We start from the raw sequence: 128,213 nt of genomic DNA, 5'->3' as shown, positions 1-128,213 counted from the left end.
AATCAATAGGCATCAATCAATGCCTGAAAGGTTGATGAGACATTTATCTTGCAGAGATCAATGTTGGAGTTACTAAGAAAGGAGCATCCAGATGTCCTGTGCCTCCAAGTGGGATGGGCTAGGAAGCCCCCAGCCCCGCCTCTGAGCTTCTGCCCCAAAACTGAGCCTGAATCCAGAGAACATCTTTAGAATTAACTTCTAGATGTGAGGATGAAGAGAAGATAGAAGATCCAGTTAAAGGACACCACAAGGCAGCCTGGACAAATTGGAGAGGTGGGACACTCTACAGGATGATGGATCAGGCTTATGCAGCAAATCAATGGCAAGAAAGGAAAGGTGTATGTGTGGACCCACTAGATTAAAAGAGAATTAAGAAACATAATATCCACATAACATGTATGGCTGTTGTATGGATCCTCTGTGAACAAGATAAGTGAGAAGAGGCCTTATTTTTGAGGCAATGGGGGGAAATGTGACTATGGAGTATACTTTTGATAACACCAAAGACTCCTTGGTCATCTAGTGTCACGATGACATTATGATTATGTAGGGAAATGTGCTTATGAGATATGGAGGGACAAAATAGAATTCACTTTTTAAGTAAAGCTATAATGATGGCACATCAAAACTTTAGTTATTTTGTGAAATATATCTGATTACCAGTGACCTCTCTGTCTAAAGTATAAGAATCTTACGACAAGCAATTTGTATTTCTAAAAATGAAAGAATAAAGTATTCGCAAAAATTTTGAAAAGTTAAGGATAAGAATCAGTGCCAATAACACTGTAATGAAACCAGTATATTCTCTTACTGATAGTGTATATAAGCACTGGAAGATAATTTGGCAATGAGCAGCAAAAACCCTAAAAATGTTCATATTATCTAGCCCAATCATCTCACTGCTGGGAATTTACTCTGATGAAATAATCTGCAGGGGTGGGGGTGGGGGGGACCTCTCACAACAAGGGCCTGGCTCTGTGACTTACATACTTTGGCTTGAGAGCTTGGAAAGCAGAGTGCTGAGAGCTGTCGCAACTTGGAGGCCCAAGCAGTGCTTTGGGGATGACAGTGGGATTACAGGCAAGTGGAGGCATGTGTGCCTGGCCCCTGGCCTGCAGGGAGCCTTGGAGAGGTGAGCTCTGCCCTTGGCCACATTTGGGGAAGGCACAGCTGCACTGGACAGGAAGTGGGGGGCCAGGGGTATATCCAAGCTGGTACCATGCTGTTTTGGCCACAGACATAATGTCTTGGGGAAAGGATTGTGAGCCTGGAGTGGACTGTGTTCACTGGTGAAAACTCAGTACTGTGGCTTTCTATGGGGCAAAAGGGCGGCTTTCAGGGCTCCTAAAAAGACCCCGTCCTTGCCCCATTTCTCCCAGGAGCCCCTCTCTGCAGTACTGGGACTCTGTGCTCTTACACCCAAAATCTCGGGTGGAAAAGGGGTGAGGATATGAAGGCAGGGTATCTGAGGAGGAAGGAGGGCCTGTGGAGAGGAGAGGGCATAGGGTTAATGAAGCTCATTGGCGCTCTTTGGTACACATTATCATACTGCCTCAAAACCTTCTTAGAACAAGACACTGTATAAAATGTTTCATCACTGTCTCTTCACCATAGTCCCAGTAGAAATTCTGTCTGCATTTCACAGATGAAGACACTGAGGCTCTGAGGGGCTGGCTTGAGGTGTAAAGTTGAGATATCAACCTTCATGCTAAGCGGGTTGTCTCTCTCTCTCTCTATGGTGTCCCCTCTGACTTCTCAGGAAACCAAGGCTGACACTTACAGGCTTTCACAGGTGAGCTCACTGCCAGCCTCCTTGATTCTTACCTCAGGATCTGATTTCATCCTCTACTCCCAAGTCCCATTTAAGTATGGCCTTAAGGCTGACCAAGTTTTCTGCCAGTTGCATTGGATCCAGACAGGAGACTCACAGGTGGGACATGCCCAGAGTCTCTCTCCAGGAAAAGGAACCATGACTTGAGCCCAGGCCATTAGAACAGGTATATCACACATGGTAGATATGCATTTTACCATTTTTCTTATTGTGGTGAAATACACATGATGAAATTTGCTATTTAAATCACTTTTAATGCATACAGTTCAGTGGCAGTATGTACATTTATTTATATTGTTGCTCAAGCATCCCCACTATCATCTCAAATGAAAACCTATACCTGTTAATAGTCACTCCCCGTTCCTCCCTACCCCCAACCCCTGGCAACCAATCTATTTCTATAGATCTGCCTTATTCTGGATGTTTCATGTCAGTGGGATCTTGTGATATGTGTGCTTTGTGTCTGGCATGTTTCCCCCAGTCAACCAAGCTGTAGCATGGATCAGCAAGTCATTCCTTTTTTTAGCCAAATAATATTTAATTGTACAGTTGACCTTTGAACAACTCAGAGGTTAGGGCCTCAACTCCTTATGTAGTCAAAAACTTGTGTATAGCTTTTGACTCCCCCAAACTTAACTACTAATAGCCTCGTGTTAACCGAACACCTCATCGATAATATAAAGTTGATTAACACATATTTTGTATGGTATACGTATTATATACTGTATTCTTACAATAAAGTAATCCAGAGAAAAGAAAATCATAAAGAAGAGAAAATGCATTTACAGGACTGTACTGTATATAAATAGATCTGTGTGGTTCAAACCTGTGCTGTTCAAGGGCCAACTGTGTTCATACACCACCTTTTGTTTTCACATTTGGGCTATTATGAATAATGCTGCTATAAACATGTACAAGTGTTTATTTGAGTTTTCAATTCTTTCAGGTATTTACCTAGCAGTGGAATAACTGGGTCATCTTGTAATTCTGTGTTTAACTTACTGAGGAACCACCAAACTTTTCCATAGTGACTGCACTCTTTCACATTCCCACCAGCAACTTGCAAGGGTTCCAAATTCACAGCCTTGTTGTTATTGCCATTCTGGGGGCTTTCAAGTGGTATCTCACTGTGATTTTCATTTGCATTTCCCTGATGAAGAGTGACAGTGAGTATATTTTCATGTGTTCGTTGGCCGATTGTGTATCTTCTTTGGAGAGATGTCTATCTAAGTCATTCATCCATTTTGTAACTGGACTGTCTTTTCTGCTGATGAGTTGTGAGAATTCTATATATATTCTGATAGTAGAACCTTATCAAATATATGATTTGTAAATATTTTCTCCCATTATGTCAGGTGTCTTTTTACTCTCTTAAAAACTTAGCTAATTAATTTTTAAATTGAAGTATATTTGACAATTAAGAATTTTCTATATTTAAGATAATAAATTTAAATACAATTTGATTCTTTGAAATATGTTGCAAAATAATCACCACATTCAAGCTAATTAACATATCCATGTCTTCAGATAGCTACTACTTTGTGTGTGTGTGCATGGGCGCATGCATGGTAGGAACACGTATGATCTACCCTCTTAGCCAATTTCAAGTATTCAATTGAGTATTGTTAACTATACTCACATTGTTGTGTCTTAGATCTTCAACACTTATGCATCTTGCATAACCAAAACCTTATACTTTACAGATCTTGGAAACTAACCCTTTATCTGATACGTCCTTTGCAAATATCTTCTCCCATTCTGTAGGTTGTCTTTGAGTTTTGTTGACTGTATCCTTTGCTGTGCAAAAGCTTCTTATCTTGATGAAGTCCCAATAGTTCATTTTTGCTTTTGTTTCTTTTGCCTTCGTGGATGAATCTTGCAAGAAGTTACTGTGGCCGAGTTCAAAATGGGTGTTGCCTGTGTTCTCCTCTAGGATTTTTTTTTTTTAATTTATGATAGTCACAGAGAGAGAGAGAGAGAGCCAGGCAAAGACATAGGCAGAGGAAGAAGCAGGCTCCATGCACCGGGAACCTGATGTGGGATTCGATCCCGGGTCTCCAGGATCACGCCCTGGGCCAAAGGCAGGCGCCAAACCGCTGCGCCACCCAGGGATCCCTCCTCTAGGATTTTGATGGAATCTTGTCTCACATTTAGATCTTTCATCCATTTTGAGTTTATCTTTGTGTCTGGTGAAAGAGAGTGGTCTAGTTTCATTCTTCTGCATGTGGATGTCCAATTTTCCCAGCACCATTTATTGACGAGACTGTCTTTTTTTCCAGTGGATAGTCTTTCCTCCTTTGTCGAATATTAGTTTACCATTAAGTTGAGGGTCCACTTCTGGGTTCTCTATTCTGTTCCATGGATCTATGTGTCTGTTTTTGTGCCAGTATCACACTGTCTTGATGACCACAGCTTTGTAGTACAACCTGAAATCTGGCATTGTGATGCCCCCAGCTATGGTTTTCTTTTTTAAAATTCCCCTGGCTATTCGGGGTCTTTTCTGATTCCACACAAATCTTAAAATAATTTGTTCCAACTCTCTGAAGAAAGTCCATGGTATTTTGATAGGGATTGCATTAAAAGTGTAAATTGCCCTGGATAACATAGTAAACTCAACAGCAAAGAAACAAACAATCCAATCATGAAATGGGCAAAAGACATGAATAGAAATCTCACAGATGAAGACATAGACATGGCCAACATGCACATGAGAAAATGCTCTGCATCACTTGCCATCAGAGAAATACAAATCAAAACCACAATGAGATACCACCTCACACCAGTGAGAATGGGGAAAATTAACAAGGCAGGAAACCACAAATGTTGGAGAGGATGCGGAGAAAGGGGAACCCTCTTGTACTGTTGGTGGGAATGTGAACTGGTGCAGCCACTCTGGAAAACTGTGTGGAGGTTCCTCAAAGAGTTAAAAATAGACCTGCCCTATGACCCAGCAATTGCACTGTTGGGGATTTACCCCAAAGATACAGATGCAATGAAACGCCGGGACACCTGCACCCCGATGTTTCTAGCAGCAATGTCCACAATAGCCAAACTGTGGAAGGAGCCTCGGTGTCCATCGAAAGATGAATGGATAAAGAAGCTGTGGTCTATGTATACAATGGAATATTCCTCAGCCATTAGAAACGACAAATACCCACCATTTGCTTCGATGTGGATGAACTGGAGGGTATTATGCTGAGTGAAATAAGTCAATCAGAGAAGGACAAACATATGATATCATTTATTTGGGGAATATAAATAATAGTGAAAGGGAATATAAGGGAAGGGAGAAGAAATGTGTGGGAAATATCAGAAAGGGAGATAGAACATGAAAGACTCCTAACTCTGGGAAACGAAGTAGGGGTGGTGGAAGGGGAGGTGGGTGGGGGGTGGGGGTGACTGGGTGACGGGCACTGAGGTGGGCACTTGATGGGATGAGCACTGGGTGTTATTCTATATGTTGACAAATTGAACACCAATAAAAATAAATTTATAAAAAACAAAACAAAACAAAACATACTCCTTGACATCTCTCCATCTCTACCATTTTACTCACTGTTTCTATGAATTCTACTGTTTTATTTTATTTTTATTTATTTATTTATTTATTTTTTAATTCTACTGTTTTAGATTCCACATATAAGTGAGATCATACAGTATTTGTCTTTCTGTGTCTGACTTGTTTCCTCAGCATAATGTCCTCCAGGTTCACCTATGTTGTCACGATGTTTTCAAGATTCTGTTTTTATCTTCAATAGTTTAATTTTAATGTGTGTGTGTCAGTGTAGATCCTGAGTTTATCCCACTTGGAACTTACTGAGCTTCTTGGATGTGTGCATTAATGTATTTTATCAAATTTGGGAAGTTTCTGACCATTATTTCTTCAAATATTTTTTTGCCCCCTTTTCTCTCTTTTTCTGGGACTTCTGTGATGCATATGTTGGCATGTTCAATGGTGTCCCATGGGAAAAAAGAAAACATTCTTTTTTCTTTCTACTTGTGAGACTGGATCATTTAATTTGACCTATTTTTAAGTTCCCTGATTATTCTTCTGACAGTTCAAATTCACATTGATCCCTGCTAGTGAATTTTTTGTTTTAGGTATTGGATTTTTCATGTCTTAGTCCATTAGGGCTGCTGTAACAGAATAGCACAGGTTGAAGGCACCTGGGTGGCTCAGTCAGTTAAGCATCTGCCTTAGGCTCAGGTCATGATCCCCACATGGGGTTCCCTGCTCCACAGGGAGTCTGCTTCTCCCTCTTTTCTCCATTCATGCTCTTTCTTGCTATTTCTCTCTCTCTCTCTCTCTCTCTCTCTCTCTCTCTTAAATAAGTAAAATCTGGGGCACCTGGGTGGCTCAGTGGTTGAGCATCAGGGCATGATCTTGGGATCCTGGGATTGAGTCCTGCATCAGGCTCCCTGCAGGGGGTCTTTTTCTCCCTCTGCCTTTGTCTCTGCCTCTCTCTCCCCGTGTCTCATGAATAAATAAATAAAATAATAAAAAATACATAAAATCTAAAAAGGAAAATAGAATACAACAGGCTGGGTGGCTTATAAACAACAGTAATATATTTCATACAATTTTGTAGGCTGGAAGTCTGAGATCAGGATATTGGCAGATTTGGTGTCTGTGGAGAGCCCACTTTCTGGCTCATAGACTGCAGTTTTTCACTATAGCCTCTCATGGTGGAAGGGGCAAGCAAACTCCCTGGGTCTCTTTACAGACACTAATCCTTATTCATGAGAGGCCTCCTCCTTCAAATATTCTCCTCAAAGGCCCACCCTCCAAATATCACCACATTGGTGATTTGATTTCAACATGAATTTGGGGAGGAAAGGGACACAAAGACATTCTCTAGCCATCTTCAAATTTTCTGTTTGGCTCCTCTTTACAGTTTCTATTTCCTGACTGATGTTCTCTATCTGTTGAGACATCCTTCTGGTTTCCTTTCATCTTCTGTCCATGGTTCACTTTTTTCCCTTGAGTGTGGTTAAGACAATTAAGTTATGTCTGGTAATTCTAATGTCAGGGACACTTTCTGTTAATTGTTTTTTCTTGTGAAGAGGCCATAACTTTTTGTTTTGTTGCCCACCTAATATTTCGTTGTTGCTCAACACTGGGCATTTTGACTATTACACTATTGTAACCTGGATTCTGTCATCTCCTCAAGATGTGTTCTGCTTGCTGTGAGTTGCAGTTGCTTGTTTGGTGACTTTTAAAAACAATTTTGTAAAGACTATACTTTGATATAGGTGGCCCCTAATGACTCTGTTTTTTAGCATAGTCGGCAGTAAAAGCTAAATAGGGATTTCTTGAGATACCATGAACCGAGAGAGAGAGAGACAGAGAGAGACAGAGAGAGAGAGAGAGACAGAGAGAGAGACAGAGACAGAAAACACAAGCAAAAAGGAAAAGAATACTCTTGCGGATTTTTGCAGGTTGTCTCTGTGTTGGGACACACCTTTGGTGCTCAGCCAGGCCATTTTCAACTCTGCCTGAGACTTCACTTTCTGCTGTTTGAAACCTACAGGACAGCAAAAGGTAAAAGCTCTTCTGAGCACATGCCCTTGGCTGGCATGCACAAGACTTTCTAGATCCTTCATTACATGTGGGAGCTTTTCAAAGCATTTAGTCCCCAGCGTATCTCAACCTCTAACTTTTCCTTCTTTCTTTTTTTTTTTTTTTTTTTTTTTTTGGTTACCTCTAACTTTTCTTCCCAAGCTTCTGGCATGTTTACTTTTTCCTCCAATTGTTATTCCCTCCCCCTTCCCCAAACCCAGGTGGCAGCTGCTTGTTCATTTGCCTTTCAATGTCTTTGAGCAATATCCTCTGCATAGCCACTTCTCCATCCTGAAAGAGTTCCAAGTTGGCAAAACCCTCACCTGGATCCTTCAGGGAACCTCAGACAGGACAAAACAAACACAGGTTCTTGAGAACAAAGTCCACTCTGCTCCCAAGTACCCACTCTGCTCCCAAGCTCCCAGTACGTGGACTGGGAAAGGGTAAGTTAGCTGCCAAAAAGCCCTCCTATCATATTTCAGTGGCCTTTCTTCTGGTTAAGCTCTTGCTTGCTAGAAATCTTTGATTATTTTCTAGAGTTCTGATAAGATTGCCTCTGACAATTTTTGCCAAGGTTTTTCAGTGTTTTTAGAGAGAGATAAGCCCCTGGAATTCCCCACTCCACTATTTTCAGTAACATTACCCATATTTTACTTCTTCTTCTTCTTCTTTTTTTTTTTTTTTTTTAATTCATGAGAGACAGCGAGAGAGAGGCAGAGGGAGTAGCAGGCTCTACGCTGGGAGCCCAATGTGGGACTTGATCCCGGGACTCCAGGATCACGCCCTTGGCTGAAGGCAGACACTAAACCACTGAGCCACCCAGGCGTCCCCATATTTTACTTCTTAAGAAACTGTCAAATTGTTTTCCGAAATCACTGTGCCTTTTTAAATTTCTACCAACGGTTTTGAGAGTGCCACATATTTATTAAAACTTGGTATGGTCAGTCTTTCACTCTAGCCATTTGGTCTGATGGCCTCTTACCCTTTGTTGAGGGAGGAATAGTATGAGATGGCTGAACATACAACAGCTGACACTGGACAGACGAGATAGCCATTTGTTAGTTACATATACTCACAGCCCAGGGGAAGAGGACACTATACGCCATGCAAGGCCACAGGAAGACTGCACTCGGGAGCAGAAGGAAGCAGCAGGGGCTGTAAGAATGTGGACTGACCCTTCGTTCCTCTAGGAGGATATGTTGGTTTGAGCATTTCCATGGGCTAGCAGAGAAATGAACCTGTTAGATCAAGAACTGGGTGAGGTGTCTCAGGTCCAGTTAATAGGGGAGCTCCTGGGTAATGTGCCTTTCCCTCTGGATGGGGTAATATCTGGCAAGAGCAGGGAAATTTGTTGTTAGGCCTTGGGGCCCTGATTGAATCGATCATCTTGAGGAAAATCGACATCTTCATGACACTGACTCTTCCAATGAACAAACCAGGTATGTCTTTCCATTTGTTTGGGTCTTCAAAAATTTCTCTCAGCAATGTATTGTTATTTTCATTGTATAGATATTGTGCATTTTTTGTTTTACTTATTTATATTTCGTATTTTTGTTATCACTAAAAATGCTAGTTTTTAAATATTGTTTTCTTTTTATGGAGCTTCTAGCAAGTTCAATAAAGCAAGAAAAGGAAATGAAATCAATCCAGATTGGAAAAGAAGAAAAGCCCTTCATTCATAGACCGCATGATGGTCTATGTAAAAATCTGGTGGAATCTACAAAAAGCTACTGGAACTAATAAATGAATTTAACCAGAATTCAAGATACAAGATCAAAGTACAAAAGTCAATTTTATTTCTGTATATTAGCAATGAATTATTTCAAATTAATATAGTAATTTTCCTCAAATTAAACTATAGATTCAGTGTAATCCCAATTAAAATCCAATAGGCTTTTTTGTAGGAATGAAAACCAATTTTTGACAAATATGTAAAGGCAATTCAGTAAAAAGTGGATAAATTCTTTTAACAAATGTTGCTGGTGGGCAGCCCTGGTGGCGCAGCAGTTTAGCGCCGCCTGCGGCCTGGGGTGTGATCCTGGAGACCTGGGATCGAGTCTCATGTCGGGCTCCCTGCATGGAGCCTGCTTCGCCCTCTGCCTGTGTCTCTACCTCTCTCTCTCTCCCTCTGAATAAATAAATAAGTAAAAATTTATTTTGTCCAATGAATATTTGGACACATGTATGGAAAAGCAAAAACCCCAACATATACCTCATATCTTATACATCAATTAATGAAAAATGGATCAGAGACCTAAATGTAAAATGCAAAACTGTAAAACTTCTAGATGAAAACATAGGAGAAAATATCTGTGACCTTGAGTTAGGCCTAAGACTGAGTCATCAGGTATTTCCCAGTATTATATATAAGTATATATTATTTCTTCTGGGTTTTTAGTTAACGATGGTAGATTGAATACACACAATGGACCTCTGCTCCATATAGGCATCTCACTGAAATTAAAATAAGTATGACTTTAAAAATGCAAAACACAGCAAATTAAACTCAAATAAAATAGAAGGAAGGAAATTATACAGATAAGTACAAAAATGTGTGTAAAAGAAACATACACATAGTGAGAATTTGAAAACTTGAAATAGAGCTATTTGAAGATTAAGACATTGATAAACCTCTAATGAGATTAAGGGAGGAAAAGGGAGGAGACACAAATAACCAGTAATGAAAAAAAAAATGTCACTGCATGTTCTTTTACTGAAATAAAAATTGTGTATGCTTACAGAGAACAATATGACATTTTGATATGCATATACATAGTAAAAGGATTACTAGTCAAGCTCATTAACATATGCATCTTCTCTCATGGCTACCATTTTGTAAGTGTGGTGAGAGCAGATGATATCTACTCTCAGCAATTTTCCAGTATCCAACACAATGTTATTAACCATGATCACTGTGCTGTACATTAGCTCTCTAGACTCATCATACATAACTGTAACTTTGTACCTCTTAACTAATGTCTCCTCATTTTGTCCCACTTCCTTGTCCCTGGTAACTATCATTCTACTCTGTGTCTATGTATTCAACTTCTTTAGATTCCACATATCCATGAGATCATGCAGTATTTTTCTCTGTCTGACTTACTTCACTTAGCATGATGTCCTCTAATGCATCCACATTGTCACAAATGGCAGGATCTGGGATCCCTGGGTGGCGCAGCGGTTTGGCGCCTGCCTTTGGCCCAGGGCGCGATCCTGGAGACCCAGGATCGAATCCCACGTCGGGCTTCCGGTGCATGGAGCCTGCTTCTCCCTCTGCCTATGTCTCTGCCTCTCTCTCTTTCTCTCTCTGTGACTATCATAAATAAATAAAAATTTAAAAAAAAATGGCAGGATCTCATATTCTTTGGACATTAAAAATGTAAAATGTTATATAAAAGGTCATGATGATAAATTTGAAAATGGAAACATAATAGATTCCTGGGGAAAAACTTAGCAAAATAGGATGAGGAAGGCAGAAAATCTGATATTAAAGCAATTTAACCCATAATTTAAGACCTTCCTACAAAATACTGAAAGTCTAGATGGCTTTGCTGATGAATTGTCCTAAACATTTAAGGAAGACATTGAAACCATCTCACTAACTCTTCCAGAGAATATGAAAAGCGGGAACACATTCATGAGAAAAGGTAACAGCCTGGACCATTTCTTCACAGAAGTAAGCCTGACTGGAAAAATGACCTGGAGTTGTCTTCCTTGGAACAGTGTTTCCTTGGAAGATATGAAATCAAGATACAAGTGGAATGCAGTGCATGGGGAATTGGTGATGGACCCTTTTTATTATGAATCCCCCAGTCTGTGTGACTGTGCCAGGACCCAGAGAGCTGTGAATTGCCATGAAGGCCAAGACCCCAAGTGCCTGGAGGGAAACCAAGTTGAAGTGTGGTAGATTTTCACTGTGTCAAGTTAGCTGAGCTAGAACTATTTCCCAGAATTCCTGTCCCTGCATAGTTCCAGATCCACATGGACCAGAGACATCTCACATGAGATTATGGAGGTGGAAGTGAAGCTGCTGCATATTCCTTAATGCAGAGCCCCATTGGGGCTTACACAGCACACTTACCTGCTGGTTCAGTTGGTTGGTGTAGACAGCTGCTGCCAGATCCTCTTTTGGCTTCTCAGGCTCCTGGGCCAAGTACATGTTTAGCATCATGATGAAGGGTGCCAGCTTCTTCAGCAGGTCACTTTCATCATCAAAACTGAAGACTTGAAGACAGTGATTGTTCAGCATAGGTTCCAGTCCATTCTTATAGGCTCCAGTTCATGCCTACACGTCCCAGCTTGTCCTTGTTTCCCTCTCTTCACATCTAAATCTCTTCTGATTTCCTGGTCTGCTGACTTTAGGCTCCAGTACCAGGCACAGAAGCAAGAATTCACAGAGATTATTTAACCAGCTCCCACATCACCTAAGGTCCAACTCCTCTAATAAGTCCCTATAATCATCTGCAAGTTCTGCTTCTCTGATCAGATCTGGACTGATACACAGAGTCACCTTGACGTCCTCTCTCACAACCACAAATACTTCCATGCAAGTGGGAGTGGGTGGTCAAGAAGCTGCATGCACAAGCAGGTGCCATGTCCTTCCCAGTGCAGCATACCAGGCAGTACACGCTGTTGACCTGTCTCATCAATGCTAATGTCAGCCTTGGTCAGTTTGTTAAGGTGGTGTCTGCCAATTTTCCCCACTATAAAGTTACTATTTTCCTCTTTGTATTTAATGGGCAGCCTGTTGGGGGAGACTTCCAGATTACTAATTTTTAGCAGCAATTAATGTTTCCTTGCCTGTGACAATTATTACAGTGGTGCTTGCCAAGTAATGATTTTCTATTTCCATCATCCCTTCTACACTTATGAATTAGAACACTGCTATAAGAAAGAGCGTTTGTCCCTCATTTAATTATATATTTAAATATTTATATCAGATTCATGGATATTTATTTTACCATGTGAGTTATAACCTATTATTTATTTTGTGTCCCAAATAGTCACATTTGGTCATTGAGATCTCTTCAAGCTGACTCCTCTGTCAAAGAACCATCTTCTGATCTGTTGATTTCCTCTATTGTTTACATATTTGCTGTTTTATTGGATTCTGGGCCAGTGATGAGATCCTTTACCTTTTAACTTATTGCTTTCCCTCATGACTTTTGCAGGCAGAAACTTACAAAATTGATTTTAAGCTTTCACTCTTGTATAATATAATAATTTAAAGTGTTGGGGAGCAGGCCTCCTGGGTGGCTCAGTTGGTTGTACGTCTGACTCTTGATTTCAGCTCAGGTCTTGATCTCAGAGTCTTGAGTCAAGCCCCACATTGGGCTCCATTGTAGCCTACTTTAAGTGTTGGGAAGCAAGAATTCCTGTTCCCCTAAAGGTCCTTCCAACTGGACTAAGAAACAAATTACAGTGTGAGTTAGACTAACAGGAGAAAACCAAATGTAATAGGCGTACATACATGGAATCTACAAAGACATAGAAATTTCAAAGACAGGCAAAATGAGGTATATACATGATTCAAAACTAAGGAGAAAGGGATAGGAATCTGGGATTTAGATGGGAAAATAATGTACTTTATAGGATGATAAGAAGAGCAGATTTTTGGTAATTAAATTTTGCCTTACCATAGAGATGGGTCACTCAGATAATATTTATCTCTGTTAATAACTCTTACTTTGGGAAAGACTCTAAATTTAGATTCTTCTGTGCAATTAAAGAAAGATAAAACTTTCTCTTGAGCTTGCAGGATCTCAAGTGCCTTCAGCTCAAAATAATCCACATACCAAAGTGGCACATTTGGGAGGGAGGGGATCTGTCCTGAACCCCTACAAAAGCTATAAATTTCCCTGTAAGTTCTGCTATAGCTGCATTCCACAAATATTGATATTTTGGCTTTTTTACCCTAGAATTCAGTTTAAATGCCTTTTAATTTTCCACAGTATTCTTTCTTTGACCCATTCATTTTTTGATGGAAATGTTCTGGGAAATTTAAAATATTTAGTAATTTTTTAGATTTTTTTTGTTTTTGTTTTTGATTTCTAATTTAGTTCTGTTGTGGTCAGAGAATATCCATTGTATGATTTTAATACTATTGCATTTAGTAAGATTTGTTTTATTGACCAACAAGTGGTCTACTTTAATGAAAGTTACAACGTTACATGTAAACTTGAAAAGAGTTTATATTCCAAGGTTGTTTAGTATAGTGTTCTAAAAGTATCAGATTAAGTTGGTTGACAGTAATGTTAAAAGCATTCATTTCCTACTGACTTTTTTGTCTACTTTGGTTTATATCAATCACTGAGGGAAAGTGTGAAAATTCCTAACTATAATTGTGGATTTGTCTAATTCTCCATTAGATCTATCAGTTTTTGCTTCTTAAATATTAAAAGTTCTCCTATTAAGTGTATACACATTTATAAGTATTATATCTTCCTGATGATTTGAAGCTTTATCATTATGAAATGTTTCTATCTCTGGTAATAGTCCTTGTCCTAAAATTTACTTTGTTTAGTCACTCTAGTTTCTTATTTTTTTTAAGACAATTGACTATTTGAAGCAAGTAACAAAAACAATGTAATGTGGAGTTTACAACATATATGAGTTTTAAAAATGTAATAACAACAGTATGAAGTATAGAAGAGAGTGAAAGGAAGTATACTATTTTAAGTTTCTTAAATTATGTGTGAAAAAGCATAATACTAATTCAAGGTAGCCTGTAATAAGTTGAAGATGATCATTGTAATCCTTACAACAATAACCAAAAGTTTAAAATAAAAAGGCACTGCTAAAAAAAAAAAAAAAAAAAAAAAAAAAAAGAACTGCTAAAAACCCAATAGAAGAGACAAAAAGGAACTTCTAAAAATATATAATTAGTCCAAAAGAAGGCAAGAAAGGAAGAGAAAAGAAACAAAAAATCCATGGGACAAATGGAAAGCAAATAGAAAGATGCTCTGCAATAAACCCACTATATTGATAATTAACAGAATGTAAATGAACTAAGTGAAAGGCAGGGCTTATCAAACTGAATAAAGCAAGATCCAACTGTGTGCTTTAAATATATGGTGTTTGGATATACAGAAGGAAAAAACATGAATTTTTTAAAATGAGTTTTTTAAAAAGCGTGAAAGATTAACTGTATGATATCACTTATATTTAGAATATTAAAAAGCTCAAACTTAGAGATACCAAGAACATATTGGTGGTTGCCAGAAGTGGAGGGTGGGCAAAATGGGTGAAGATGGTCAAAAAACACAAATGTCCAGTTATAAGGTAAATAAGTCCTGGGGATGTAATGTACACAATGGTGACTGAAGCTAACAACACTGTATCTTACATTTGAAAGTTACTAAGAGAGTAAATCTTAAAGGTTCTCATGATGATAAGAAAGTTGTAACTACATAGGGTGATGGATATTAACTAGACTTTTGTGGTAGCCATTCTGCAATGTAGACACATATCAGAACACACAGTACACCTAAAGCTAATGTTATATGTACCATAGTTTAATAAAATTTGGAAAAAATTAGAAAAAAATTGGCCATTACTCCTTCAAATATATTTTTGGTCTCAATACTGCTCTCCTTCTAAAACTCTAATTACATACATCTTAAGAGTGCTAGCTTCAGGTCATTGAAGCTCTACTCTTTTGTTTTTCTCTGTGTACAGTCGTTTAGATTGTTTTTACTGACTTGCCTTCAAGTTTGCTAATCCTTTCTTCTGTACAGTTCATTTTCCTATTAAACCCATTCTGTGAATTTTTAACCTCAAGTACTGCATTTTTTAGTTCTAGAATTTTAATATTTTTCCCTTTTCACGTTTTGACTTCTGTGCTGGCCGCCATCTTTTCCTTGAATTTCTTGTGATAACTTTTGTCTGCCAATCCCAGGATCTTTGTCATATTTGATTGGTTTCTATAGACTTTTCCCCCTCTTTTTATGGGCTTCTTATGCTTAGTAAATTTTGATAGTATGCTGGACATTTTTATCCTACATGTTTGTGGAACAAGGCTACGTTATTTTCCATTAAAAAGTATTATGTTTTGTTTATCTTTGTGGTGTCCCATCTGAGTGCTTGACGTTCATCCAGTTCTTTTTCTTTTGGCTCTTTGGAATTACAATTCCTTCCAATCTGTGTGACCTTGGGAATCTCAGTTCAGCTCAGTTTCCTAATTATTGTTCTCCAAGTGGCCTCAAAAAGTCTCACTCTCAAGATGCTAGCTCAATATTTGGCCGAAGACTCAAAGAGACTACTGTGCACATTTCTATGTATCCTTGGCTGCCCAGGTTCCTCCCATCTTTTATTCTGCCCCAAAGATTCTAGCTGCTGTAGCAGCTCTAAACACAAATCCCCATTTCATCCACCCAATAAAACCAGTGCCCCCTGTTTCAGCAACTGTTTGTGGTATGGAAAGTGCTCCCAGATGGAAAGCTGGAATGGATGTAGAGCTTATCACATTTCCCTTTTTTCAAAGGTCACTTCATATCGTGTATAGTGTGATAGCTGTCTAGGGGAAGAAGGTAGATCCAATACTTGTTTGTTTGTCATGGCTGGAACTAAAAATCCCCCATTCTACTTTTCCCCATTTTAAATGTGATCGGAAAGTCAGAGACCATGACACATGTGACCAAATTTTTCCTCTATCAAGTCAGGATACCAAAAACTAACAAGCAAACAAACAAACAACTTGAAGGAGGCAGAAACCATGCATGGAAAGAAAAACTTTTAAAAAAGCAACCATTATTAATATCCTCATCCATGATCCAAGAACAGAATTTTATATTTTAAAAAGATGGGAAACCAGAGGGGAAAAAAAACCTTTGCTTTTATAAAATAAAAATTTGATCCCAGAAATATAAAGTTCAACAAAGAGATGGAAAATATAAAGAAAAAATTTAAATACATAATCCAGCCCAAGAAGTCTAATGTTTGAATAACAGGAATTTCAGAAAGAGAAAACAAAGGAGAAAGAGAGACTGAAGAAATAATTCAAGAAATTTCCCAGAATCATGAGCCTCCAGAAAAAGAACACACCTTGTTCAAAAGGTACTCTGCACAATTTATGAAAATACACCGACACCAAAATATATCATAATGAAATTTTAGCATACTGAATAAAGAGCACATATTTTAGAAGATCCCAAACAAGAAGGAAAAAAATTTAAAAAATGATCAATTAGAATGGCTTCAGATGTCTCGATAATGACTCCGCGAAGGAAGCAGACACCAAGTGGAATAAAAGTTTAGGGATGAGTACATAGAGAAAGAGACGGCAATCATTACCTTTAGTGCAAACAAAAGGCTGTTCTAGAGAGGAAAAGCAATTATGGCACCACCTGTTCAGCTGTGAATAGCATTTACATAGACATAATGATACAACTCCTGAAGAGCCATCTGGCCAAAATGACAATAAAACTGCATATATGGGGAAAACGAGGGATTAAAAGTGGGTATAGCGGCTGGGGAGAGAAAAAGAAGGGACGTGACCTAAGTTTTCATCTTGCACTGTGGAAATGCAAAAAATGAACTTAAAATGAAACAATCCAGAAGTAGCAATATAAGTATGCTATTTAGGGGAATCCCTGGGTGGCGCAGCGGTTTAGCGCCTACCTTTGGCCCAGGGCGTGATCCTAGAGACCCAGGATCGAATCCCATGTCGGGCTCCCGGTGCATGGAGCCTGCTTCTCCCTCTGCCTGTGACTCTGCCTCTCTCTCTGTGTGTGACTATCATAAATAAATAAAAATTAAAAAAAATAAGTATGCTATTTAGAGATATTAAACATTAATGCATACAGAATCAGCTAGAAAACTTGACCATAACATGGAGGGACTGCTGTTCTTGATATAATTCTTGCACCATTTCTTATGTGTCTCTTTTGTATGCATGCAAAACTTCAATGACCAAAAATAAATTTAAAACAAATAAAGTGTGATGAGTACTTCTAGGCAGAAATTTATTTTTATTTTTAAAGATTATTTCCAAAGGGCAGATTCATAGAAGTGGAGGTGTTAGGGCAATGGTGTTAAAGTTCTTGCCATATTTTGCCAGATTTTTCCATAAAGGACTGTCCAGGAGCCATCTCCTCTGACTTAGATTTGTTTAGTGCCTCTGCGTGCTGCTCTGGGCTCTGGGGGACAACAAGCGTTGAGCATCTCTGCTCCAAAAGCCTGATGTTTGACTACTGAGCTGTGTGTTGCAGGACCCCAGTGGAAAGAGGGAGCCTTCTCAGAGGCTACTGACAAAGTGACATTGAAACAGATCTAAAGGAGTAAGGAAGAGTTTTACGTGTGGGGAAGTCAGGGAAGGATTTCTGGTGAGAAGTGAGAGAAAGATGTTTCATGGATTTTTTTTATGTGATGGTCAGTCAGGGGTAGCCACAGAGGAGTCCCAGGAGAGGCTCAGAAAAATAAAGTATTATACTCACTGGTTCTGAAGACAGGGGCATAGCACACCATGCAGGGCCACATGGGAAAGACACCAGTGCGGTCAGGAGGCAGAATACAAGAAAGAGGGGAAGGTCTGGGCCAGAGCCTTTCTTGAGGTCTCAGGGTGAACAGTTTAGGATCTGCTGGTTTGGTTCTAAGCTATAGGGTGGTCCCTTGTTGCCAGTCACCTGGCCTGGGATGCTTAAGGCAGAGGAGCACTGGGCTTCATGGACCAGGTAGAGCAGTTACTGGCACTGGAACAGTTAATTTTCAGTTTGCATAACAAAGGCATGCTCTGGGCTGGGCCCCCCGCCCCCATCTCCAAGGGCCAAGGGCCCTTGGAGGGGAAGTCTTCCCAGAAAGGTTTTTTTTCAAGATGTCAAAACCTAATAATAAACAGATAATAAAAAATACAAACAATACAGAAGCCAACTCAGATCAGGAGGGCAGAGAGGAGGAGACTTACAGAAAACTGGAACCAATGACACCGGCTCTTTTTTCCCTCCTCCTCATCACATTCTGAACGTGTATAGGCTTCATTCACGCAGACCAGCTTCTCTCCAGGTGGAGACGTGGCAGCCTCGGTTCCAGGATCAGAGGGAAAGCCACATCTCTCTGTTCCAGGTGGAAGGAGCTCCCATGGACCTTGGCTCTGCCAACACACACACCTCAGATCCCTCTGACCAGGGGTGACTACTGTGATCGAATCAGCAGGTGTCAAGGGCCTAAATCTGTGGCTGATGGGGGAGGAGGAGGAGGGGTCACTCAAGGGCATAGCTAAGAACAGACCCCCTTCTGGGTCTTGCTCTTGGCCTTCCTTCTGCCTGGAAGCCTCTTCCCCAGATAGAATGCTTCCCTCTCTTGCTCTCCCTAGTCTCTGCTCAAATGTCCTCGTCTCAACAGGACCTTTTCTTGTCCCTCTCCTGCAACTGGTGCTCATTGTCCACTGACCTGGCCTTTGGTTTCTCCATGGCATGTTCCGCCACCTGGCTCCCATTTCTGTCCCTGTCTCCCCCTCCCCACACTGGAATATAAGCTCCTTGGGGCAGAGCTTTTGTCCAGGTTGTTCACTGCTGTATCCCTAGTGCCTAAAACAGTGCCTGGTGTGTAGCAGGTAATCAGCAGACACGCAGATTGTGTGGCAGAAGGCAGCAGTGTGTATAGGAGAAGTCTCTCAAAAGAAGGAGGAATAGCACAAACATGGCGCTGGGGTATTGTTGAAGAAAGGTGAGTGGTGTCTCCTGTAGCTGAGGTCTAGGAACACCACACCCTGAGCTAGCAGAGTCTTCTTGGGCTTCAAGGCCTGCACCCTATTGGAAAGGCTCCTTCCACTTATTCTCCCCTCCCATGGACAGAACTTCATATGGGTGCTCGGAAGAGAGATGAGCAGGAAGGGAAGGGGTGGGAGCTGTGCCCATAGAAGCAATGGATAGCCATCTAGCTGGCCCCTTGCAGGAGTCAGTGGTAAAGCCACATGGACTTCTGGACACCCGTCCTATCTGACACATTCCTCTCTTGTGGACAGGAAGCTGTCTTGGGACCAGCTGGGGATGGGGTCATGGTGGGGAGGATGACATTATGTTAGGACTCAGAGTGCCCAAGACAAGACCCTGAGCTCTTGGGAACAGACTCTACTCTGGGGAAGGGAGGGCAGGTAGAAACAAAGAGTGGTATCCCTCCCGGTCCTCTGCCCTGCTTGGTCCTGCTGGTGAGGTGGCCTTTCATCCTTGATGCTCCAATGAAGACACAGTGTAGCTCAATCCTAAACACCCACGCCCTAGAAGACTAGCTCCAGGGGTCCATAGATCTCTCTCCTTTGTTCACAGAGGTGTCCCAAGAGTGTGGCATGGGGTGGGCCCTTCATTGATATTTGTGGGGCCATGGGAAACACCTGGGTTTGCTAAGCAATCGATCTGAAGGGACAGTTGAGTATCCTTTGGGGTAGCCCCAAGACCAGAACATGGTCAATGTGTCGTCTTTTCAGAAGACCACTTTCCAGCAGCAGGGCCGCCCAGGATGGGGGAAGCCAGCTGGACAGTGGTCAGATCCTGACTCTGGGGTGCTGAAGAGGGCTTTCCACTTTGGTAGGCTTATCTCTGGTGAGTTCCAAGGGCTTTGCACTTGGGAACACTTCTGTTTCTAGGCTTACCTGTCAAAGTGTGAGTGCTGCTGCTCACCTGATGCTGGGGAAGTTCTGTTAGACTCACCCTCCTGCCCCACGCCCAAGCTCACAGGACCCCCAACGTCCTGACCTGCAGAGGTAAGAAAGAAATCTCTCTGAACACAAGTAGCCTCCATGACAACAATCTTCAGGAGAACCCTATAGTTCATCTCGTCAGATGATTATACCCCAATTGTCCTCTCACTTCATTAGCACCTGAGTCCCCTGGGAGCTTGTGAAAGACTCAGATTCCTGGACCTGGGAGTCTGCTTCCTTAACAACCACCCCATGGAACTGGGAGTGTGAAGGCCATGTGCTTCAAGGCTCTGCATCAAGTGGAACCAATGTGTTCCAGCCATTCACCAGGAAGCTACTCAGCCTGGAACTACTCACTACGCCTTGGGGAGCCTCTCAGGGAGAGTGTGGGGTTGACACCTCAGTCACCCCCAACTGGAGGGTGGGGTGTCCCAAGGAGCTGCCTCCTCCTAGGAGCCCAATCTTTAATACCCACTGTGCCAAGGGACCTTCCAGCTCCAGGACCAGGGGTCTCCACATGGGGGTGGGAGTGGGGGAGTGTGGGTGGTAGGCTGAGTAATAGCCCCCAAAGATACCCAGATCCTAATCCCTAGAACCTATTAATGCTGCCTTATATCGAAAGAGTCTTGGCAGATGTGATTAAATTAAGGATCTTAAAATGGGGAGAACATCTTGGATCCTTGGGGCCAGCCTAAATGCAACACAAGTGACCTTATAAGAGTGGGCAGAGGAAGATTAGACACAGAAGAGGAAGAGGTAATGTGAGCACTGAGGCAGAGACCAGAGCGACACGACCACCAGCAAAGGAATGGCTGCAGCCACCAGAAGCTGGGAAAAGCCAGGAACAGATTCTCCTTGGAGCACCCAGAGGGACCCAGCCCTGCCGACACCTTGAATTCAGCCCAGGGAAACTGATTTCAGGCTTCTGGCCTCCAGAACTATAAGAGAATAAATGCGTCTGGTTTTAAGTCTCCAGTTTGTGATAATTTGTTACAGTGGCCACGGGGCCTCTCTTCCAGGAAGCTGTGACCTGGTGCCTGGCTGCTCTGTCAGCTGGCAGGTGGAGGGATCAGCAGGGCCTAGAGAGGAGTTATCCTGGGGGTTCAACTCAAAGCCAGCAGCTCCAAAGACCACCACTCCCCTTCAGGGTATTGTTTTCAGTCATCTGACAAGCTGGGGGCCCAAGAGCAGATGTCAGCCTATTGGCACAGTGGGTCCCCAAGTCCCTGGGCCAGGTGGGTAAGGGCCCCCCAGGGCAGCCTAGCCTGGCCTGAACAACTGCTGAAAGTCAGGGTCAGGTCTAATTGGGCTCCTACATCCACTACCTCTCAGGGATGGGGTGAGCCTGAGTCTTTGTTCAATGAGGGGTCCTGTAGACCCCGAGAAAGCTGATTTATTCAGGAAAGCTTCAGGACCATATTCCCAGTCTCACTCCCTAGCCTCAGGCCCCCTCCTGTAGGCCTCTCTCTTGCCCACTCCTAGAAGCAGATCTGAGTGTCAGCAGGAGGGGAAGCCCTGGTACTTCACTCTGGGAAGCCTCCCTGGACTTGTCCAGAACCCTGCTTAGGGCTTCTGGTACCATCAGCAGATTCCTTCATTTCTTGGCTCAAGACCCTGCCTCCCCCTCCTCTCCCTGCCCTCCTGCACACACACACTTCTGTCCACCCAGCCTCCACCTAGAACTTCTCCTGTGAATTTGCATGGCCACGCTCCTCTCCTGTCGGGAATCCAAGCTCTGGTCTCAGCCTGCTGGGCTCTGAGCCTTGCTGTGCTCTTCCAGGCAGGGGCATAGACTGGACCCAAGACCAAGGGCATTCATTGTCTGGGTTGGCTGAAACCCGGTGGGCAGACAGCAGGCATCCCTGGTCGGTGGCTGGTACCTTGATCCCCAGGCCTGTGCATCTCCTCACCACCCTGCCCTCTCCCCACTCTGCCCTGGCTTCATGCTCAAGCAGGTCCCAGGCATTGAGATGTCCTGTGCCCAGCATAGCAAGCCCACAGGAAACAGTCCCTACAAAAGTCCCTGAATGGTGGGACTTTTGCTCCTGGGTTGAACCTCTGCCCACCTCAGAAGCAATAACTTTGGCAGGGAGTGGAATTCTCTGAGTCAGCCTTTGGGTCTGGGCCTGGTGCCTGTGGGTGCTGGGAATGGCGATCTCCCTGGAGCTTCATTTACCAAGAGTGGGACCAGGGAGATGCCTGAGGGAAATCTCCTGTAAGAGGTAGTGGATGCTGGGTGGGCAGAAAGAGCAAATGCTTCGCCAGAAGATGCCCACATCTGCTGCAACCTCTTATGGCACCCTTTGGCACTTTCCGCCTTCCCACCGCCAGCAGCTGCCCAGAACTGGCTCTGGGGTTGCGCCTGGCCACCGGGTATGCTGTTTGGACTATAGGGCTTCACCAGCGCCTGTCTTGGTCCCAGTGCAAACACTATCTTCCTTTGTAGGGACCAGACAGAGCCAATCAAGTCCTGCCATGGGACTGTCCTCACCTTCCCCAGCTGGAAGAGGCCCTAGGGGGCAGCAGGACAGACAGAGAGACATGCCTGCCCCTTGAGATGGGAGAATTCAGTGTCAACCTCCCTAATCTCAAAGTGATGGGCAGTAATCCTGCTTACCTGCTTGCACCAGGGTGAGGACAGCCATGGAAGGAGGCTTTGCAGGCTAGACGCATTGCTGACATGTGAGCTGGCCCACGGCCTCCCATGGCAGTTCCCCTAAAGCGACACAGAGCTTGGAGTTTGTGCCTGGGCCAGGGTGTGGTCCCCAGATCCCACCCCATGTGAGGTCACTGGTGGAGGGCATTCTGGAGACTTCTCTGCCCTGCCTCTAGCCCCTTGGCAGGGCTGGGAGAAGCAGCATTTGTCTTGGTTTCCCTGGCTGATTGGCATCCCGCTCAAGCTTAAAAATTCTATGTTTTCAGGCCTAATCCATTCTGAAGGGAGCAAGACTGGGGGATTGAGAGTTCCCAAATGCTTCCCACAGCTCCGCTTAGGCCACAGTAGTTGCTCATAAGTGTCTCTGATCTGTTCCTAAGAGCAGGAAGCTCTAAAGGGTTCCTCAGAGCCCACCAAGCCTATTGGCCTGTGTGTAGGGGAATGGAGAAGAGGCTCATGGCAGCCACCAAACACTGAGCACTTGGCCAGGCATAAAGGGGAGACTCCACACTCCAGAAAGCACCAAATCAGTGAATGGAGTTTTGCATAAAGCCCAACATTATCCAGTGCAAGTGCTATCTTAAGTGGCACAGTCCTCAGAGGAGGAGAGAGTCCTGGGGTTTGGGGTCATCAGGGAGGCTCTCCAGAGGACAGAGCTGGGTCTGGGGCTGAAAGAATGGGTAGCAGCTGAGGGTGCCTGCAGATGAGGCCAGGGTGTGGCAACTTTGACTGGAGTCAACATGACCGTGGAATTCCCCTAGGGCTTTCCAGATGCTGGAGAGCAAGGGCGGAGTGGGTTGTCCCTCCTGTCTTGTTCCTTCTGTACCAGCCACAGCTGGGAAACTCTGGGTGGTACCTGCTGCCAACTGGCACATTCTATCTTTCCCGGAGACTGGAGGTGGGCTGAGAAGAGTGATGGAAAAGTATCCTGGATCTGTGCACTCAAGATAAGAATGGAGGTAGTCAAGGGGAGAAGGTGATGAAAGGGGCTCCCCCCTCCACTCCTGCCACCCAGATGTTATGCAAGGAGAAAGGCATGCCTCCTGTCAAATTTTCTGGTCACAGGTCAGCTCCAGTGGGTCTCCTCCCCACCAGTCCAGAAGATCTAAAGTGGGGAAGGTGGGGGAAGTGTTTCATGTTCATTGTCAGAGAGGAAGCTCCCTCACCTCAGTTCACAGACAAGAAAACCGGGCTCAGAGAATAGATAAAGCTCCTGAAAGGCTGGGCAGGTGGGAGCTGACTAAGAGCAGCCTAGGGTGGCTGACTGCTGACCCCCTACGGGGTGGAGGAGAGGCTGGAGGGGCCCTGGAGGGACAGGGCAAACCTCAGGAGCAGGTGTAGTTACTGATCTGGAAGATCACATCTGAGAGTCACACCATCTGACAGCGGTCAGGGCAGAGAAGCTGACGTGGGCTTAGATGGGGCTGTAGCAGATCAGGGTGGGGAGAGCCTGGCTGAGGACTGGGCTAGAGGGCAGGGGAGGCATCAGGACCAGAGCAGGTGGCCCAGCAGTACCACCGGGATCCAGCTGAGAGGTCTCTGGGGCTTTCTGGGCCCGGCCTCATTATCTTTGGCTTTTACATCCCAGAGCCCCTCCAGGCACATTCCATGATTCCCATCTGGGCACCTCAATCTCTCTGCTTTCCATAAGCACGTTCCAGCATCATCTCACAGTTAACCCTATCTATGAGTCTCTACTCACAAACTACAGCTTACCCAAACTCAGAGCTTTACCCCTCTTCCCGCTTTATCTCTGGAAGTATTTCCTGAATTTCTCAGGGTCCTGGAACGTGTTGGCCAGTCACTAGACACGAGCAGAAACACAAATACGCGGTGGGCACCTGCTACCTTCACAGTGTAGAACCCACAGTACTGGGGGAAGACAGCTGACCACCAGGGGAAGGAGCAGATACACGGTAGTAACGCTGCTATCTGTGACGAAGGAAAGGCTCAGTGTGTCAACAGGGGGTGAACAGGGAGGGGAGGCCTCTCCAGCTGGGGATGCAGGGGAGGAGCTGCTATGATCTGCAGGCCACCCCAGCAGGCCTGGGAAGCAGGAGGATGGAGCGAGGCTGTCACGAGACACAGCGGGGAGTGACCCAGTCAGAGTAGGACAGGTTGCTGGGCCGGACTCACACACACTGGGTACCTAGTGGCAGGTTTGACTTTGTGCTTAGCGCCACAGGAAGCCAGCAGTAGAATCCCAGCAGAAGTAGGGGGTAACCGACTTGCCTCTAGGAAACTTGCTCTGGCTGCTCTGGGCAGAGGGAATTGGAGAGATCGACCGTACTCTAGGAGACCCCTTCGAGGTCATGGCAGTCATGTGGTCCAAGATATGCTCTTGAGAGGGAACGCTGGGAAGAAGAAGTGGATGGATTTGGGGAGCAGGATCAAGTTGGCTTGGGGGATGAGGAAGGGGAATTGCCCAGGAATAGCCTGCATCCAGTAAGGGGAGGCTGATACAGCAGGGAGCAGTGGGAAAGAAGTCCATATGTTCTGGGGGGTTAGAAGCAGCAAAACAGATATGAGATGCCAATCTAGGTGTGGGTGGACAGGCAGGTGGACAAGTTGTCACAAGGGTTTGGCTACTCAGAGGAGGGGCCCTTGGCAGGTGACACAAGCCTGAGAATCCCCATGGCAGCAAGGACACTTGTTTGAACCACAGGCAAGTTCTGGTTCTCATCACAGAGTCAGAAGAGCTGAGTTGAAGTCCACTCTATCACATAATTGGCTTGGTTACCCAGACACCCTCACTGCTACTCACCCTCCTGGAGGGATTTTTATCTGCACTTGAATGATTACAGGGGAACTCCTGGCTCCCACTGCGGCACCTCCCACCCCCAGCCTCAGGTACATGCCCAGGTCCTCCCAGACAGTGTGCCTGGGTGTCCTCAGGTACCCCCGAATCCCATAAGCCCGAATGAAACTTACAGAATTTCCCCACCTGCACTGACTCCAGTGGTTCCTTTCATCCACACCTGCTAGGTGGTTCCTCTTGCATCCTCTCTCGGGGTGATGGTCAGCACTCTGGACCAGAGCTTTTGGACGTCAAGGTACACATCAATCACCTGGAGGTCTTATTACAATGCAGTTCTGGCTTAGCAGGTCGGGGAGGCAGGAGAGTCTGCATTTCTGACAAGCCCCCCAGGTGCTGCAGCTACTGTTGATCTTGGGAGCACAGTTGGAAGCTTGTGTTTTTTCTAGGCCCTTCTCCCTTGGCTCCTGTCCCCCTCTGCATCCTGCATCCTTTCTGAATCTGTCCCCAGTATTCTCCTACCATACCCCACTGTCTTTAATCTAGATGGTTACAGCCACCTTCTCCACCAGAATTCCTTCGGTTCCTGTTGCTGATGGGTGTTCCCAGGAGAAACCAAAGGTTCTAGGATCAGTATGACTTATCCAGTTGCCTTGGCCGAAGCCGACATCAGAGGGATGAGGGTCCATGCCTTCACCCTATGGCCAAGGCAGGCTGCAGAGTCCAAGGAGCTCCTCACCCCTGGCACTGTGCATGGGGCTGGGAGATGCCCACAGAGCAGATTCTGGAGGGACTGCCAAAATCCAGGCCCTGAAATGTTCTCTAACAGGCTCATACCATTGATCCCAGGGGCGCATGTCCGATAGTGGGCCTAAAGGTCTGAGGCTAAGGCAAGGAAGAACCAAGGATGAGGCCCTACTCTAGGGGGAGGGAGGTCTGGGCCCCTAGTGCTCTCTATCAGTCGTCTCAGATTTTCATCGTGTGGACTAAAATCATAGCTGTAGACCCAGAGGTTTTGATTCTGTCTTCCTGGGGGAGCCATTATTCTCAAAGAAAAAACAACCAACAAAACTGACTCAAGAGGGCAGCCCCGGTGGCTCAGTGGTTTAGCGCCGCCTTCAGCCCAGGGTGTGATCCTGGAGACCCAAGATAGAGTCCCACGTCGGGCTCCCTGCATGGAGCCTGCTTCTCCCTCTGCCCGTGTCTCTGCCTCTCTCTCTCTCTCCTCTCTGTGTTTCTCATGAATAAATAAATAAAATCTTAAAAAAAAAAAAAAAAAAAGACTCAGAGACGCAGATGCCCACCTGGTAGAGCGCAGCCACTCGGGGTCACTGATGTCAATGGCCCCACCTGGCGGCCTTTGGGTGAATTACATGGTGTCCCCAAAGGAGGGCTCCCAGGGCATCCCGTTTGTCCCAGGATGATCTTGCTATGCACAGGATCTCTTCTGATAGCTCCAACAACCCTTTCCCCATGTCACTGATGGTGAAAAAGAAACTCAGAGAGTGGAGGTGATGGCTCCAAGTTCATGCACCTGGAGGGCAGAGGAAATCAGGGTGAGATTCCAGGTCTGTCTGAACCCCAGCTCTGTCATCCATGCCAGTAGCTTGCAAATCTGGCGGGGAGGCAAAATCACTCAGGGACTTTTTTCAAAGTAGAGGTGAGGACTTTAGGATCAGCCACATTCATGCAATTACTTCTCCCAGGCAAGGGTGCCACACAGAACAATCATAGGCAAGGAGACCATGGCCACCCAGGACAGAGGCTGGCCTCAGTGCTGTGATGGGCTCTGGAGAGCCCTCCCTGCTAAACCAAGCCTTACCCCATCAGTTTCTGGATCATTTGGAGTGCCTGGGGGATCTCAGGGAAGGGGTGAGGGCTGTAGGGGACACTTGGAGGCTCAGGGCAGCATCTATTTACCAACCAGTGGTAGGGGATGTATTTTAGTGTTTTAGCAACAGACATATGTGTGTATACATACACACACACACACACACTCACATAAATCTGCATGCATGGGGAGAATAGATGGGAATAGACAAGGGAGCAACAGCAGTAATACCATTTAAGAAGTCAAAAAGCAGACACTTGAGTGGCTACTGACCTACCAGTATGCATTGGGTGGGTGTCTGCTGGTTTCCCAAAACCCTATTAACATGAGCCTAAAGGAATAAAGGCCCTATGGGTCCCTAATACAAAGAAAAGGGGGTGTCCACAGCTAAAGGTTTCCACGGAGGAATCAGGAGTGGGTACATTGAGATTCAGGGGCTCCCAAGGGCCACCCAGCCCAGAGGGAGTTCTGGTGCCTAGGCCACAACTGCCTTCTGCAACCCCAGTCTCCAGGCAGAGCTGGCCCCATGATGGTGACTGCCAGCCAGCAAGCCCTGCCCCCCCCCCCCCCCCAATATCCTGGTTGTTTCTTTCCCTATATGTGAACGGAAAAACAAGAGCCTCCGGACACGAGGAAAGCCAATTTCCTGACAGAGAGAGATGGAGAGATAGGAACCTGCACGGACTCCTGGAGACACAGGGATAATCCTGGGAATGGGCAAGGGATCAGAAAGGAAAACTCTAATTAGAATCCTCAGAGAGAGGGGCATCTGGGTGGCTCATTTGGTTAAGCATCTCCCTTCAGCTTGGGTCATGATCCCAGGGTCCTGGGATGGAGCCCTGAGTCCCCAGGGTCCTGGGATCAAGCTATGCATTGGGCTCCCTGCTCAGCAGAGTTGGCTTCTGCCTCTGCCCCTCCCCCTGCTTGTGTTCATGCCCTCCCTCTCTCTGTCAAATAAATAAATCTTTTTTTAAAAAAAGAATCCACAGAGAGGTCACAGACAATAATACATATTGTATTGTCACCTAAAAGATTGCTACAACTTGCTTTTTCTTCTCAGCTGTGTTTTTGAGATTTACTCATCGTAAATAAATCAAGTAGTTAAATTTTTCGAAGTTCCTTTGTGTGTATATCCCACAATGTATTGAATGACACTTAGGTTGATTCTGTTTTGCTTTGTATTGGTTTTTCAGTTACAAATAATGCTTAATTGCCCTGCACCTTTTGGAAAGTTGCTTTGAACCTCTCTGGGCTTCGGTTTACAGACACTTTCTCAGTTTACAGATACTCGTCTACAAAAATGGGAACAGTAGAAACTACCAAATAGGCTTCTGATGAGGATTCAATGCACCCATAAATGTAAGCCAGCAGTGGATCTCAGTCAAGGGCAATTTTGTACCCGGGACGTTTCACAATGTTTGGAGACGTTTTCGGTCATCATAACTTGGGTAAGGAGGCCACAGCTATTACTGGCATCTTGTGGGTAGAGCTCAAGGGTGCTACTAAACTTATCCTACACTGTGCAGGATAGCCTCCCACACAAAGAATTACCCAGGCCAAAATAGGAGTAGTGCCCAAGTTGAAAACCCTGGAATAGTGCACAGCACCAAATAAGCATGAAGTAAATATTAGTTATTTCCTGAGTTGCAATGCAAATTCTTTTTCTTATCTTCTATATACAAACATAAGAATCTCTCACAGAATGATTACTGCCTTCAAGTACTCATGGAACATTTGCCAAACTTGTTTTATTCAGCCATAAAGAACACCTCAGTAAATTCTAAAATGTAGACATTATACAGAGTATTTTCTTTTTTTTTTTTTTTATATACAGAGTATTTTCTTACCATGAAGCAATACTTGAGAAATTAACTACAAAAGGAAGGCTTATTCCTGCCTCACTCCTATTCCCCTACACCTTCCAGAATTCCAGAGCCATCCAGAATTTTAAAAAATTTCATAGGTAACTATTTTTAGAGAAAAAACATGAAGTAAAATATTAAATATCAATGATAATATCATATATTAAAAGCTATTTCACATAACCCAACTTATAGGAAAAAAAACACAGTCTTGTGTAAGTTTATAAAAGAAAAAAAAAGAAAAAAAGAAAAAAATTTGAGAAAAAAAAAGAAAAACAAATGAGCTAAGCATTTACTTCTAGAAAGAAAATAAATAATAAAACAAGTACCAACAGAGTAGGAGGAGGAAACTAGTAAACTTCAAAAAGAAATTAATAGGGAGCCTGAGTGGCTCAGTCACATGCATCTATCTTTGGCTTAGGTCATGATCCCAAGGTCCTGGGATCAAGCCCTACATTGGGCTTCCCTGCTCCGTGGGGAGTCTGCTTCTCCCTTCCCCCTGTTCATGCTCTCTCTCTCTCTCACTCACTCTTTCTCTCAAATAAATAAATAAAATCTTAAAATAATTAGTGAAATAAGAAGCAAGAGTAGCCCCAATAGATATTCCCTGAAAACCAATAAAATGGACAAAACTCTGACAAGTATGTCTTCAAGAGGGGGGCGGGAGCTAGAAACAGAAATGGGCAATATTAGGAATGAGGAAAAGGATGTGACCATAGATATGTAGGAAATTAAATGCCGTAAGAGAGAATTCTGTTTAAGATAGAGTGCTGAGTACACCCATCTGAGTTCATTCTTATGGAACCACACGAATACTACAGTGACAGGATGAGGAGAGAGGTAAATAGGCCCACAGCACAAAAACAAGGAGGACAGTGAGGGGAAGCAGCAATACAAATTTGACCAGTGGAAAGCAGTTATTGGAGTTATAACTTATCTAGACTTCAGACAGCAAAAAAGTAACCCAACTGTGGGGAAAGCAGAAAGGCTGGATTAAAACCTCAAAATCTAGATTCTGCACCACAATGCAGGGCATTGGATCCACTGGCAACAGCAGAGCAGCAAAGTCTCCAGCCATTCCAGCTTTCATTCCATAAACAGAGCACTGGTGATGGGGCAGGGGCAGCAGCAAGGCCTTGGGCAGAGTGGGGTCCTGGGCCCCTCTGGGCAACCAGGGACTGGTTGGTCCCCTGCAACTGCACAGCAAAGCAGCTACATCTCCCCACTGTGTGCCCAGAGCCATTAGGAGATTCAGGTCCAGTAGCTTCTGTTCACCCCTATCCCCTATAAGCAAGTCACCGAGAAACAGCAGTCAAACCCAAGAAGTGCCTCCTGCCCTTTGAAAGGGTAGCTGGGCAATGAGCAGGAGCCCAGAAGCACCAGAATAAAGCCAATCAGAATAGCACAGTAAGGACTCAGAAAACAAAACTGTCCTTAGAACTAAAGCCTGCAGGGACGCCTGGGTGGCTCAGCGGTTGAGCGTCTGCCTTTGGCTCAGGACGTGATCCTGGATTTCTGGGATCGAGTCCCGTATCGGGCTCCTTGCTTGGAGCCTGCTTCTCCTCGCTCTGCCTGTGTCTCTGCCTCTCTTTCTGTGTCTCTCATGAGTAAATAAATAAAATCTTAAAAAAAAAAAAAAAAAAGAACTGAAGCCTGCAAAAGGAGATACATTCGGCATTCTAAATTGGGCGACCCCTGCTGACACAGAAGATACAAGTGGATGAAGAGTTCTCAAAAAAAAAAAAAAACAAACAAACAAACAAACAAAAAAAAAAAAAAAAAAAAAGAGTTCTCTCACACAATAACCAAAATATGAAGGGTATTATAGAAAATCAGCTGTCATTCCCAGAACATGGAAAACCACAACCCAAATGAGAGAAGGCAATGAACGGAGGCCAGTACTGAGATAAATCACATGTTGGAAATATCTGACAAAGATTTTAAAGCAGCCAGCATAAAACATAAACAAACAAACAAACCATGATTTGACGGTCACTTACAAATTCTCTGGAAACAAATGAAAAGAAAGTCCAGGCAAAGAAAAAGAAGCTGGGATCCCTGGGTGGTGCAGCGGTTTGGCGCCTGCCTTTGGCCCAAGGCGCGATCCTGGAGACCCGGGATCGAATCCCCCATCGGGCTCCCGGTGCATGGAGCCTGCTTCTCCCTCTGCCTGTGTCTCTGCCTCTCTCTCTCTCTGTGTGACTATCATAAATTAAAAAAAAAAAAAGAAAGAAAAAGAAGCTATAAAAAGAAAGAATTGAATGAAAATGATGGAACGAAAAAAAAATACAATATCCAAAATAAAACCTCACTGTATACACTTAGTGGAAGAGTGGAAATGAAAGCGGATAGGCTCAGTAAGCTTGACACTAGTAGAGCTAACTCATCTGAGCAATGGAAAAAAAAATAGGCTGAAAAAATAATCAACAGAGCCTCAGGGACTATGGGTGCAATAAAGGACATCATAAAACTCCCAGAGGATAAGGAGAAAGTGTGTGCAATGGAAAAGGTATTCATAGAAATAATGGCTGAGATTTTTCCAAACTTGGAAAAAGACACAAATCTAGAGATTCAAGAACTGATGAGATCTCCAACTATGAAAACCCAAAGAACTCCACACCAAAACACGTCATAATTAAACTCTGGAAAAAAATCTTAAAAGCAGTTGAGGAGAAACAACGTACTGCCCCATGAAGGAATAGCAATTCAACTGACAGCAGATTTCTCATCTGAAAGAAAAACTGTCTACTTGGAAGGCTACATCTGGCAAAATTGTCCCTCCTAAATTAAGGGGAAATAAAGACATTTGCAGATAAAGAACAACTAAGAGAATTTGTTGCTACCCTTAGAGAATGGCTGGAGTGCCTGGCTGGCTGGCTCCGTAGAGTGGGTGACTCTTGATCTCCGGGTTGTGAGTTCGAGCCCCACATTGGGTGCAGAGATTACTTTAAAAAAAAAAAAAAAAAAAGACTGGTTAAAGGAAACTTCCCAGAAATGAAAAAAATAAAATGATGACAGAAGAAACCAGAGCACCCAGAAAGGGGAGGAAAACAATGGAATGCGCAAACAGAATAGGATAGCCTTCCCTGGTGAGTTTTCTTCATCTTGTTTTATGTTTGGAACAAAAGTTATACCACAATCTGATATGGTGCTCAATGTATGTAGAGAAAACACTTAAGAAAATTATATTTTGTAAATTGAAAAGATCAAGGAACCTAAGTGGAGGTAAGTTTTCTATAGTTTGCTCAAAATAATAGAATGTTGACACTAGCAGGCTATGATTAACTTCCTCCTGTGAGCACATATGATAACATCTAGAGAAAATGACTAAGAAAAGTATACAGTGAAATACTCAAAAAATCTATCAGTAAATCAAAATGAAATTAAAAAATGTTCAGGGCACTGAAAGGAAGCAAGAAAAAAGAAACATAGGAAGAAAAAGAGACTGTGAACATGCAGAAAACACAAAACAAAGTGGCAGACTTAGCCCTAATGTATCAATAATTGCTTTAAATTTAAATAGTTTAAATACACCAATGAAAAGATCTGGAAGAAAAAAAAAAGATTTGGAAGAGTAGCTTAAAAATAATAACCCAACTCTATTGCGTATAAGAAATTCACCTCAGGCATAGGCAGGTGCAAAGTTAAAGAATGGGAAAAAATAGTATCTCTATCTCCAAGATTGTTTGACTGGAGTATTTTACCAAACATTTAAACAATTAACACCAATCTTACACAATCTATTTCAGAAAACAGGAACTGAGGGACACTTTGGAACTCATTTTCTGGACCAGTATTACTCTGATAGAAAAACCAGACAAACCTAACACACGCAAGAAAACTACAGACCTACGTCCCACATGAAGTTAGGTGCAAAAATCCTCAAGAACATTTTAGCAAATTTAATCCAAGAATACATAACAAGAGTAATACACCATGATCAAGTGGGATTTATTTCAGATATGTAAGGTTGGTTCAACAATTGAAAATCACAAAGGAGTCTATCAGTTTATACAGAAAAAGCACTTTCTTGAATTCAACCACTAAATCATGATAAAAATTCTCAGTACACTGAATAAAGAAGGATTTCCTTGGCCCTGTAAAGAACATCTGCAAAGCCTATTGCTAACATCATTCCCAATGGTGAAGACTGCATTCTCCCTCTCCAGGATCAAGAACAAAGTAAGGATTTCTGCTCTCACCAGGCTTATTCAGCATAGTACTGTTAAGAACTCTGACACTGTTCTTAAGAACAGAGCACTGTTAGAACTGTGACAAGGCAAGAAAAAACAAAACAAAACAAAACAAAAGGCATACAGATTGGAGTGGAAGAAATGAAAACATCTCTACTTGCAGCAGCATGATTGTCTACATAGAACATTCCAAAGAATACGCAAAAAATCACCGAGAACTAATATATGAGTCTGGTAAGATGACAGAATACAAAATTGCCGCACAAAAATCACTTATATTTTTGTATACTGACACTAAAAAAGTAGGAATCAAAACCAAAAATACCATTTAAAATTGCTTCAAAGCAATGAAGTGCTTAGGAATAAATCTAGCAAAACATACACAAGATCTGTTGGATAAATTTCTAAAATGCTGATTAAAGAAATCGAAAGAGATTCGAGGGACATACCATGTTCAAGATTTGAAAGAGTCAATAGAGTCAAGATGTCAATTTTCCCAAATTGATCTATAGATTTACCTCAATTCCTATCAAAATTTCAGCAAGGTTAATTTTATAGATATAGAAATGCTTATTAAAAATGTTTATTTTTTATATGGAAAGGGAAAGGCTCTACAATGGCCCAAACTATTTTTAAAAAGAAACATAAAGCAGGAGTAATCATTCTTCAGATGTTAAGGCTTTACTAAGCTACAATAATCAAAACACTGTGATATCAGCAGAGGGATGGTCACATAGATCAATGGAACAGAAAGAGAGTTAAAAAGCAGATCCACAATTAATTTTTGTCAATTAATTTTTGACAAGGGAACAAAAGCAATTCAGAGATGGCCCACCTTTTCAGTAAATAGTACTGGAACAATTGTGCATTCATAGCCAAAACATAAAAGCAAATAAAACCCTTGAACTGAGCCTCCCATTTTATATGCATTTTAACTCAAAATGGATCATGGACTTAAATGTAAGATGTAAAGCTATAAAACTTCTAAAAAAATAAGAGAAAATATTCTGTATTCGTATTCTGTAGTCTGACAAAATATTCTGGCAAAGCGTTCTTATATTTGATATGATTCATAAAAAGACTAACTGGATCTCATCAAATTTTAAAACTTTTGCTCAGTCATAGACCCTGTTAAGAGTATGAAAACACAAACTGTGGACTGGGAGAAAATATTTGCCAGTCACATATCTGACAAGGGACTTGCACCTAGAATACACAGAGAACTCTAAAAACCTGACATTAAAAAAGACAAACAATCCAATTAGGAAATGGGCAAAAGACACACAGAGGCATTTCATCACAGAAGGCATAGAGAGGCAAATAAGCAGATAGCTAATGGAAAGATGTTCAACATCATTAACTGTTAGAAAAATGCCAACTAAAACCACATGCCTATCAGAATGACCAAAATGAAAACTAGTAATAACACAAATGCTAATAAAGACGGGGAGAAACTGGATCACTCCCCAGTGAGGTATGAGTGAAATAATGTGAAATAATACAGGATAATATAATTTTTTAAAATGCTGTCTGGCTAAAAAAACGCTGGCTGGAGGCTAATCAGTTCTCTTGGAGCATCCAATTATGCCTGCACCCCAGCCACCCTCTTTATTGAGCTATCAATCTTCTGCCCACTATACACCTGCCTTAATTACCCCGGGGCCAGGTACCAGACGACCAAGGACAGCTCCTATGCCCCAGAACCCACCAAAATGATTCAAATAAGCTAATCCAAAACTCATTTAACCTTGCCTTGCCCATTTTTTTCCTGCAGAAATCACAACAAACACAATTGCCCATAATTGCCCTCTTTCTGCCTCCTGCCCAATCCTGGTGCTTCCCCATGTAGCCCTACACCTAGATGGTGTATTATATTCCTCCCAATGAGCCTGGGTCAACAATACCATAAAATTCTTTGTTTTTTCTCTTTTGATCTGTGTCTGGCCTCCCTGTACCTCACCCAAGGTAATACACTTGAAACATATGGCCACTCTGGAAAATGGTTTGGCAGTTCCTTTTAGAACTAAAAATGTATGGGCAGCCCCAGTGGCCCAGCAGTTTAGCACCACCTTCAGCCCAGGGCGTGATCCTGGAGACGAGACCCAGGCTCGAGTCCCACATTGGGCTCCCTGTGTGGAGCCTGCTTCTCCCTCTGCCTGTGTCTCTGCCTCTCTCTCTCTCTCTGTGTCTGTCATGAATAAATAAATAAAATCTTAAAAAAAAGAAAGAACTAAAAATGTAGTTATCACATGAGCCAGCGATGACACTCTCCAGCCTTTATCACAGAAGAGTGAGAGCTCATTTTTAGCGGAAAGTTGTATGTGAATGTTGTGCGTGAATGTTCTAGCAGGCTTATGCATAATAGCCCCAAACTAGGGATGACCTTAATGCCTTTCAACTGATGAATGGTTAAACTGTGGTATATCCATATCCATAAATACTGTGGAACAGTATTTAGTAATAAAAACAACTATTGTTACAACTCAAATGAACCGCAAGGAAGTTATGCCAAGCCATCACCAAAGGATACATGCTGCATAATTCCATCTATATGGCCCTTGTGAAAGAACATAATTAGAGAGATGAGGTTAGTGGTTGACCCGGGCTAGGGACGGGTGGGGAAGGGGAGGACGTGTCTGTAAAAGCACAGTGCAGGAAGTCTTGAGGTGATGGTATAATTAAGTATCCTGACCGTGGTGGTGGTTCCATGAAGCTACACACATGACAAGATTGCATAGAGCCACACATACATGTACGCTTGCATAGCCAAGTATATGTCAAGTGGTACAATCTGAGTAAACTCAATGATTTGTGCCTCATGTCAAGTTTCTGGTTTTGATATTGAACTAGAGCTCTACAAGATGTGAGCATCAGGGGAGGTTGGGTGAAGAGTGCATGGGACCTCTTTGTACATTTCCTTGCAATCTCATGTGATTCTATAATTAATTCAAAATGAAAGTGTTTTTTTTTTTAAGCTGGAAAGAAACTTCCATAAAGGAAAATAAGCACAGCAAAACTTCAAAATCTTCAAAAGTCTCAGAAATTGGCATCAGCTACATATTCAACTGAAAATTATGTTGTTGTTGTTGTTGTTGTTTAAATGTAAGAGAGGCTAAAACCAAAAGTGAAAGAAAGCACTCAGAAGAAATCAGACCCCAGTTTCCCTCCCCTACTCTGCTCAGCCAGGTGTCTGCCCCTCCCCCACTCTGGGGTTTTTATTCTCTGATGAGAGTAAAGCAGAGGGTGTCTCAATATTTATTCCTACACAGCTGTAAGAATGCTGGCAACTGAAGGGATGTTGGAAAATTTCATCTTTATTCTGGAAGAAGAGTTATCCTGTAGTCGCAGTACAAATTAGCCATTTGGCCTCTTTAAAATAACTTTAAAAAGAGGAAAATGGGAGGATGGTTAGCTCTACAGTAGTCACTGGTTCTTGCCCATCTGGTTTTCTAGGAACACTTCTCTGGAGGTAGAGTAAGTTATTGGTCAGCCCACCTGGCAGACCTTTGTCTACTGGCCTCTACAGCTTTACCCCTGCCTTCTACAAGGTACGTTATCTTTCGTGTTCACATTAGACTTGGGAATTAGAGTGCCTGCCTCCGGCTGGTGCAGATTTGAGAAATTGGGTGTTGCTTACAGGGTTAAATAATTGCGGAGTCATGGGCCATATTGGTGGTTCCCTTGGCAATATATTTCCCTCCAAAACCTACTAGGCTTCCATTCTATTCATACTTTATTAATTCCATATGAAAGTACTCATAGCCAAAGATATTGCTTGGACACAGTTTTAAAATCTTAGGAATTGAGTCATTTCTTTATTTGCTTTTGTGGTCTGCTCATTACCAAATTTCACAACCTAATGAAACTGAGGCTATTTTTTAAATAATCAACTCAGTTTGAAAGGCAACACTCTCAGTCTACCTTTCTCCCAGCAAGCTTTTGGTTTCTGCATGATGGGGCATCAATCTTATCTCCAGCCAAAGACGCACCTTGATTCTGGAAGAATTTAGCCTTGAGCTGGTATTGTGTATCTCCGTCATAAAATGCTCAGCAACTAGGTTTCTTCCAGCTTCCATTCTTATTCTGACGTTGTGGGCTCATTCTCATGGTCAAAGATGGTAGTAGCTTCAAGTTCCAGGCAGCAGGACAGCAGGAGGGCTAAGGGAAGGAGGCAGCAATAGATGGGGGCCTCCTTGGGGTTGGTAAGAGGAGGCTCCCTTTGTTAGAAGAAGTATGCATGTGGATATCTGGTACACAGAGGGATGACCGTGGCTGAGATGGTCATCTGTTCAACAAAATTCATGCTGTTCCTTCCATTTGTATAGGTTCATTGCTGAGAAGCAGCTGCTCAGACAGAATCAAGTTCTAAGCTTGTGAAATCTTTCCCAAGGCTTTTTTGCATTTCGTGGGATACATGACTAGTTCTCGCCAGCAGAGCATGGGAAGGAGTGCTATGAGTAACTTCAAGCTAAGCTAGTTAAGAAGCACTTAGGCTTCTCTCCATCTCTGCCCTGTTTACCAGGTGGATACAGAGGGCTCCAAAGCCTAGGGCAGGGATTCTTAACGTTTTTTATGCCACAAGCCACCTTGGTAGTCTGGTAAAGTCTGTAAACCCCTGTTTTACAGAATAATGACAGAATAATGTCTTCTAAAGACATCATAAAGACAGAATAATGTCTTCTAAAAATCATTAAATATGATACATAGGATTACAAAGGAAATCAGTTATACTGAAATATGGTTACCAAGATATTCTATTATGACATAATTTCTATGCATTTGAATAGCATATCAAATCACAAGATCTACTGAAGGCTCTAATAGCTACTGCATTTTTGAAGTAGTAAATGAATGAAAATGATATTTCAGGATATCCCCAACATTTTCTGTTAGGATGAAGACAATGTTTTCAAACTAGAGAGAGAGGGTTACTCAACATTGTGAAAGCACAAAATATCATTGAATTGCAAACTTTAAAATGGTTAATTTGGGGTGCCCAGGTGGCTCAGTCGGTTAAGCATCTGCCTTCTGTTCAGGTCATGATCTCAGGGTCCTGGGATCAAGCCCCACATTGGGCTCCTACTCAGTGGGAAGTCTGTTTCTCCCTCTGCCGTTCCCTCACTCTCTCAAATAAATAAAATCTTTAAAAAATGGTTAATTTTGAGTTATGTGAATTTCACCCCAATCAAAAAAGAAACAATTAACTGGGGGAGGGGAGATCTCCCCAACTAATAGGATAGAATATTAAACTGTCAGGCTGGGGTTTCCACTGGTGATACAGGTACTACTCATTCTACTGGGATTGTTACCTAGATTCAAAATGGCAGGAAATGTGAAAATTTTTTCATCTGGTTCACAGCATCCTACCGTGAGGTCTAGGCACAGATCCCTAAGGAGTACCTGGACCGCCCCCCACCCCCACAAAAACTCTTGAACTAGGGATGACAAATCCACAAGAGGAAGGAGCTTGGGTCCCCAGGTCCCTGAATCACTACAGGCAAGAAACTCATCTGCTGATAGAGTTGTTACATGAGCAAGATATTTTGTATTTATTATAGCAGCTAGCATTACCCTGAGGCAGTAAGTTCCCATTTCTGCTTAATTATGAGTCAGGCTTCTATTCCAGACACTGAATAAATCCTAACAAATTCAGATAGTGACCATAAATCAAATTACACATAAAGACTCTGGAGACACTGTCACCTCAGCCCCTCCCAGTGAAGCCCCATGGCCCCTACCATCTCTGGAGAGACCCACAATTGGTCTCCTGCCATCACCCCGACACCCCATATGTCCCATAATAAGTAGCAAAGGAACAAAATATTTTTCACCCAGGGTAGTATCAGTGATGAATCTGCCCATAGAATTTGAATCAAATAACCCTAATGTTTGGACTTGCAGTCTCAGAGTCAGTAAGCACCTCATCCAGTAAGCATATTTGAAGGTGTTTTGCTGTGTTTGTTTTGTTTTGTTATTTAAGGCCAAAGCTTTGTAATTAATTCAAATCTCTAGAGAGTGTGGCTGGAGTAGGGCCAGAGATGAGACATTAATTTTCTTCTTCATGCCGTTCTGCTGTTTGGTTTTATTTTTATTTTTTTTTTTTAATTTATTTTTTTATTGGTGTTCAATTTACTAACATACAGAATAACACCCAGTGCCCGTCACCCATTCACTCCCACCCCCCGCCCTCCTCCCCTTCTACCACCCCTAGTTCGTTTCCCAGAGTTAGCAGTCTTTATGTTCTGTCTCCCTTTCTGATATTTCCCACACATTTCTTCTCCCTTCCCTTATTTTCCCTTTCACTATTATTTATATTCCCCAAATGAATGAGAACATATAATGTTTGTCCTTCTCTGACTGACTTACTTCACTCAGCATAATACCCTCCAGTTCCATCCACGTTGAAGCAAATGGTGGGTATTTGTCATTTCTAATAGCTGAGTAATATTCCATTGTATACATAAACCACATCTTCTTTATCCATTCATCTTTCGTTGGACACCGAGGCTCCTTCCACAGTTTGGCTATCGTGGCCATTGCTGCTAGAAACCTCGGGGTGCAGGTGTCCCGGCGTTTCATTGCATTTGTATCTTTGGGGTAAATCCCCAACAGTGCAATTGCTGGGTCGTAGGGCAGGTATATTTTTAACTGTTTGAGGAACCTCCACACAGTTTTCCAGAGTGGCTGCACCAGTTCACATTCCCACCAACAGTGTAAGAGGGTTCCCTTTTCTCCGCATCCTCTCCAACATTTGTTGTTTCCTGCCTTGTTAATTTTCCCCATTCTCACTGGTGTGAGGTGGTATCTCATTGTAGTTTTCATTTGTATTTCCCTGATGGCAAGTGATGCAGAGCATTTTCTCATATGCATGTTGGCCATGTCTATGTCTTCCTCTGTGAGATTTCTGTTCATGAATTTGCCCATTTCATGATTGGATTGTTTGTTTCTTTGGTGTTGAGTTTAATAAGTTCTTTATAGATCTTGGAAACTAGCCCTTTATCTGATATGTCATTTGCAAATATCTTCTCCCATTCTGTAGGTTGTCTTTGAGTTTTGTTGACTGTATCCTTTGCTGTGCAAAAGCTTCTTATCTTGATGAAGTCCCAATAGTTCATTTTTGCTTTTGTTTCTTTTGCCTTCGTGGATGTATCTTGCAAGAAGTTACTATGGCCGAGTTCAAAAAGGGTGTTGCCTGTGTTCTTCTCTAGGATTTTGATGGAATCTTGTCTCACATTTAGATCTTTCATCCATTTTGAGTTTATCTTTGTGTATGGTGAAAGAGAGTGGTCTAGTTTCATTCTTCTGCATGTGGATGTCCAATTTTCCCAGCACCATTTATTGAAGAGACTGTCTTTCTTCCAATGGATAGTCTTTCCTCCTTTATCGAATATTAGTTGCCCATAAAGTTCAGGGTCCACTTCTGGATTCTCTATTCTGTTCCACTGATCTATGTGTCTGTTTTTGTGCCAGTACCACACTGTCTTGATGACCACAGCTTTGTAGTACAACCTGAAATCTGGCATTGTGATGCCCCCAGATATGGTTTTCTTTTTTAAAATTCCCCTGGCTATTCGGGGTCTTTTCTGATTCCACACAAATCTTAAAATAACTTGTTCTAACTCTCTGAAGAAAGTCCATGGTATTTTGATAGGGATTGCATTAAACGTGTATATTGCCCTGGGTAACATTGACATTTTCACAATATTAATTCTGCCAATCCATGAGCATGGAATATTTTTCCATCTCTTTGTGTCTTCCTCAATTTCTTTCAGAAGTGTTCTATAGTTTTGAGGGTATAGATCCTTTACATCTTTGGTGAGGTTTATTCCTAGGTATCTTATGCTTTTGGGTGCAATTGTAAATGGGATTGACTCCTTAATTTCTCTTTCTTCAGTCTCATTGTTAGTGTATAGAAATGCCACTGACTTCTGGGCATTGATTTTGTATCCTGCCACGCTACCGAATTGCTGTATGAGTTCTAGCAATCTTGGGGTGGAGACTTTTGGGTTTTCTATGTACAGTATCATGTCATCGGCGAAGAGGGAGAGTTTGACTTCTTCTTTGCCAATTTGAATGCCTTTAATGTCTTTTTGTTGTCTGATTGCTGAGGCTAGGACTTCCAGTACTATGTTGAATAGCAGTGGTGAGAGTGGACATCCCTGTCTTGTTCCTGATCTTAGGGGAAAGGCTCCCAGTGCTTCCCCATTGAGAATGATATTTGCTGTGGGCTTTTCGTAGATGGCTTTTAAGATGTCGAGGAATGTTCCCTCTATCCCTACACTCTGAAGAGTTTTGATCAGGAATGGATGCTGTATTTTGTCAAATGCTTTCTCTGCATCCAATGAGAGGATCATATGGTTCTTGGTTTTTCTCTTGCTGATATGATGAATCACATTGATTGTTTTACGGGTGTTGAACCAGCCTTGTGTCCCAGGGATAAATCCTACTTGGTCATGGTGAATAATTTTCTTAATGTACTGTTGGATCCTATTGGCCAGTATCTTGTTGAGAATTTTTGCATCCATGTTCATCAGGGATATTGGTCTGTAATTCTCCTTTTTGGCGGGGTCTTTGTCTGGCTTTGGAATTAAGGTGATGCTGGCTTCATAGAACGAATTTGGAAGTACTCCATCTCTTTCTATCTTTCCAAACAGCTTTAGGAGAATAGGTATGATTTCTTCTTTAAACGTTTGATAAAATTCTCCTGGGAAGCCATCTGGCCCTGGACTCTTGTGTCTTGGGAGGTTTTTGATGACTGCTTCAATTTCCTCCCTGGTTATTGGCCTGTTCAGGTTTTCTATTTCTTCCTGTTCCAGTTTTGGTAGTTTGTGGCTTTCCAGGAATGCGTCCATTTCTTCTAGATTGCTTAATTTATTGGCGTATAGCTGTTCATAATATGTTTTTAAAATCGTTTGTATTTCCTTGGTGTTGGTAGTGATCTCTCCTTTCTCATTCATGATTTTATTAATTTGAGTCTTCTCTCTCTTCTTTTTAATAAGGCTGGCTAATGGTTTATCTATCTTATTAATTCTTTCAAAGAACCAACTCCTGGTTCTGTTGATCTGTTCCACAGTTCTTCTGGTCTCGATTTCGTTGAGTTCTGCTCGAATCTTTATTAACTCCCTTCTTCTCTTGGGTGTAGGATCTATTTGCTGTTTTTTCTCTAGCTCCTTTATGTGTAAGGTTAGCTTTTGTATTTGAGTTCTTTCCAGTTTTTGAATGGATGCTTGTATTGCGATGTATTTCCCCCTTAGGACTGCTTTTGCTGCATCCCAAAGATTTTGAACGGTTGTATCTTCATTCTCATTAGTTTCCATGAATCTTTTTAATTCTTCCTTAATTTCCTGGTTGACCCTTTTATCTTTTAGCAGGATGGTCCTTAACCTCCATGTGTTTGAGGTCCTTCCAAACTTCTTGTTGTGATTTAGTTCTAATTTCAAGGCATTATGGTCCGAGAATATGCAGGGGACAATCCCAATCTTTTGGTATCGGTTCAGACCCGATTTGTGACCCAATATGTGGTCTATTCTGGAGAAAGTTCCATGTGCGCTTGAGAAGAATGTGTATTCGGTTGAGTTTGGATGTAAAGTTCTGTAGATATCTGTGAAATCCATCTGGTCCAGTGTATCATTTAAAGCTCTCGTTTCTTTGGAGATGTTTTGCTTAGAAGACCTATCGAGTATAGAAAGAGCTAGATTGAAGTCACCAAGTATAAGTGTATTATTATCTAAGTATTTCTTCACTTTGGTTAATAATTGATTTATATATTTGGCAGCTCCCACATTCGGAGCATATATATTGAGGATTGTTAAGTCCTCTTGTTGAATAGATCCTTTAAGTATGATATAGTGTCCCTCTTCATCTCTCACTACAGTCTTTGGGGTAAATTTTAGTTTATCTGATATAAGGATGGCTACCCCTGCTTTCTTTTGAGGACCATTCGAATGGTAAATGGTTCTCCAACCTTTTATTTTCAGGCTGTAGGTGTCCTTCTGTCTAAAATGAGTCTCTTGTAGACAGCAAATAGATGGGTCCTGCTTTTTTATCCAGTCTGAAACCCTGCGCCTTTTGATGGGGTCATTAAGCCCGTTCACATTCAGAGTTACTATTGAGAGATATGAGTTTAGTGTCATCATGATATCTATTCAGTCTTTGTTTTTGTGGACTGTTCCACTGAACTTCTTCTTAAAGGGGAATTTTAAGAGTCCCCCTTAAAATTTCTTGCAGAGCTGGTTTGGAGGTCACATATTCTTTTAGTTGCTGCCTGTCTTGGAAGCTCTTTATCTCTCCTTCCATTTTGAATGAGAGCCTTGCTGGATAAAGTATTCTTGGTTGCATGTTCTTCTCCTTTAGGACCCTGAATATATCCTGCCAGCCCTTTCTGGCCTGCCAGGTCTCTGTGGAGAGGTCTGCTGTTACCCTAATACTCCTCCCCATAAAAGTCAGGGATTTCTTGTCTCTTGCTGCTTTAAGGATCTTCTCCTTATCTTTGGAATTTGCAAGCTTCACAATTAAATGTCGAGGTGTTGAACGGTTTTTATTGATTTTAGGGGGGGATCTCTCTATTTCCTGGATCTGAATGCCTGTTTCCCTTCCCAGATTAGGAAAGTTTTCAGCTAGAATTTGTTCAAATACATATTCTGGCCCTCTGTCCCTTTCGGCGCCCTCGGGAACCCCAATTAAACGTAGGTTTTTCTTCCTCAGGCTGTCGTTTATTTCCCTTAATCTATCTTCATGGTCCTTTAATTGTTTGTCTCTTTTTTCCTCAGTTTCCCTCTTTGCTATCAACTTGTCTTCTATGTCACTCACTCGTTCTTCCACCTCGTTAACCCTCGTCGTTAGGACTTCTAGTTTGGATTGCATCTCATTCAATTGATTTTTAATTTCTGCCTGATTAGCTCTAAATTCTGCAGTCATGAAGTCTCTTGAGTCCTTTATACTTTTTTCTAGAGCCACCAGTAGCTGTATAATAGTGCTTCTGAATTGGCTTTCTGACATTGAATTGTAATCCAGATTTTGTAACTCTGTGGGAGAGAGGACTGTTTCTGATTCTTTCTTTTGAGGTGAGGTTTTCCTTCTAGTCATTTTGCTCAGTGCAGAGTGGCCAAAAGCAAATTGTATTGGGAAAAAGGGAAAAAGAGAGGAGAGAAAGAAGGAAAGAAAAGAGAAAGAGAAAAAAAAAGGGAAGAAAAGAAAAAAAAACGAGAAAAAAAAAAAGAAGAAAAAGAGAAAGAAAAAGAAAGGAGAAAAAAAGGGGGTGGGGGAAGGAAACAAATCAAAAAGCAAAACAAAACAAAAACAAAAACAAAAACAAAACAAAAAAAAAAAAAAAAAAAAAAAAGAACCACAGGGGAGTATCTTCTGATTCTGTGTACTTTAAGTCCCTTGGCTTCTCCTGGAAGTTGTCAGTCTAGCTGATCTTCTGGGGGAGGGGCCTGTTGTGCTGGTTTTCAGGTGTTAGCAGTTGGGGGAGCCGCTGTGCCCCTGCCTGGTGCAGGGCTCGGTGGGGGTTGTTTACCCCGTGAGGCCGCAGGAGGAACAGCCCCAGTGGCGGGGCAGCTCTGGAAACCTGGATTCAGCTCCGGCAGGAACTCCGTCTGCAGGGCCTGGAGGCTCCGGGCGGGGCCGCTGATCTGCTCAGCTGGGGCAGGAGCGTCCTTGCTGTCCTGGGCCCTCCCGGCTTCTGCCTGTCCCGGGGGAGGCGGGATCCTGGGCTGTGTCCCGGCGCCCTGTGCTCCGGAGCCTGCGCTGGTGGATTCGCGCTCCCGGGCCGCCGCCGCGCAACCCCCTCCGCGGAGCCGCCGCCCGAGCCCCCCGAGCTGCTCCTGGAACCGCGCAGCCCCCTCCGCACGGAGCCTCTTCCTCTGCCCGAGCCCCTCCGAGCTGATCCCGGGGCCGCGCAGCCCCCTCCGCGGAGCCGCCGCCCGAGCCCCTTCAGCTGCTCCTGGTCCCGCCGGGTCCCGCCGTGCGCGCTGCAGCCCTTAGGGAGCTCGGCGCACTCTCCTGGGCGCGCAGTTGCTCTGTTACTGTCCCCGGGAGCCCGAGGGCATCCCCGCCCTCCTGGGTCCTGCTCCAACCCCCTGCGAGCCCCTTTCCCCCGGGAAGGTCGGTGCAGCTCCTGCTCCTCCGGGACGGGGCTCTCCTGTCCTGGGGACACTCGCCCCGGCCTCAGCCCGGCTCCTCGCGGGGCCCCTCCCCCTTGGAGGCCTTTGTGTCTTTATTTCTTTTTCCCCCGTCTTCCTACCTTGATAGAAGCGCGAACTCTTCTCACTGTTGCATTCCAGCTGGTCTCTCTTTAAATCTCAGGCCGAATTCATAGATTTTCAGGATAATTTGAAGGTTTTCTAGGTAGTTTGGTGGAGACTGGTGATTTGGAGACCCTACTCTTCCGCCATCTTGCTCCTCCCCCAGTTGCTGCTGTTTGGTTTTAATCATTTTTGAAGTTTTTTGTTTTTCTTAAGATTTTATTTGTTTATCCATGTGAGACACACAGAGAGAGAGGCAGAGACATAGGCAGAGGGAGAAGCAAGCTCCCGGTGGGGAGCCTGACGAGGAACTTGATCCTGGACCCCTGGGAATCACACCCTGAGCCAAAGGCAGATGTTCAACCGCTGAGCCACCCAGGTGTCCTGGTTTTAAGCATTTTTGAAACCATGACCGCAAATTACTTATACAACAAGGAAAAAGGGGGTTTAACCTTAGAAAAAAATACACTTGAAAACAGAAATGGATTTGCAGCCTTTGCCTGTTCCCACTACTTCTTTACAGTGAGTCTTCAGGGAGAGCATCCAAGCTCTGAAATGGGAGAGCCCCACCCTGTCTCCCACATTCTGAGGCACCAAGGCACTTTCTCCTCACTGTGTACTGGTAGTTGAACCAGGACTGGATGGGTTCCCAGAGAAGCAACTAGCAGGAGGTCTGAGCAGGTACAGCTGATACAGAGGCCTTGGACCTCTGCTTCTTTCTGCCTTTCTACATCTATTCCTTTCTTCGAGAAACAGCAGCCTCAGTTTTTTGGGGGGAATTCTCTCCCCCCACCAGTTCTTTTCATATATGCTTTGAGTGATGTTGAAGATAATCCAGGTCCAAGAGTGGGCATGTGACATCTTCCTGGCCAGGATGGAACATTGCCCTGAATGTGGCATTTGGTTCAGGGATGAAAATGAGGCAGGCCCAGGATGTCTATGGAGTCTGGCAGGAGCTGGCATCCATTCTGCTTCAGTGTGGTCCCTGATGATAAAAACCAACATGGAGGTGAGCAGAACTGAGTGGCATTAGCCCCCAGATCAAGCCACACCTAAAGCTGATGTCTATTTCCTGGCCCTTTAAAGCTGTTTAGGCCAGCTAATTCCTTTCTTGTCTTACAGCTGTTTGAGTACAGTTTTCAACCAACCGCAGGTTAAAACAATGGACAAGGGACCTTTGTGAAGAAAACTGTGACCTGAAGGCCTTGAGAAAAAGAGAAAAAGAGACAGATGACTAGGGTGGATCCATGTCTTTGGGGAGTCAGAGATCTTGGTCATCAGTTCTGGTCCCTAGCCAGCAAGTCTCCACCCTGAGAGAAAGCATCAGATTATCAAAGCTGAGTGGCCAAGGTTCTCGTAACAGAGAGGAAGAAACTGGGAAAGCCTGCAGGTTGGAAAGCCTCAAAAGCAATCCCAGTTAGTGGCATGGAGGCGACAACGTGAGTCAGACTTATATGTGAGCTCACAGCATGGCAGGAGACAGGAGCATCTTCTGCTAAGTCCCCTAATGGAGGGACAGAGGGTGGAGAGCTGAGGAGACAGTGACCAACTCTAACCAGGGAAGCCTTCTCAGAGGTGTGAGATGGAATCTGCTCCTGTTCTTTAGCTGTCCTCAACTCTCCCCGAGGAATCCCTTGCCCCCTCTTGATACATTTGGTTCATGTAGGGCTGACCTCATGCCTTGTTACACAGAGATGGGGCTTAGGCCAGGCCAGTGAGAGACTGTCCTGGGCTTTTTGCTGGAACAATGAGGAAAGAAGTACTCTATCCACATGGAGAAACTGGTAGAATCTGGTAGAAGCAGATGCTGGTGGCCATCTTCCTTGCCTGGTCAAAAGTCTGTGAGGACACTAGTGTAGAGGAGCAGACCAGAGGAGCAGAGTGAGGGAGTCAGATCGATTTTTGGGGACATCTTATGATGCCTGAACTTTTCAGTTACATGACATCTGTGTACATAAATGACCTCGTTTTGTTTGTTTGTTTGTTTTTCATAAATGACCTCTTGCTGCATAAAGCCTATTTGAGTTGGGGTTTTATAACTTGCAATGGGGAAGTCTTGCCTAACACATGAGGCTCTTTGATCTGGATCTGTAAAGGTGAGGCATTTGGTGGTTTCTCTTCACAGAGAACAGGATGTGCTTAGGGAAGGCCACCATTGGTACCTTCTCTGTGGTACCTAGCCTAAGGAGATGGCCCTGAATAAGTCCATCCTCCCTGTATGTGCATGCAGCTCCTGACTTACTTATATCTTCTCTTCCTGAATCTGGCTTGGGCTTGTGACTGCTTTGACCAATAGAATACAGAGAACATGATATTCCGCAGAAGGCCTGCCAGCTTCTTCTTCCTTCCTCATGGAGCGCTAGGTTGCCAACTAGGACATCTAGAATGACCTGCTGGAGGAAGAGGCCACAGAAAAGCAGAATGAAACATTACACAGAGATACAGGTCTCACCGGGGGGCCCTGAGATGGCAGACATCCAATCCCTAGCCACCACCTCAGGTATAGGCATGAGAGACCTCCAGTGAGACCAGTAGAACCGTCTAGCTGGACAGGAGAATCATAAGATATAAAAAAGTTGTCTTATGCACTAAGTTTTTCGTTATGATTTCTCATTCTCCATATACCCTGTGCCAATTATAAAAAGTAGCTCCCTCTAGGAGGATGAATTACCAAAAGGCACCTGTCTGTCCAGGCTACAGCATCAGTTGCTAGGGCACAGTGCTCAAGTGGGGGGAAGAGACCTAGATGGCTATCAGTCCCTCAGGTAGGTGATACTGAATAGCAGGAGCTGGACGCCAGTACTTGGTGGTCTGGGGTTGGAGCATATGGACAGGAATGCTTAGGGGTCAGTCTGCACTTGTCTTATCAATCCCTCGCCCTTGCTGGGCTTTTGGTGCTGCCCAGCCCCTTCCAGTGTCCTCTGGCACTTGAGGACTAGGCTGTCACTTGACTTTTTGGAAGAATACAGGTAAGGACCATCCCAAGGCCATGCTGGAGAAACAAGCACGGAACTCCAGCAGCTTCAGTCCTTCCTCTTTTCCTCGCTCTTCCTACTCTCCTCTGCACCTCAGCGGCAAGCAGCCATCCATTTCCCATAACCTCCTAGCCCAAGTCCATCTTCCCTGAGGGGGTGTCTCACTTCTTTGCTACTGTTAATTTCCGGGACCAATTTCACAGCCGTTTATTTCTTCAGGGTTGACTTTTCCAGGAGCCAGTGACCCATCCCTGCTTGCCTATCCTTGGTAGGTGGACGGACGGCCATCCTTTCCCCATGCATGCCCCTCTAAAGAACGTTTGTTGGACGTCTCTCTCGGCCTAGACGGGGAACTTACTAGGGCCAGGGTGGGGCCGGATTCCTCTGTACAGTCTGGCTCCAGCACGGGGTCTCAGCCACCTGTCAGGAACGTGCCCCGAAGCAAGCACCATGCCCAGTGATCTCTGCTCGCCTTCCTCGCCACCTAAGGACAACAGCTTGATTTCTTTTTAAAAATATTTTATTTATTTATTCATGAGACAGAGACAGAGACAGAGAGAGAGAGGGGCAAGGGACAGGGGCAGCGGGAGAAGCAGGCTCCACGCAGGGAGCCCGACGTGGACTCGATCCCGGGGCTCCAGCATCACGGCCCGGGCTGCAGGCGGCGCTAACCCGCTGCGCCCCCCGGGCTGCCCGACAGCTCGGTTTCCGAAGGCAGACCTCGGGCTGGGGCTCTGGCTGGGACCCCTCCACCACAGCCTACTTACTGTACTGCGCGGCCCTGAATGGGCCGAAACGGGGCACGAGTTCATTTTTTCCTGCCCGTTCGAGGCAAGCAGCAGGCGGCTGCTCAGGACCGGAGGCCTCCTCGGGCAGGCCACGGCGGCGGCTGAAGTCAGGTCGCGGGCCGCCCCGCATTCCCACCAACGGACAGCGGAACGAGGGGAAGGAGGCGAGGAAACGGTGGGAAGACAGCACACAAAAGTGGACAGCCCGAGACCAGACCAGAAAGAGAGGACGGACGGCAAAACGGAGGGCAGTGGCGGGAGAGAGCAGGGACCCAGCGGGACAGAACACCGCGCGGGGCGGGAGCGGGCGGGAGCGGGCGGGAGCGGGCGGGAGCGGGGCCCCGGAGAGTGCCGGGCCGGCCCATCGCCGCGCAGCGCGGAGGGGCGCCGGGGGGCGGGGCTTGGGGAGCGACCCCCCCGCCGCACGGCGAATGGTCGCGCCCGGCAGCGGCGGCCAATGGGCGGCCGGGATGTTGGAGCGGCGGCGGCGGTCGGGGTGCTCGCTGGCTGGGGGACGGGGCCGCCGCCATGATGCTTGTTTGCTTTCAATGAAAACGAGGGGGGCGCGAAGGAGGCGGCGGCGGCGGCGGTGGAGGCGGCGTCGGCGGCGCGGAGGCGAGGGCGGCAGCGGGCGCAGCGCGGAGGGCGAGGCGGGAGGCCGAGAGGGCGGGAGGGCGTAGCGGTGGCCCGTCGGGGCGGCTGACGCGGTGGCGCTCGAAGGGGGAACAAAGAGCGGCGGCTGAGGCGGCGGCGGAGCGGCGGCGGCGCTGCAGCAGCGGGCGGGACTGGTATGGTGGTTCCACAGGTCAGACCCCGCTGCACTCACAGGGAGGAGGCGGCGGCAGCGGCGGAGGAAGGCGGCGCACCCCGAGAGGTGAGCACGGCGGGCCCGAGGCCCGGCCGGGCGCGCTCCCCGCACTGGCTGCGCGCGGGGCCCGCTCGGTCGCGGCGCGCGGGGCCACGGCGCGGGCGGTTTGAGTTGTGAGGCTGGCGAGCCCGCGGCTCGGCCGAAGCGGCGGCTGTCGGGGGCCTCCGAAGTGCGGCCGTGCTGATCCGGCCGGCTCCCAGGCCGCGCCCCCGCGCCCAGCCCGGGGGGCGGGGGGTGCTGATTGACGGCGGGGCGGGGCGGGGCGCGGGCGGGGCGCGGGCGGGGGCGGGGCGCGCCGGGGGCGGGGGCGGGGGCGGGGCGCGGGCGGCGAGCCGGGTGTCCGCGCCTCTCGGCCGGGATGGGTGGCAACTCTGGCGGAGTGGCCGTGTGGGATTGTGCGTCGTGGAGTGTGGAGCTTCGCGGTTACCGCAACGCGGTAAACCAGCGGTTGACCCCCTACCCCGAAAGTCTTTCGAATTCATCTGAACGCAGACTGGGGGGAAGTGGGCGGGAGTGACGGGGACCTGATTCAGAGGCCCTTACTTAGCCCCCGACGGAGAGATTCCTGGTATCGCTCAGAACTTACTGGAAGCAGTTTCCTCCCGTAACCCCAACCGCATGTCTCCCTTTTTATTTCTAAACACCAGTCGTTATTTTCTTTGGAAACTTTTTCTCTTTGACACTTTTCTCCCTCCCTTTCCCCCCAGAGAGCCTGCTAAGGAACACCTGTGATCTTTTCTTTAACTGTTCCCGCAGATGACAGCATTGTGCAGGTACCCTTGCTTGACCCATCTTGCGTGTACTGTGTTGAGCTGAGGTAATTTAAATAATCTGCTTGACTTTGAGTTCCCATACTTACTGTTTTCTAGGTGCGTTGTCTCATTAGTGCTAGTATGGAATTTCTTACATTCTTGTGTCTGGAAATTTCATTTTAGGGAGGAAGAGAGGGAGTATGAACTAGTGAAAAATAAAACGGCGGGTAATGGCACTGATTGTTTTTCACCGGACGCTAGGGTTTGCCATTCCAGAACAGTTCTGCAGGCTTTCCGGGCTGATGTGGTCATAGATCAAAAGGTTTTGAAGATTTTCTTTGTAATTGCTGTCAGAACAGTTGTCACAGTCTTCAGAATGTGATGTCTGTTAGAGTTAAAATTGCTTCATATTTTTTTGACCAGTGATCTAGTCTAGTCAACATGCTTTAAACAAAATATTTGAAAAGCTATGACTGTGGAAACAGACCTAGAAAGGTTCAAGTGACGTGGCCAACGTGCTTGCAGTGAAGAGGGAAAGCACATGAGTCTATGTGGTATTTGCTGGAGATTAGTTCTTTTGGGAGGGCAGAAGGTGTTTTAATGGGTAGAAATTATTTGTGGTAGTTGTGTCTCTTCAGTTTGCAGTTAAACAAGATACTAAAGTAGTCAAAACAAGAATGGAATAGAAGACAAGTTTTCTTGTGAGACTGAGAAGATTTGCTCTGAGAGTTGATACGTGCATAGTTTCAGAAGTGTCTCAGTGGTAATGTTGATGAAGAAGCCCTTTGTTTTTTTTTTTTTAATTTTTTTTTTTTATTTATTTATGATAGTCACATCAGAGAGAGAGAGAGAGGCAGAGACACAGGCAGAGGGAGAAGCAGGCAGGCTCCATGCACCGGGAGCCCGACGTGGGATTCGATCCCGGGTCTCCAGGATCGCGCCCTGGGCCAAAGGCAGGCGCTAAACCGCTGCACCCCCCAGGGATCCCTGAAGAAGCCCTTTGAATACATACTTGGTTTGTAGGTGTTTTCAGGTTTCTTAAATCTTGGTGGCAAATTGAACCTACAATTTTTGTGAAATTTCAGACTGTTTTTTTTTTTTTTTTTTTTTTAAATTTCAGACTGTTAAGTTGATTATAGAACTTGGTCCTTGCTGCAGATAAAGGCATTAAAGGAATTTGCCCACTGTACTTGTAGTGATAAATTCACATTTCGGTCAGTGCTTAGGCATTCCACTAGGTACATGTTAACCTTCTTACGTTGTTTGAAGCATAAGCGTTTTTCATATCCTAGTGCAATGAAAGGCATAATGTATGTAAGGCATACTGGAATAAATGGTCAGTGGTGCTCACAGCTGTAGACCTTGGGTCATAAGGGCAAGAGACCAATATTTGCACACTGGCAACTTCCCCATATGCAGAGTAGACTGGTTGGGAAGCCCTTCCTTTTTTTCTTTTTTTAAGATTTTATTTATTTATTCTTGAGAAACACATAGAGTCAGAGACATAGACAGAGGGAGAAGCAGACTCCCTGTGGACTCCATCCCAGGATCAACCACTGAGCTACTCATGAGCCCCTGAGAAGCTCTGCTTTTAAAGTGTTTATCGCTTTGGAAAGGTCCAAATAGGTTCAGCTAAGGACATGTATTTTAATGCAGAAAAGGCTTGGATTTGTAGGTATGCAGTGCTTGTATACGCTTTATTGTTGTGAATGGAACTTAACGTTATTGTCTAGAAAAATGTTCCAATTTCAGTGTTAATCCTTAGCTTCCATCTTGATGTACTTGTTTCCTTAAACTTGGCTGCTACTCACTTTACCAAGGTAGCCATTTTACAACAAAGTGTGATTAAGAAAATGCTATATGAAATTAAGAAATACTGAATAAACTGTAAACTTATGTATACAGAGCCTGGTGCATTAGAGTACAGTGGAATGCACCATATTTTAGTATTTGAACAAATATTAAAGAGGAGAAAGTTACTTGTGTCCAAAATGGGGACTTATACATACGTTGCCTTAACCTTACCGCTTCTCTGGCCTTTACCTCTCCTTCATCCATCTGTATTTTCTTGATAACTTCATTTATGTGTCAAGGAATAGCATATTCTGGGTACAGCGTTGGACTCAGAGAATTCAAAAATGAATTCTACGCAGTTTTTGCCATGTAGTCTATAGGCATAGAAGGTGTACATAGTGCAATGAGAGAATAGAAGAAAGGATCATTAAATTTGTGGAAGACGTGTGAGCAGCTTTACAGAAAATGACCTGGAATAGATGTTTGTCAAACTAGGGAGAGGGGATCATTTTAAATAGAAGAGAGTGGTGAGTGTACTGAGATGACAAGAGTTGGGGTAAGGCCAGTAGTGAGGTGTACTAGAACAAGAGAGTGACTGGATAGGTGTGTGTCCTAGGTTTTGAAGGACGGTGTTTGCTCAACTAAACATGAAGTTTATCTTTATCCCAAAAGGGAGGAGCCGAAATATTTTTATTAGGGGAGCAAGGTGATTTAATAGACCACTTTGACATCTAGTGTGGAGGATTTAGTGGAGGCCCTACATATAAAATATAAAGTCACTTTTGAGACAGTATGGAGTTAGTGACTCTCAATCTTTTTAACCTGGGTATAGTGTCTGTTGTGTTCCTTATATAACGAACTTGAGGGTTTGGCCAATTGCCTTATAACAGAGGGTTATTTGAAATCAAAATGTCAGGATGTTTTAGAAGTTAAAAGCAGTCAAAATGATGAAACCCATAAAATGGTACACTTGAAATTTCGGGCATTTGTTTTTTGAGCTAGGCTTAGGCAGACTGTAGAGCTTAAGCTGGAGAAAACCACCCTCTGCTCACTAGAAGTGAGGGACACCAAGTTTAAAGGTTGTGACTGTCCTAATAGTCTGCTGGGACATGGGCTGTATGTATGTGAATCTTGTGGGAGGCCAGAATTTTCTCTCCAGTAACTTACTGCAGTTGGAATATTGAAATTTTCTTAAAGTCTAAGAGTTCATCATAGAGCTGATAGTTTATGTAGCCCACTCTGCTGTGAAGCAGCATAGAGGTTCATGAAAGTTACCATGCTATGCAAAATTGTGCAGTAAAAACTATAGGCCCAAAGGAAAAAATGAAATCAAAACACAACACTAAAAAACTTAGTGGCTTATTGTTAAAAATAAACCTGATGAAAATGGTAACACGGTTTTAGACATGTGAAATGGTTAAGGAATGAATATATAAATGCTGTAATAAATGGGACACTTTACATTGAGAAAGTTTTGCTTGTGGAGACGGGCATGGAAAGGTTTGCTGCTTGTGAGTTTCTGTGAAATGGTAGAAGGCAGGTTACCTGAATGGTAACATGGTTACATGGTTACCTGAAGGTTAACATGGAATGTTAGAGTAACACCAGATATGGGTGGGTGGGTGTGGCTTATCACACACATAGCGAACTCATGGGGCAGATAGTGTTTGAGGTATGTGTGTTTTGTTTGTTTCTGCACAGCTCATTTCAGCTAGGTGCAGTTTTCTACCTTCATCTAGTGCATTAGATGCAGATAAATGGTATGCAAATGAGGATTTCACTTTGTGCTCACATTCCCTGATATATCAATCACATTGGAACGAATTCACATTTCAGAACAAGCAATATAGCAGAACTAATTATACGTGAATACAGCATTTTAAAATAGTACTAAAACTTGGTTCCAAAAATACTCAAACACCCATATGTCAGGCGCCATGTATAGATTTGCTATCCTTATGGGGCTTATGGTCTTTTGTCCCAAGTGGATTTATGGTGGGGTATAAAGACGAATGAACCAATAAAGCACTCATCAGATTATACAGTAATGAGGAATATACAAAGCATTTGGGCCATACTGAGGAAGGAACAGCTGATTTTTTTTTTTTTAAGATTTATTTATTCATGAGAGACATACAGAGAGAGAGAGGCAGAGACACAGGCAGAGGGAGAAGCAGGCTTCATGCAGGGAGCCTGATGTGGGACTCGATCCGGGGTTTCCAGGATCATGCCCTGGGCCGAAGGCAGGCGCCAAACCTCTGAGCCACCCAGGGATCCCGGAATAGCTAATTTTGTTTGGGAAACTTGATGGAGTCATCTTAGAGGTCTTTGAGCCGAGTTTTGAAGGGTGAATAGGCACTTGTCAGGCTGAGTAGGACTTTTCCTGGAGAAGGGGAAGCATGTGCAAAGTGAGGTTACATACAACTTGGACTGTGAAACAAGATGCAATGATGAGGACAGGAGGGTTGGCCAGAAACAGTCAGTGAATAGTCTTAGGCTTTTTCTTTAAATGTTAGGACTTCTGTCTGTCTATAATGGGGATCCATTGAGAGGTTAACTGGATAGGAGTGGGGGAATTGTGACACGCTTTTTTAGGAGACACATAGTAAAAATGTGGAGGTTAGATGAAAGGGGTCAAGAAACTGAGGTCAGAGAGTTCATTTAAGTCCTTGTGAGAGGTCAAGGACATAATAGGAGCTGGAAAAGAATAAGATAAATTTGGGGCACCTGGGTGGCTCAGTGGCTGAGTGTCTGCCTTCGGCTCAGGTCATGATCCTGGGGTCCCTGGATCCAGTCCCACATCGGGCTCCCCATAGGGAGCCTGCTTCTCCCTCTCCCTATGTCTTTGCCTCTTTCTCTGTGTCTCTCATGAATGAATAAATAAAATCTTTTTTTTTTAAAGGATCAGATAAATTTGAAAGATAACAGAATTAGGGATAGATTAGCGATGAGTTATAAAAATAGTGTACCATTCAGAAGTTTTTTAGCTTGGATAACTTGGTATGGTTTAACTTGGGAAGTAGAGGAAGAAGAGCAGGTTTAGACAAGGAAAGTGGAATGGCTTGCTTTTGATTCTTCAGTTTCACATGGCCTGCTGGATATTTAGGTAGGTATGTCTAATAAGTATTATCTGGACCAGAGAGTGCTTAGGGATTTTATAGATTTGACAACTATATAGTTAGTGTTGGAACTTAGAGCATCACTTGGGAAGAGTGTATGAACAAATGCTTTTCACCTTTTTGGGGGTGGTAGGGTTCCCATTTGAGAATCAGTTGAGCATTTTGGCATGTGCTGAGAATGAAAGTACATGTAAGTGTGAAACTTACTCATGGAGCTCACGTTAATATAGAAAAGGAAAAGGAGAGGACCAAGGGAACCCTTAGAAACAGCCAATATAAAAAAAAAAGAAAAGAAACAGCCAATATTACATTTTGGACAGGACTGCAATAAAATGATTAAAGAGATAGGAGAATAGGAGAGAGCAAAATTACAGATGCTAAGAGAAGTAGAAGCGCTGAGCAAGAGGGTGTTTTCTTTCTTTTTTTTTTTTTTAATTTATTTTTTATTGGTGTTCAATTTACTAACATACAGAATAACACCCAGTGCCCGTCACCCATTCACTCCCACCCCCCGCCCTCCTCCCCTTCTACCACCCCTAGTGCGTTTCCCAGAGTTAGCAGTCTTTACGTTCTGTCTCCAAGAGGGTGTTTTCAGTGGTGACTAGTGATGGCCAGGTTTAGGATAGGATGAGCTCTGAGAATGGTTTAGGATTTGGCGGTTAGGTGAATATAAGCAGAGAAAATTTTTCTGAGACTTGGGAGCGTGGGAGTCAGACTCTAGGTTAGGTTTTGAGCAAGTGGGAGGTTAAGAAAAAGTTTATAGACTGCTGTTTGAAAAACTTAAAGTGGAAAAGAGGGAAAGAAGGTAATAGTTTAAAGAAGAGACGGGATTGAGAGAAGGTCGACACCTATATTATTTTTCAGTCTTATGTTTTCTTTAAGTCCAAAACCGAGGAAATGAATTTCTAATGTGTATATATATATATATATATATATATTTTTTTTTTTTTTTTTTTTTTTAAGGCTTTTCCCTGATATGATTGGCTGAAATGATTGACTTTGTTTGGTCACATGAAGGTATTTTCTTTGTGATTTCAAAAACAAGAAAATTTTCCTCATTGGAGGTAGATCTGATGTAAAATCATAATGTTAGAACTTTCAGTCTTAAATTACTGGAAGACTAACATTTGCTTTTCATACCCCTTGCTAGGTTTGTGTTTGTCCTGTGCTCAATAGTCCAGAGTTGAACGAAGTGTCTGATGCACTTTTATTTTTATTTTATTATTATTATTTTGGTTTAGAGAGAGGGAGTGCAAGTAAGAGTGTGAGGAAGGGGCAGAGAGAGAGAGGGAGAGAGAACTTTGAAGCCAACTCCCCTTTGAGCACAGAGCCCACACAGGGCTAGATCCCTTCACTCTGAGATCATGACCTGAGCTAAAAATCAGGAGTTGGTCACTTAACCAACTGAGCCACCCAGGTGCCCCTAAATGTAGAATAGTATCAAAGAAGGAATCATTAGGGATCCCTGGATGGCGCAGCGGTTTAGCTCGGCCTAGGGCGTGATCCTGGATACCTGGGATGGGTTCCCCACATCGGGCTCCTTGCATGGAGCCCGCTTCTCCCTCTGCCTGTGTCTCTGCCTCTCTATCTATCTCTCATGAATAAATAAATAAAAATCTTAAAAAAAAAAAAGAGAGAGAAGGAATCATTAGGCTTAGTCATTTTCTTTCAAAGTCATTTGCTACAAAAATATACCTTAAAAAGTAAGCATGTGGAGATCTAGCCAAGCAGAAATTAATCCGTGATCTTTTATCCAAAAAAGAGCATTACAGGTGATTCTCTCCATTCATCTAGCTGTTGTATATAGATTTTTTTAACTAGGCAGATTTTGAGTGGGGGACGTGTGAGTGGGATAGATGAAAAAGGGTATTAGAGGAGTCCCTGATAATTAAAGACCAAGAAGAAATGAAGATGAATTCACGTTAAGTCAAAAATATTATTTGCACTGAGCTTTTTGGGGGGCAGTTTTTTTCTTTCACAAGATGGTATAGTTAGTTCTATGTAAATACCACAGCATCATAAAGCAGTATCTGATGAAGCCAACTGCCATGTTTTGTGGACCAACAGCTTTTCATATATTTTCATTTAAAATTGTTGAAAGTGAAAACCGTACTTTATTTGGGACATTTAAAGAATTACCATTTGGTTTCTAATTTTAGGGAAACTAGAGAAACTCAGACTTAGGGATTTGTAGTCACAGGGAAAAAATAGCTTTGTTGAATGCTACTAATGTACAAGACATTGTGCTTTACATGTGTTATCTTATTTAATCGTCATACCAAAATTGTGAGATAGATAGCTTCTTTGTAAATGAGGAAGCTTTAATCTTTTTTTTTTTTTAATTTTTTTTTATTTATTTATGATAGTCACAGAGAGAGAGAGAGGCAGAGACACAGGCAGAGGGAGAAGCAGGCTCCATCCACCGGGAGCCCGATGTGGGATTCGATCCAGGGTCTCCAGGATCGCGCCCTGGACCAAAGGCAGGCGCCAAACCGCTGTGCCACCCAGGGATCCCAAGGAAGCTTTAATCTTAAAGGTGAATGTAAACACATCTTTCTTGAGATAGGTCTGTTTGACTCTAGTTTGTGTTCTTAATTTCACTGTACTTCCCCCACTTCTGTCCTGACACACACTCATGGTGCTGTGGCTTGGAATGGACCTTTGATACAGATTTGAAAAATACAGGGAGACACAGTTGCTGCCCCAAACTTATAACCATTTACACTGGTGGCTAATCATGTTGATAAAATAGAGCTGCTTGGCAGATTCTTATTATTTTTGATTCTGTTTTAGGTTATAAATAAAAAACCTCATGAAAGTCCACATAAGAATACTATTCATGCTGGTCCAAAATCCAGTTTTTTAAAGCATTTCAACTGTTTTAGGAAAAGGCAATCACATATGCTGTCAAAAAAGCCGTGTATAGTGGAACTCCATTTGGACAGAGTTGCGCTAGATTTCTTTCCAAAGCTTCTGAAACATCGTTCAGTAGTTTTAGAGCAATATTCTAGTGTTATTAAAGGCTTCTTGATGATTTGTAAGGTCAATATCATGAATAATTTTCTTTTATTTTTTTATTTTTTAAGATTTTATTTATTCATGAAAGACAGGCAGAAACACAGGCAGAGGGAGAAGCAAGCTCCATGCCAGGAGCCTGACGTGGGACTCGGTCCCAGGACTCGAGGATCACGCCCTGAGCCAAAGGGAGGCAGGCGCCAAATTGCTGAGCCACCCAGGGATCCCCAATAATTTTCTTTAAGAGGAAAAAAAGAATGAGTGGGTTAAAACCTCCCAAGTGATTGTATTTATGAATTAGCAGCTAGAATAAATATTGAGTGCCTCAAGAGCCCCAAATCTTCACTAAATAGTGGTAGCTATACTATTACAAGTCATTGTAAAGAGAGGGAGAAGCAAATGGATTATGGAAAATCTGAAAAAAAAAAAATAGAGAAATGAAAAGATTTCTGTTCGCTTCCATCAGCTGTTATTTGGTGCCGAAGCTGTAAACCGGATGGTTGTTGGTAATCTCATGCTAAGGAGCACACTTAGGATTGATGGCGTCACTTGTCTTATCTTTTTGATCTTGGTGAGGTTTTACCACACAAATCATGGTTTTGACTTAACACCGTATTAAGTGAACACTCAGTTTTTGCTGATTAGATGGCAGATCACATTTGTCTTAGTATGTTGTTCTGTACTTTATGTTTGACTTCAAATGTAGAAGATAAAAATCTAACCTAGCAAATATTTGTATTTATTTTGGGTTGAAATTTGTGAGTGGCCTATACTTGGTGTCTTTATGGTTGTATTTTGAGTTAATTTATTGGGTGGAATGAAATTGCTAGAATTTGAACCGTTTTGGCCTTTAAAATTGGTGGCTTCTTGAGGTTATCACATAGGAAACTTCTGTGTACTACTCTCTGTATTCATTCATGTGTTATTGGGCACATGCACATGGTTAGAATTGTGTTTTAACAGCAGTGTAGTCCGTCTGTTACAGGCGGTCTGTTCTGGGTTGGGCACTGTGGATACAGATGGGTTTGCCAGTCTTTTCCTTTTAGAGATTGGTATTGACTGCTACATCCTGCTGTTCAGCTGTGTTTTTGGAGGAATATTTTACCATAATTTCAAGATCCCTGTTTTCAAGGAGACCTTTTTTTTTTTTTTTTTTTTTTTTTTTTTAAGATTTTATTTATTTACTCATGAGAGACACAGAGGCAGAGACATGGGCCTTGGGAGGACTCGATCCCAGGACCCTGGGATTATGAGGGACTTTATGAGGGACTTTATGAGGGCCATGTGGGACTCGATCCCAAGCGCTTTATGAGGGCCATGTGGGTGGGACTCGATCCCAGGACCCTGGGATTATGACTTAAGCCAAAGGCAGATGCTCAACCACTGAGCCACCGAGGTGCCCCAAAGAGGTCTTACTGATTGGAAATTTTAGTTAAACCAATTTGTCCTGAAACTTATTTTTGTACTACTTAAGGATTTATTAAGGAAATTGTGTATGTGATTTTGGGGGGAGGAGGAGTTGGCTATAGTTCTTAGAGATATTACTAAGATGGTATTTGTCTTTTTCATTCTTACTGTCTTACACGTGTACAGTGGACTTTTCCAGAAGCCAAAAAAAATGATGTGTGATATCTGATCAGATTCAGAGTAGATGTGCAAATCCAGCTATCTTTAAGTATGTCATACATTAAAGAGATTTGCAACAATGTAAGACAGTGTCATTCTTTTCATGAAATTTTACTTTGTTTTTGAAAATAGTTCTCATAAATTGTTAACATATGGTAGATTTATTATATATAACAAGTTAATGGATATTTTGAATTTTCTTAGTTCTGGTTTCTAGGACAGCAAATGTTGACAGGTATAACCCACATAGATGAAAGCTCTTTGAGGTACTTGTGAATTTTAAGACTGTGTAAGCATCCTGAGATGATAGTGTTTGACCTCTTCTGTCTTAGAGTATTAGGCAGAGTTTGGGAGTAAAGAAGGCAGGTGTGGACTAGCTCTGGAAGATGATACGTCTGAGAAGGAAACTGGAGGGCTTATGGTCTCAGCAATACAATATTTGGAGATGGAACATGAGATCTTGGCTTTATCAGTGATAGAATTCTAGAGTTGGTGAGGGGGCTTTGTGGCTAGATTTTACTAGGTTCAAACCCCCAGCTCTATTACTTACCAAGTGTGTGTGACCTTGAGCAAATTATTTAAACCCTATGTCTTAATTTAAAATAAAATGAGGATAGCATCTACCTTATGGGTTGCTTTGAGAATTAAATTGAGAATAATACAGGTAAATGACTAATGGTTGAGAGCACAGACTTGTGGATCAAACTTGGATTTAAATCATAGTTGTGCCACTAGAATCTCTGTGACCACAAGCAAGTAAATTATTCTCTGGACCTTCCCTGTGTTTGTAAGGAGAATGATAGTATTTATTTGCAGGAGTCCTGAGGGTTAAATGATATAATGTACATGAAAGGGCTGCATAGCCCTGTCACGAGAATTAAATGCTCAAATAACATTGGTTGTTCCTGCCTAGTGCCCTGTGGCAGATAGGCTTGCAGCAGTTTTGCCCTTACCCCCATTTGTTCGGGATTTGCCCATATTTTGCTAGAGCATGTCACTAAGGTTATGTTTATACAATTCAACCTTAAGTTTGTCTCCTTGATTCTTATCCTAGGCTATCCTAGAACCAGTATTCTCAGTTTTTGGTCCTTTCTGTCTGATTTTTCTAGATTTTGCCTTCAAGATTAGAAGCCTAGGTATTAGTTTTTCTTATTGCTGGTAAAATTGGCACTGCTTCTGTTGATACACCTGTCTCTTACAAAATATTGCACTTTTTTTTTTTTTAACTATCACATCTTCTTGAATTATTTGAATTAAAATTCAAATTCAAAGAATTATTTGCTTAAAATTACTCATCAAGAACTTATTATTTGCCAGGCTCTGAAGAGATAAAAATATTTAAAATATAAATACAAGGAGCTGTATTAGAGTAGGTGAGATGTTAAAAAAAAATAGGGTGGAGTTAAAGATACTCTTATAGAAATATCTTCAAGGTTCGGAATAGCTCAAAGCAGGGAATGATAAGCTCCTGTGTTTGGGAGGGATAGGGGAGAAGAACCTTTTTGAAGTTGGATATCTGATTGGCATTTGAAGATGCCTAGAATCCCTAAGGTATCTGGAGGGGAGGAGAACAGCATTTCAGGCAGAAGCAACAGCGTATGCTAAAGCCTGGAGTGTGGTGAGAGGTAAATGGGAATTGGATAAGACTGGAGAGGCATGCAGGGGTTGGGTCAAAAAACTGTTTTTAAAATGAGTGTGGGTCTCCTCTGTGTAGTTCAACACATTTTTAAGCCTCCTTTATGTCAGGCACAGTATCAGTCTACGGGTACAAAGATGAAGGAGATGTGGTTTTAGGACCTGGAGGTAAGTACTTGTATTTTTAGGAGGTCACACTGGGTGGTGTTTAGGCTGCATTTGAGCTGAGGGACAGCAGAAGAACATGGATCTGAGACTGTTGGGTTAGCTCATATCTCAGGGAAGAAAGAGCCTAGGAAATTGAGGCAGGCAATTGAGAGGAAGATTTAGGAGGTTAAAATGGGTTGGGGGACTGGATGTGAAGGCTGGGGTTGGGTGGGAAAAAGTTAAGGATTGTACTCCTGTTTCTGGCTTTGAAAACTGAGGTGGGGATCATAGAGGAAGGGCAGGTTAGTAGACCAAGATGACAATTTCAGTTTTTAGTAAGATCCTTTGGGTACCTTGTTTTTTTCCACTAGCTTTTTATTCTCTCTCTCCAATTCAGATACCTGTTTGAGAAATTATCATGAGTTGTAAGATACCTGCAGTAGTATCATTAGTTATTTATGAGAGTAGCCCTTGAACTTTACAGATCTACAGTTAGGAGTTAAGTTTGCTTTTTGGATTAGGATAGTCCTCTTTTGCAGAGGTTTTTATTTATTTTTTTAATTTTTATTATTATTATTTTTTTTGCAGAGGTTTTTAAATGCTTGGTTGGCCACAGTGAAACTAGACGTGGTGGTGGTAGTTTTGCCGCTAAGGACAGCTCCTGAATGAGGTTTATTGTCTGTGTGAACTTTTAATCAGTCATGGTGGAAAAAGAAAACGAATAGTGATGACATTGAGAGTCAGAATGATTGAGGTTTAAAGTGAGCTGTAGCAGGTCTAAAGGAGACTTAAGAATCTAGTACAAGGGGGCTGGTGGCTTTTATTAACAGAGAGTCCAATGTTTTTCATGTTTAGAATTCAACTAATAAACCTGGAAAAAACAGAAGGTAAGTAATTTACAGGGTGTGGTTAGGCCTGCCATCTCAGCCATAATTACTATTAATTTAAAATTTCAGAGTTTTGGGCAGCCTGGGTGGCTCAGCGGTTTAGTGCTGCCTTCAGCCCAGGGCCTGATCCTGGAGACCCAGGATCGAGTCCCATGTCAGGCTCCCTGTATGTCCTGCTTCTCCCTCTGCCTGTGTCTCTGCCTCTCTCTCTGTGTGTCTCTCATGAATAAATAAATAAAAATCTTTAAAAAAAATAAAATTTCAGAGTTTTTGTTTTTTTAAGGTATCAAATTATTGTGTTACTGTGTTTATATAACTTTTTTAAAAATTTTTTTATTTATGATAGTCACACAGAGAGAGAGAGAGAGAGAGAGGCAGAGACACAGGCAGAGGGAGAAGCAGGCTCCATGCACCGGGAGCCCGACGTGGGACTCGATCCGGGGTCTCCAGGATCACGCCCTGGGCCAAAGGCAGGCGCTAAACTGCAGCGCCACCCAGGGATCCCGTTTATATAACATTTTAAATGTCATACATGCCTTGGTAGGAACAGAATCCAGGTTAAACTTGTATTTATTGTTATGCACAATTTTTCAGTGTACCTGTGGATAAATTGTTTGGATTATAATCAGAGGGGAGTTTTTTCTTGGTTTGAGTTTTTTTTTTTTTTTATCTTTTTTTTTTAAAGATTTATTTATTTATTTGTTCATGATAGACAGAGAGAGAGAGAGAGGCAGAGACACAGGCAGAGGGAGAAGCAGGCTCCATGCCTGGAGCCCGACGCGGGACTCGATCCTGGGCCTCTAAGGATCATGCCCTGGGCTGAAGGCGGCGTTAAACTGCTGAGCCACCGGGGCTGCCCTGTTTATTTGAGGTTTTTGTTTTGTTGTTTTTGTTGGAGTTGTTTTTTTGTGGCATTCATGTAACGGCTTGGTGTTTTTGTAATAATTGGGGAATAGAAGGAAGATAGTGGAGTATATTTGAAGGATGGCAGTTGTCTGCCAGTTGTATTGAAAGAATAGTACTGGAATAACGTCTGGAAAGTAAGTATTTTAAATTCTAAACTAAGATGTTTGAATATTTTCTAAGCAGTGGAAAGTTGAGGGAGGGCCAGTGATGGGAGAGAGGGTGCCATAGAATCATAGTTTTAAGCTTGTATATAGGACCAGAAATCATTCCAGACGACTTTCCAGTTCTTTACAAAGAATAGCTCTTTTTCCTAAATTTTGCAAAAGTGTAATGAAAACTCAACTTGAGGAAGAAGAATTTGAGAGTGGTACCTAGGTTAGTTGTAATTTTAAGGCATACATTCCAAATATAAGAGGCCATTATATTAGTTGGAAAAAGGCAGGTAAAGATCTTAGATACAGGTACACTTAATGAAAGTAATGCCTATAAAAATGAGGGATGCAGTGTAATTACATACATGGTTGTGAAACTTTTGTTTGCTCCCTTAGTGGATTAAGCTCCACAATCACATATTTCTTATTTATTCTTTATTCCTAGCACCTGGCAGAGTACTTGGCACATAGAAGGTGATTAGAAAATATTTGTTGAATGAATGATTCTGTAGAGAAAGCTAGCTAATGAAGCATAATTCAGATGTGCTTAGTTGCTTTTGGATTTCTCTTCTAGGAAAACCTGCTTCTGGATCATGAGAGAAAGAATGTTTAGTCCAGGTCATTAGTGTAATGTGCTAGAGCTGACGAGACCCTGGGCGATGCCAACCTTGTGGGGTGATAGATGCTGGAGTAAATGTCCCGTGTGCAGGGGAGGGGAAATGGTGAATGTGTGCTTTTGTTGGGAAGAGCTTACAAAGGCTCCACCACATGGCTTGAGTTTGCTTGTCAGCTTGGTGGAGTAGGAGTTTAAGGTGAAGCTTGTTTGGTGAAAGGATTAGCACATACTGAGAAACTACACCTTAGAAGTAGGTTTGCTCTAATCAATTTAGGACCTTATAGGGTGGCATGTGTGTAAGTGGATGAAGAAAGGTGAAAACGTGGTTGGCTAAGTGTAGATTGTAAAGGACTTTGAAGTTTGGACTTTAGGCAGATGGACCATCTTAGTTTAAGCAGGAGAGTGGACGGACTCCTTCTGGGACTCTGGAAGGTAGATGTAGAGGATATTGTTTAATACTTGAAGCTGAGAAATGACGAGGGGCAAAATGAACCAGTAGCAGTGAAAATGGTGAAGAGAGATTTAGAAATCCTAAAGAGGTAAAAATCATTGGATTTAGTGAAAAATTGGATTGGAAGAAATAAATTGACACTAAGGTTAGTGTCACTACATCTTCATATAATTGACTCTTGGGACGATGCCTGGATGGTTCAGCAGTTGGGCGCTGCCCTTCGGTTCAGGTTGTGATCCCGGAATCGAGTCCCACATCGGGCTTCCTGCAGGGAGCCAGCTTTTCCCTCTGCCTGTGTCTGCCTCTCTCTTTCTCAGTCTGTGTCTCATGGATAAATAAATCTTTTAAAAATATATAATTGACTCTTGAACAATACTGGGTTTCAATTGCATAGGTTTATTTATATGTGGATTTTTTTTTTACAGTACAGTTATGTAACTGTATTTTCTCTTACGATTTTCTTAACATTTTCTCTAGTTTACTTTATTGTAAGAATACAGTATACTACATACAACATACCAAATATGTGTTATATGTTTATGTTCTCAGTAAGGCTTACAGATGACAGTAGGCTCTTAGTAGTTTTCGAGGAGTCAGAAGTTACATGTGGATTTTCAACTATGTTGCTCAGGGGTCAACTGTATACTCTAACTTGTAGCTCTGAGAGGAGCCTGTTGAGTTGAATAAAAGGGTTTTTCTGGACATGAGTTTATTTCTTCCTGGTTCCCTTCCTTCCTTTCCTCTGTCCTTCTCCTTTTTTTCCTCCTTCATGTTTGAGAAAGAAATAAAACATAAAGAATGGAGGAGAAAATGTAAAAGGGAAAAGAGAGATGTTAAATTTAGCATTTTATTTTGTCAGTTGAGAATGGCTGTAACTCCCATTTCCTTGAAAAAGATCTGGCCAATATAATTAAAATAAATTCTTTAACTTCAGAGTGCCTTTTAACAAACATTTTTATATATAGCCAAAATAACATGATTTCATAATTTCTCATTAATATTTTAAATATGAACTGGGTATTAAATGTTTTTCCAGCTGTTCACAAAATGTCTTTCATTGCTGATTTGTAGATGCTATATAGGGACCATTTATTGCACCTGATTATATCCCTTAATTCTCTTTAAATCTAAAGTAGTCCAGCTTGTTGAAGGTAGCAGACCAGTTATCTTGCAGGATCCTGCATTCTCATTTTGTCTTATTTTTTCCTTGGTGTCATCTGGTCAATTCCTCTAGTTCTTAAGGTAAACCTGCTGATGTGTACTTCATGTTCTGTGATGTCGTTTTATTGAGAAACTCAGTATCTGGTTAGTGTTGCGAAAATTAATGAAGCAGGTAACCTTTTATTCCTCCTTTGAACATTTTCTATCTTACAATCAGAAAACAGTTTGGGTGATGGTATTACTTTAGCATTACACCACTGCCAGTGATTCATATAATGGTTTTAACACAATTTGTAATCCTTGCCCAGAAAAGGAATTACAAAATGATGTTGCTTTTTTTTTTTTTTTTAATTTTCATTCTTCATTTATTAGTTGTCATTCTTTTGTAAAGCAGGACTATTGTTCGACTGGAGCTGTGTGGTCACCAGAAATGTGGTACCCGCTGAAAAGATGAACACTCAAATATTTCTCTTTAGTTACCAGTTTTCTTAGTTTAAAAGCTGCCTCAGATGGTGGCTGACATGCACCTATTATGGCTTTTTCTTTCCTCCCTTCTCCCCTCCCCTCTTGCTTTTTTTTATGTCTTGATTAGTGCTGTAGTTTCCTTCTGCTACTAATCCTGCTTGCTCTGTTTTCTGCAGCACTAATAATGATCATGTTATTCAAAAGTTTTGGATTCAGTGTATTTCATTCCATTATAATTATGATTCTTTTTGCTCAAATTGTCACAGCTTCAGCCAGTGAGGACCCCTTTTAGCTGGCTCCTGTGTCATATTGACTTGTGTTCTCGGCACTAAAGGATGTGTCAGGCTTTACACATTTTATACATTTCCTGCCCCAAACTTGTGATTGGCCATTTTACACAAAGAACTTTGCTTTCTTGTTAGTAGAGGTCAAAACTGAGGATTAGGGGTGTTATTATTCCAGAAAAATAATATTTCTAGAACATGTCAGTGTGTAGTTAAAAACAAATTTAAAGTAATGAGTTCAGGGGCGCCTGGGTGGCAGAGTTCATTAAGTGTCCAACTCTTGATTTTGGCTCAGGTCGTGATCTCAGGGTCCTGAGATCGAGCTCCTCTCTGAGCACAGAGCGTGTTTGTCTTCTTCCTCTGTCCCTCCATTGTGTGGGCTCTGTCTCAAATCAATAATAGAATCTTTAAAGAAATAAAATCATGAGTTAATACTGATATTCTCAAGTCAATTTGTTGTTTTCACTTAATTTCCTTGATTTATAAATGTTTTCTTACCCTGAAAATCTTGGGTCCTAACATCTTTAACCTAAGTATTCTTATTTCCTTAATCCTAAACTGTGAGGTGAACAACTCAGTATGATACCAGTAGTTAATATTCTTTTCACATCTGCATGATTTTCCATAGTATGGCTGCATAGTAACTCATTTAACCATACATTCTTATTAATGGTCACTTAAATTGTACTTTTATCATAAACAATACTGTAATGAGCAATTCAGAAAAGTACATGAGGTTGTATGTTGTTGGTAATTGCTTGTCTGAAAATGTCCTTTTGTCTTCACACTTGACCAAGTGTTTGAGTTCAGAATGTTTTTAGCTAAGGGAAAGTTTATATAAAGTGAAATATATAGACCTTAAATGTATAGTTTGAGTTTGATAAATACATATATCAGTATAAATCACCCTCATTTAAGATCCTGAATACTTTCATCAATTCCTATAAGGGCAGTCACTGTTATCACTGCAAACTCATGTACATGGAATCTTTTGGGTCTTTTTATATTCGGTGTAATGTTTGAGATTCATCTATATATGTGTATATGTGTATGTATCAGTAGTTGAATTTTTTTTATTTGCTAAGTAGTATTTGGATATATCACAATTTGATTTTCCTTTCATTGTTGATGGTTTCAGTTTTCAGTTTTTGACAACTATGAATAACACTATTCACATTTATATAAATGTATTTTTCTGGAAGTACATTTTTTATTTCTCTGGTAAATACCAAAGGGTAGGTATACTGAGTTACAACTTAGGTAATTACTCTCTTAGATATTACATTATCATCTCTTGTTTTTCCATAAAAAAGTGTGTTTGAGTTTTGCCAACGTTTGCCTTTTGTGGGAATTATGCTTATGTATTCTGTGACTTTCCTTTATTGCCTAATCTTGTTTTAGAGATTCTAATATTCAAATACTTCTTCCCCTGATAGATCTGTACTCTTTTTATTTCAGTTTGTGTTGTCCCATAGTTGACTTCTTTATTTGTAATTTTTGTTCATCATGTTTTCTTTAGCTTCTTTAAGCACAAGAAACAATTTTTTGCAGAATATTTTTCTATTTCTATTTTCTATTTCTTTTTCTATTTTTTTTTCTATTTTCTCTTGTAGTAGTGATTTTATATGATCATTGTGCTGTGTGTTACACTTATGTTTGACCAGTCAGTATTGACTTGCTTTTTATTCAGATGTGGCATGGGTGGGTTCTTAGGCACTTCTGTTGGTTTCCCCTCAGATTGAAGATTAGGTATGGATTGGGAGAGGCAGGCTGTTGGCACACCTTTTGACTATGGAACATTATGATTAGTGGATTTCAGCTCCCAATTGACAGTTTTTGTAGTTACACACTCTTTTCCCATGGGGAACATTCAGATATTTGGTTGTCCCCAATTTTGATTGTGAGTATAAGTTGATTCCTGGCAGAAAAATAGACCAGAGTCTCCTATCCCTTTCCTTATGTCCCTGTCTCCAGTGGCTGTTCCAGTCTTAGCCAAAGAATGGTTAAATTTGATTTACTATAAAAGGCTGTAACTAGGGATCTAGGAATCTAGAGCTGGAGCTGTGAGATGTTGTAGAACTTTTTGCAAGGACCTTTGTGAAGGTATTATTCTAGTCTGCTTCTTTAGTTGTTTTTTCTCTCTACCTTAGATTCTGATAAAATCCCTTATAAACCCTCCTTATGATTCCTCTCATAGCCCCCTCACTACATCTATACACACACATACACAGCATTTCTGGAATTGTAGGGTAGAGAATATGTGGATTCCAAATTTTTTTTTTCCCTATTAAGATGACAGTTTTTCTAAGTTTGTGCTATGCAGATAGAGTACTCTTAGTTTAAATGCTCCAGGATAGTTTTATTAGTTATGTTGTGGTTCGTAACTCTGCTTTGCAACACTAACTTTCCCACAATGGTTATAGTTCTGTATTTTTAAGCCATTTCTTAAAATGTTTAATTATGAAAGCATATCTTTCTGTGTTGGTAAATAATGTTCTGTTTCTTTAAGGTGAATAATTATTCTAAGATAATGAAAAACTTTCTCTGAGATTTACAGTGGGGATGGATTTTATGCTGCCAGGATCAGTTAGTGACGCCTGGCATTAGATTGGAGGAATAGGGGATTATGAAAAGTCAGGTGCTACATACCTGCTGACTGGCGTAGCTATTTTTAAAAGTCTTTTGTAATCATTGGCAGTTTTCAAGTCTGTTTTGGAAACCTTTTAGTCTTTTTAGATAAAAATATGGTATGTCACTGCAGATTGTTTAGAGGAGAGATCTGCTTGTTGATTTCAAAGTCTTGGGAAACATTCTAAATTGTATGCATTCTTACATCTTTTTCTCTACCAATGCTATGTTTTTGTCATACTCCCCAAAAAAAAAAGTGGGAGTAGGGTGTTGCTCAGTGAGCAGATGTGTTCCTCTTGCTGCTCCAGGAAAAAGTTTGTCCAGTTTGCTACCTTTTTTTTTTTTAATTTTTATTTTTTGACTATAGTTGACACACAGTTATATTAGTTTCAAGTGTGTACAGTATAGTGATTAGACAATTTACATGCTATCATTTCTTATATGCTGTCATAATCCCCCCCTTCCAAATCTTTACTCTCAGGGATTGGAAAATAAAGATGATCTCCTTGCTGCATCCGAGTTTAATGACCTGTCTCTGAATTTTAAGGCCACCCATGTCACATTATGAAAAAACAGGAAAAGGAGTGGCTGGCTACCTAGGCAAAATTATGACTCTGGTGCAATGATACCAGGTCCATAGCTGGTTTTCAGATTTCTTAGTTCAGTAACACTTCTGTCCATTCTCTGAAGTGTGATCAAACTCTAGACCTTGATTTAAACTAAGTAGGCGGGATCCCTGGGTGGCGCAGCGGTTTAGCGCCTGCCTTTGGCCCAGGGCGGGATCCTGGAGACCCGGGATCGAGTCCCACGTCAGGCTCCCGGTGCATGGAGCCTGCTTCTCCCTCTGCCTATGTCTCTCTCTCTCTCTCTCTCTCTCTCTCTCTCTCTCTCTCTCTCTCTGTGTGACTATCATAAATAAATAAAAAAAAACTAAGTAGGCTTGCATGAGGTTGATAAATCAAACTTCTCAACTTCTTTTTTATTTCTTCTAAAGATTTTATTTATTTATTCATGAAAGAGAAGAGACATGGGCAGAGGGAGAAGCAGGCAGGGAGCCAGATGTGGGACTCCGGGATCATGCCTGTAGCCGAAGGCAGGTACTCAACCACTGAGCCGCCCAGGCGTCCCCAGACTTCTCAACATCTACTGAGAAGTCAAATGATTAATAATAAGACCAAAATACTAACCTCAGCCTGACAGAGCCAATTTCTTACCATTGTTAAATTCTATTGGGAAAAGTCAATGAAGATCAGATGGTTTTGTTTTGTTTTGTTTTAAGTAGAATTTAGTTAGAATAATAGTGTTTGGGTGATCTTAAGGGCTGGTCTCATCAAGCTCTGGTAGCCTGACACAACACTTTATATTTTCTAGGTTATTACTGAAATATTCATATCATTCAGAAAGGACACTTGCTTTGCCAGATTGTCCCTCTATTCAGGAACAGTTTCTGACTTCATAGCTAGCTCTCTGTATTAGGTATTTTGTATCATCAGTGGAAAAACTTTAGTCATTGTGTTTCTATTTTCAAGAAGTTAACATATAAGAGAACAGTTTGTTTTATCAATAATATTTAACAAAACAAAGAATAGATGTGTTATTTCTTGTGCTGATGATTAGTCTCACCATTTATATTTCTTCAAGCAGCCTTTTAAGGATTATTTTACCTCCTGTGTTTTGGCTACCCAATCAAAGCCCATTTCTGTTTCAAAAATAGCTTTACTTCCCATCAGTAGGGAGGCAGCAAAGCATAATGAAAGTTGCTTTGACTTTTTTCCAGTCTTTTTTTTTTATTGTGGCAAATACACTTGAAATTTACTATCTTAACCATTTTAAGTGTAGCATTCAGTAGTATTAAATACATTCATAATGTTGTGCAACCATTACTACCATCCATCTCCGTAATTCTTTCATAATCTGAAATTACCGTTCTACTTTAGTACCTCATATAAATGAAATCATACAATATTTGTCTTTTTTTTTTGTAATTGGCTTATTTCACTTAGAAACTAGCTTTAACTTTTAATCAGACACAAAGCCTGACTGCTACTTCTCAGCCTTAAAATGCTGGTTAAATTGCTTAAATCTTTTTTGGGCTTCAGGTTTCTGTCGGTAAATGGAATTAATTCTCACTCTGCAGAAAGAACTAGCAAAAGACTAAATCTAGTGAGATAAAAGGAAAACCAAGATAAAAGATCCTGGAAGCCAAGTGAATAAGTATGTCTACAAATGAGTGATCATCTACATCAAATACTGATCATAGGACAAGCAAAAGGAGGTCTAAGAAACAATCATTGGATATAACAATATGAAGTCACTGGTTTTCTTCTTGGCAGTTTTTGGTGGAATGTTAAAAGCACACACTGATTTGAATAACTGGGAAAAGAGAACTAGGAGACAGAGCATATACAACTCCTGAGGATAATTTTTTTTGTGAAGAGAATGAGAAAAAAAATATAACTGGTGGGGGAGTTGGGGTTAGGACTTTTAAATAGAGGGGATAATACCATGTATATGTATATTGAAGGTAAAGATCTAGTATAGAGGGAAAAAGTGATGTAGGAGAGAATCACCAAGTAAAGTCTTTGAATAGGCAAGGTGATGCGGTGGGGTTGATTGTTCAGAGGGCAGGCAATTTGTCCTACTAAAAGAGAGTGTAAATGGGTGGAGGTGGGAGTTCATCGAAAGGCCTCTTGCAGTGGTTTTCTGTTTCAATGAGAAAATAGATGTAAGAAAGGGAAGATGGAGGAATACGAGTTAGAGGTTTGAAGAGCGAAGTTGTGTAGAAGGGACTAGGAGAATTTACAGTTGATTTCCTGGCAGCGTAAATAGTCTGCTTGAGGTAAATGAGTGCTGACTGGCTCACTTTAAGTTCACATGGTGATAGGTTTTTCTCCAGCTGTATTTATCCAGAGTAGGTGGAGAGTTGGCTAAAGTGGATTTGGGTTCATCCCAATGCATAAGGTGAAGTGAGACTTGGTCAAGGAAATTTGGGGGATATGCAAGGGTGTGAGACTTCATTTCACCTAATATTTTGAAATGTACTGATAACATAGGTTTAAGGAAATAACCACAAGTGAAATGAACAGTAGTCTTTCAGTATCAACTTAATTTAGTACTTCTAATTGTCTGATTCTCAGAAATGTCTTTTACACTTGGTTTATTCAAATTATACTCAAACAAGGTATATATAGTGCATTTGATTGCTTTGTCCTGTAAATTGTTTAATCCATGTCAATTGCCTCTCCTCTTTTTTTGTGTGTCATTTATTTGTTGAAGAAATTAGATCTTTCTCATGTAGCACTTTCCATATTCTGCATCTAGCTGGCTATATTTTTGTGGAGTTAAGATTTTTAAAAAATTTTAATTGTGGTTTAAATATAACCAAATTTATGTCTTAATTACTTTTAAGCATACAGTTCAGTAGTGTTCAGTATGTTCACATTGTTGTCTTGTGTTATTTTTAACATGTTCCTCTATTTTGTTCAGCTGGCACTGGAAGTACTAGCGCTTGATAGGATTTATGTTCAGTTTTTTATTTTTAATATGTTTGGATGAGGTGTCAAGGGCATTGTAGTATTGTCACATATCTCATCCTAATGATGATATTGACCATTGGGTTGAAGTCTCATAGCCTTAGTTATCCATTGGATTTTTTTTTTCATTAGGGGTTGCGAAATAGTGATTTTTCTAATTATCTAACTCTTTATGCATTTATTAGCTGGAATTCTGTTAAGAACATTCCCTTACCTAGTTTCAGCCAGAAATGCAGGATAAATGCTTGATTCTTTCTTTTCCCAATTCTTAGGTGACGGAATTTTGTTTTATTTTTTTTTTTTATTAAAGTTTTGAATTCATGCAGTTTATAATGACTCACAGTCATTCTTTTGATGTTTATGTGGTCTTACGGGTGGCCAGTGGGAGCTTCTTCATGCAGTCTGTTGTGTCTTCCACAGTCACAGCATCTTTGTTAGCACCCAGCACTTTTTTGTATTTTTCTGATCCTGGGCCTGAAATCCTCCATTTCTCCTAGAAATGCCTAGTTCTTTTTAATGGGAAATGGTATTTAGAGATCATAATATGTGTACTTACTTTTAAAAAGATACTGTTTTCAGTTATGTGGTTCTTCAGAATGCTGATTTTTTTTTTTTTTTTTAACTCAACAGGCATGCCCAAAGAAAAATACGAACCCCCTGACCCTAGGAAGATGTACACAATTATGTCCTCTGAGGAAGCAGCAAATGGAAAGAAATCACATTGGGCAGAGCTTGAAATAAGTGGTAAGACATGGCACATATAAATTTATGGTATGGAAATCAAGATATGGTAGAAAATTAAGATTTCTAATGCCAATGCACAAAAGAGGCAATGTTCTATTTTGCTAGTGCTAATTTATCTTAGAAGTAGGAAGGTTCAGTGGAAATAACATGGTTTCAGTCAAAGTTCAAAACCCATTTATTACTTATTCTTTCAGTAGAAGTGTCCTTTTATAAAATGTGGATAATAACAAGGATGAAATGAAAAAACACTTGTGAAATGCCTGGTGCACAGAGGTTTGTTCTGATATGTAATTCTCTGATAAAGTAGAGTCAGGCTTTTGTATTGTCAAATTACAGATTCCAGTGGGGTGGGAAATGCCTATCCTAAGTACAGGTTATGTAATAGATTTGTTTCTCCTTATTTTCTTCATTTACTTTTCAGTCTGAGTCTCCAAGGATGGGCTTATTCAGAAACATGAAATCTTAAAAGAATTTAAAGCATATCCCAAAGTTCCCTTCTACCTTAATGGCAGTCTAGACACAGTCAAAGAAATAGATGAGCCTCCAGAGATATCCCCATCATTCCTGCCAGTGGGCATGCAGCTTTTTTAATACTTCAGAGGTGGTAAAAGGACATTATAACCTCTCAGGGCAACCAGTGCTATTTTTAGTTTTTATTTAGTTTTATTTTAGTTTTGTGTTAATGTTGGTCTGATTGGCCTCTCCATACTTTTCTTCCAGTCTGTCTTGATTTTTGCCTTCTGAAATAATGAACAAGTTTTCTCTTCTTTTTTTCTGACTATCCTGGATTTTTTTTTAATTTTTTTTATTTAATGCAGCAAACATACTGACCATGTGCTGTGTGTAAAACATTTTGCCAGGTGCTGTACTAGGTATATGGAAGATACATAGATGGGGAAAAAAAACACAGTCCCTGCCATTCTGGACCTTATGCATATTAGGGAGTGAGAAGAATAGAATATACTTGTATAGATAACTAATAGACAAAATATAACTGCCATTCTAGATAGAAAAATATTTACAAGAAGCCAAAAAGGAAGTAATGATAGTAATATTCTTCCCTTGTCAGCTCAAAATTTCTGGTTAACCTATTCAGTAAACCTAAACATTCCCTGGGATATGCACATTAATCTGGTTTCTCTCTCTTGGTTTTTAGAATGCTAGTGGTAATTAAGTTGAGTTTCTGTTTCATAGAGTAGGTGTGGTAGTGTAAAATTTTTCTTTTTTTCCTCCCTCTCCAGTCATATTTGACTTTCTGGGTCAGGGTATCCCAAAGGGAAATACACTTTCTGATTTATCAGTTACCTTCAGAGCTTAGGCAATCACCCATTCCTGCTTTCCCCTTTTAATTTCTTCAGGTTTGTATTTAATTGTATTTTTCTCTTTTCAGTCTGTATTAGCAGTTTTTGAGTTGTAAGTCATTTGTTTGTAGGGAAGTTTCCTTTTTCTAGTAATGTCAGAATAAGCTTAGAAAGTACTTGCTTAGGGGATCCCTGGGTGTCTCAGCAGTTTAACGCCTGCCTTTGGCCCAAGGCGTGATCCTGGAGTCCCAGGATCAAGTCCCACATTGGGCTCCCTGCATGGAGCCTGCTTCTCCCTCTGCCTGTGTCTCTGCCTCTCTCTCTCTGTGTGTCTCTCATGAATAAATAAAATCGGTTTTTTTTTTTTGTTTGTTTGTTTGTTTTTTAAAAGAAAGTACTCACTTAGATTATATCTCTGAGGTTATGGGGATTCTCCTCCACTGTTTCCTCTCTCTACTTCATGTTGGGAACTCCTTGGCAAATTTAAATAACTTTTCTGCTTACTGTGAGAAAGAAATCTTTATACAAGACAGGAAGAAAGTATCATGTTAGTATCATGGAAGATAAACTATTGGTTGAAATAGGTCAGTGGAACAGGGCTTTGTAATAAACCCACTATCAGGAAGGTCACTTTATTGTCTCAGCCAGTCTTTAATACATAAGCTCCAACATGTGTAAATTGTCAAGGCTGACTTCAGTTCATGCAGACGGTTCATATATATACTTTAGCACCAGTTCTTTAAGATTCTGTGATGCAAAGTCCTAGGGACCTGAGGTCATTGACTCTTGGACCCTCAGTTTTCTCATGTACTCCTTTGGTTCCAGGGGGAATGGGTGGTGAGTTCCTTTTGCCATTTGGAGGTAACCAGATAAGCCAAATAACTATTAATCATTTACCTTTTAATTTATTTTTTAAAAATAAAGATTTTATTTATTCATGAGAGACACAGAAAGAGAGGCAGAGACATAGACGGAGGGAGAGGCAGGCTCCTCACAGGGACCCCAATGTGGGACTCGATTCTGGGACTAGGATCACACCCTGAGCCAAAGGCAGATGCTTAGCTGCTGAGCCAGCCAGGCATCCCAATCATTTACTTTTTAAAGAAAGCCTTTTGAATGAAACACATAAAACCACAAAGACAAATCTATTAATGAATTATTATAAGGCCTAAGCCTTGTAACCACTATCCAGGTCAAGAATTAGAACTTTTTTTACCTCCCCCAGCTCTGTCCATCGTGACAGCCAATCATAACCACCTCCCTGCTCTCAAAAGTAACCATTATTTTCTTACTTTTCCAGTAATCACTTTCTTTGTTCCCTTACAGCTTTGATACCGAATTGTGTGTATCTAAGCATTATGGTTTAGTCCCCATCCTCTTTTTATTTAGTATGTCTTAATTTACAGGTTCCCTCTCTGTGTTAAACTTGGGGTGGTTTGACTTGTTTCACCACAGGCTCTGTTTTGCTTACGGAGACTCATGCAGTTGAACATGTTTTTCATCCCCTACAAATGGGCATCTGGATGCAAAGGCTTGGTCAGGCTCAGATTTGACCCCTGGGCAGGGCTTAAGATGATGGTTGCTTTTCCGTCAGATAGCAGATAAAATCTGAAGGTCTTTTCCACTAATGTTCAGTGCCTAGAGCCATTAATTCTTTTAGGGTTTGCTAAATAGTGATATTCTAATTCTGTCATTTTTTTTTCATTTTTTTTCTTTTTTCTTTTCATTTTTTTCATTAAGTGAGCTGCATCTATAAAAAGATGCTTTTCCTTATTTATTGATTGATGACCCAGTATACAGTTTATATAGGAAAGGCAGAAAAGAAAGCTTGTTCCTTTAATTTACTAGTTTTCAAGATAAATTGTCATCCTTTGAGGGTGACTAGTTAGGTTTTTTAAAATGTCATTATTAACTACTGTAGCTAAACATTTGGGTTTCAGGTGTAAATCATGAGTTGTAATTATTACTTTATTTTGTTGCTTAAATTGTCCGGTTGTTGACTAATGGGAGAGCTTTTTAAATGATTTCTGAGTTTCTGATACAACTCTAATTGTCTTTAGTAGTTTCCTCGCTATCTGGTATAGCAAGATTTTCTTGGCTTATCTTGTGTATTTCTTGCCTCAAACCTGGAATAATATTTTTTCCAAAAAATCTGTTTGTCTTTTTTTTTAGTTGGAAATGATATTTCAAGACCAAAATATCTGTTGCTAGGGATGCTTGTTGCTATTGGGTGGGTCATTGTTTCTAAGTGTTTCCACTGGACAGAGCTAGGAAATAGGACTATATATATCTTCATATGTGTGTGTATTATATATATATAGAGAGAGAGTTGACAGATATATATTTGTATATGTATACATGCTTAATATGATAAAATATTTTTAAATATATAAAATACATTTGTATATTTACAGTTATAAAATGTCTTATAAAAATATACTGATACTTTTGATTTGTATTTAGAATAACAGGGATTTTATTTAACCTTTTCTATAATTACATGTGTATCTCCTTTAATGCTGCGTGTCCTAGTTCTCAGGGATATGGGATGATGGAATTTGAATATCCTGTAATTACTTATTTGGTTTATCCCATATTACATTGCAGTCTCAGAATAACAGTACTAAAAATACTACCACTAATATGAGTACTGAAAGCAGGTAGAACTGCTTGGAATATCGTTCCCATTCTCCACCCCACTCCTGTTAAATAGTTGTACTCTATATTGTGAGAGTGTAGTCATGACATACTATCAGCCTTCCCATTTAATGTGGATACAATCCCCACTTGGACTTTGTTTTGTTAGTAAGTATTTAAATTCAGTGTCTCCCACTAGTTCATTTATCTCTAATAATTTTGGACTTCTGGAATCTTGTTTTATAGATGTTTCCTTAGGAAGGGCTCATGGTAGCAATATTCTCTGAGTTTCTTGCACATTAATAACAGTTTGTATCTTTATATTCAAATGTCAGTTTGGCAGAATATAAAATAGGTGGCTCACATTCTTTCCTGAAATATCCTGAGTATGTTACTTCCGTTTTGCAACAGGCTTTGATGACAGTTCAATTTTCTTTCACTTATTAGTTAGTTGCTCTTTTTGCCTACATGCCCAAAGGATTTTTTTTAAGTCAGTAATTTTATTGGAATATATCTTGGTGTTGGCTTTGTTCTACCTTTATATTCTCAGGTACGGTATATTAAGAAAAACATGTATGTGTGTAGTTTGAATTTTTTTTCTTTTAATTTCAGGACAGTTTGGGTAATAACTTTTGGTATGCTGGTTCCTTTGGGTTTTTTCAGAGATTTATTCTCTAAATTTGCATATTTGTCTCGAATCGTTTTTAAAACTTTTTTTTTTTTAAATTAAGGTATAATTTACAGGAAGATAAAAATAAAATACAGTAGTAAAACTCACCTTATTGTTGTACATTTATATATACACAGTTGTATAACCACCACCACAGTTACAATATGAGTTTCATCACCTCCAAAAAACTTCCCCATGTATCATGTATCCCCCCCACCTTTTTTTTTTTTTTTTCTTTTTTTAGATTTTATTTATTTGAGTTAGGCAGAGAGCATGAGCAGGGGGAGAGGCAGAGAAAGAGGGACAAACAGATTCCCTCCTGAGCACAGAGCCCCATATGTGGCTTGATTCCAGGACCCTGAGATTATGACCTGAGCCTAGGTCAGAGGCTTAACTGACTGAGCCACCCAGGGGCCCCTAACTCCCATTTAGGCAGACTCTGCCCCAGCTTCCAGCTCCTGGCAACCATTGTTCTGTTGTTTTTCTTTTTTTAATTAAAAAAAAATTTTTTTAAGTTGACTGACTCTACACCTAGCATGGAACCCCATGTGGGTTTTGAACTCAGGACCCTGAGATCAAGACCTGAGCCAAAATCAAGAGTCGTATGCTTCGCTGACTGAGCCACTCAGGCATTCCTAAAATATCCTTTATTTTTTTTAGAGCAGCTTTAGGTTCACAACAAATGTGACACAGTACGGTGCATGACTCCTCCACAACCAACATCCTCTACCAGAATGGTGCATTTGTTATAGTTAGTGACCCTACATTGACTGACATTATCATCCTAAGTCCATGCTTTACCTTAGGGTTCATTCTTCATGCTATACATTTTATGGGTCTAGACAAATACATAATGGCATATATCCACCATTATAAATCATAAAGAATATTTTCACTGCCCTAAAAGTCCTCTGCTCTGCCGATTCATCTTCATTCCCTCTCCCTTAACCCCTGGAAACCAGTGATCTTGCTGTCTCCATAGTTTTGCCTTTTCCAGAATGTCACATAGTTGGAATCATATAGTATGTAGCCTTAAAGATTGACTTCTTTCACTTAGTAACATGCATTTAAGTTCCTCCATGTCTTTTCATGGCTTGATAGCGCATTTCTTTTTAGTGCTAAATAATATTCTATTGTCTGGATGTACTACAGTTTGTTTATTCATTCATCTACCGAAGGCTATTTTTGTTGCTTCCAAGTTTTGGCAGTTATGAATAAAGCTGCTATAAACATCCATGTGCAAGTTTTTCTGTGGACGTAAGTTTTCAGTTCTTTGGGTAAATGCTAGGGAGTGCGACTGCTGGATCATATGTTAAGAATATGTTCAGTTTTGTGAGAAACTATTAAATTCTTCCAAAATGTCTGTATCGTTTTGCATTTTTACTGACAGTGAATGAGACTTCTTGTTGCTCCACATCTTTTCCAGCATTTCATGTTGTCAGTGTTCAGGATTTTGATCATTCTAGATGGTATGTATAGTGGTATCTCATTATTATTTTAATTTTTCATTTCCCAGATGACATGATTAAAGAACATCTTTTCATATGTTTATATACCATCTGCATATTTACTTGGGTGAGGTGCCCACTTCTTTTGCCCATTTTTAATTGTGTTGTTTTCTTATTGTTGAGTTTTAAGAGTTCTTTGTATATTTTGGATATAGTCCTTCACCAGATAGGTCTTTGCAAATGTTTTCTCCCAGCCTGTGGCCTGTCTTACTCTCTTGACAGTGTCTTTTACAGAGCTGAAGTTATTAATTCTAATAAAGTCCAGCTTATTATTTCTTTCATGGGTTGTGGTTTTGTTTTGTTTTGTTTTAAAGATTTTATTTATTGATTCATGAGAGACCCAGAGAGAGAGGCAGAGACATAGGCTGAGGGAGAAGCAGGCTCCTCATGGGGAACCTGATGCAGGACTCAATCCCAAGACCCGGAGATCGTGACCTGAGCCGAGCCTAGGGTAGACGCTTAACCACTTGAGTGACCCAGCCATCCCTGGGTTGTGCTTTTGATGTTATATCTAAAAAGTCATTGCAAATCTAAATCATAGATTTTCTTCTGTGCTATCTTGTAGGATTTTTATGGTTTTGTGTTTTACATTTTAGGTCTGTGATCCATTTTGAATTAATTTTTATGAAGAGCGTGAAGTATCTTCTTTCTTTCTTTTTTTCTTTTTTCTTTTTTTTTTTTTGTCTTGTGGATGTATTGCTTTTGCTCTTCTGTCAAAATCAGTTGACTCTGTGGGTATTATCTGGGCTCTCTCTCTTTTTTTTTTCTTTAAAGATTTATTTATTTATTCATGATAGACAGAGAGGCAGAGACACAGGCAGAAGGAGAAGCAGGCTCCATGTCAGGAGTTCGACGCGGGACTTGATCCCGGGACTCCAGGATCGCACTTTGGGCCAAAGGCAGGCGCCAAACCACTGAGCCACCCAGGGATCCCTGGGCTCTCTATTATGTTGATCTGATTGTCTGTTCTTTTGCCAGTTACTGTAGCTTTATAGTAAGTGTTAAACGCAGCTGGTATCAGTTCTCCAGTTTTATTCTTACTCTTCAGTTTTGTGTTGGGCTGTCCTGTGGTCTTTTACCTCTGCTTTTAAACTTTAGAATTAGTTTATTAGTATCCATAAATTAACTCGCTGGACCTTTAGTTGAGATTGCATTGAATCTATAGGTCTAGTTGGGAAAAGCTGACATCTTGATAATATATTGAGTCTTCCTATCTGTGAATATGGAATATCAATTTATTTAGTTCATTGATTTCTTCAAAGTTTTGGTTTTCCTCATACAAATCATGTGTATATTTTGTTAGAATTGTATTTCATTTTTGGGTTGCTAATGGTATTGTTTTTAATCAAAATTCCAGTTGTTCACTGTTAGTATATAAAAAAAGGATTGATTTTGAATCCATAGTTCTTCGTTTACTTGTGATTTTTAAAAATGTCTTCCTTTTCTGAAAACATTCTCATTTTGTGATTATTCATTATTAAGTTCTTGGCAATTTAGTTTTCCTTAACTGAGTTTTTCTAATTCTTCTATATTTTTATAACTTTCTTAATGCCAATTTTTTTAGCTCAGTTTGAAGTTTTAAGTAATAGTTTTTGGAGCATGTTTGTGGTATGCTTTCCTTGTCTGTAGGGAGTTATTCTGGTAACCTTTTTTTATTTTTTATTTTTTTTTAGGATTGGTTTATTTATTTTAGAGCATGTGCATGCACAAGAGCACATGAGTGTGTGTGGGTGGGGGATAAGGGGAGAGGGAGAGAGAATCTCAAGCAGACTCCCCACTGAGCAAGGAGCCCAACCCAGGGCTGGATCTCATGACCCTGAGATCAGGACCTGAGCTGAAACCAAGAGTTAACCACTTAACCAACTGAGCCACCCAGGTTGCCCCTATTCTGGTAACTTTTAAAAATGCTTAATAACTTTTATGAGACTTGAGCATTTAACGTTTCTGTTCATTTTTATTTAAACTTAGTTTTTCTGAAGTTCTAGAAGTTATGATTCAGGATTGTTTTTCTAACTTCAGAGCTCCCTCTTCTGGTCTTTGCAGTGAAACTTTCTGATTCTGTTCCCTTCTCTCATTTTTATTTCGACCTTTTTCTCCCCCTTCATCTCTTTTACGCCTTTCTCACTAAATCTTAATTCTATTTTTGGAGGGGTTTTTTTCTCATTGAGGAGCTTTGGTTGGTCAGTTTGGAACTCCTGCTTTCAGATTTATTATGAACACTTTTCACTCATAATTAAGTTGCACTTAACTCCTCCCAGTTACAGTGATGTTCTCAGAAGGGTGCTTTCAGTGATACTGTTGGTTTCTCTTTTTAATTGTTAGTTGGGTTTAAATATGTTGTCATGTGATTTATATTCTATTTTCCTATCTGTTTTTTGTTGCCTTTTCTCTTTTTTTCCTTTTGGATTAACTAAACATTCTAGGTAAAATTCCATTTTATCTCCTTTGCTGACTAATAAGCTCTAATTCTTTGTTCAATAATGGTTGCTTTAGGGTTTATAATATAAAGTGAATCAAGAATATTCATATTTAGCATGAATCTTAACAATCTGTTTCTTCTGAAGTTTATGCTATTGCTGTCATGTTTTCCTTATATATGTTATAAATCTCACACTATAATATTTTTCCTTTAAAGGGTGAAGTATTAAAAAAAGTTTTTATTTACCTGTGTACTTACTGTTTCTAGTGTTCTTCATTCCCTTGTGTGTAAGCAAGTTTCTATTATTATTTTCCTTCCAATTGAAGAACTTTCCTTAATATTTTCTGTAATGCAGGTTTGCAGGTGATTTTTTTTTTAATTCAAGTTTCATGTTTGAAAAAGTCTTTTACTTTGCTTTATTTTTTTGCAAGATAATTTTTCCAGGTATAGGATTCTAGGTTGACAGTTTTCATCTTTCAGTATTTTGAAGATCCTGTTCTACCATCTTCTTGTTTGTGTTTTTATGAGAAGTCTGCTGTTGTTCCTATCCTAGTTTCTTTTATGTATGTCCTTTTTCTGTAGGTGCTTTAAGATTTCTCTTTATTGCTGGTTTTTAGCAATGTGATTATGATGATGTACCTTGGTGTCTTTTTTTTTTTTCCTTGTGCTTAGGTTTTGTTGAACCTCTTGAATCTGTAGGTTTATAGTTTTCATGATATTTTAAAAAGTTTAGGCCACTCTTCAAATAATTTTTTATGTTCTCCCCTATCCCACCCATCTTTTTTGGAATACAGTTACTTGTATCTTAAGTTGTCTCACAGCTCATTAATCCTTTGTTTAAATTGTTCCATTCCTACCCACCCCACCCCCCCACCTTAGGACAGTGTTTATTGCTTTGTCTTTGGTTTCATTAATTTTTTTTTTTACAGTATGTAGTTTGCTGTTCATCCAGTATTGGTGTATTTTTCATAACTGGAAGTTAAAAGTGTTTTTGTTGTTTTTTTTTTAATCTTCCATGCCTTTACTTAACATTTTGCCTCTACCTTTTTTGAAGGTATGTAATATATAGCTAGAATAATTTTTAATGTCCTTATTTGCTAATTCCATCTTTTTTCATCCTGAGTTGCTTCAATTCCTTTCCATGCCCCCTACCCATTCTCTTTTTCTTTCTCTCTTTTTGTATGCTTGGTAATTTTTTATTAGACACATCATGTTGTGAATTTTACTTTATTGGGTGCTGGATGTTTTTATACTCCTATAAATACTCCTGAGCTTTGTTCTGGGCTTTAGTTAAATTACTTGGAAATAGTTTGATTCTATCAAGTACTTGCTTTTAACTACTACCTTTCTGAATTCTCTGACTTATAAAATTTTCCATCTGGTGAGACCACAAACTATTCCTGGTCCTGTATGATCCTAAGGGTTGTTCCCTCTGCCCTTTTCACTTTGTCCTCACTTCCCCATTTCTGGCCTAAGGTTTATTCGCTTATCACTTACTCAGCTGAAGACTCAAAGAGGGTCCTCAGATCTCTAGAGCTTTCTTTCTATGTGGTGCTCTCTCCTCTTTGGCACTAAACACTATGAACTCTAGCCACTTTGGCGTTTCTGGAATGCCAGCTTCATATCAGTTCATGTAGTAGACTGCCAGACTGCATCTGGGTTCCATCTCCCTGCACTCCCAGGCAGAATGGTCCTAAAGGCTTACCTTGTTTATTTCCCATCTGTCAATGATTACTCTCTTGTGCTGCCTAGTGTGTGATGTCTGATATTCAGTATTTCATATACTTGTTTGGTTTTTATTTGTTTTATGTAGGAGGATAAATCCAGTCTGTGTCACTCTATCTTTGCTTAAAGTGTATGTCCATCATAGTTTTTTATTTAAAAGATTGTTTGCTAATTCCAGTATTTGAATCTCCTGGGAGTTCTGTTTTTGTTGTTTCTCTTTTCCTTTTCCTTTTTTTAATTTTTTATTTTTTTTTTAAGATTTTGTTTATTCAGAGAGGCAGAGACACAGGCAGAGGGAGAAGCAGGCTCCATGCAGGGAGCCCGATTATGGGACTTGATCACGCCCTGGGCCAAATGCAGGTGCTAAACCACTGAGCCACACAGGGATCCCCTGTTTCTCTTTTCCTTTTGGTTTTCAATCCTTTGGGAGTTTTCATTGAATGCTGGAAATTATATGAAACAATGACTTGATGGTCTGTGGGGTTGGTGTTCACTTCCTTTGGAACGGATTTACTTTGGTCCTTGGCAGGTAGGAGCAGCTCTCCATAGTCTAATTCATCTCATTTGAATTATTTAAGGTTGTTCAGTGGGTTGGCTTACTGCAGGTCACACTTACTCAATTAGTAGGTCCTAACTGGAATCTTGGTGGTTCAGCAGGGTCTTTTTCCTTAGTGTTTCCTGCATTCCTGTGTTGTTTCCCTAGTGGCGGAAGAGGTATTAAAGCTTCGCTTAGCCCCTCAGCCTCTCTGCTTTTGCCTTATCTTCTTGCGTTTGCTGCTTGTGATTTTCCATATTTTGCCAAGGGTAATGAGGGGACTGTCTTGCCTACTACTACTCATTGCTTTTCGTCTAAGTTCTTTGTCTCTCATTTCTTTGCTGTCTTTGTAGTTCTCCAGTGCTTTTATATTCATTTTTGTGTTTTGTACCCTGTTTTCAATTAGTTTTTCTCTCAGGAGGATGATTGGTCAACAAATTATTCTGTCGTTCCTGTAACCTTCCTGTTAGTGGAAATTCAGATGCAGACAAATTTTTAAATTCTGCCTAAAGAATTTGCAGATACCAAACAACTTTCATGTTCCTCTGGTTGTTCTTCCATTGTGTGGCAGTAGCATTGTAATTGCCTGCTTTTGAGGTACATCTGTAACCCCCAGCAGCTACTTGTTCCAGGCCCTGGAGGTGGCAGTATAGGGTAGGGAGAAATATACTAACCAGAGCCGTCCTGAAGAACCTTCCAGGAAAAAGGGGCCTTGGGTCTGGACTGCTTGGTAGTCTTTTTTTTTTTTTTTTTTTTTTTTAAACTTTCAAGACTGCATATATTTGTTTCTAGAAGGGAGCCCTGGGCTGGCCTTTTCACTTTTCATACATGGGGGAGCCAGTGACTCAGGACTTCCACTTTTAGGAATCTGTCCAGACTCTTGGTTGGGGAGATAACTCCAGTTGTAGACTTGTCACACTCTGATGACAAGTGTATGCTGACTCACCACTGCCACCATCTGAGCAGAGCCTTTCCTCCTCATTCTTCAAGCCCACAGTATAGCTGGCATGTTGGGTGATGTTTCTTGATAGCTTTCTAGCCAAGGACACAGACGTTTCAGAAGTACTGTTGCTATGGTTCTGGTCCTCTGGATTTTGTTTCTCAGAGTCTTTGGTTCCTCTGAAAACATCACTGATTATATATAATCAGTTGTACCTTAAAAGATATCACCTTTGCTAGGTTTCCTGCTTTGGGGAAGAAATGGCACAAGTGTCTTCACTTTGGCAAAGCCCAGGTTGAGGTTTTTTATCTGCTCATGCTCCTTGGTGTTGGCCATGCACAGCTGCTCCACCACCAGTTGGAGCTCCTTGGTAGAAGAGTGGCCTCCCGAGGGCAGCCACATGAGCTGGCAGATGGTGACCAGCTGGGGCAGTGGCCCCAACTGTTTCCACAGCATGTCCTGCAGCTCTTTGGCCTGCAGGGCTCACAGAAGAGCAGGCACAGGTGCTGCGTCCATGGGAGGTGGGGTGGGGAGGTAGGGGAGACAGCAGGTGTCCTCAGTAGTCTTGAAATGATATTTGAATCAGGTGCCTTAATTAGCTCTAGGGCCACACGTTAGCCTTTTCTAGTTTGTGACATTTTCTGACATTTTGAAGTCTTCAGTTGAATTTGAGTTTAAGTTAAGTTTGAGTATGCTCTATTCATGTTTATCCATGGAAGAGTGGCAGACCATGTCTCTCAAATTCTGGATCAAGTTCTGATTTTTTTTTTTTTAAGAGAATATTTAGCTCTTTTTGATGAGTGTAGCTTTTGGTAAGTGTACCCCGGAGACAAGCAGCTTTCAATACGTTAACCTGCTTGTGCAGCTGTCTGCCCTCTGGGTGACCCTAGTGTCTGCTTTGAGGAAGTTTAGAGTGGGGACAGGTAAACAGGAGCGGAGGGAACTCAAGTGGAGGCAGGACATCCAGAATAGGAGTTTTGAGGTCATCACTTACTACTGGAAATCACTTACATGTTGTTTACTCATTTATTCTTAAATTTCTAATGTGGCAGATGATGGGACATAAGATTTCAGGAATCTTGCAGGCTATAGGAGAAACTCCCAAGAAGATAATTATAAAACTGTGATAAACACAGGACAAAAAGTCTGACCTATTATCTTTTCTCTAAGACGGTCTTAGCCAGCCTGGCAGGATCAGGGAAAGCATCCTAGAATAGCTGACTACTGAGTTAATGATATTAGCCAGGGGAAAGTGGAGTTAAGGACATCTCAGGAAGAGGAGACATGGAGAACATAAAAAAGCATACAGTGGAGATCTCTCTTCCACCCCCCTCCCCCACACACACACACATATTATAGCTCCCAGCATGCCCACACATATGCATTCACACGGAATTAGTAGTTTCTTCTGCATTATTCTGGAGTACTTCACGATATACAAAGCCAAATACAGATTCTCATTCCCCACCTCATTTTTAATTTAAAAGAGAATATACTGTATACGTATTTCTGCACTGTGCTTTTTTCTTCATGTAATACTGTATTTGGAGAGATAAGTATAGAGACAACTCTCTTGTACTTTTTAAGCTCCATAATATTTGTCAATGTGGTGGTACTATAGTGATGATCAGCTTGTGGCAAATAGTGCCACAGTGAATAACCTTGTAGATTGGTTTGCATCTCTCCTAATAGGTCAGAAGGGATATATATGCATTTATAGTTTTGACATATGATACTCAGCTATTTTTTTAATAATGAAATGCAGAATCAACTTATCTAGTCTTGGCATTTTTATCATGATCATGTTATTTTATAAATTTGGGAGATTTATAGGAGTCTTTCCATTTGTTCCTCTTTGTATCTTTAAGTCTAATATACTTGTTAATAGATTTATTCCTAGGTATTTTACCTCTCGGTTCTTACTATAAATAGGATCTTCTACTGTTTTTTCATCTGACTGTTGTATACATACAAATTACTGTTTTCTGTATATAATTTTGTTTTCTCTTATACTATAAACTTAATTTTTATATAACAGCTTTATTGAGATATAATTCACATGTCCTACAGTTCATCAGTAAAGTACACAGTTTGGGGGTTTTTTATTATTTTTTTATTATTTATTCTTTTATTAACAGAGTTGTGCAACTATTACCACAATCACTTTGAAAACATTTTTAGCATCCTAGAAGAAACCTTGTACTTATTAGCAGCCCCTTCACATTTCCCTCTAATCCCCTAGCCATAGGTAACCAGTAATTTATTTTCTATGTCTATAGATTTGCCTATTCTGAACATTTTATCTACATGGAATCATATAACATGAGGCCTTTGTGACTGCCTTATTTCATTAGCATTATGTTTTCAAGATTCATCCATATTGTAGCATGTGTCAGGATTGCGTTTCTGTTAGCAGCTAAATATTCCATGTGCAGGTATCATAACATTTATTTGTCTGGAAAAATACACTCCTGTGTGTCTCCTCTGCTTTCAGTACTCTATTACAACACTACTTCCACGCATTACAGCATTTTCCACACGCCAAGCAATTCTGTGACACCATCTCAGCTGGGTATCCTATGATTTTAACTTAGTTCTGACAGTAGTGTCAGGTACCACAAGTTAGGGGTTCAGTCCCATGGTACTGTTTCCCTCAACTTCAGACAGTAGCCACAAGTCCAGGTCGTTATATTGTGCTTCTGACTGAGGAGCTATAAATCCAGAGCTTCCCAGGACCCCTCCTTGGGTTTAATTTGTTGTATTGGCTCACAGAACTAGGAAAAGAGTTTACTTACTAGATACTGGTTTATTATAAAAACTCAAGAACAGCCAAATGGAAGGAGATGCAGAAGGCAAGTTGTAGGGAACAGGCAAGAAGTTTCCATGCTCTTTCTGAACCCCTCACCCTTCGCATACTTCCCTGTATCTTTTTTTTTTTTTTTAAGATTTTATATATTTATTCATGAGAGACAGAGAGAGGCAGAGACATAGGCAGAGGGAGAAGTAGGCTCCCCACAGGATTTGATGCAGGACTCGATCCCAGGACCCTGGGATCACGCCCTGTGCTGAAAGCAGATGCTCAACCACTGAGCCGCGCAGGCATCCTACCTCTCTGTATTCTTCATCTTGGAATCTCAGAACTCCACAGTTCAGGGTTTCCTTCAGAGGCTTCATTAGGCACAGTTGATTAAATCTGGAGATTGATATAACTTTTCCTGCCCCTCTCTCCTTCCTGGTTGTTGGTGGGGGTGAGATTTTGGGCTGGTGGGGACTGAAAGTTTCATCCCTCTCATCTTGATTGGCTTCCCTGGCAACCAGCCCCCATTCCTGGGGCTTTAGAAAGTCACCTCACTTAAGGTTAAAACTCTAGTAGTGTCTTTCAGGAGGGTACCTGTGATAACAAAAGATACTTCACTGCTTAATCACTTAGGAAATTTCAAGGGTTTTAGGGCCTCCACGCTGGAAACAGGTGAAGACCAAACGTATTTTTCTTTTATTTTTTTTTCAAGATTTTATTTATTAGAAGGAGAGAGAGATAAAGTGTGTGAAATGGAGGGAGGGAGAGGTACAAGTAGACTCGGAACTGAGTAGGGAGCCCAAGCTGAGCAGGGAGCCAGACACAGGGCTCAGCCTCCAGACCCTGAGATCATTACCTGTGCTGAAACCAAGCGTCTGATGCTTAACCAACTGAGCCATTCAGATGCCCCCCAAATGTGTATGTATTTCTTGCTATAAGTCACAGACTGTTTCTACTTGGTTCTAAAGAATAGTGCTGCAATGAACAGTTGTGTACAAGTTTTTATGTGGGTATTTTCATTTCTCTCAGGTAGATACTTAGGAGTGGAATTACTGGATCATATGGTAATTGCTTAACTTTTTGAATAACTGCCAGACTGTTCTCCAGAGTTTCTGTATCACTCTACATTCCAAACCAACCTTGTAGGAGGGTTCTAATTTCTCCACTCTTTGGTAAAAATTGTTACATATGTCTCTTTGATTTAGTCATCTTAGTGGTAAAAGATGTATTTCATTATGGTTTTCATTAGCATTTCCCTGATAGCTCATGAAATCCAGAGTACGTTAATTGGCCGTTTGTTTATCTTCCTTGGAGATGATATAAACTTGATAATGAAAAAGGATGTAACGAGTGGATGAGGAAAGTTAAAATGATGATCTGTTTCTCTTTCATTGTAGGGAATCAAGTTTAAAAGTGAAAATGCAGTTAAAACTGTAAGGAATCTTCTTTTTTTTTTTTTTTTTTTTTAAGATTTTATTTATTCATGAGAGACACAGAGAGAGAGGCAGAGACATAGGCAGAGGGAGAAGCAGTCTTCCTCGGGGGAGCCTGATGTGGAACTAGATCCCAGGACCCTGGGATCACGACCTGAACAGATGCTCAACCACTGAGCCAGCCACCCAGGTGCCCCAAAACTGTAAGCATCTTAACCTTTAATGTTTTTAGAATCTCTCTTAACCTTAGATCAGTGTTAGAAAATCTTTTACAGCAAAAAAAAAAAGTTTGAAAGTCCATAGTTCCATCGTTTTTTCATTTTTTTTCTTTTTAAAATCACATTTAAGAATCATGTAGGGACACCTGGGTGGCTCAGCAGTTGAGCAGCTGTCTTTGGCTCAGGGCATTTGCAGTTGTATTTTCCTTTTGGATGAAACTTCCATTTGTTAATTCATGTGCTTTGTTGTGTTCAGTAAAATTCCTTCCCCATCAACTTTACTATGTTTAAATTAAGCACTATCTATGTATTTAATCTGCCAACTGTTCTCTTTAGTGCCCTTCATGTAATTCAGTTAGGCTCTCTCTCCCCCGTAGTACAGTTTGTCATTCTCACAACACAGTCTTCTTCCTTTTCCCAAGTTGCAGTTTCCCTAGCTACGAGCCTGAAATCCTGGTCTGGACACTGGATTCTGGACACTTTAGAATGGAATTACTTCCCAAAACACACCTCTTAATTGAGGTCAGGATAATCCCACCTGTATGGCTGATGTATTTATACATGACTGTTTAGACTTGATTCCCCTCCCCCCCCTTTTCTTCTTCACAGACTACTTAGTTTCTTTTCTGGCTACCTTTTTGATTGAGAATTTTGTATGCTTCTGTTAAGTTCAAATATAAAAATGCATTTTTCAAGCCCTTTTTTTTTTGTTAAGTAGCATCTTGAGGCTGAAACACATGCAAAACATGCACTCAGTAGTTTGTGTTGTTTTAAGTGCTTTACATAAAATGTGACAACCGCTTTGCAAAAAGAGTTTTGAGTTTTTTTAAATGTTAAAACATAACAGTTTTACTCTTAAGTAGTTGCCTAAGAGAAGTTATACCCTCTACAAAGAATTGTACATAAATATAGCTTTACTTGTAATAGCCAAATACTAGAAATCATCCACATTATTTTAATAAGTAAATGATTAAACAAATGCTGGCATATCCAGATAATGGAATAGTAAAAAAAGAATCACCTATTAAAAATCAACTACATGGATGAATAATCAAAATAAATACAGAAGCTAGACCAAAAAAAGAGAAAGTATATACTATGTTACTCCCTTTATATAAAAATTCTACGGGATCCCTGGGTGGCGCAGCGGTTTGGCGCCTGCCTTTGGCTCAGGGCGCGATCCTGGAGACCCGGGATCGAATCCCACGTCGGGCTCCCGGTGCGTGGAGCCTGCTTCTCCCTCTGCCTGTGTCTCTGACTCTCTCTCTCTCTCTCTCTCTCTGTGTGACTATCATAAATAAATAAAAAATAAAATAAAATTAAAAAAAAAATAAAAATTCTACAAAATATAAACCAATCCTATGGTTGAAAAAAGCAGAACAGTGGTTGCCTGGGATTGGGGAAGGGAATGGACAAATGAAGGAGGTGGGGAAAAGGAATTACAGATTTTAGGGAATGATGGATATATTCCTTGAATGTGGTGATAGTTTGAAAGATGTACACACAGATCCAAATATATCATCACATCATTCACTTTACATACATGCTAATTAATATATGTCAACTATACCTCAGTACAGCTGTGTAATAAAATCGATCTTGATCTGAGAAAGTGATTTTCCTTATTGTGTAATAATTAGAGTAGAATCTACAGCATAGCCTATTTATAAAACAAATTTATTTATTTTTCAGTTCATAGAACTGCGGCATACAGCTAATATTCCATGTAAATAAAGCATTTAAAGTTGTTTTGAATTTTGTAAGGCCTTTGAATTTCCATATGAATTTTAGAATCAGCTTGCCAGTTTTCAGACATGCTGGCATTTTGATTGTGACTGTGTTGACTCTCTAAACCAGTTCAGGGAGCTCTAATATCTTAACAATATTGAATCTTCTGATCTCTAAACACTGTATATCTCTCTACCTATTTAGGACTTCTTTAATTTCTTTTGGGGTGTTCCGTAGTGTTTAGTACCCAGGTCTTGCTTGCATGTTTTTCTGTCCGATTTGCTTCTGTGTCATAATTTTGGTGTTATTGTAGATGTTATTTTAAATATGTTTCTGATTGTGTGTTGCTATATATAAAAACAGTAGATATTTTGTATATTGATATATTATTTCTACACTCTTGCTAAAAACTCCCTGATTAGTATTTTTATAGAATCTTAGGATTTTACATAGATGATTGTGCCATGGCTTTACTTCTCTCTTTCCACTTCAAAGTTTTTCTTGTCTTATTGAATTGGCTAAAACTTACAGCATAATTTTGAATGGGAATGGTGATAGTGGACGTATCTTACTTTGTTTCTGATCTTAGGAGAAAACATTAATTCTTTTATCATTAACCTTATAGATGCCCTTTATCAGGATTGAAGAAGTTCGGTTCTAAGCTTACTGAGAGAGCTTCTTTTTTTAAATTGATGATCTGATTTGATTAGGTGCTGATTCTAAATGCTATTTTGTCAAATGCTTTTTCTACATCTCTGTAGATGATTCTCTTTTCTATTGAATAATTGAATATTTTCTTTTGAGTAATTTTTTTTCTAGTACTTAACAAACCTTGAATTTCCTGGGACCAGTCTTCCTTGGTTATTATCCTTTTAATATATTGTTAGATTTGATTTGTTAAAATTTGCATTTATGTTCATGAAGGATTTGATTTGTAGGTTTTTTTGTACTGGTATCAGAGTGATGTTGGCCTCATAGAATGAATTGGAAAGTATCTTTTTGTTTTCAGTTTTCTGGCTCAATCTGTGTAGAATTGTTCTTCCTTAAAAGTTTGGTTGTATTCACCAGTGAGCTCTTCTGGTTTTTGAATCTTGTTTGTGGGAAAGTTTGTTTTGTTTTGTTTTTTTAAAGATTTTATTTATTTATTCATGAGAGACACAGTGAAAGAGGCAGAGACACAGGCAGAGGGAGAAGCAGGCTCCATGCAGGGAGCCTGATGTGGAACTCAATTCTGGGACTCTGGGATCATGCCCTGAGCCAAAGGCAAATGCTCAACCACTGAGCGTCCTGTGGGAAGGTTTTTACCAAATGACATTCATAATGTTGTGCTACCCTTGCTACCATCCATCTCTATGGCTCTTTTTATCTTGTAACTTGCCTTCATTTTTGAAAGATATTTTTGCTGGGTTGTTAGACTCTGAGGATTTTTTTCCCCCCTTTCAGTACATTAAAGATTACTGCTGTCTTCTCTCACATTTTTTTTTATAAGTGGAAGTCCGCAACATTTTATCTGTTTCTCTGTGTAATTATTTTTCCTCTGACAGCTTTTAAGATTTTTCTCTTTATCACTTGTTTTCAGCCATTTGATTAAGATGGTGCCTTCCTGTAGTTTTCTTTCTTGCTCTTCATGGAGTTTTCACGCACTTGGGTTTCATGAGCTTTTTGTGTCTAAGTTTTTAGTTTTCATCAAAAGTGGAGAATTTTTCTGCCTCTTTGTCTTCATTTTTTTCTTTTTGTAATAGCTTGAGATATATCTTACATGATTAACCACTTAAAATGCACATTCAGTGATTTGTATATTCATAGAGTTGTGCACTCATTACCACAATCAATTTGACATTTTCATTGTCCCCAAAAGAAACCCTGTACACATTAGTGACGTTCCTCATTTCTTCTCAATTAGCCAGCCCTTGGGTAAGCATTAATCTTTTTTCTGTCTCAGTGGATTTGTTACTGTCCTGGACATTTCAAATAAGTGGAATCCTATAATATATGATCACCAGTTTTTTCCATTTAGCAAAATATTAAAGTTCATCCATGTTTTAGCATGTATTAATATTGCATATACTGTTGTAGGAATATACCATGTTTTATTTATCCATTAATCTGTTGACAGATATTTGGATTGTTTCCACTTCTTGAACTCTTAATAATTCTGCTATAAATACTCATGTATAAATTTTTATGTGGATACATGTTTTTCTTTCTTTTGTATATATATGTAAGAATGAATTGATGGCTTATGCAGTAACTTGTGTTTAACCTTTTCCGGGAGCTGCCATACTATTTTCCAGAGTGGCTTTATTACTTTATATTCCCATCTGCAGTGTATGAAGGTTCCAGTTTCTGTACTCCTTGCCAATACTTGCTGTCATCTGTGTTTTTTTGATTACAGTTATCTTAGTGTGTATGAAGTAGTATATCATTGTATATCATTGTGCTTTTTGATTAACCTTACCTTACCATACCTTACCTGTCTGGCGATACTGAGCATCTTTCCATGTGCCTGTTGGCCACTTGTATAAGTACCTGTTCTTTGCCCGTTTTTAAATTGAATTATTTGTCTTTTCTTACTGAATTGTATCAGTTCTTTATATGTTCTGGATACAAATGTCTTAATAAATTTATGATTTTTAAATATTTTCTCCTATTCTGTGGGTTATCTTTTCACTTTTTTATTGATGGTGCCCTTTGAGGCACAAAAGGTTTTAATTTTAGTGAAGTACAATTAACATATTTTTTGTTGCTTGTGCTACTAGTGTCCTATCTAACATACCATTGCATAATTGCGTGTTTTCTTCCAAGAGGTTTTGAGTTAATTTTTGTATATGGTATGAGGTAGTGGTTTAACTTTATTCTTTTGCATGTGGATGGATGTCCAGTTGTCTTTCGGGTTTATTTCTTAAGATTTTTTTTTTCTGTCCCCAACACATACCTGTTTTCAGGACACCAATTATGTATATATTAGGCTGTTTAAAGTTGTCTAAATGTGAATTTTTTCTCTTTTAATTTGGGTAGTTTTATTGCTGTATCTTCATTTTAGACATGGTATTCAACTTTAGAAGTTCACTTTGGGTGTCTTTGCTATCTTATATCTCTGCCTAACAAGTTTAGTCTTCTAGTTTCTTTTTTTTTTTTTTTTTTAAGATTTATTTATTTATTCATTCAGAGAGAGAGAGAGATAGGCAGAGACACAGGCAGAGGGAGAAGCGGGCTCCATGCAGGGATCCCGACGTGGGACTCGATCCCAGGTCTCCAGGATCACGCCCTGGGCTGCAGGCGGTGCTAAACCTCTGCGCCACCGGGGTTGCCCAGTCTTCTAGTTTCTGACCATATAGAATACACTTAGAGTAGTTTCTAATGACTTAATTTTATTGTCCTTATCTCTTCTGGACTGGTTTTGATAGATTGCTTTCTCTCTTCATTATGGCTGTTATTTTTCTGCTTTGCATGCCTAGTAATTTTTTATTGGATGCCAGACATTGTGAATTTTGCCTTGTTGGGTGGAACATAGTTTTGTGTTCTTATAACCAGTATTGAGCTTTGTTTTGGGATACAGTTCGGTTACTTAGAAGCAGTTTAACTCTTTTGAGGCTTGCTCTTAAACTTTCTTAGCTAAGGCCAGAGCAGTCTTTTGTCTAGGGCTAATTTTGTATCGCTAAGTCTGGCACCTTTTGAGTTATGAAATCTTCCCTCTGGTAGTTGGGAATATCAGCCTCAGTTTTGCATAAATCTGGGGATTGTTGTTTCTTTTCCTTTTGGGTGTTCCCTCTGGCTCAGGCAGTTTCTCACATATTTATAATGATAGGTACTCAGCTCAAAACTTGAGGAGGGATCTCTTTCCTATCTCCAGACTTCTTTTTCTGTTCATCTCCTTTCTGGTACTCTGCCTTTGTAAATTCTAGTCATCTTGGCTTCCCTGTCTCCAGAACTTGGGGGAGATCACTGTGCTGCCCCTAGGATCCCTTCCCTGTGTTACTGTCCATAAGCTGCCTGGTTTGTGATTCTTCAGGGGTGGGGTCACTCTTCTGTGCTGGTTGATGTCTGATCTCTGAAGTCTGTTGATTCATGTATATTGTCTGGTATGATAGTTGTTCAGGTAGGATAGTAAATTTGGTCCCTGTTACTCTATCCTGATTAGAAGTCTCAAGATTGCTTTTTCAGCCAATAGAAAATCAGTTCCTAAAGACTAGTGTATTTCCAGTACATCTCTGTTTCATTCTTTCTCAGACTAGATTCTGGACCATTAAAGAGATTGGGGGGAAGTTCTTAGTTCTTCAACGGACTGTAGAAAAATTAGCATCTTATCAAGATGTTACCGAAGTACTAGTTTAATGTTGCATTGAAGTAATTGTTTTCTGTTACTAAATCCTGTGTCTACTATTGTTTGATTATATATTTATGGTTTCATATCTGTAATGTTTCTGGGTATTTTTGCTTGTAATTATTCGGTACAGCTTAACTCTGCTAATCTGAGAGTATATTGTGTACCTTTTGTTTTCAGGCAGAATTCTTATTTTCTAGAGTAGGAATAGCTTCTCAGATACTGGATTTGATTTTTTTTTTTGCCATAATTCCAAATTAATTATGGTGAAATACTGGATTTATCATTACTATAAATTATTCGTACCTTTTCTTGCATGTCATAGCTAAGTAGCAACTTTAAAGAATAGAGTCTTAACTATTGTGCACTTAAAAATAATGGTGCACTCTAAACATTAGATTTTTTAGTTTGTTAAGGAGAGTTTATAACCTAATAGCAGCGCATCCTTCTGGAATAGGTAATCTTTCTCCTGTTAAACCCTTCCTTACAATTTTTTGTATGATAAATTATTATTATTACTCATAGAAACATTTAAATGTCCCTTAATCCAGGGACCAAACTATAGAGAGCATTATATAATCCTTTCCCAATTTTTTCTTCTCTTACAGGAAAAGTAAGAAGCTTAAGCTCATCTTTGTGGTCACTAACTCACTTGACAGCTTTGCACCTGAGTGACAATTCCCTGTCCCGCATTCCTTCAGACATTGCCAAGCTTCACAATCTGGTGTATCTGGACCTGTCCTCTAATAAAATCCGGAGTTTACCGGCAGAACTCGGAAACATGGTATCACTCAGGTGTGCAGACTTTACTTCTTAGATGACTTTATACCCCCTAAAAACAAAATAAGGCATTTATTTTGCCCAGAAACAGCAGAACCAATTAAATGGTATTTGAACAAAAGCAAACCTAACTATAACCTTTACATGAAGTTTTCTGAGAAACTTGAATGTCAACCAATAAATAATAAATCCAGTAGTTATCTTGCCTAAAATTTGTTTTATTGCTACATTTTGTATGATGTACTTTATTTGGACAAGTGGGGATAGACAGATAGAAGGCAGTTATGTTATCTCACATACACACTCACCTATGACAGACAGTTGTGGTACTTTCCACCCCTAGATTCTGGGGCATCATACCCTGGTTAACACAGGGTCCAGGAAACCACTGTTAATGAGCCATCCGTGGGCTTATATGCATGATGGTAATAAAGCCTGGACTTGAAAGAAGCTAGAATTAGTCACTGGGTTTGGGGGACTATCATGTGGAGTATAGGAGGTAGATAAGGCATGGAGTCACTCAGTTCTTTTTGGAATCCTGACTTTATGAGGTGTTGATTTTGGGCAAGCTTCCTAAACTTGCTGAGCGTTTTGTTCTCTGTAACGTTGCTGTATAATAGTTACCTGGCCAGGGCTAAAATGAGAGATAATTGTAGTAATGAGTGAGAAACTACCAGCACCCTGCCTGACACAAACTGTATTTAATGGTAATTGCTATTTATTTTATTATCTCTGTTTTATAAGGTAGATGGGATCTACCCAAGTTGAATGTAAAGCTAAGTTCCGGTTAGTATGCTAATCCTAATGGAAAATCTTGCCCCATTTCATATTACCTGCCTTTTCTCTTGATTCCACTGGCTTTTTTTGCTGCCTTCTACCATTTGCTGCATAGTAAAAAGAAATAAGGACCTTGTGAGAGTTTCTTTACCTTTATTGCTCCCAGTCCAGCTTTTTGACATTGTTTTAGGCTTAATTACTGAGTATAAACTATGACCATTTTTAATCTCCTTTAAAGACCTCCTTTCCTATGTGATATATGTGGAAATAAATTGAAACTAGTTGTTCCTGTTTGGTTTATGGACTCACCAGCCTCTGGTTCATTAAGTAAAAACGAAGGTACATTTAAATTCCAAGAACCAGGGGATTATAGAAGTAGTTCTTATTTACATTTAAAGTTGATAAATAGGGATACCTGGGTGGCTCAGTGGTTGAGCATCTGCCTTTGGCTCAGGGTGTGATTCTGGAGTCATGAAATTGAGTCCCACAATGGGCACCTGGCATGGAGCCTGCTTCTCCAACTCTGCCCATGTCTCTGCCTCTGCCCCCATCTTTCTTTCTGTGTGTATGTGTGTTTCTCCTTAATAAATAAAAATCTTTAAAAATATAAAAAATAAAAATTAATAAACTTATTTAGAAAATTTTAAGTATCTCAGTGTTGGTTGGGTCTTTTTTTCCTACTAAAGACTCCTTTGATAGTTACAATATGGTTATCTGTACAAAAGAATCATTAAAATAATCATTAGTGGTTAACATAGCTGACATTTCTAAAGCAAAACTTTAATTTGGAGAAATGTTAATGATAAACTTAATTTTGCAGCTGTCATGAACTATTTACAGTTGGTGCTACATGATCATTTTAATTCTTTAACAATTCACAAGTTAGGCTGTTTTATCATTTCTTCTTTCTTAAAGCTGTAGTAGACTCCACATGTGTTGGTTCAACTCTGCTCTTGGGGTGGTCTGTGGACTGTGCCAGTTTGTAAACTGTGTCATCAACCTGCAGTGAAATACACAACATGTGAGAGTAGTTTTGTATCTGTTGAATTTAATACTTTTTTAAAATAAGGGGTTGTGTTTTGTTGGTCTTTTTTCCCCATCTCATTTTTCTCATAATTTAATTTTTTCTTGTATTTTAAAAATGTATCAGTTTGTGGCAGTCTGGGACTTTTTTGTTGTTTTATTTTTTACTATATATCGTTGAAGAAGTACTGTTCTGGACATTGGAATGTAATATGATTTTGTCATTCTTAGAAGATTATATTCTTAGAAACTATATTGCTGGGACACTTGGGTGGCTCAGCGGTTGAGCGTCTGCCTTCGGCTCAGGGCATGGTCCCGGAGTCCCTGGATCAAGTCCCTCATTGGGCTCCCTGAAGGGAGCCTACTTTGCCCTCTGCCTATGTCTTTGCCTCTCTCTCTCATGAATAAATAAATAAAATCTTAAAAAAAAAAAAGAAACTATATTGCTAATTTTAGCTATGAGTTAAAAGGTAATATATATACTGACATGGAATTTTTACATCCACAGGGAACTCCATTTAAATAACAACCTGTTACGAGTTCTACCTTTTGAGCTGGGAAAACTGTTTCAGTTGCAGACTTTAGGCCTGAAAGGTATGATTTCCCATATTTGTGTTTCTTGTGGTTTGTATGTATGTCTTTGAGTCTAAAGAAGCTATACAAGGGAATCCTTTTGCCAGGAATTATCAGGCTCACTCTTCTCCAAACTTCATCAGTTTATTAGATATATCCCAGGATTTTTTGTCTTGTCCACCAGTAGACTGTTTACTAACCTTTGTATTCTTTTTCACTGCTAGCCCAACTTTGCTTTCTAGAAAGCCTTTGTTTCAGTCAGTTCTACGTTCTGATGATGCATTCTTGAGGTCACACTTTGTTTCATCATACTACGAATGGCTTTTTTCCCCCCCTTTTATTCAAATCTAAAAAACCAGAGACTCACAGAATGCAGAAATCAGTGAGTGAAAAATTGTGATACATTTGAACCTGCTAATAACTAATAACGATCAGTTTTTGAGCATTTTTAAAAACTTGGTTTATGAGGACTTCATTAATCGATTAGAATTTGAGGACATAATTGATCTAGTGAAAACTATTAGGAAATACGTATTTTTTTAATCAGCAAAATTTAAAGTCATATTTTTTTTAAAGATTTTATTTATTTGAGAGAGCACAAACAGGAGTAGGGGCAGAGGGAGGAGGAGAAGCAGACTCTCCCGCTGAGCAGGGAGCCTGATGTGGGGCTCAATCCCAAGGACTCTGGGATCTTGACCTGAGCCAAAGACAGATGCTTAACCAGCTGAGCCACCCAGATGCCCCTAAAAGTTATATTTTTAATAATATGTCAGTACCTAGAATTTTTTTTTATCACATTAAGTGGTTCTTTACCAGTCTTGTATCTACCTTACTCTATAATCAATTCCTAAAAAAATAGTCACATAATAAAGTCTTCAAGAATTTTACTCTTATTTCTTAAGAAATAAGATTTTCTTTCCTATAAATCCATTTCATATCATAAAAGTAACAGTAATTTCACAAAAATAAGTAAAATAGAAAATACAAAAAAAACATTTACAAATGTATGTAAAGCCATATTCAACAAACATCAGCTTTATAAATGATTCTTTGGAAAGTTTTTCTGTATGGGCTTGGCTTGGCTGAGGCTCCTTAAAATAAAGGTCAGGGAAATGTGAGCGAGCTATAGATCTGTTCTGTCTCCCTATGGTGAGTGTACCTTTTACATTTTCTTGTTTTAACTTTGAGAAACAAAAATATAAAATGTAGCAATGTGTATCTATATATTAACCATAAGAATTAACAGTATTTTGTGACTTTTGTGTCTATTTTCTAATGCAAAAGAAACAGGACATTATAGAGTGTGAAAACTCTCTTTGTTCTTCTTCAGGTCCCTTGCTCATCCCAGAGGCAGCTACTATTTTTATGTCCTTTTAGTAGTTTCAGGTTTTGTAATCTTGCAGTATTTATCTTACAGACCTTTGACTGTATTCATTTCTGTAAGGATTCACAATTGTATTTGAAGTGAGGGTCATCAGTCACAGATTTTCACATTGAGTTAATATGTATGAAAGCCTTTGAAGTGTGGGAAGGGGTAGGCCAGTCTTGTGGCACCTTAGTTTTTGAGGATCCCTTGTTCTTCTTTTTCAGAAAGATCCTCTAATGTTTGACATCCAGGTTTTATGTTTCTTTCCTGGAAGGATTGTTTCACTGGTTGCACTTCTTTTGGGACAAATTCTATTATTTTTCTGAGCTTGCCCCAGCTTACTTGTTAACTTCAGACAACCACTGATAATCGTCCCCATTTCTACAGTTTTGAAATTTCAAGAATATTGTATAAGTAGATTGTGCTGTATGTAACCTTCTGAGATTGGTTTCTTTCACTCAGGTTAATTTTTTGGTGATTCACGCGGGTTGTTGCGTGTTTGCTCCTTTACATTGATGAGCAGTGTTCCATGGTATGGATGTATCATGATTTGTTTAACCAGTGACCTATTGAAGAACATCTGGCTTTCCAATATTTGGCAATTATGGATGAAGCAGCTATGAACAATTCTGTGTACAGGTTATTGTGGAAACATAAGTCTTCATTAAGTCCTCATTATTCTAGGATAAATGCCCAGGAATGCAGTTTGCTCTGTCATATGTTAGTGTCATGTTTAGTTTTCTAGCCAAACTGTTTTCCAGAGTGGTTGTACTATCTGACATTTTCACCAGTGATAAATGAGTGATCCAGTTACTCTGAATCGTCACCAGCTTGGTGTTGTCACTATTCTGAGGTGTAGTGATATCACTGTGGTTTAATTTGTGTTTCCCTGTTAGCTGAACCCTACATAAAGTGAAATAATGTAATATTTATCTTCCTCTGATTTATTTCACTTAGTATAACATCTTGTAGGTCCATCCATGTTGTAGCAAATGGCAAGATCTCTTTATGGCTGAGTAATATTCCATCGTATGTGTATACCACATCTTTATCCATTCATCTATGGATGGATACTTGGATTGCTTCCGTATCTTAGCTATTTTAAATAATGCTGCAGTAAACAGGGGTGCCTAGGTCTTTTTGAATTTGATTTCTATATTTTTAACTTGTATCCTCCACCTTACTGAATTTACTTCTAGTTCTAGGGTTGCTTTTTTTTTTTTTTTTTTTTTGTACAATTTTTTTGGGGAATTTTCTGTGAAGTAGAGAATTATGTTATCTGCAAAGAGGGATGATTTTATTTCTTACTTACCAATATTGTCTGCTTTTTCTTTCCTATTCTTGCTTTATTGTACTGACTAGAACTTCTAGCACTATGTTGCATAAGAGTTGTGAGAACAGACATCCTCTTTTTCCTGATCTTTTTTTGAAAGTATTTTGTCTTCGTTGTTAAGTATAATGTTAGCAGTAAGTACTTTATAGATTGTCTTTACAAATTTGAAGAAGTTTTCCTCTATTCCTCTTTTTCTGAGAATTTTTAATTTTGTCAGGTGCTTATTTTGCATCAGTTGATATGATTATATAATTTTGCTTCTTAAAATTTTGCTTCTTTGCTTTGACTTTTGTGTATTGAACCAGCCTTGTATTCCTGGAATAAATCCCACTTGGTCACGGTTCTCATTCTTTTTATTTATTGCTTACTTCTGTATGCTAATATTTTCTTAAGGATCTTTGACTCTGTATTCATGAGAGGTATTTGTCTTTAGTTTTTTTTTTTTTTTTTTTTTAAGATTTTATTTATTTATTAGAGCGAGAGAGGGGGGGGGGGCAGAGGGAGAAGCAGGCTCCATGCAGGGAGCCTGACATGGAACTAGATCCCGGGTCTCCAGGATCACGCCCTGGGCTGAAGGCAGTGCTAAACCACTGAGCCACCCAGGCTGCCCTGTCTTTAGTTTTATTTGTTTTATGCTCACTCTATCTGGTTTGGTATTAGCTTTATAAAATGAATTTGGAAGTGTTCCCTCTTTCTGAAGGAGTCTATAGAATTAGAGTTAATTCTTTAAGTGCTTAGTAGAATTTTCCAGCAAAACAATTTGGGCCTGGGTATTTCTTTTCTGGGAATTTTTAAGATTTTATTTGTTTGTTTGTTTATAGAGTATGCATGAGTAGAGGGGAGGGGCAGAGGAAGAGGAGGAGAGAGAATCTCAGGTCATTCTGTGCTGAACAGAGCCTGACTCAGGGCTTGATCCTATGACTCTCAGATCATTCCCTGGGCCAAAATCAACAGTCTGACGCTTAGCCAACTGAGCCACCCAGGTGCCCCTCTTTTCTGGTAGTCTTTAAATTATGAATTTGTTTCTTTAATAGGCATAGGGCTATTTAAATTACATACTGAGTTTGGTCAGGTTTTTTTTTTTTTTTTTTTTTTTTCAGGGAAATGGCCCATTCATATATGTGTTTAAATTTATGTATGTAGAATTCTTCATAATGTCTCTTATCCTTTTGATTTCTGTAGGGTTTGTAGTGATAACCCCTTTCATTTTTTATATTGGTAATTTTTGTCTTCGTTTTCTTTGTCAGTCTTGGTGGTGGTTTACTGATTTTATTGATCTTTTCAAAGAAACAGCTTTTTTTTTTTTTTTTAAGATTTTATTTATTCATGAAAGACACAGAGAGAGAGGCAGAGACATAGGCAGAGGAAGAACCAGGCTCCCTGTGGGGAGCCCAGTGTGGGACTCGATCCCAGCCAGGATCACACCTTGAGCTGAAGATAGATACTCAACACTCAACCACTGAGCCACCCAGGCATCCCAAGAAACATCTTTTTAAAAACTCCTTCTATTTTTCCTGTTTTTAATTTCATTGATTCCTGTTCTTTAGTATTTTTAATCCTTCTATTTGCTTTTGATTTATTTTGTTCTTTCTAGGTTCTTAGGATGGGAGTTTAGATTATTGAATTGAAATTTTTCCTTTTCTAATGTATGCATTAGGTGCTCTAAATTTCCCTCTTGGCTCTACTTAAGTTGTGTCCAACCACAAATTTTAATAAGGTGTGTTTTCATTTTCACTAATTCAGCACATTGTAAAATTTTCCTTAAAACATCCTTTTTGACCCATGGATTATTTAGAATTTTCCAGCTGTTTGCAGATTTCCCTTTTGTCTTATCAGTACTGATTTTTTGTGTGATTCCCTTGTGAGTGAAGAATTATGGAGGATTTAAGTTCTCTTAAATTTGAGGAAATTTGGTAGTTTATGGCCCAGGGTATGGTCTATACTAGTTTATGTCTCTTAGGCCCTGGAGAATATGTATTGTGCTATTGTTGGATAGAATGTTCTCTAAATCTCAACTGGATCTTATATATTAATCTAGTTAGTGCCCATTAGATTGATGGTGTTACAAGGTTTTTTCCTAGTTTTGTCAAGTTGTTGAGAGAGGAGTGTTAACATCTCCCACCATAATTGTTGATTCTCTATTGTCCTTTCAGTTCTATCAGTTTTTGCTAAAGTATTTTTCAGTCTGTCATTTTGTGGATGCATGCTTAAAATTGCTATATGTTCTCCATCATTACATAATGTCACTTTCTGTCTCTAGTAAATTTATTTTCTCTGAGATTGACTTTATCTGATGCTAATTAGTCACTACTGCTTTCCTTTGATTAAGGTTTTCATGACCTCTTTTTCCGTCCTTTTCCTTTCAGCCTGCTTAGAGTGTTGTATTTGAAGTGAGTTTCTTATGGACAATATATATAACTTATCAAGTCTACTAGTGCTTTCATTTTATCATTTTGAATGAAATACAGGATCCCTAACTCTCTTTATGACTTTTTATTGGCTCCCATCATCTTAAATATTTACTCTACATATATTTAGAACCAAACCAGTGTTACAAAAATATTTTAACAGCTGAACATGAGTTAGAAATCTTAAGTGAAGATAAGGCTATTACATTTGCCCCCTTTTGAAGACCATAGTCTTCTTCCTTTCTAGTGTTTCAGGGTTCCTTTCTTCATCATTTATTTTGGATTTGGAGAACTTCTGATTCTTTTAGGGTAGATCTGCTGTTAGTAGATTCTCTTAGTTTTCTGTCCTCTGAGAATGTCTTTATTTTTCTTCTCTCCTAAAGGCTATTTCCAGGGGCGTTTGGGTGGCTCAGTTGGTTAAGCATCTGCCTTCGGCTCAGGTCATAATCCCAGGGTCCTGGGATGGAGTCCCGCATTGGGCTCCCTGCTTCTCCTTCTCCCTCTGCCCCTCCTCCTTGCTCATGTTCTCTCTCTCTCTCTCAATAAGTAAATAAAAACTTTTAAAAATAAAAATAAATTAAAAAATAAATAAAAATAAAGGCTATGTTCATTGGGTATTGACTCTGGGTTACGAGTTCTTTTCTTTCAGCACTTAAATATATTGTGTCACTTCCCTTTGACCACCCATGGCTTGTGATGAGAAATCTGTTACTGTTCAAATTGTGTTCTCCCTAGAGGTAAGAATTTTTTCTCTGGCTGCCTTCAAGATTTTTTTGTCTTTAGTTTTCAGAAGTTTAATTATGGTGTGGCTTGCTGCGAATTCTTTTAAGTGTATCCTTTTTGGGTTTTATCAGATTCTTGAATCTACAGGTTTGTGTTTCTCTCCAAATTTGGGGAGTTTTTGAGCCATTATTTCTTTGAGTACTGTTTCAGCTCAGTGCTGCTTGTTCTCTGCTTCCACAACTCCAAGGACATGAAACTTAGAATTTTGTTGTGGTCCCACAGGTCCCTAAGGCTCTGTTCAGTGTTCTCAGTTTCCTTTCTGTTGTTCAGATTGGGTAATTCTTACTATTCTGTCTTCTAGTTCATTGCTTCTTTCCTCTGACCCTCTATTTTGCTGTTGAACCCATCCACTGAACTTTTTATTTCGTTTATTCCATTTTTTAGTTTTAATATTTTCATTTTTAAAATGTGTTTTATACATTTGTTCCTTTTCTTTGTAGAGGCTCCCTGTTTTTTCATTTACTTAAAACATGTTTGTAATTTCTCATTTAAGTATTTTTGTCATGCCTGCTATATTTAGATCAGATCATTCTAATGTTTTGTCATTTTGGTGTTGGAATTTTGTTTATTTTTCTTCATTTAGTTTTGAAATCTTCCTAGTTCTTGGTATGATGAGTGATTTTTTACTTGAAACTGGACATAGTCATATTATGAGACTCTGGATCTTACTTAAACCTTCTGTTTTTGCTGGCTTTCTCTAACACTCCTCTGGCAGAGAAGGGGGGGGCAACATCTTTTGAAAATCTTTTTTCATTTGACATGGTTAAAATCTTATAATCACTTTATGATGATTTATTAATCATTTTTCTTCTTCAATCTTTAATATTTATTAGTCTTTCTTAAAGTGGAGCTGTAGCATCCAGAACAATATATATACCCCTGTGTGGCATGGATAGGAACTTTGATGTTCACAGCAGTTCATTGTACTGTTAATTTTCATAAGTATGTAAGATACCCTTCTGAAAGGATTTGAGACTCTTGTAGAGTAATGTAATTACTTGTAGAGCAATGTAAACCATTGCATTTGCTTTCATTTGTGGCACTTATGAAACAGTTCTTGAATTTACAGATGGCTTACAGCCCTGGGGTTTTCCCCTTTCCTCGGAGTGACTTAATCTTAAACCAAATCTGTTCCATCTTGTTATTACTTTATTTAGTAGAATTTTTAAGAATCTTTTTTTTTTTAATTTTTATTTATTTATGATAGTCACACAGAAAGAGAGAGAGAGGCAGAGACATAGGCAGAGGGAGAAGCAGGCTCCATGCACCAGGAGCCCGATGTGGGATTCGATTCCGGGTCTCCAGGATCGCGCCCTGGGCCAAAGGCAGGCGCTAAACCGCTGCGCCACCCAGGGATCCCGAATTTTTAAAAATCTTAAGTGCAGACTACATTTGTCATTAGGATAACTTCTTGTTAGCTTTATGTTGTATTCTTAAGTTTTGATTCTCTGATTTATTATAGTAGCTGTCCTCTTTCCCTTGTCTGACCCCTCCTTCCCACTCTTCCCCTTCTGGTTTCACTTGGGTTTGATTGTCGTAAAAATGTTGAGGCAGGGCCAGATATAGAGCACTATTAGATCTCTTCTAGATTGACATCAGTCCACAAGAGTCACTTTCTGGATACTTCTATAGAACATGGTATGAATCATTTTTATTCTTTACATCAAGAACTGGAAAAATACTTCCTCTAGTTTGGTGTATTAGTAGTAACTATGTACATTGTTATAGATGATCTGATAATTTTGGTATGTTTCTTACTTTTGAAATATTTTGTTACCTTTCTTGGTTTCATTTTACCTACTTAAAATATTTCCAGGAAATCCACTTACCCAGGATATATTGAACCTCTATCTGGAACCAGATGGAACAAGAAGGCTACTGAACTATTTGCTTGATAATTTGGCAGGTACTGCAAAAAGAAGTAAGTGGTCATTTGTTCAAACGATTTTTTTTAGGAAGATGTGTAAGAATATTGCTTAATTTTTTGTTTTATATTCAACTAGTTTCAACAGAACAGCCACCTCCACGATCTTGGATTATGTTACAAGAACCAGACAGGACAAGGCCAACTGGTTGGTAGCCTTATATTTTTTTTGACTTATTTTTACTTGGCATTATAAACCTAACAGTGTTGTTGGCCTGAGTTAGATATTGGACTGTGTGACAGTTGAATGCTTAAGGTTTATTTGGTTTGAGAGGTAATAATAAAGACTTAATCATTACTTATCTGGCCTCCCTACTATGCCATAGGTATGCTGTAGAGCAGTGCTTCTCAACCAGAGGCATTTTCATCCCCCAAGGAACATTAGCAATGTCTGGAGACTTTTTTTTATTGTCACAGCTGGGGGAATTGCTACTGACATCTCAGGGTTAGAAATCAGATGTTGCTAATATAGCCCTCACCCCATAGCAAAGAATTTACCTACCCATGATGTTGTTAGTGCCACAATTGAGAAGCTCTGCTGTAAAGTATTGACCAAACTCATTTATCATGATAAATACACCAAAATCTTTATATTGGAAGTTTCCAAACCCTAGTATGTTCCAAATGTATTTGATAACTACAGAATTGTGAGACAGCCAAAACACTTACTTGAGAGAGAAATTGAATTAATGACCTCTGATTTCCTTTTAACCTAACTTGTATGAAAATAGCTTGGGACTTATATGAAAATAGCTTGATGGATATAGTAGGATTTGGTCTGTGATACCTCTTTCTTTACCATGAATTAATAATAGTTGTTCTATAGAAGAAAATTAGCCATGCCTATTAGGAAAACTGTCAATTTCCCACATTCTATATTAGCAGTTAGCAGAGTGATAGAGGAAGTATAGACATGATAAACCCTGGTCTTAGAAGCAGAGGGCTTAAGATCTTGGTCTTTGAGCTTCAAACCTTCTATGGGTATCTCTGTAACTAGTAACACATCATATTATGGTTTGCTCAGCTATCTGTCCTTCCTTCCTTATTCAACTTTATTTATATCTTCTATGCCTGACATTTAGTAGCTTTTCAGTGAATATATATTGAATGAATAAAATCAAACCTAGCATTTAAGTGAAAACTACTGAAATCACCTTTTTTTTCTGCCACGTGTGTGAATAAGTAAAGTTATCTTTCCTACAGCCTTGTTTTCTGTCATGTGCTATAATGTTCTTTGTGATAAATATGCGACCCGGCAGTTATACGGCTACTGTCCGTCTTGGGCACTAAATTGGGACTACAGGAAAAAGGCCATTATTCAAGAAATTTTGAGCTGCAATGCTGATATCATAAGTCTTCAGGTAAGTCATCAGAAGAGTGTAAATTGCACAAATGCCCCAGTGTTGATAAGCAAAGGACAAATTGGGAACACATTACCCTGACACATTTGAAATTCCAGCTCAGCAATTCTAAAAATATTGGCTCTATTTTTAGCCAATATTCTTTGCCAGATTCTGGTAAGAAATTAGCTCCAAATCCTGGGAGCATTTACTACCTGCTTTGTTTTATAGCACAGTGCTGCCAAATGGTGCAAATTGGTTAATTTGAGTTTTAGGCGTTTGCTATGACAGTCAAATATTCATCTTTTCCTTCCAAATGCCCTTGCACTATGTTTTAATTGGGTGACAGGGTCACTGAAATTGTGGCATTGTAAAAGTATGGTTTTACTTTATCATCAGCAGTAATAGAATAATTAGGACATAGCAGAGAGCACATTGAGCCTGATGCATACACAGTAACTTTAGGGTCTCAGTCCTACTCTTACAATAATTTACATGACCTTGGGCGAGTCACTTTCTCCCTGTGGTCTGAAATTAGAATCTGCGAAGTTCCTTCTACCTCTCTGATTCTTATTCCCCATCAATTCTAAAATAAAAGAAAATATACACACATAGAGGTGTATGTCTTTCCATGTTGAAAAGATGTGACATTCCTTATTCTGCAGATTAGTCCTTTGCAATTATTGCAGCCCTTCAAACTGTACATGTAAAGTTAATGCATAGTACTGATTTTGGTCTTATAAAATAACTTTGCCATTTGCAATTTTTCAGGAGGTTGAAACAGAGCAGTATTACAGTTTTTTTCTGGTAGAACTGAAAGAACGTGGCTATAATGGATTCTTTAGTCCTAAATCTAGAGCTAGGACAATGTCAGAACAAGAAAGAAAACATGTCGATGGCTGTGCAATATTCTTCAAGACAGAAAAGTAAGTCATGTTTAAAAAAGAATTTTCTCAGTATTTGCAGGGAGTCCAGGGTGTGGAAATTAGTTGGCAAATTGGAGAACGAAGCATTGTATTACTCAGTAAAGCAACACTGTTGACTTAAAGTGTTTTGAAGCATCAGAAGTGATCTTACTTTGGAGACTTGTTGAAAGTGCTGCTGTTTCTTCAGGTGTTCACTAGGGTTTAACTCCAATTGTTAATTGAAACACCTTGTAATTAACATTCCCTCTAGAATAGTAGAGGGATTCTTAAACCTGTATTTTGGAAAAGAATTATTTAAAAATTACAAGATGGAATATTCCAACATGAAACTTAAACAGAGGATGACTACATTATCTTACATTGTAAAAGGATTTCAAGATGTTATTGGTATCAGTAACAGACTGAGAACAACTTGAAATGGATGTGGGAAGCATGGTGTAAAGTGTGGAGGATTTTCCATGATGTGATTTACATGCCATTGTATTTGTTACAGAAGCTTGGGAAAACTGCATTTCCCACAAAGCTAATACTTTGGTATTCCCAATTCTATGTTTGTGTGTGTGTTTTTGTTTGTGTTTTAGATTTACTTTGGTTCAGAAACACACTGTTGAATTTAATCAGCTAGCAATGGCAAATTCAGAAGGGTCTGAAGCTATGCTGAACAGAGTCATGACAAAAGATAACATTGGAGTTGCAGTACTGCTAGAACTTCGAAAGGAATTGATTGAAATGTCATGTGAGTGACCTTTTCACTTCCTGTAAAATTGACCTCCAAAATTTAATAGAAAGCAGAAAATTTGTTCTAATATTAATAGTCTTATCTAACACCTGAAGAAACTCAGTGAGAACTTAAGTCATTTCTATAATATCCTATCACTTTTTCTCTACCACAAAGCTTAAGATGACAAAGCAGTGCCCATAAAAGTGTTTGAAACTTTGAAAGGCATAAAGCCAAAGGAAAAATTAGGGGTTTTTTTGCTCCTAATAATTTTTTACATAAAAGAAATGTTGAAGTAAATATTAGTTAAAATAAGAAGAACTCCATATGCTCCTGTAATTTCTTGGCACAAGGATACTCTGTAAGCTAACTTCTCTTCCTGACCTACTTGTAATCATTATTTGAAATGTTTTGAGTTTTGGATAAATGGACCACTGATTTCAAATTAAAAGTATATTTAGAGTGATCATCATGCCAAAAACTGAAACTTCTATCACTCAAGGAACAGTTGGGACGGGAGATGTTTAACCTGAAGGAGAGAAAAGAAAGATGAAACTTAGTGCCTATATTAAATATATCAAAGAGAAAGGATATAGATTTAATTTTGTGAGACTCAATATAGAACATCTGAATGAAGTCAGAAGTGTCAAGGAGACAACCATTTAAAAATAAGCCATCCCAAATAGAATGGGATGTGTGTGTTCAAGTAAGTGAATGCCCCACTTTGGGTTGTTCACCCAGCTTGTAGAAGGCTGTTTCTCATGTTTGTGGTACAGCAGATGTAGACATCAGGTGCGTGGTTGTTAGGTAAATATAGGGTCCCTTTTTGTACCTGAGACTCAGATACTACTTGCTTTCAGCTAGGCTGATGGGCGGGTTTTGTCTGTCTCTTTGTTTTCTTTTTTACCTAATATAGCCGGAAAGCCACATCTTGGAACAGAAAAACAACTTATTCTTGTGGCTAATGCTCATATGCATTGGGACCCCGAGTACTCTGATGTGAAGTTGGTTCAAACTATGATGTTCCTCTCAGAAGTAAAGAACATTATTGATAAAGCCTCACGAAATCTCCAGTCCAGTGTATTGGGAGAATTTGGAACTATTCCACTGGTGTTATGTGCAGATCTTAATTCTTTGCCAGATTCTGGTAAGAAAAGATATTTTATAGAATGCCTTTTTGACTTAAAATGTTTTTGTAATCTGTTGTTTTCGGTAATTCCAATTCAATCAAAATGAAAATTTAGCTGCAACACTGCAGCTAAACTGTGAATCAGGTTTAATATTTAGGTGTGTGTAGTAGGAAGACTATTTTGAAAATGAGATGATGTTATGAAAACCAGAGGAGGAAGGACATTAATCATCTTTAATAATCATGTAGTCAATAACTTGAAGTAACTTGTTAAAGAACACATGATTATATTTCATTATCCCCAGGTCACATATAATCAGACTCTGAGAAGGTTATTAAGCAAGCTTCTCTGGGATTCCAGCATGTAGTAATAGGCAGTTTAAATTGGCTATTTTCAGGATATTAATATTGGTGGACTTGATACCAATATTACTTAGGTGGAAATTGAGATCCTTTATTTACAGAGATGAGGCTAGCAATTTGAACAAAAAAAGAACAGGGATCTTGACTTTTATTACAGTGTAGAAGAATACAGAAAGGCTTATTCTTGAATACTTTTCAATTGGATAGTACAGTGAACAAACCATAGTTCTTATAATATCAGAGTATTCCTTTTTGTATTTCAGCTCCTCGTTTATACTCTCATTCACACAGAGTATTTTCCTTGCCTTTGCTTATGTGCCTGGGCACCCATGTATACACACACGCACATTTGGAGTGGTTAAGTTCACCAGCACACACATCGTTGACACCATGATGGATGAGAGCCAGTAAGAAGATAGAAACTATTAAAATGTATTTTTAGGGCAAGTAAAGGTATCTGAGATCCATAACTCTTCAGCCCATCTCATCCAGCTCTCTGGGGACACGGCTGCTGAAGCAGTGGGGATTATTCTCTGACAGTTTCTCCGCATGTGTTCTGCCTTCTGTTTAACTACAGAGCATCTGAGGGGCAAAAAGAGAATCTACTCAAATAATACTTATTAAGCCTTATTTCAGTGTTGAAAAAATACAGTATTTTAATAGCAAACACATGAGAAGATGTCCAGCTTTGCTAACTAGTTAAATGAAAAGTAGAATAACTATTTGCAGAGCCCATCTAGCTGGTAGCATTCTCTTCCATTGTTGGTAATATGTATAACACCACATTTAATCATAATCTTGGTATTTCATACCAAGTAAATAATTCAACATAGGTAGAAACCTAGATACTAAGATGTTGATTATGGAGTTAATTCTTTTTAAAAAGTAAAACCACAGGAATTTTTTAAAAAATAAGGAACTACTATAACAACTATGAAACACCACAGCAAAGTATAAAATATTCAGTATACTAGGATCAAAACCGTGTAAAAATAGATTTAGATAAGTTCTGGGAAATGTGGGAAAAAAAAAAAAAAAAACAGACCAAAAAACAAGACATTTTAGAAAGGGGGACTGTGTGGCACAAAGTATTTACTATTATATTTTTTTAGTTTTGTACACTGCATATTATACTTGACAGTTTTCAAAATACCTGTGTTTTCATTATAGGTGTTGTAGAATATTTGAGCACTGGTGGAGTAGAAACAAATCATAAAGACTTTAAAGAACTGAGATACAATGAAAGTCTTACAAATTTCAGCTGTAATGGGAAAAACGGGACAACCAATGGAAGGATCACTCATGGTTTCAAGTTAAAGAGTGCCTATGAGAGTGGCCTGATGCCTTACACAAATTACACGTTCGATTTCAAGGTGACTTGAGATTGAGAAACTTTTCAAACCTCCATTTTTTGGAGAGTCTTGTAACTTTATTATGTCTTTGAAATGTTGATGTGTGTTCAGACTAGAAGTAAACCATGTTGAATTAGTTGACAGCAGTATTCTCTTATTATTCTTCTGTGGAATTCTGTGTGATTGGTGTCCCATTCCTACTTGGTAGGTACCTATTAGAGTCAGGGTAAGAAATCAGATGAAATAATGATAATAAATCCTGAGTTTAACTGTCACTGTTTGGGGACAATTATGTTATAATAATGTTCATTACTTAACAGCTATTCAGAAAGTACCATAGTATCTAATTTGGTGTCCATTGGAGTGACATATTTCATCTCTCATATTTTAACTGAAACTACTCTTTGAGTGCCAAAATGTGGTTTATATTAGCCATTTAATAATATAATTTATATTTATTTATATGCCTTCACACACAGTTAATTAAGCTTACAATGTAGAGCCTTGCCTTAGTGCTTCTCCTCATTTTTAATATCATTGGTTGCTTAGGACTTGCATTCATCTGTTCTTTTTAACCATTTTTTGCATTTCTGCTCTTAAATCTTAGTTTTCCATTTCTAAACTCCTGGGAAAATCATCATTCAGGTTAGATTGTGTGTTAGAGTGTTAAATACTACTGTTAACTGGTTCTTAATTTTGCTGTTAAGGGCTTTTAGACTTCTTTGAGAAACTGTGGAAGAACTTGAAACTTTTTTTATTGGACTTTGGAGGAGCCATAGTACTGTAGATAATTTAACCCTTAGATAATTTAACAGATAAGTGCGTGGAGGTGAAGAGAGGCTGGAGCAGACTCTGGGGAAAATGAACAATAAATGACAGAAGAGTAACCAGAGGGAGGAGGAGATCCAGGACAGTGTAGGAGCCTAACTGCCAAGACAAGAAGGCCTTTTCTAGGGAAAAAGAAGCATTATGTAAGCTTCAAAGAGCTGTTGGTGAGGGAGGCTTCACTGGAGGGGTAGGCAAGAAGACTAGAATGTGGCGAAGTGAAGGATATTACTGGGCAATGAGGTAGTAAAAACCAACTTTGAGATTCTTATTTGAAGCAGAGTGATTGAAAAAGAGGGGAGGAGTGATGATGACCAAATGGTGGGAGACATTAGGGATTTTGTTTTCTTTCTGTTCCTGTTGCTGATAACAGAAATAAAAGGAAGATACTCGAATGTGCTTAAATATTTTTAGCTGAAAGCATGTCTAGGAGAGGCTGAAGTTTTACAAGGAGGAGAGGGGCAAACTGAGAGGTGGTCAGCTGGGTGCCCAATGCTGGGCCTGGGTGCTGCTGGGAACAGACAGGGCAAGATGTCCCGGCCCTTGTGGAGCTCACAGTCTGGTGGGAGAGACCCGTCTCCACAGTACAAGTGAATGTGTAGTTATACCTTGGGGAGTGCATGAGCAAGAAAAGAGACTTAGAGGTGCTGGCAAGTAGTGAGTGCATGAGGGCAAGATTCAGGAAGGACTTTTGAAAGTGTTTGAACTCCACATGAAGGCTGAGAAGAAATTAGCCAAATGACACATAGAAGAAAGTGTTCCAGACAGAGGGCACAGCGTGTGTGGATGCCTTGGGGCAGGATGGAGCTTGATACCTACAAGGAATGTCCTTCTCCCCACCCTAAAAAAATGGCTAGCATGCTAATAGGGTAGTAAGCATGGGAAAATAGTACAAATCAAGTTAGGAAAGAAGCCAGGGGGTTTCTGGGTGGCTCAGTTTAATGTCTGCCTTTGGCTCAGGTCATGAATCCCAGGGTCCTGGGATGGAGGGAGTTCCCTGCTCAACGGGGAGACTGCTTCTCCCTTTCCTCTTCTCACTCGTTCTCTTTCTCTCTCTCTCTCTCCGTCACTGCCTCTCTCTTTCAAATAAATAAAATCTTTTAAAAGAGAGAGATGCCGAGGCCATACCATGAAGGACTTGTAGGTCTCATTAAAGATTGTGAAAAGGCGGGGATCCCTGGGTGGCGCAGCGGTTTAGCGCCTGCCTTTGGCCCAGGGCGCGATCCTGGAGATCCGGGATCGAGTCCCACATCAGGCTCCCGGTGCATGGAGCCTGCTTCTCCCTCTGCCTATGTCTCTGCCTCTTTCTCTCTCTGTGTGACTATCATAAATTAAAAAAAAAAAAAAAAGATTGTGAAAAGGTGCAGAAAAGAGGAAGAATGAATGATAATCATCCCTAAACTGTCTTCATTCTGCTGGATTTGACACCTGGGGGACCGTTTGGTTTGTGTAGTACCTCTTCCCATGTGCTAATCACTTTCTCTGTTTACCCAAGATGACTGCAGGGTATGTCTTGAGAGCTCTCGTGTTTCAGTATTATCTTATATAAACCCTCATCTTTTTTTCCTTCTGTTTTTCAGGGTATAATTGACTACATCTTCTATTCTAAACCTCAGCTGAACACTTTAGGCATCCTAGGACCTCTGGACCACCATTGGCTAGTTGAGAATAATATCAGCGGCTGCCCACACCCACTCATCCCCTCCGACCACTTCTCACTTTTTGCACAACTGGAGCTCTTACTGCCTTTCCTGCCCCAAGTTAATGGCATTCACCTTCCTGGCAGGAGGTAGTCAAGTACCTTCAGAGGACGACCTCAATTTCACTTTTAAACTCAAAATCTGAATATAGGGGAGTGAGGTATGGCCACCAGGGTTGTCATTTTTTTTTCTTTTTTTTCCTTTTCCTTGATGATTTGAATTTTCAATCTTGATTATTTGATAAGGATATAGTATGAAAGCCAGGTGCTAGCAACAGACAAATTCTGAGCCCAATATGCTTTATATACTGTTAGACAGGGATTGGTGTGTTTACACCTATCTTTAATTTGTTACAAGTAATTTTCCTGTTTCTTCTATCCAATATAATATTTTCATGCCTTGAAATAGGAAAATATTTGAACAGCATATTCTCTTTGCACAGAAATCTGTAGCACTACTTTTTTGAGGCCAGTAATAACATCCAGAGACCATTCTTCCATACTCCACTCCCTCCCTTTTCAGACTTGTTTGTAAAATAGAGACTTTGAATTTAGCCTTTATGATTGTATATGATCCACAGAAGACCTGATTTATGAAATTTTGTACTAAAAAAAATCAGATTTGGAAATGATTGTATTGTAAACTAAGGCTAAGTTTTTTTACTGTTTCATGTGTTATAAAGGCCAGCTTGTAAAAGAAGTTGCAACAGACTTTCTCTGCTGATGATTTGCACTGTTAGGGTTTTTGTTAGCCCTTTTGTACTACTTTATTTTTAAACTGAGAACATTGCTCTTTAAATCTAAATCTGCTTAAAGCTTTGGACATTTTCTCAGACCAGAGGCAACTTACCCATGAATTCCTGGGTTTTTACAAAAACTATCTACTAGGACAGATAAGCTGAGCAGTGAATAATCTGTAGGCATTTATGGACTGAATGTAATGGTTGATATATGTACATTCTGATATTTTTAAATCTTTAACTTTTTGAAGTTAAAAAATTACAGCTGCTTGGATGCAGCTTCTTAACTCCTTTTGGAGACATTTCCTGTCCTGTCTCCACTGTGCCTGCCTCAGTTTGTTCTCACCAAGCACTGCCTGTGCATGCAGAGAAAATCTGTGCATCCTCTTTTATATTTTTTAAATACTGTTTAACATTTGTGAGAATTTTATGAAAACGCTTTTGTATAAGCTGTGGCTTTTTCTCCCATTGTGAAGCATTGAATATCACATTTTGGAACGTGTTCCATAGGGTGGGTCCCTGGGTCTTGGCTCACCAGACCCAAGCACTGCTTCATGGTGTCCTTGCACAGTGCTGTCCGTCACCCAGAATACTACTATCATGTGAATTCTTTTTGTTTCCCATATATTCCTTCGTCTCTATGTTTTTTTTTTTAATCATTCCTTTTTTTTAAAAAAGCAATTTTCCATTCATGAAGCAGTGTAAATGAGATGTGTTTTCAAAACAGGTCCCTAAGACAATTCTTCAGATCATTTATAAAGTGACTAAGACATAATAGTTCACCCAAGATAAAAGTTATATTGTACCTTGTATTTTCCCATAGTGTCAGTGGTAGATTAGAGATTAAAGCCAGCTTTTAACTTTGCAAAGTTAACTTGTATGTGTTCTGTTCTCATTCATTCTCTCAAAAATCAAATGAATTCAGAGGGAACTCGGTCTAACTGCTTTTGTTTCAACTGCAGGCAGGGGAGCAAAAGGATAACATGTGAGCATTAAGAACATGTTGAAATGTTTTTAACAATTTTTATACAGAAAATGAGTCATTTTGGATAATGACTTAAAATTTTATGAAAAATATTTAGCACTTAAATGTGCTTATTCTGTTTTTAAGAGAAAATAAAATAACATACCGTTTAAATAAATGATTTTTTTTTTTTTTTAAGAATTTTCCAAAAGGCTTTGATCTTGAATCTTTGTCTGGGACCTGGTTTTTCCTTTGAGGTTTTTAAAGATTTTGTTGTGATGGGTTTTTAGTTTTTGCTTTTTGTTTAAGTTGTGCTGACACCAGACATATCCAGTTTATAATCAATACATTGGAAAGCTGGTATTATTGATGTAGAACCAATGCATAACTTTTTATGGGGTTTTCGTTTTTATTTTATTTTTTGTAAGGTGTGAATAAAAGATGTGTTTACTCATTTTTCCTAAACACTGTGTTGGTAATGTGCATCATGACAATTTCCAGTGAGGGCAAGCTGGAGCTGGTTGGACTGATGAGGCAAGGGAGACCACTTTTCCTATGATCTGCATTATGGTCCAGAGAGCTTTATGGAAGGGGAGCGGAGAAGCACTTACTCGTTTGTCTTTGTTAATAGAGGATGTATTCTTTTCATAGATGCTGGAACTAGAGTGCACTTGTTAGATGCTAAAGGTTTGAGCTTTACACAAAATGTTGTCATCTGTATTTGTTATTGTCTGCGATATATTTGAACTTGGGGGCAGCATAGTAAGATATAAGGGCCTGTTATGTCTTGAAACTATTTGTTCTTGCCTCTTCTGGGCACACTGCATTCTGTGGATATGTTTGAACTGCTACTCCATCTTACATAGTGATAAATTGAACCAAGAGTGTAGACTTAAAATTGTAACCTTCAAAAGAGGAAGAAATATTTTGGGTCTGTAAAGAATAAACAGTCACCAAAATAGGCTGATAACTTTTGTGAAGCAAGGTTTTGTATTCTAAACATTTTCAGTGTCCTGAAGAATTTTCAGTAATTCATACTCCTTAAAATGCAATAAAACTAGTACATTTCCTCAGTATAGATTTTTTTCAAAATTCTGTAACAATATATTTAATGTGATGTTGCCATAATGTAATTTCAGTGTTCTTGCTGGGGATAAGTCCATTTTATGAATGTTCTACAGAAATTTTGGGGGTATCTTTTCTGTTTTTACTGATCAGAAATTTGGAGGCACACAATTCCTTGTTGTAAATCTCTTGAAGTACATTTTACCGTATTATTGGTAATTGTTTATGCATTGAGAATTTAAATAATGTTCATCAAAATTAATTTATGGCATAATTTAAACTTGTAGAAATAAATTGTTGATTACAGCTTTCATAGTCCTATAAGACAGGCAAGGAGAATCTCCAAGAAATGTGTTTTTACTCTTGATTTGGTGACAGCCAGGAAAACTTATTTTGAGTTAGCACTTTGAAACCTAAAGACATTATTAATTTGGGTGTAATGCACTTCTAAATGTTGGAATTAACATTTCAAAGCTCTTCTAAGATTCAGGTTTTCAGTAATAAATTCCAGTTGTAGTAGTCCATTTTTTACTATTTAAATTCATGGAATTCATTTCCATAGTGACTTTTAAGGTTTTGGGGTCATGTAATGTATCAGACAAATCCAACTTAGGCAAAACAGTTAAAGCAGTCTGTTCCTTTAACAAATCAATCAGAATTTTCAGTACAGGTGCTGCAGATAATTCAAAGAACACCTTTAGCAAGTGTTTCTCCCCTGCTCGTAAACAGTATTTTTTAAGATGTTCATTTTGCTCTTCTTTTTGGTTACATAAAATTTAATAACCGGTATGTTGAAGTAGTGTCTAAAATAGAGTAGTCTTTATTCACAGTACATTATATTGTGTAATGCACTGGACTAATTTTTGTTTACCATTCATGTAACAAAACCCAGCATATTATCTGCACTAAAGCTCAGAGAATGTCGCATTTGCCTAGGCAGCTCTTTGATAAGGGTGATGGGAAACCGAATATGTACCTATGGACTAGTGGTAACAAGGGCTTTTACTGTTCTTTTCAGTGGAACCTTCTTGGTCAAATTGTAACTAGCTAGTATTATATTTATATACAGGGTCTCTTTTCTTTACTGATGTATTTTCCTACTCATAGCCAACCAATAAATTCAATATCTGTTTCAAATTTTTAGAAGTGTAATTTGTATAGTTGTAGTACTAAGGTTTGAGAAAAATAACTGTTAGTCAGCAGACCACATACTTAAAATTCTGGATTATCTGGGACAGGGTTATAGCTCACCCTTTGAGAAGGGGGCAGAGTGGATGGGGGACCAGGACCATGATACAGGGAAATGGTGCTTTGGTTGTGTTTTTCTGTATAACACTCTATCTTTGCCAAAGTTCAGTTTTATATTTAGGCACCTGATGGTGCATTTGCATTTAGGAATTTTGTTGTTGTTACCATATACCTCGTTAATATAAGAAATGGGCTCATATGTCTTCCGTCTTTTGGAAGGAGTTTGATATATTTTAAATAAATGCTTTTAAATTCAGTAACAAACATTGTGTTGGTGGGGTTATACTAATTCATTAGATGTTCTACTTTTCACATGTATATTTTATTGTATGTATAAACTTTAAAAATGTGACTTCCCAGCTCTTCAGAAAAAGTCCATTTGTTTTTTAGAAACTACTTCTATAATTGTAATTTTTAGTGTAGATGCTAGAAGAAAATCATTTAAAATCAGACGACAATGAATTTTTGCCAAGATGTCCACTTTTTAATTTTTTTTAATTTAAAAAAAATTTAAAGTATTTTTTAATTTATTTGTGAGAGACACAGAGAGAAGCAGAGACACAGGCAGAGGGAGAAGCAGGCTCCTTGCAGGGAGCCTGATGTGGGACTCCATCCCAGGACTCCAGGATCACGACTTGAGCCAAAGGTGGGTGCTCAACTGCTTAGCCACCCAGGTGCCCCATTGTCCACTTTTTCAAAGTACACATCTTCTACCCAATCCTTAATATATAGTTTTATCTCTGTAACAAGTTTTGTTTCTCCTTAAAATTGCCCAAAAGTAAGTGTATAGAAAAGTACTATGTCCGTGTTACTTTATCATTTCTAGTTTATGTTCTTTAGAGGAACCAAGTACCTAAGGGAACGTAAAGTGAAATATATTCAGAATAAAGCTTTTGTGTTCTAGGTAATGATGTTATAGTACTGAGAATTCCCATTTTGGAATATTATCTAGGCGTTCAAATTTGATTTTATTTTTTAAATTGATTTTAAAATAAGGTTTCATAAGCACTGTGAAGACAGTTTTAGTAAACAGATTATGTGTTAGGAGAATCTTGCAGAGGATTGTTTTTACTAGAATTTTTATGAGACTTGGAGAAATAGCTAAGTTAATTTCCTCCAAATAGTGAAACAAAATGTTTAAATTGTTCCCCAAATGACTGATCAACCAGTTTGTAAGAATTGGGAAAACTGCTGGATTACAAGATGGCTTGTGAACCGGTTTCTGTGGTTTCTTCAGCAACATTAACATTTCAAATCAAATAATTAAGGAAATGGCCTTTTTTTAAAGTAGGCAAACTTCAAGTCATTCTAATGTATTTTAAAGCTGTTAAATTATTTTGAGCTTGTCACAAGAAATTGTGCTCACCACATCAACATGACCGGAGGTGGGCAGGCTGGAGAGTTCTTAATGCCAGATACTTGTCAGTCTTTGTAGCACAGTGAATAAGCTGCAGGCCCCAGGGAGCCTGTCAGCACAGCACAGCTGTGTCTTAGTTAATGTCTCATCCACCAGCCCGACAGCCCTGTCGGTTGAGCATCTCCCCCTGTGTGGCAACCCTACGCGTACTGTTTCTCAACGTTGTGTAACTCTTGAAAACCTGGTCTGTTAAGGACATTGAAAAGGAATGATAGTGTGACCAAAGCAGGATGCAGGGCTTACTTCCCTTGTAATACTCATGCTGATTCAGGTGGCTGGTTCTCAGGGCAGTGACATAGGTGTGTGGGGGACATGTACTCAACATAGCTTTGTGAGTTACCAGAGCCCTTCTCTCCTCGACCACAATGCTTGCCTGCTGTAACTCTGAGCAGCTCAGATGGTGAGGGCACTATGTGTAGTTGGTCCGTTTTTGGTGATCAGAGTTATTAATGTACCTTTCTTGGTCACATAATGAATTTCTTCTTCTCAGACACTGCATTATGATTGGAAATAGAGACTTAATCAGCCATGATCTCTGACTTTAAGTTGCTTATCGATCATTAAAATCTAATATAACATGTACTAAAGGCATAATAGTTAAGGAGGGAGCAAATTTCTCTACATGAACCTACAAAATTTTCCAGAGGTCACCTTAGAGCTACTTTTAAAGGACTAAAAACCTGTTTCCCAGCTGAATAATAGCTATAGTAAAACTCTTCATGGAATCGTGGGTAGTTATGAGTTTCAACATGAGGTGAATCTTGAAGTGGGAAGCACACTAACAGTGGAACACTGGATGCCTTTGGAACCTTGAACCATATAAAGTTTGAACTTAAACCTGTAGGTGGTGATAAAGAGCCATATAACGCTTTTAAGTAGGTGCAACATTACCAGGTTTATATTTTAGAAAGGTTATTATTAAGCAGTGCTTTGGAGGGTGAGTTAAAACTGTAAAACTAGTTAACTGGCTCTGGCATGGTCCACTTGATAGATAAGCTGAGGATGGCTTGCAGGGCAATAAGAGAAAAAAGGAAAGGGAATTTGAAATGTTCAGAAGTCAATAAGAACCTCGATTTGTCCCTCATCCCTTGTGGGTGAAGACACGTGAGTTTTGTTCAGTCACTCATTACTTTCATTAGACAAACCCTGACTCACCATGTCTTAAGAAGTATTTGCCACCAAGGCCCTCATTTGTTCTTTAATGACCTCACGAAAACACTTAGGCAAAGAATTGTTTCTCAAGCTACACTACTTCATTTTGCATTATTTTCATAGTTTAGTTTGCAAAACAGATCCAGTGTGCTTCTAACTGGATAGTTAAGTAGTTACTAGGTGTTAGGAGATACTTTCATAGAGCAGCTTATAACAAATGGAAGGAATCCAGGAATTCTAAGCCTTGTTAAGTTTCCTGTCATGCAGCAGATTAGACCTATGTTCAATATGGCATCCTTAGCCACATGTGCCTTTTGAGCACTTCAGATATGGCATGTATGACGGGAACTGTAAGACGTTTTTTGGTTAAATGAACCTTTATTGTGATAGGACCAAATTTCCCTTTATCTGAAACATTGTATAAGACATGAAACCCGTAAACACATGACCAATTGATGTCAAAGAATTGACTCCTCCTAACAATATTTTACTAGCCAGAGTAACATTATAATGTGTTTGAATCCTTTCTGCTAGCACCATGAGTTACTGTGCCAATGTAGACCATTAGTAATTGAGATGCCTTTTTCATTTTAATATAAATTATTTTTCTGGTTTAAAAAATAAGTACAGACAAATTGTTAACTTTAAAATCAGTGCTAATACAGAAGTAAGCTAGTCACACAATTGGAACAATAAAATCTAGAATGTCTATCACGAATTTCATGATGAACAATCGCAACTTGTTGCATCAGAGGAAAAGGAAAAACCTGTGTAAAGAAATAAAGTGAGCAACATTAAGATACATTTTCTTCAAATACTTAGTGAATTTAATGTTTCCTGCCAACAGTTAAAAAAAGAATAAATGAAATTAATCACCTGAAATAATTAGAAGTCTAACAGAAATGTCGTTTTTTAAAAACTCTTTATAACAGGATATGAGCTTATAGATTTGGCGAGCTGTAAAAAGGCTTGTATTCTTCCACAGGAAAAAGCCATTTTAATAGAGGTGCAGTATAAAAAATATATTTCCATTAAGGAAATTTTGTTAGAAAATGACACAAAGTATTTTACAAAAATGAAATAGTTTCAGTTATGCCAGCTGTTACCTATAGAATATAAGACCTTCCTAGTACTCTTAAAGATTGTTCAAAATTTAAAAGTTGAAAGTGCTTACTAGCTTTAGATAAATTGTGTGATACAAAAGACACTAACCAGTTAATACTTTGTGTATGCTTTTTCTTAAAGGACTTCCAATTTACAAAGAAATGTGAATTCTCAGCCTAAAATCAGACTTAAAACCTAGATATATTTGCATCTTTTACATCTTCCAAAGGATTTCTTCTAGTTATGAAGAAAGATCGCTTCTGTCACTACAGATAGTGTTCCAGCTGCATTAGGTCAAAAATCTGGATTGGAATTTAATGAGTTTGGATTCCCTTTGTTGTTTTGTTTCACTTTATGATGCATATTGAAAATAGTTGCACTTAATTTCCTGAAACAAACTGAAAAGTGTCATAATTGCTAAAATTAAGGATAGTTCGAAAGCAAGGAACCCTCACCAGCTTGTGGAGACTATTCAGAAGGACAGAAGGCAATTTAATGGTCTTATCTTTACTAATACTCATTGGTTGAATTATGAAGAAACTTTAACAATGGTTTACAGTTCTTTTAATAGCGATTTAAGATTATTTTGCAACAAAAATGCTTGCAAAATATGCAGTAATTAAAAGCAAATCATGTCAGTATGATACACATTTTCTTAGTAGTATCAAGCTGCAAATGAGTGAACCAAAATTGAAGCTCCAAGAAGAAAGGGTATTTGTGATCTTCACAGACAGGGACAAGAATTCATGTTGAACTTCACAACACAAAGTTGTGTGAACACCAAGAGTGCTGCTTCTAACATTTTAAGTGTCATCACATTTTGCAAATTGGCTGCTAAAACTGCAAGTAAAACCTGAAGAATACTTTGTTGGTATCTTGGTAAGTTAGAATTGCTTTTTAATATATGCAAATTTGAATTGGATGTTACTCAAGCTGATGATTAGTACTTGAGCAAAAATGTTCTTAACTTGGAAAGAAGTTGATAAACTTTTGCTACGAAGTTAAATAGATTATAAAAGAATTAAACTGGCTTTGTTGATGTTGTTTGAAAATTTTTTTAAAAGATTTTATTTATTCATGAGAGACAGAGAGGCAGAGACACAGGCAGAGGGAGAAGCAGGTTCCCTGCAGGGAGTCTGATGCTGAACTCGATCCTGGGACCTGGGATCTGGGATCATTCCCTGAGCCAAAGGCCAATGCTCAACTGCTGAGCCATCCAGGTGTCCCGGTTTGAAATTTTTTTTAATGACTTTTAATGATTCAGTTATGAGAAAACAAGTATATTTGGGATAATTTGGATATATGAATCTACTTTTTCAATTATGTTTTATGTAATTATTTAAATATTACACTAAAAATATTAATGCAGAAAGTAGGAGAAATAGGTATGAGACTGAACAAAAAAGTAAAATGATAGGCATAAGTCAATATTAATGTGAATGGATTAATAAAGGTCAGGCTAGATAAAAATAATCGAACCATATGCTAACTACAGAAGACACATTTTAGATTTAAAGACACAGGTTGAAGTAAAAGGATGGAAGAAGGTGTGCAAACATACCTTGGTGTGGCTATACTAATAAGACAAAACAGATTTGAAAACAAAAAAAATTACTAGAGATAAAGAGGGACATTTTACAATCATGAGCATTGCTAAACGATAACCACAAACTACATGAAGCAAAACTGACAGAATGAAATGGATAGATGATTGATGTTAATCATTGCCCAAAACACTATTCCCAGTGGATTGAACACTATAAACCAAGAAGACATAACAGTATAGAATACTCTACCTAACCATATCAGAGTACAGAGTCTTCTCAAGCACACATGGGACATTCTTCAGTAGACCATCAGCTATGCCATAAACCAGTAAGTTTAAAGAATGGAAATCTTACCAAGTATATTCCCTGATCACAATGAAGTGAAACTAGAAAGAAAGTTGGGAAATTTGTTGGAAATATGTGGAAGTTAAACTGTACTCCTAAATACCAACGGGCCACAAGAAAAAAAAATCTGAAGATAAATTAGAAAATACTTTGAAATAAATGAAAAGACACCATATACAAAACTTACGTGATGCAGTGAAAGCAGTACATAAAGGGAAATTTGTAGCTATGAATACCTACATTTTAAAAGATCTCAAATCAGTAACCTGATCTTCCACTTCAAAACACTGGAAAACAAAGAGCAAGGTAAACTCAAAGCAAGCAGAAGAAAGGACATAATAAGGACAAGTGAAAAATAATGAAATAGAGAATAGAAAAATCGAAATCAACAGATACAAAAGTTGATTCTTTGGAAAGATCAGCAAAATTGATGAGCCTTACACTGAGCAGAAAAAAAAGATTACTAAAATCTAGAATTGAAGGAGGGACATTACTACCAACCTTCTAGAATGAAAATTATTATGGAATACTATGGACAGTTGTAGTCTAATGACTGAGATTATGTAGGTGAAATAGACAAATTCCCAAAACTGACAAGAAATAGGAAATCCAAATAGGGGATCCCTGGGTGGCTCAGCGGTTTAGCACGTGCTTTCAGCCCGGGGCGTGATCCTGGAGTCCTGGGATCGAGTCCCACATCGGGCTCCCTGCATGGAGCCTGCTTCTCCCTCTGCCTGTGTCTCTGCCTCTGTGTGTGTGTGTGTCTTTCATGAATAAATAAATAAAATCTTTTTTTAAAAAATCCAAATAAATATTTAACGAGAAATTGAATTAAAAATGAAAAGTATATAGAAAAGCCCAGGTCCAAGTGGTTTCACTGGTGATGTCTTCCAGGCACTGAAGAATAAATAATTCTTCACAATCCTTTCCAAAAATTAGAAGGAACAACTTAGCTCATTCTGTGAGGCCAATATTACTCTTATGTAAAAGCCAGACAAAGACGTTGCATGGAAAAAAACTACATCAAAAGCTAATGTTGCTTTTGAATACAGCTAGGAATATTTTCAGCAAAATAGAAGGAAACTAAATCCAGCAATATGTAAAATGATTATGCAACATGACCAAATGGGATTTACCTTAAAAAATGCAATATGGGCATAATATCCCCAGTTAATGTAATACACTCTATCAATAGTTTGTAGGGCAATTCCACAAGATCATCTCATTAGCCTCAGGAAATAAATTGACAAGATTCTATGACCTTTCATTTGAAAACAAAAACACCAAACTAGGAATGGAAGAGAACTTCCTCAGCCTAATAAAGAGCTTTTACAAAGAACCTACAACTGACATCCTACTTAATGGTGAGAGTGAAGGCTTTCCTTCTAAGATCAGAAAAAAGACCAGATGTTCACTCTTCTCACTTCTCTTCAACATTGTACTAGAAATTCTAGCCAGGGAAATAAGGCTTGAAAATGAAATAAAAAGTAAGATCAGAGAAGTAGAAGAAAAACTGTATTTGCAGATGACATAATCTTGTACATACATAGAAAACCCCAAGTAGTCTACACACCAAAAACCTATTAGAACTAATAAATGAATTCAGCAAGTTTATTAGGAATAAGCCCAATATACAATAAACATTGCATTTCTATTCACTAGCAAAGAAAAAAAAGTAATTATATTACAATAAAAATAAATACTAGGAAGAAATATAACCAAAGAAATAGAAGATTACACTGAAAATTATAAAGCATTGAAAGAAGACTCCTAGATAAGTATTAAGACTTCATGTCCATGGACTGAAACACTTAATACTACTAGGATGATGATACTCCCCAAACTGACCTATAGATTTAACTCTGGTCCCTATCATAATTCCAGCTGGCTTTTTGTTTGTTGCAGAAATTGACAAACTGATCTTAAAATTCATGGAAATCCAAGGAACTCCAAAGAGCCAAAGAATATTGAGAAAGAACAAAGTTGGAAGACTCAAACTTCCTCAGTTCAAAATGTATTACAAAGCTTCAAAAATCAAGAAGTGTGGTTTTGGCCTAACAATAGCATATAGATCAATGGAATTGAATTGAGAGGCCAGGTATAAACCCTTATATTTATGGTCAATTGATTTGAGACAAAGATAACCAAGGCATCTTATTAGGAGAAGGAATAGTGTCTTTAACAAATGGGGCTGGACAACTGAATATCCAGAAGCAAAAAGAATGAAGTTGGACTTCAGTCTCACACCATGTACAGTAACTAAACGGAATTTTTAAAAAATCTAAATGTAAGAGCTAAAACTAAAATCCCTTAGGGGGAAAAAAAAACAGGTATGAATCTTCATGACCTTGGGTTGAGTAATAGTTTCTTAGATAAGACATCTTAAAGTGCAAGCTTGGGGAAGAAAAGAGGTAAATTAGATTTCATCAGAATTAAAACTTTTGTGCTTCAAGGGAAAAGAAAGTGGAACCACAGTCCACAGAATAGGAGGAAATATTTGTAAACCATGTATTTGATGAGTCTGGTTTCCAGAATATATAAAGAACAATTATGACTCAACAATGAAAAAGCAACCCAATTTAAAAATGGGTAAAGAATTTGAATAGACATTCTCCAAAGAAGACCTGAGTTTCTTTTTGGAGTGATAAAAATGTTCTGAAAATGCATAGTAGTAATAGTTGCAGAACACTGAATACTCTAAGAATTCCCCTGAATTACATACCATAAATTTTATGGTGTATATAAATTATCTCAAAAGGCAAATGAAATCTTTTTTTTTCTTCTGGGACTTGAGTTACTTGAGAGTCACTCGTGTTAATGCATGTAGTGGTAAGCTGCATTGTGATTTTGCATGGTATGAATATTCCAGTATCTACCCTTATTTGCAAGTATCTTTGAGTTGTTTCTAGTTTTCTTTGCCCTTCCCCCAGCCCTTACAAATTATTCTGATCTGAACTTTCTGGGAGG

The 128,213-nt window shown here is 39.8% G+C and overlaps 1 protein-coding gene, 2 long non-coding RNA genes and 1 pseudogene across 9 annotated transcripts; 2 read left to right on the top strand and 2 right to left on the bottom strand.

The window, feature by feature from the left end:
* Nucleotides 1-46,046: 46,046 nt before the first annotated feature.
* Nucleotides 46,047-50,270, bottom strand: LOC111097976. 2 transcript variants are annotated; one of them, XR_005366481.1, is made up of 4 exons: nt 50,154-50,270; nt 48,898-49,023; nt 47,807-47,957; nt 46,047-46,549 (listed from the first exon to the last, which is right to left on the bottom strand). It is a non-coding gene; the product is annotated as an uncharacterized LOC111097976 (long non-coding RNA). The 2 variants fall into 2 exon arrangements; XR_005366480.1 differs by lacking the exon at nt 50,154-50,270 and adding an exon at nt 49,307-49,650.
* CNOT6 (CCR4-NOT transcription complex subunit 6) lies at nt 49,995-119,945 on the top strand. 6 transcript variants are annotated; one of them, XM_038551711.1, is made up of 13 exons: nt 49,995-50,201; nt 50,903-51,012; nt 73,997-74,110; nt 96,954-97,140; nt 99,434-99,519; nt 107,205-107,294; nt 107,392-107,460; nt 108,516-108,673; nt 109,424-109,578; nt 110,160-110,314; nt 111,213-111,443; nt 112,959-113,161; nt 115,546-119,945. In XM_038551711.1, the coding sequence occupies exons 3-13, from the start codon at nt 73,999-74,001 to the stop codon at nt 115,756-115,758; spliced, it is 1,659 nt and encodes a 552-aa protein (XP_038407639.1). In that variant the 5' UTR covers nt 49,995-50,201; nt 50,903-51,012; nt 73,997-73,998; the 3' UTR covers nt 115,759-119,945. The 6 variants fall into 6 exon arrangements, with proteins under 6 accessions (XP_038407639.1, XP_038407635.1, XP_038407634.1 ...); XM_038551707.1 differs by having other exon boundaries at nt 49,996-50,201; nt 50,903-50,968; nt 107,205-107,309; XM_038551706.1 differs by having other exon boundaries at nt 49,996-50,201; nt 107,205-107,309.
* On the bottom strand, nt 85,728-86,361 carry LOC102154072 (annotated as a pseudogene).
* Nucleotides 119,946-120,265: 320 nt separating the features above from the next.
* Nucleotides 120,266-127,287, top strand: LOC111097975. The gene is made up of 3 exons (XR_005366479.1): nt 120,266-120,327; nt 123,496-124,233; nt 127,152-127,287. It is a non-coding gene; the product is annotated as an uncharacterized LOC111097975 (long non-coding RNA).
* Nucleotides 127,288-128,213: the final 926 nt, after the last annotated feature.

The sequence above is a fragment of the Canis lupus genome, chromosome 11 (assembly GCF_011100685.1).
Source record: "Canis lupus familiaris isolate Mischka breed German Shepherd chromosome 11, alternate assembly UU_Cfam_GSD_1.0, whole genome shotgun sequence".
NCBI classification, from domain to species: domain Eukaryota; kingdom Metazoa; phylum Chordata; class Mammalia; order Carnivora; family Canidae; genus Canis; species Canis lupus.
Note: the sequence above shows the minus strand (reverse complement) of the source record. Positions and strands in the feature narration are given on the sequence as shown.

Bases quoted from the DNA above. Each gene is read 5' to 3' on its own strand.
- CNOT6 (XM_038551708.1), top strand. From the start codon at position 73,999: ATGCCCAAAGAAAAATACGAACCCCCTGACCCTAGGAAGATGTACACA. The intron at 97,141-99,433 runs GTGTGCAGACTT...TTACATCCACAG, and splicing joins GGAAACATGGTATCACTCAG to GGAACTCCATTTAAATAACA. The intron at 99,520-107,204 runs GTATGATTTCCC...AAATATTTCCAG, and splicing joins GCAGACTTTAGGCCTGAAAG to GAAATCCACTTACCCAGGAT.